The following is a 121896-nucleotide window of genomic DNA, read 5'->3' as shown; positions in this document are numbered from 1 at the left end:
GTGATGGCTGCTGCCATGCCTTAATGCATGGCCGTATCACCACAGACTCGGCCTGCTGGGTCCCGCTGGCTCCTCCTCAGGTGTCAGCATTAAGGGTCAAAGTCATCGATGATAACTCAGAGCCATTGCCCAGTACAGGAGCCGATCCTTAAGGCAATCCCAGGGGCCAAGCCCCTGCCTCTACGTCAGGTGACAGTTACGGACTCTGGGGAATTGAACCTGTTCCCTTGGAGGAGGCACACCGCACAGGGTGACATGGCTCCTGTGTGTTCTTCATAAGGTAAACCTTTGCTTCTCAGTCACTTCCGGTTTGTTGTTGAAAACCACATGCCATAAATATATATATATATTTAATTGTATCTATACATATTATATATATATTTAATATATTTGTATAGAATATAATTCTATATAACTTGAAAGGCAGAGAGAAACAGACCCAGCTCTTCTATCTGCTGGTGCTTGGCTTGGGCCCAGACAATCAGGGTGTCCCATGTGGGTGGCAAGTACCCAGGTCATGAGTCCATCTTGCAACCTCCTTCTGGCTGCAGAAGCAGAAAGCTGAATCAGAAGCGGAGGCGCCAGGACTCAGTGTGGCACTGGCCTATGGACATGTGGGCCTGGCTAGCAGCGACATAATCGGACAACAAATGTCCTCCCCTTGGGAACCCTTCTCTCCTTCTCCTGGAAGGGGCCGCGGCGGCCAGAGGCCGTTGATCAAGGCTTCTTTCCAAGGCTTGAATTTATTTGCTGGTGCATTTTAGCACCGATTCCCCAGAAACGTGTCCCAGACACCTGTGATTCAGGAGATGAAGGGGACATTTGGAAGTGTAATCCCTCCTTTTCCCATCCTCCCACCCCCGCAAGTGCCCTTAGAGCCAAGGGCTGGAGACACCTAGCACTTCACAAAACCCGCACAGGGAATTGTCCTTCCCGCCTGAGGGATGCGTTATGGTATAATGACAACTTTCAACAGGGTGGAGAAAATGGAATGCTTCTATCAGTACAGCTTTCGCTGGGCCGCCTTCCTACGGGCGGACTTCCAGTGCCGAATGAGGCAGAGGAATAGGATGGACCGGACGGGGCAGCCTCAGCGGTCACTAGCTCGCCGCCTCGTGGGTCTGAGTGACCGCCCGCGCTGCTGCCTCGGAGGGAGCCAGGGCTTTCCGCTGGGAGAGGGGGCGGTGCGGCTGGAGAGCCTGGGTGTCGGTGGAGAAGAACCTGTGCGTTGGGTGGGCTGGGCTGTGGCTTCGCGCACCGCCTCTGCGTGCGACAGCGGTCCGAGGGCCGCGGGGAAGGGGCGGGGAGAGACGCAGGTCTATTTAATCCTGGCCTGAGACCGGGGTGCTGGGGTCGTTTCCAGCCACCCGAGGAGCTGTCGTGGGTTCGAGAGCAGCTGGCTCTTCCTAGGGGCCTGGGAACTCCGCGCCCGTGGCTGCCCAGGTGGGGTGGACCGTGGCGCGGTGATCCGACGCATGCACAATCGGGGTGGGAATGTGGAAGTTCCTTTGGGGGTGCTGGGGCGCAGAGTCGTGCTGAGCCCTGAGCGCTCCACCGGCAGGATCCAGCTCGGCGGGCGGGCGGGCTCAGCGACGGAGTTGGAATGTAAGGTGATGAGGACGACCTGAAAGCGGCCGGAGCCCGCAGCCGCAGCCCGGGACGCGCCTAGGGGGGCCCCGGCCGGGGGAGTCGCCGGGGCGTCGTTCCTGCGCGCGGCAGCGAGCGGCGCTGAGCGCCCGCCGGCCGTCCACCCCGAGCCGGGAGGAGCCCCGCGCCCGGCGCCGCCCCCCGCGCTCCCCGCGCCGCCCTCGCGCCCGGCACCGCCTCTCTCCCCGCCTCCCCGGCGCCGACCCAATCCGCTGCGCTGGGCCCGCGGAGCCGGGCCGCTCGTCCGCTCGGCCGAGGCGGAGCGCGAGCCCAGCGAGCCGGCGCCCGCCGACCGGGGACCCGCGGCCCTCCTCGCGCCCCTCTGCTCTGCCCCGGCCGCCACCTCCTGTCCCCGAGGCGGGACGCTCGGCCAGCCCGAGGGGCGGCGGGCCGCTGGGCGCAGAGCGAGCGAGCCGAGGCCCCGGCGGGCGGCTCGGGGCGAGGGAAGTGCGCGGCGGCCCGAGCTCAGTTTCCCCTCCGGGCTGCGGCTGCCCCGGCTGAGGCGCGGGGCGGCGGGGCGCTGCGTGGCCATGGAGAGGCGGCCCGGGGCCGGGGACGCCCGCAGCCCTGCTCCGTGCCCCCGCACCGCTGCCTAGACACCTGAGGCCACCGACGCCGAGCGGGGGAGGGGAAGGTAAGCGCGGCTCGCCCGCCGCCCGCCCGGGCGCTCCCGCACCTTCCCGGCTCCCGGGCCTCCCCTTTGGTTTGGGAGCAGCCTGATGTGGCCCGGAGTCAGACCTCCTCCCTCAGGAAGGACGCCCGGGAGCCGAGCTGGGGTGGCTCCGTGGCCCTCCGGCTGCTTCTCGCCGGCTCCAGGGGGAAGGGAACAATGGGGCTTTGAAAGTCCGTGTGGCCGGCGCTCCACTTTGCGCCCAGGGCTCGGCCGGGGGAGTGAGCCCCACAGGAAGCGGCCGTCGGGGCCAGGTTGCTGGAATGTGCGCGGTGGGGTCCCGGCCGCAGTGCACGCGCACGCCCTTCGGGGTGATCTTTGTCTCCTCGCTACTTGGCGGACTTGGTGGCCCCTCCGTCCCCAGCCGAGGTAAGGCAGGGCTTCCGAAGGCTCTGCGCCTTTTCTTCCAAGCCAGAGGCAGAGCGGAAGCACCAGCGCCCCAACTGCCAGCTTTTCCTTGCGGAGTCGGGGGCGGGGATGTCTTGGCAAGGCAAGGGGTGGGGGCCTTCCAGGGTAACCCCAAGTGCCGCAGTTCCTGAAGAGGACGCCCCCTTTCTCAGTAAAAGCCGGGTGCGCGCTGCCTGGGGTTGATGGGTCCCACGGAAGTTCACTTCACCTCTGGGGTAAGGTTAGGAAAACAGCCTTAGATCCGGGTCCCCTTTCAGCTGCGGTTGGGGTTGAGGATGGAGTGTCCCGTGGTGCTGGCTGCCCGCACTTCACTCCAGCCGTGGTGCGCTGGGACGCCGGGTTCACCTGCTCGGGTTCACCCCGTGTGCGTCTAGTGGGCTTTCCGGTGCCAAGTCAGAGACGAGGGGAGGGGGGAGCGCGCCTGAGCTGAAGGACACCTGAGCTCCCAGTGGGAAAGGTCTCTCTCTCTCTCTCTCTCTCTCTCTCTCTCTCTCTCTCTCTCTCAGTTCTTTGCTTGCCTAGGGTGGAGATAGGAACGTGACCAGGGAAGGCGTCCTGTTCCCTGAAGAATTGGTCTGGCTAGCGTCACCCAGGGGGCGTATAGACCTTTGAGTTTGAGTTTGCCTTTCTGCGCATTCAGGAGGCTTCCTAAGCACCGGGGAACACCACTGAGTGACCCCCTCAGCGGCCTTTGTGCCAGCTCACTTCTGTTCACCTGATGCTCTTGTAGGTCGTTGAATGTGTGTCGATTGACTGAGAAAACCAAGGCTCGAATTTTGCATCATCTGTTTTACTTCATCAGCCTGTGACGCGAGTTAAGCCCCAAAAGGCCTCTGTGTGTGTGTGTGTGTGTGTGTGTGTGTGTGTGACACAGGGAAGTAGGATTCTCACTGCCTGCTTGCTTGAATTCCTGTGTCAAGGTTAATTGTTTGAGGAAGGTCTCTTGATCTGGCCTGTAACTTGCAAGTTTTCAAACAGGACAACAGAACGGGCAGTTCCTACTGCGCAACACCAAGCAGACCTGGTCAAGACTCAGGACTGCCCTCCTACACCTCCCTGAAAGGCAGACAGCACAGAGGGGGGAGTGAGCCTTCCCACTTCCTTCCGCTTCCCTTCCCTCCACCCTTCCTGCTCCTCTTCCTTCCTTTTTATTTGAAAGGCAGTTAGAGAAACAGAGGGGGACTGGGAGGAAGACATCTTGCATCTGCTGGTTCACTCTTCAGATGGTCACAGTGGCCGGGGCTGGGCCAGACCAAAGCCAGGACCCCACATTCCATCTGGCTCTCCCATGTGGCTGATGGAGCTAGCATACTGGGTCGTCCTGCTCCGCTTTCCCAGGTGCGCTGGCAAGGAGCCGAACCAGCATCCCTCTGGGATCAGTACCCCAGGCATCAGTTTAGCCAGCTGTGCCACGGAGCTGGCCCTGTGGGCTGTTTCTGTACTTGAGAGTGTATAGGTGTTAGCTGTGTGTCTCCGCACAAGTTTCTGAAGGTTAGAAAAGTGATTCACATTTCAGAAAGAGAAAACTTCATACCCGCTGTCAGATTGGTGGCTGTGGTGCCACCTTTGGAATGCAGTGTGTGAATATGTGCATTGTGAACTGTTCTAAAGTATGTGCGAGTGTCACATCCTCCGTTCACCTCCCACTGTGCATGCATCCAGTGAGCACGTGGTACTCACCTGTTGTGGAGTCATCTTGACACCTGCTAGGGGGAGTGCGCTTGCTGATTGGGAGTTGGATGGCTTGTGTGTGTGGTGGTTTCTGTAAGACACAGCCTCTGCTTCTGGGAAGCGAGTGTGGCCTGGGAGACGAGGAAATGGACAGTTAGGTTCAAGGATCTGTGCACATCAGGTGCTTTAATAAGGCGTAGGAGGAACATCATGCTGGTGGATTTAAAGTAAGGGAATTGTTTTGTGAAGAGTAAGTTTATTAGATCCAACAAAATAGCGGAGATGGGAGACTGGTGAGAGCCTGCAGGCCTGCGGTCAGCCTTGGGCGGGTAACAAAGGCTCTGCAAGTGCTCGCCTTTGTTAGTGAGGCAAAGCCTCGCTGGCTCACATTGTTTCTTTCGCTGTAGGATGAGCTTTAAAATGCTTTATAGATTCTTTGGAGGGTCAAATTTGCTATGTGTATGCTAAATGCAATATAGGCTAGCTGTCTGGTATCAAAAGGAACTTTGAAAGTGTGTGTGTGTGTGTGTGTGTGTGTGTGTGTGTGAGAAAGCTCTAAATGGAGATTAATCCCAGCTTGATCCCACTGGTCTCAGCCACACATTTCCATTTGATTGGCTCTTTTCCAGAATGTTCAGAACAGCAGAGTGAGCTTCCACACTGGGCGGGCTATTGTGGTGTGATGCGCCTTCATGGCGCAGGCCTGTTCCCATCCCGGCCCTGGAGACTTGATTGCATTTGGGCTGCGAGCATTCATTAGAGGGCCGGGCTGTCTGAGGGCAGGAGGCAAGAGGGGCTTGCCAGGGTTTGCACGGTGACATCTGTGGTCTTCCGCCATCCCCCTTGCCCAGCTGGCTCCTCTCCTCTGGCCCAGAAGATGACTGTGGGAAAGAAAAAAAATAGGCTCCATTTCTGCATTTTTGAGACCATGAAAATCTGATCTTACTAGGGTTCTGCATTTGTGAAAGGGTATAATTTTCGACTAGACCGCTAAAGAAAGGCTATTCACAGGAGAGCAACAGCTGCTATCTAGGTGTAATTTGAATCTGTAAGCAGTGCTTGACTTAATTCTCGACTTGAAATGGACTTAAGCTCCTTGGACATTTTAATAAATTGCCTTTGATATAAATCCAAACTGAGATATTTGAAACCATCAAGTTAAAAATGGCTTTTTTTTTTCCAGGGGAAGGATTGTCAGGAATGTGAATCCATTTTCTGGACCATGCTTACAGGCAATAATGTTTCACAAAGTTCGTAGAAAAAAAGAGTTAAAAGATAAATTGACCTTGCAAATTTTTTTAAATCTTGGCATACTTTTGTTTTTTTGTATTATATATTTTCCACGAACTTTTGGAGGATTCCCTGGAATGCTGAATCTTAGCAGGTGGTTCTGAGATTTAAGTATTTTGCTTGCTTGCTTTCCATTTCTCTGAAAGGCAGAGCAACAGGCACACATACACAGCCCTCACATTGGCTGCTTTACTCCTCAAAGGTTTGCAGGAGTCAGGGCTGGGCCCGGAGAAAGCTGGAAACCCACTGCACCATGCTGCTGTCCTGGGTGGGAACCCTGAGCCACCCAGGATGCGTTGGCAGGAAGCCAGATCCGAGGGACTGTGCGCACACAAGCAGGGACTTACCCCAAGGTGCTTAAAAATCCTGAACTAAGGTTATCAGACCCAGAGAGGTTAACTGGGCAAGCTAGGTCACACGGGGAATGAACGACCATGCCTTCTGTTTCCAAGTAGCACTAGTCCCTCCTCCTTGTCATCGTGTATTAGTATCTGGCTCTGTTAGATTTATCACCTTCACGTTTGAGTGGTAACGCAGACACTGTATGGTTCTCCTTCCTTAGTACTTTCATGTGATAGGGGTGATAGGGTGACCGCGCTAGGGCTTGGGGTGAAGTTCTCTTTGAAAAGGAACCAAGTGAAAGACAAGTTGACTTGCATTTTCTACAAACAGGATGAAAATATAAAATATTGTCGACGTGTGTGTTGTTTTTCAGAGAGGCAAGTTTCTCGCAGCGTGGCTCAGATGTGTGTGTGTGCATCACAAGGACAGCCTGGTCACGTTTGCTCTTCCCGAATGTGCTGCGGGAAGACTAATGCTGCTGGTCCAGAGTGACGTTTAACGGGCACTCTGTCTCAGTGAGCTGGTGTTGGCCGTTGTGGAGAGAACCGCAGGGTGTGAGTTCTGCATGAAAATGTCTCTGCAAAAACTGAACTAGACCGGGAAGCCGTGTATATCTTCAAACACAGAATTGCTGCCCCCCCATAAGTGAGTCCTTTAATCGAGAACATAAATCTGCTTCGAAATTGTTATCACTGGACTACCTTTGTAAGCAGATTTATAATGTGACGATCCACTCTGTTATGTAGTGATGTGGTTAGCGTTTCATGTTGCTCACTCAGGGCTCCTCCAAGGCCTGGGAGTGTAGAGGCTGAGGGAGAGCCCTCCTGAGATGGGGGCCTGGCTCGCTCTGCCTGGCGTGTCTGTTCAGTATGGGGTTAGCTGTGCATAGACGTGTCATTAAGACATTGCTAACTAGCACACTTGCAATTTAAGACTGCATTGTGTCCCTAGAAAAGTGCTGTTTGGGTTGACGTAGAGTTTGGTGCTCCAGATATCCTGGGCAGACCTCATTACTCAGTCGCCCTCACAAGCAAAGTTGGGACTGGTTAGGGTGGTTTTTACCAGATTGCTGGGTTATACTTGGATGACTGCCTACCTGCTGTGGTCAGGATGGCCTCTGCTAATGGTGATTCCCTTGTCTGGGTAGTACTCACACACAGTGAAATTGGGAGTTAATGATTAACATTGTAGACAACGGAAAGATGGAGTTTAGCCCCAGGACAGACGTCTGATCCCTGTTGCAGAAGCAATGAGAAAAAATGAGTCATTGGGTGTCTTTTTTTCTTTTTTTAAGTTATGATAAAAAACCACACCATTCAGTATAACATTTTTTAGTACCACTGAATGATCGCCTTTGATGATTTTAAAAGGTCATCGAGCATTAATAAGCAAGCGGGGGCGTTCGTTGCTCAGAAGGCCTAGCTGTTCCCCAGCCGCCTCCTTCATAGACCACATAGACACAGTGCTGCTCAGGTTGAGAAGCCAACAGTTTGGTGGGAAATAGGATGTGTGTGAAAGTGGCGCTCAGACGGCCAAGAGCATGAGTCATCTTCCCATCTGCTTATGGCATATATTGGTTAATGATAATGCCGTTTCCCTGGTGCCTCCGCAGGTTGAAAGGCTGCTTCTCCTCACCATTTTGCCACCCTTGCCAGTGGGAGCCGAGGGATGCCTTTTCTGGTTCCGATGACCATGTGTGTTTAACCGTCCGGTGTCTCTTCTGGCTTCCTGTTTGCGCTGTGGCCTTGACTTTGTCATATGGCACCTGCTTTCATGTCTTTCTGGCCTCATCGTATCCCAGCTGAGCCTTGAGGAACTCAGTCATGGCTCTCATGTGAGGGAAATGCTTGTTCACTGGAGGTCCTGCCTCTTAGAACTGTGCAGCCCTCAGGGTTGTTGAAGGGAAAGGGAGCTGTTGAGAGGTGGTGAGGTCCCTTTGACCCAGAACTCATGCCCTGGGAAGAGAGCTGGTGGGAACTAAGGCTGTTGGGGATTTTGGTGTGCACCTCACCTGCAGGGGTCCCTGCCTGCTAGCTCAGGAAGTCTTTTGGTCATTGCTGGTCAGCGTGTTGGCATTTTAGTGGCAGAGGTCAGTGCTAGGTTTTAGTTCAGACCCCTTCCCCCCCGCCCCCAAATAACCAAGTTAATTGGTAATGATCTGATGAGGATGCATTCCAGCGGGTAAATTCGCCAAGGCTTTTAGACAGTTTCTAGGGATTTAGTAAACTCAAGTGATCCCCTCAGATCCACCACCTTGCTTCCTTGGTGCCAACATACATTATAATTAGGTTGTTTATTCAGGTCATCTCCCTATCTCTCCATCCTGTGCTTGGCAGTCCCAGGAGACACCTGTGTGTGTGTGTGTGTGTGTTGTTGTTGTTGTTGTTGTTTTTAAAACACTGGATCTCCACTGTGCAACTGAGTCCTTATTAGAGATGCTCAAAATTGAACTGTTCCCTGTTTGGCAAGACTAGTTCCAGTGTGCACTGTTGTGTTAAAATCACAGGTTATGGGTTCAAGTTAAGAGGAATACTGTACTAGGGCCTGGATTCTGGAGCTGCGGTTTGTGATGTTACTTTGATGTTGTATTGAGTAGCCCTTTGCCATTTCATTTTAGCCTGATCATCTTATATATGTTAGCCACAGGATTTCTTGGCTTGAAAGGCAATTCAAGAAAGACTAACTCCATGTTTCCTGTTACTGTGCATGGGAGATCTGTATACCAGCAGACCGCCAACTGTGCTGGGTTTTGCTTTTGTTTTGCCCAAGGTATCTGCTGACTTGCCTTTTCCCCTCGTTTCAGCATTCAAGCGGTGTAACTTTCCCAGCCCTTTGGAGTATGTGCCGGCTTTGTCTCAGGGCAGGGTGGCTGTGAGCTTAATGAAATCAGCCCCTCAGGCCACACTTACTGTTGGCTTGCTTGCTCTCAGGTCAGCCGGGAGGCTGCTGACAGGCCTGCGCCCTGCGTGGGGGTATCCCCCGGCACAGCCCACAGCCCTCACTGTCTCAGCAGGATGGAAGCCTCTCTGGGGTCTTCCCAGCTGCTTGGGAGCCAGGGTGAAGGGGCTGGCGGTGGGAGGACGGTGGTGGACTGGGATGCAGGGAGAGCAAGGATGGGGAAGATGGGTGGCGGTCTGGAGGAATCCCACTAGGAAGTGAGGGAACCAGGAGGAAAGCACACAGGGGCCAGATGAAGGTGGGGTGGCCTTCTCCCTCGGCTTTGTTTCTTTTCTTTTCTTCTTTTTGCAGAATGAACTACCTACCTGCAGATTATCTGCTAGTTATGCCAAAGAGAAAATGACAACATGTTTACATGTTTATGGATTGCGCCTCATGGTTTCTGATGGGGGCAGCCTTGAGCTGGCGAGAGCAGGCAATGAGGGGTGAATTCAGGTTGCTCTTTTCGTAAGGGTTAGAAGCAGAGGGGTTCACTTATGTCCCTGATTCAAGTGGACTGGAATACTTTATTTTTAGGGGGAAAAAAACTGGTCTTTGGGAATGTATTTATTTCCTTAAAGTTTTGTGGCAGCCTACTTGTAGAGGCTTAGACCACAACTGTGGCCACCAGTAATTTTGTTGGATTGTTCTTTTATTTTTCTTTCTTCTTTTCTTTCTTTCTTTTTTTTTTTTAAGGCAGATTTGCAGGGAGAAGGAGAGGCAGAGAGAAAGATCGTCCATCCACTGGTTCACTCTCCAAGTGGCCACAGTGGCCAGAGCTGTACCAATCTGAAGCCAGGAGCCAGGAGCTTCTTCTGGGTCTCCCACACAGGTGCAGGGTCCCAAGGCTTTGGGCCGTCCTCGACTGCTTTCCCAGGCCACAAGCAGGGAGCTGCATGGGAAGTGGAGAGCCAGGATTAGAACTGGGGTCCATTTGGGATTCAGCGTATGCAAGGCGAGGACTCAGCCACTTGAGCCATCGTGCCGGGCCCTGCCGGATTGTTCTTTACCTCACCTGAGGCCTGTGTTCTTTGCTCTTATATATATATATATACTTTTTAAATTTTAAAACATTTATTTAAAGGGAACACATTTCACATATTTTGTAGATAGTTTTAAGAACATAATGACATTTCCCATCCTACTCTCCTTCTTTTTCCTTTCTGTTTTTCTTTTAGTTTTTGCAATGGCATCCTTTTTTATTTCTGTTTTTTGGTAGGGCAGGGAGAGTAATATTCTTCACTGCCTCCCCTCTCTACCCTTGCTTTGTGAGTATGCCTTTCTTCTGTTACTTTTGGTGATGTTCTTTAGCCTTTTGATTATCGGCTTGCTTTTTAAAAAGAAGTTTTATCTATTTATTTAAAAGGCAGAGCAACAGAATGAGAAACTGAGACATGGGGAAATCTTGTGTTCACTTTCTGCCACACTGGCAGCAATCGTTACGCTGAACTGGGCTGACGTCGGGGCCGGGTCTCACTGGAGTGAGCAGGGCCTGAGCCCTCGCCCCTCAGCCGCTGCCTTCCCAGGAGCGGTAGCAGGAAGCTGGACAGGAAGTGGAGCAGATGAGAGTAGAACCAGCCTTCTGGTGTGATTGGGCCTCACAAGCAGTGTGAACTCACTGTGCCACAGTTCCACTGGTTTAGGTCCGTGTAAGGAAATTACATGAAATGGCTTCCTTCTAAGGAGCCTACGAGGTAGTCACAGGTGGCTGAGACTTCTGTTGTGAGAGTTAAAGGAAGAGAGCCCAGGCCCAGGAGAAGGGCAGGGCAAGGTGCCCGGGGCAGCCGAGGGAGGGCACTGCCCTGTTGAGGTCTGCAGGTGCTCCGTCTCCTGAGGGTGTGGTTACAGGAAATCTGCTGGGCTCTGCTTCCAGGTGGACTGAATGTTCTCTCCCTCAGGACTGTACGCAGAAACAGTGTTTATTCAGGAAGAAAAATGTTTATATCCCATGTGCTCTGGGAATAGAATATGTATTTCTCTGAATTACATAGAAAAGGATCACCTTCCGTGGTACTCTTTTTGCTGCTGAGCTGTGGAAATGTATTGAAATACGGAGTCTTTGTGAGAGGATTGATCACACATTTATTTGACTATCTGGGAAACAAAAGGTGAAGAAGCCAGCTTTGTTAACTCAAAGTATTTCCGATTGAATGGTGTTGTGTGACCAAGGCTTTTGAGCTCAGTGTTTGATCAGAAGCCGTCCTCTGAGTCTTCAGGCAGAACCGAATCAGAGGACCTACCTTCTCTCCCCACCAGTGGCGTGCCTTTCCCTTGCTCTACAGTACTCAGTCCCAAATGTCTCCGTGCTCCTGCAGTGGGGAGCTGGGAACATGGGAACCCTTAACCGAAGAGACTAGGGATGAGCACTTGGCCTTGAGGGTCTGATGGTCCTTGGGATGCGTGCTTCCCGTATCACACTGCCGGGGTTCAAGTCCTGGCTCAGTTGCCAATCTCAGTTTGTTGCTGGTGTACACACGAGGGGCAGCAGGTGCCAGTTCACATGACTGGATCCCTGCCACCTGTGTGGGAGACCAGGCATGCGATTCCAGCTTCTGGGTGAGGCCTGGCCCCGCCCTTCCAGAAGTGAGCTGACAGGTGGGAGCTCTGTCTTTATGTCATAGTGACCTTGGATGTGATCATGATAATTCCTGTGTAGCGTCTGCTTGTGCGTGTTTGTCTTACGTCGCGCTGCGTGTATTCACTTGTTGATTATGCAGCCAGTATGTGAGATGGTTCTTCAAGAGCCTAACAAGAGAAAAAGTTTTCTTCAGCCAAATTTCAGCCAGTTGTGCCAAAACTCTTGGAAAGCAGAAGCTCTAATCTGTACCGCTGACTGTTAGATTGGACACAGTCCCCCAAGTTCCCTTCTTGATCCAAATGGAGAAATAAATGACTCAGTTAGCGGATGCCAGCTTCTTGGCTGTTCCTGCAAGACTGAATTTTTCCATTCAAAAAATTAAGTTCTCGTAAAAAAGTATCGTCAGGATTTGAGAGAGCTTCAGTGAGTGCGGAGAACCGCGTGTTTGGAAGGTGTTTGGAACACCCTGGCTCCTGTCATGGAGCAGTCCACGGAAGATGCCATGCACTGTGGGCCAGCCAGAGGCCCACACCCACACCTGAGCTCGCAGTCCGTGGCTCACCAGAAACTTCGAACTGTTAGGTTCATTGCTTTTCATCAACCCCCCCAGAATCCAGAAATCCAGCATCGTCCTCCTGGTTGCGTGCTCTGGGCTTGGCAATAGACGCTCTGGCTTTTTTTCCTACCACTGTGGTACTTGGTGATTGGTTTGCAGTATGTGGGGTGAAGGACCTGTTTGCATGCCATTATGGATACTCAGTAACAGTTCAAGAGGCTCACAGGCTGTCGCAGGAGATGGACAAGGCATGAATTAATTGAAACATGAGACAAAAAGATGGTGCAGTACAAGTTTTAAACAGCTCAGGGAAGAAGCGGCAGAGTGGGGTCTTCATGGAATTCTGGGAAGGTATTGCAGTGGATGAGATAGTGCAGTGATTGAAAACTTTAAATGAGAATTTTTCAAGTTTTAAAAAATCCTGCCTTTTTTTTTACAGGTTATAAAAGCAAGATTGCCTCTAACATAAATGAAATTTCAAAAATAATTGCTTTCTGTGATTACTATGATTTGTTCTCAGATAAATTAACTGCCTGCTGCGACCAGCTGTGCAGCCTCTCTCCCCTTGAGCTACCATTGTAGATAACATTGTTATTTTCCTTCCAAGAGACTTCAACTTAAAATGCAGTGATTTTTAAAGGCGTGTTTTAGTCCAAAGCATTAGGTGCTTTTTTGGAAGTTCACTTTTTTTTCCTCAGCATTTTAAATTTGTCTTTAAAAGTGTACCCCTAGTCTTAGTCATTTAATTATGCATTTTAAACATTTGCCTAAAGTACTTATGCAAATTTATAATTGCTTGCTTGATGTAGAAATGTCACTTGCTGTCACCCACAAAATACATACTGATAAAATAACTCCCGGGAGTATCTACATATAAAACGTTATGCTGTAGAAACTCTGGAGGGTGCCTCCAGTCTCACACTCTCCCGAGTGTGTTATCTGGTCTTAGAGGTACGATCAGAGTGTACCAGCCCTGAAAAAAGAATCATGAAATTCTGACAGGCTTCTGGGTGGGAATACGATGCTTTAGAAATTCCAGGTAGTGCAGTGTTTTGAAGTGCAGTATTGGTCTGTAGAGAAATTGTTGGCCTCCTGGCCAGTGACCGCCCGCAGGCATGGAGAGCCCGAGGGAATTCTGCTGCCTGTCCCCCTGTGAGAGCCCGCCTGTGTTCTAGCACTCCCCAGTCAAGCAGCCGGTAGCCGCCTTGTGGGCTGCACAACTGTTGTTGAGGTCACCTGGGAACCCGACAACATTTCCTTGACTTGTTTCACTCTGCCTGCTGTTTCAAACCAGTGAAATAAAAGTGAATTCAGGAGGACATGGGAAATCTTGTCCCTCCTTCGTAGTTCTTAGCACAATCTTTTAAAGAGAGCCAGAGCTCTAAGTGGCTTATTGAATCGATAAAACATCATTTTTCTTCATGAATAGTTTAGATTTGCAAATAACGATCAATACCTTTTCAGGGAATTCATTGAAGTACTATTCCTAAAGTAAACCTGTACACATAAAATGAAATTCTAAAGCAATGTACTTGTATCTTACACTGTTAAAAACCTTAATAGAAATCTAGCTAAAATACAATGTTAAAAAAATCATTTTATTCTTTTATTGTAATGTGTTTCAACAAGTTATTTCTAAGCAAAGGAATGATGATAGTTGTCCCTTATGTATTTGCATGTTTTTTTTTCCCTTAAGGATAAACCAAAAGACTCACACTCGCCCTGAATTGTTTAGCAGAAGGGTTATATAGATACAAATGACCCGGGATGACTTTTCATGTATTGGTCATTTTAGTGTGTGGCAGGTACAATATGTATTTTCGTGTAAAGCTATCATTTTTTGTGTCTGGGGAGAGAAATTACTTCCTGTGGGCTAGTGACTTGATATGGCCCATGGTCACTGCTTTTCCTTTCTTTGTGGGTACAACTGGTAACCCATTATCTCCGGCTCAGAAATAACGGTCTTTATTCCACCTGCCTGCCCCAGGAGGAGTCTCAGGATTGTCGCCTGAGAAAATGAAGGTTCCCACTGCTTTGCCAGTCTCCCCTCTTGGCTCCGTGGTCCTCAGGAGCCCGACCAGGGCTGTGCCCTGGCGTCTGTTGCAGCAGGTGCTTGGCACTGATGCAGGTTCCCTCAGTAGCACCTGCAGCCGGTGCTTTTTGCTTATTATTGTCAAGTTTATTCTCCCTCTACATTATTTTTGTTCAAAAATCCAACCAAGTATTTTTTAGTGTATGATTTTTTTCTTATTGATATGCCCATGAACTGTTTTACAGAGAGAAGGGGAGAGGTGGAATCCTCTGTTAGGTGGTTCGCTGCCCAGCTGGTTGCCATGGTGGGCATTTAAGGCACCGTGGCACAACGCTGGCTCCTTGGGGAACATCCTTCACCCCATGGAAGATCAGCCTGTAAGGGCTGTCACCGAGGCACAGAGGGTCCAAGCCTCTGCTTGCAGCACCGGCTTCCCGTATGGGTGCTGGTTCCACTCTGAGCTGCTCTACTTCCTGTGCAGTTCCGAGCTAATGGCCTTGTGAGGGTAGCACAGGCTAGCCCAAGTGCCTGGGCCCCTGCCTGCCTGCGGGGACCTGGATGACGGCTCTGGCTTCTGCCTGGCCCATGCTGTATTGCACGGGCTCCGGTCCCAGCTCTGCCTCTGACCCAGACCCTGCTAACATGCACCGTGGGAGAAGGCAGGTCAGCTGCTGTGCTTGGCTGCTGGCCTCCCACTTGGGAGAGCTGGATTCAGTTACAGAATCTTGTTCTTGGCTTTGGTGCTTGGGACCATTCGGGGTATAAACCAGCAGTTCTCTCTCTCCCCCTCTCTCCTTCTCCTTTTCTCTCCCTGTAAGTCTGCTTTCTAAAGACAAAACCAAAACAGCCAAGTAGTCAAAACAACAGCCACAGAAAGCAGCAATTCCTGATGAAATCCTTGTTGTGTTTCTATTAGTTTCCAGTCTGTGGTGGTTCTGGGAATGCTTACTTGTGGCTTCTGCCATGTCCGTTTTGGGTTAACTCAGTGGATAGTTGAGAGCGATTTGGAGCTTTTCTGAGGCCTGGGTTCTGTGAAGTTTTGGTGGAAGGGGTAGGGGACTGGTTGGGGGCGCAGTGACTGGTGTCAGGAGAGGCTGGCCTCCTTTCCAAAGCCATCGAGGACGGCAGTGTCGTGCAGCCCCTGCCCTGAGAAGATGGTTTAGTGGCGCCTGGTGTCTCACTCCTCTGCTTCCCTTTCTTTGCAAGTGAAGGCAAGAAGGTTTCATTCAGAACTTCCACTTCCATTGAAAAACTTCCAAGTGTGCACTGTGAAGGACATAGAAAATACAGGAAGACCTTCCCTTAGTGTGTGTGCGCGTATGTGTGCGTGTGTGTGTGTGTGTGTGTGGCTCTCTCGGATGAGAAAGACTCCGGTGTAGTCTGGTGGACTTGGTGTAGGACTCCGGGAAGGTTGATTTGCCTTCCAGGCCCAGCACGGTGGTCACTGTTGCTCCCCGGACTCGGCTTGGCTGTTCCTCGCCTCCCAAATGCTTGGAGAGACTCCAGATGTGTCATTGTTACAACCTTGACTTCAGAATCACAGTGTTTGGGTTTTGAGTTCTGGTGCTTTATATCTTTTTCATACTGCATACTTTTTTGTGAACTTTTAAATATTTGTGTGAAAGGCAGATTTCACAGAGGGAGAGGTAGAAGCTCTTGACTGGTCATTCCCCCACATGGCCATAAAGGCCAGAACTGAACTGAGCTAAAGTTGGGAGCCAGGAGCTTCTTCTGGATCTTGCGCCGTGGTGCAAGGTCCCAAGGTCTTGGGCCACCCTTCTCTGCTCTCTCAGGCCACAAGCAGAGAATTGGATTGCATGTGAGGCAGCCAGGATAGGAGCTGATGCCCGTATGGGATGCTGGCACCACAGGGTGGAGGATTAGCTTGCCCTGCCACTGCCCTGACCTCTGTCATGAACACTTTAAAGATCCTTGGTACTCAGAAGTGTGGCCACCTGATTTAGTGTTACTAGGGCACATTTTTATTTTTAAAATAAATGTAAGATTCAGGAATCTGTTGGCATTAACTGAGCCTGGATCCCCAGGGAACCAAGCTCAGGAATGTGCATTTGTAATGGGCTTCCCTGGTGATTTCAGCAGTGTTAGAATGGAGAACAGTTGATTTAGGAGAGTGGCTCTCCACCCAGACGTAAGTCATGGTGGGGGGAGGATTCCGGGCTTTGCTCTTGGTTTGTTGTTTGGGGTTGGCAGTGGGTACCAGCAATAGGGAGCCACTAGGGTGTGCAGGCGGCGGTGTCCAAAGATGAGTAGTGAGTAGGGAGATGGTTGACACCGTTTGTGTCTGAGACATAAGACTAAGTGTGTATTCATTCTGTGGAAAACTTACAGTAGTTGCCGAGGGCTGGAGGGGGCAGGATGAGAAACAAGTTCTGGCAGTGGGTAGTGGTGATGATGGCACAACCTGTGCAGATGTGTTCGTTGCTGTTAAGCTGAAAGCACACAGTGAGCTTTGCGCTACAGGTGTTTTACTACGGTTACAAAAATATTAAAACGCGGCCATTACGGTGTACACCTTCTGAATCTCGGTATCTTCCTCTTTTCAGAGTCACAGGGGATCATGAATGCCGCTGGTTCCAGGGGCCACTCCCCGGCGTTCCTGCAGCCTCAGAACGGGAGCAGCCATCGCTCCTCCGGTTATGTGCCAGGGAAGGTGGTCCCCCTGCGGCCCCCGCCTCCTCCAAAGAGCCAGGCTGCGGCCAAGTTCACCTCCGTCAGACGAGAAGCCCAGGCCACCTTCGCCTTCTCCCCGGAAGAACAGCCCAGCCAGAGAGAAAGCCGGAAGCAGAAGAGACACAAAAATACTTTCATTTGCTTTGCTGTAACAAGCTTCTCATTTTTTGTTGCACTTGCCATCATTTTAGGAATATCCTCAAAATACGCTCCAGATGGTGAGTGTGTATTTGTGTGCGCGTATGTATGTGTATATACGTGTGTGAGTGTTCGCACATGCGTGTACATTCAGTGCAGTCTTGGAGAACAAAGCCAAGGAGGAAGTCAGGTAAAACTTTGTAGAAAATTTGCTGTATTGAGTTGGCCACAGCTACCAGTTGTGTTATTAGGCAGAGGTGTAGCTTATCGTGAATGAAAGCTGTTGTTCATGGAGTGCACTGAATGTTTTCAAATTGAAGGATTATTTTTTCCTTTCCATTTCCCACTCTGTCCCTGTCTCTTGGAGTCTCTCTCTTGCAAGAGAGAACTTTTTTTAATTTACTTATTTTACTTGACAGAGTTTGGGGGTGAGGGGAGAGACACAGAGATTGTTCGTTCATTGCTGCTTTTACTTCCTTAAATGGCCCCCTCAGCTGGAGCTGGGAGCCAGGAGCCTCCCTGAGCCTTCTGTGTGGGTACAGGGCACAAGTGCCCAGGCCATCCTTGGCAGCTTCCCTGGGGCACCAGTGAGAAGCTCAGTCGGAAGTGGAGCAATTGGGACTCAAACTGATGCCCCTATGGGAGTGTTAATATGCTATGCCACCACATCCAACCCTGCCGATGCCTTTTTGAAGCAAGCAGTTTTTACTTTCATGTATTTTTAAAGCCAGCCAGGCAGAGTCAGGCAGCCTGAGATGGGGAGAATTCTTGCATCTGTTCACTCACTCCCTGACATGCCCGCGAACACTAGGCCAAAGCCAAGAGCTGCAGCTGAACCCCAGGTCTCCCTTGTAGGTGAGCAGGACCTAAGAGGTCGAGCTGAGCTGCTTTCTCCCAGGGTGTGTGTTAGCAGGACTGGCACGGGACCCAGGCCCACCAGGAAGGAGTGCAGAGCTTTGAAAACATTGACTGAAGCTTTAACACAGTGCAGTCTCATCCTTTGTAAAAGTAGGTATGATTTGTGATAGATTTATTTTTCAGGTAAGTGATTAAAAATAATAAGATTTGAAATGGAGGACAGTTTCAGCTGAGAAACTTAAAATGCTTTTATGTAACAGTGTTAACTCAAATATCTTATAATGTCTTTGCTTCTTAAATTGATATCAATACTTTGAGTAATTTAAAAGAAGTTTGCCCATCAGCCTCAAACCCAAGGAGTCCCTTCTTCCTAAAAACCAGAGGGCTTCAGGGTGTAGAGTCAGGCCCTGGCAGTTCATATCGGAATTTATTGGAATTTTTTGGTAAGCTTTACATATTTGAAAGTTACAAATGGATAGAGATAGAGAAAGAGAGAGAGAGAGGAAGATAGAGATTGGGAGAGAGAGGGTTGGATTGCATTCACTGGCTCACTCCACAGCTGGCTGGAATAGCCGGAACAGTGCCCGGCTGAAGCCAGGAACCAGGAGCTTCTTCCAAGTCTACCACGTTGGTGTCAGGGACACAAGCACTTGGGCTTTGTGCTGCTGGTTTTCCCAGGCTGCGAGCAAGGAGCAATATCGGGATGGAGCCTCCTGACGTGAACTGGCTGTGGCCATATGGGATGCCGCGTTTCAGGCGGTGCCTTTGGGTGCCTCTGCACCACACTTAGCTGCACCTGAGTGTGTTTCTTGGTTACAAAGTCTACAACAGATGTAAGAACAGGTGCCTTATTCAATGAATATGGTAGCTGAGAAGCATCAGTTGTAAGTAAGATAAACACTGATTAGTTTTGTTGGATGCTTTAGGGATTTCATAAATTTTTTTTTAAAGGTCCAAGCCATTTTCTTTTCTTTTTTTTTTTATAAAGATTTATTATTATCGGAAAGCTGGATATACAGAGAGGAGGAGAGACAGAGAGGAAGATCTTCCGGCCGATGATTCACTCCCCAAGTGAGCCGCAACGGGCCGGTGCACGCCGATCCGAAGCCGGGAACCAGGAACCTCTTCCGGGTCTCCCACGTGGGTGCAGGGTCCCAAAGCTTTGGGCCGTCCTCGACTGCTCTCCCAGGCCAAAGCAGGGAGCTGGATGGGAAGTGGAGCTGCCGGGATTAGAACTGGCGCCCATATGGGATTCCGGGGCTTTCAAGGCAAGGACACTAGCCGCTAGGCCATGCCGCCGGGCCCATATACCCATTTTCTTAACCTGATCATCCGGTGATGGACTTCTAGGTTGACTGTCTGTGCTGTTGTGTGTTAATCTGCAATAAACAAGGGTATACAGATAACTCTTGGCTGTGCTGGGTTTAAGCGTTGCTTTTCTAACTGAGCCGCCCAGTAGTCTTAGATTGCAAGGGAGGTTTGTGTGGCTGTTCTTCTGGTATGTGTGTTCCACTGTCATTTACGTAAGAGGCTAGTCCAGAAAGCTGGTCAAGAAATGGACGGAATCAGTTTTTTTTTGGTGGAAAGAATGTTAAAATCCATGTGTAATTTTTTGGTAATCTGCGTCTTTTCCATGAGTGTCCGGAGGACCCCTGTAGAATCCATCCTTTGGGGTCTGCGTGCAGCGCCCGAGCCAGGAAGCTGCTGTGCTTACTCAGCCCGTCCTTCTTACTGAGTCTGTTCACACCTAAACTACAAGGTGGCTTTTTTTCCCCTTCCGTGCTAGACTGTAACCTCTGAGGGAGTTGTGTATTTATCTTATTCTTCATAAGCATTATAATGTTAAATACAGGCTCCCCTGTCCCCACCCTCTCTGCCCCCATATTCTAAGTTATGTGGCAATGCAGGCTACTTTCATGTTTTATTATCAACTGTTGGAGTAGCAAATTCTTACTCTAGTACAAGGACTGCATAAGTAAAAAGCCTCATTTCATAAATGGGGAACTTCCACTCGCTCAGTTTGCTGAGTAATCGTGGGGGTTGCTTCTCAAATGTGTCATTTCCTTCTCTTTGAAAAGTCATAGCTTTGGCTGCTTGCTTCCTTACAGTTTAAGTATGCATGGGGCCCAGTGTAATAGCCTGGTGGTCAAAGTCCCCACCTGACATGTGCTGGGATCCCATATGGGTGCTGGTTCGAATCCCAGCAGCCCCACTTCCCATCCAGCTCCCTGCTTGTGGCCTAGGAAAGCAGTCGAGGACGGCCCAAAGCCTTGGGACCCTGTACCTAAGTGAGAAACCCAGAAGAAGCTCCGGGCTCCTGGCTTCAAATCAGCTCAGCTCAGGCAGTTGTGGCCACTTGGGGAGTGAATCAGTTAATGGAAGATCTTTCTGTCTTTCCTTCTCTCTGTAAACCTGAACACTCAAACATATAAAAATAAATGTTAAAGAAAAAGGCGTTAGTGGAGATGATGATGTGTGTTGGTCTGTGGCCTTGGGGAGAGATTCTGCTCTCGCCTGCTCAAGACGTGAGTACACAGGAAGGGGCTTGTGAAAGCTAGCACACTTACTTAGCGACTTCCGTCTCTTCTGGTCAGTGTGTTACAAACATGCTCAGTTTTCTACAGTCTCTCCAGTCACTGAGGACTGGTCATAATTTTGCCTCTTACTCTAATATCCATTTACTTCCGGAGTTGACAACTCAGGAGAACCTCAGTTTTATCTTGTGAAGTTTGACCTGAGCTAGATGCTAACCAGTTGGTTTTGAAGGGAACATGTGTTGAGGCAGTAAAGGAGTTGATGTTGCTCTGAGGGGTGAGAAGGGTTGGGATTTTCATGCTAATAGTGGTGGGTCAAAACGCGTAAGAACAATCTTTGGATTTGGCCAGCAGTATTCTTTTTGTTGGGTCAGATCAGTTATAAATTGCATTTGTTTTCACAGAGAACTGTCCAGATCAGAACCCTCGTCTCAGGAACTGGGATCCAGGACAAGAGTCTGCAAAACACATTGTTATTAAGGAGGGAGACATGTTGCGTCTGACCTCGGATGTCACGGTGAATTCCATAGTCATTCAGGATGGAGGTCGGTGATGGTTTCTGCCTGTTGGAGCTGCCAGGTTGCTCCTGAATCTAGTGGACATTTGATATTCCTGACACAGAAAACTATTCTTAGATTGAATAATCTTTAGGATGTAGTGTCAGTTTCAACATGGATATGAAAAATTTCCCCAACTCCAGGAGCTGAAAGAACCTTAGAGATCACTCAAGTTAAGACCCTTGACTTATTCAGTAAGAAAACAGCTTCAAAGAGACACTTACTTACATTTCTGTGACAAATTATGGACAATGATGTGAGAGTTAGTACAAATTAACACGCAAGGGAATTTCAGAAATGTCCGGAAAATTGGAATTAAGTTTGTTTTGGTGCAAAATCTTTGCAGTTGGGGTAGCAGAGAGGGGAATTCCTTCTAAAAGTTGATGAAAAGCGTGTACTACGGAAAGAACTATTCATGGATTTCAGCATTTTTTTTTGGTACCAAAATAAACGTTGCATCCACACATGCATAGATATATGTATGCGCACAGGTGTTATTCTGTTTTAAGAAACGGATACACAAACACAGAGTCAGAAGGAGAGCGAGTAGAGCAAGTTCCTCTCTGCCATTAACTCCCCAAATGTCTGTAAGAGCTGGGGGAATGAAGGTCCCAGTTCCTAAGTCATTGTCTGCTTTTCCCAAGCGTGTGCATCCCAGGAAAGCAGAGTTAGGGAGCTGCAGCTGGGACTTGGACCCAGGCACTCTGGTACGGAGCTTGTGTCTCAACCACCATCTTGACCTTTAGGGCCAGTGCCCACCTCTTAGAGTTATCTTTTCATTTGTTTTCCCAGAGGCTGTTTGAAGTGCCCCCATGTGTAAACTCTCAGATAGCTTTCTAGGAATGATTTACCTCGAAGCCGACTGGGTTAAGATTCATCCTTGTCGGTCTGTATAGGTTCAGACAAAGGCTGGCTCTTCATGTTTTTTTCTTGACTGTGTTGTGGAAGCTACTTTGATTTCCTGGACCCAAAATTCTTTGTCCCAGCTTGGTGGAAGTGTGCGTTCACCCCACAGAGTGATGTATAAGTCGGCTTACTGTAGCATTGTTCCCTGCAGGCCTGCTTGTATTTGGGGATGATAAAGAGGGATCCGGAAGCATCACTCTGAGGACTCGTCACATCCTTATCCAGGATGGTGGGGCGCTTCATATTGGAGCAGAAAAATGCCGCTATAAAGCCAAAGCGACGATTGCCTTGTACGGCAAGTCAGACGAAGGCGAAAGTATGCCAACATTTGGCCAAAAGTTTATTGGTGTGGAAGCCGGCGGGACACTGGAGCTGCACGGGGCACAGAAGACAACGTGGACGTTGTTGGCGAGGACGCTGCATTCCTCGGGCTTGCCTTTCGGGTCCTACAGCTTTGAGAAGGACTTCTCCAGGGGCCTCAACGTGAGGGTCATTGACCAAGACACGGCCAAAATTTTGGACAGTGTGAAGTTTGACACCCACGAATACCACAATGAGAGCAGGCGACTTCAGGAGTTCCTGCGGTTACAGGAGCCAGGGCGGATTGTGGCCATAGCTGTTGGAGATTCCGCAGCCAAAAGCCTCTTACAAGGAACCATCCAGGTGATACAGGACCGGTTGGGAAGTAAGCTGATCCAGGGCCTGGGTTACAGGTAGGACCTCTCCCTCATCGGCACAGCTGTGTCTCGGAGTGTTTGCGGGGGGAAGCGCAGGGCACCCCGCCCGGTGAGAACATCCGTGGATACCACCACGGTGGCTCTGGTTGTCCTTGGCTGTGAACGTGAGATTGTAGAACAGGGTTTGGTAGGCAAAGGTTCTAGTGTTGGCTTTGGTGTGTGAAGTCCTTTGTGAACTGAAAGTGTTGGGCTGGTGAAAATGGACTGCTGAGGAAGGGGCAGGTCGTTGCAGGGCAGCCTGCCACAGCAGCGGCTCCACGAGCGCAGAAATCCCTGCTTGGCTTCAGCACCTGTCTTAAAAATCCCAACAGAACATGCACAGGGTTTTTTTTTTCCTTTTTTTTGGGGGGGTGGGGGGTTCTTTTCATGCTATTTTGGTTTTGCTTCTTAGACTGGTGCAGGTCTGTGGAATCTTGGCAGAAATAAAAGTTGGAGAGCTTGGCAGTTCATACAGATAGTAGAATTTATTTCTACTTTTATGGTGTCTGCCATGTTGTAATTATTCATGATTTCCTGATGTGGTCCTGTGTCTGCAGGAAGTAGCTGGTTCAACATTCAACTCAAAAAAACAGAAGTTTTAATTCTGCTGAATGTTCTTAATAAAATAGAATATCGCAGCGAATCCACACGCTGAATGTTCTAGCCCTTTTTTGATGCTAGGGTGTTGGCATGAAATTCTACCTGTTTAAAAATTGCGGAGTAAGTAAGTAATTGTGGTGTAAGAAGACAAAAATTAATGATGAGAAATAAGTAGATTGATGAAGACATTGTGACCCATTCTTTATTTTTATTTGTAAATTCTTTTTATTGATTTGAGAGACGAAAGAGTCTAAGCTGCTGATTTATTCCCCGCATGCCACAGAGCCACGAGCCAGCAGCTGAACGTGTGGGTAACTCAGGCTCCTTTCAGTCCTCCTGGGGTTTCCGTTAGCATAAGGGGGAGCTGGGAGCAGCATGTGAATCAGGCACTCTGACGTGGGCCGTGGGCGTCTTATCCAACGTGTGGACCACCAGGCCGAATACCTGCCCATGTCACGTCCTGGGTAGAGACCCATGATGAGCACACATGCAGACACCTGCTACTGTTACAGGAGCTGGAGCGGAAGTAGCCCGACTGACCTGAGGAATCAGTGCGAGCCTCTCAAAGGCAAGAGATCTGAAGGCAGTGCAGGGATGTGTTGTGCAGCCCGTGGAGAAGGGAGGCCTTCTAGACAGAGGGAATACCATGTGTAAAAACTCGGAGGTTGTTTTTGTTTAGAACATGCAGTACGTAGATGGATAAGTGCATGTTGAGCCTAATGACTTGTCACAGCGTGATGTCTGTGTGACCACCATCCGGGTCACAGAGTAGACTGGCCAGCAGCCCACGATGCCTTCTGTCCGTTATTGTCACAGCATGATGTCTGTGTGACCACCATCCGGGTCACAGAATAGACTGGCCAGCAGCCCACGATGCGTGGAGGAGGGAAGTGGCCGGCTAGGGGGTAGTGTCACAGTTGCTGAGGCAGTCCTGGCCAATGAGGGAAGCCTCTGGCACTGTCTTTTTCCCTCTCTCTCCAGTAACAGACAATGATTTGAGGTAGTGTTTATTTGATGCCTTGTCCTATATGAAGGGTTAGGAGTGAGCTAGGAAGCATGGTTAGCCAGAGAGTAGCTAATCCACGCCGGGCCCTGTGGGATTTCTGAGGGCGGGAGCCTGGTTTGGCTAACTTTCCTCCGTGAATATCCAGCCATCTGTCTGGCCTAGATTACATTTACTGTCAGTGTTTTTTCCCTCCTACATAGGAAGTTGACGCTTTCCTTTCCATGTTTTGAACCAGGAGCTAAAAGGCAAATATCTCTGGCTTTTTGTTCTGGTGCTTTCCCTTTGATTTTGCCTGCAAGCTTGGGCAAGTCCCAAAAGGAAAATGGCATTTTTCAACAGAGGGCTTTCAGTGAAGAGCTGTGTAGTATGGACAACAGCAGGCCTGTGGGGTGGCGACTGCCTGGCTTAAAGCCTAAGAACCCTGGGACAGAGGGCTTCTCAGCCTGGCCCCCCAGCTGCCGGCTATGAGAGCTCCCGATTCCTGGGGCCCTCCTTAGGACAGGATCTGCTCACAGAGCGTGGGACCTCCAGGCCAGGGCATTGCAGTCTCGGTTAACTAGGTCTCCTTTAACTGCGGGACCCTTGGCCGGCAGCAGGAGCATCACCTGGGAACTGGTTAGAATGCAGTTCTCCGGTCCCACGCTACCATTGGCAGGGTGAGGCCAGCAGCCTGTGTAAGAGCACGCTCTCGGGCCCGGCAGCGTGGTCTAGCGGCTAAAGTCCTCGCCTTGAAAGCCCCGGGATCCCATATGGGCGCCGGTTCTAATCCCGGCAGCTCCACTTCCCATCCAGCTCCCTGCTTGTGGCCTGGGAAAGCAGTTGAGGACGGCCCAATGCATTGGGACACTGCACCCACATGGGAGACCTGGAAGAGGTTCCAGGTTCCCGGCTTCGGATTGGCGCGCATCGGCCCGTTGCGGCTCACTTGGGGAGTGGATCATCGGATGGAAGATCTTCCTCTCTGTCTCTCCTCCTCTGTGTATATTTGGCTGTAATAAAAATGAATAAATCTTTAAAAAAAAAAAAAAAAAAAAAAGAGCACGCTCTCCTCCAAGTCATTCTGTTACTTAGGAAAGTTGCAGAGTTCAAGCTCAATGGTGCATGCTCATACCACCTGGGAACAGCTATGTAGCCCTCTGAAAATGTGGTCTTGACTGTATTTGGAAAGGAGGGAAGAAAAACAGAGTCCCTTGCCTGCTAGTTCATTCCCCAAATGCATGCAGCAGCCAGGAGAGGACCAGGCCAAAGCCAAGAGCCAGGAGCTCAGAGCGACCCTCCTGTGGGGATGTCAGGGGCCAGGAGCTCAGAGCGACCCTCCTGTGGGGCCGTCAGGGGCCAGGAGCTCAGAGCGACCCTCCTGTGGGGCCTTCAGGGGCCAGGAGCTCAGAGCGACCCTCCTGTGGTGATGTCAGGGGCCAGGATCTCAGAGCAACCTTCCTGTGGGGCCTTCAGGGGTCAGGAGCTCAGAGCGACCCTCCTGTGGTGATGTCAGGGGCCAGGAGCTCAGAGCAACCTTCCTGTGGGGATGTCAGGGGCCAGGAGCTCAGAGCGACCCTCCTGTGGGGCCGTCGGGCCAGGAACTCAGAGCGACCCTCCTGTGGGGCCGTCAGAGGTCAGGAGCTCAGAGCGACCCTCCTGTGGGGATGTCAGGGGCCAGGAGCTCAGAGCGACCCTCCTGTGGGGCCTTCAGGGGCCCAGGCATGTGGATGTTACCTGCTGCCTCCCAGGGTTGTCAGCGCGAGGGGATGTGTAGGCAGGCTGTGCCTCCAGTGTCGGCTCCGCACCCGGGAGCTTGCAAGCCACAGTGACTCTGGGTCTGGCAGCCTTTAGGGATTCTGATGACCACCCTGTGGTTTCAGAGGGAGTATTTTGAAAAGATCATATAAAGTGGGAATCAAGAAGTTATTTTTGTGCAGCAAACACACACACACATTTATTCAAAAGGCAATATTGCGCACACACGAGAAAGGGCGATGAGAGAAGAGGTATTCTGTTCACTTGTTCCGTCTCCCAAGGACTGTGCCAGCCAGCACCACGAGCATGGAACTCCACCCAAGGCTTCTCTGTGACTAAATCGTGTTCTGCTGCTTTCCCAAGCACAGTAACAGACAGCTGAGTCGGAAGTGGAGTAGCGGAAGCTTGAACTGGTAGTGTTGCTGTGGGATGCTACAGTTGCAGGTCACAGCTTAATGAGCTGTGCCACAATGTTAGCCCCCAGTGCCAAATTTTAAGTTAATGCCTATCAGGAGTCATCAGAGAGGTCCTGAAGAACACATATTTTGAAAAACTGCTTGCATTTCCAAAATCTGTCTTTTAATTTCGGTTTCCTGCAAACTTCGATACTGTGCAGCTGGGTTTTTCTAAGCTTGCAGAGCAGGTGAGGGAGGGCAGGTGACAAAGCCCGAGTGAGCTTTCAGAATGGGGTGTGAGTGAGCGGAGTCCATGCTGAGGCAGGAAGTCCTCGCTGCCCGGTGTGTCACCTGTTGGAGCATGGTGCACACAAGTGTGTTTCCTTTTATGAGGTCAGTTACCCCAGGGTGTGCAGTCGACACCAGTGTGCAAACAGGAAGGCAACAGTTAGGCAGCACCCTGGTGTGACGTATGTGTGAGCGGTTTGGGTCAGGGCCTTGGAAGTAACCCAACACGCGTTCTCTTTCTTCCTTCCAGGCAGGCTTGGGCTTTAGTGGGTGTCATTGATGGGGGAAGCGCTTCTTGCAATGAATCTGTGAGGAACTACGAAAATCATAGCAGTGGTGGGAAGGCTCTTGCCCAGAGAGAATTTTATACGGTGGACGGGCAGAAGTTCTCCGTGACAGCCTATAGCGAATGGATTGAAGGTAGGCCAGCACAAACGCATACTCTTGTGAGATACACTGGTAAGTATTAGGAGGTTTTTGTTTTAAAGAAATGTCTCATTGGGCCTGGCGTGGTAGCCTGGTGGCTAAAGTTCTCGCCTTGTACGTGCTGGGATGCCATTAGGGCACTGGTTTGTGTCCCAGCTGCTCCATTTCCCATCCAGCTCCCTGCTTGTGGCCTGGAAAAGCAGTCATGGATGGGTCAAGGGCTTGGGACCCTGCACCCGTGTGGGAGGCCTGAAAGAGGCTCTTGACTCCTGGCTTCAGATTGGCTCAGCTTCTGCCATTTAGCTGCTGTCAGCTAAACCAACCAGCTGGGCTGCTATGAATATTGGACGTGAAGAATGTTGTTTTTAGCACAGTGCCTGTAGTAAATATTCAATAAATATTATTAGCAGTTTTTTATAATTTTGATCTAATTTTATTTGAAAGGCAGACGGACGGAGAGAGAGCTTTCCTCTGGTTCATTCCTCCAGTGTATCCAACAGCCAAGGCTGTGGGGCACCAGAGCCAGGAGCTGGGAGCTCACCGTCGGAGTCTCCCACCTGGAAGGCGGAGACCCGAATGCCTGCTGCCTCCTGGGTGTGTGTTGTGGGCATCTGGGGCCCAGAGGAGCCAGCACTGCCAGCAGGCACTCTCGGCTGGGGCGTGGGCGTCTCCGCGGCAGCTCAGCTGCTGAACCAGCACCTGCACGCGTGTCAGCTACATCCTGCTGGTGCAGACATGTCTTGGGTTGTATTTTGCATTGTTATTACACAGAGGAAGTCTTTTTGTCTTCAACAAGCTAGTAGAATTTCTGGTTTGCAAAAGTTGTTGCTTCTGACACCTCTTGGGTTTGGGGTGAGGCGATGAGAGCCAGCCTTTGCTTTGTGCCTGCAGGACTGCTGGCACTTCGCGCCCACTGTGGTTGCTCTGGCGAAGAGCCTCTGTGGATGGGAAACATCTATTTTTGGCAGACATGGATCCTTCAGAAAAGTTAGGTGGTCCTGCCTCCAGAAGATTCCAGGCAGGCCCACAGTCAGTGCTTCCCCCATGAGCAGCGTGTCTTCATTTGTACACTGCCGACAACGCCTGGTTCCTGGAGACATCCTCTCACCTCTCACCTCTCACCTCTCACCTCTCACCTCCCTGTCGGGGGATGTTTGTGCTTGCTGTGTCCCGTGTGGCTCCCTTTCTGGAACAGGTGAAAGCTGTCTCCGGGAAGTGGGGAGCATGAGCTTAGTTCCTTTCCCCTTGCAGTTCAGGAGAGCTAATGGGAAATCATCCTGGGCTGGATTTTTTTTTTTTTTTTTGAGGAGAGAGAAAAAAAAGGAATTATGAAATAGTACAGGTCTTTCCTGTGTATACTTCAAACAAAGTGACAACATTAGTGGTAGTCTTTCAAATCAAATCCTCATTTTCTAATTTTTTTTTTTACAGAATTATTGAAATGTAGCACAAAAAAAGATGTTTTAGTGACCTTTTTTTAGAAGAACTGCTCTTTGTTTTGTAGCAGATGTGAAATTGCGGTAGTGATTGTTGCTCAGGTGAGGTTTTTCATGATTCTTGTTCTCTTTTTAATTTTTAAAGTTCATTTGAAAGAGTTAGAGGAAGAAAGATGGGCTAAGGGAGAAACAGGGAGAGAGAATCGTCGTGTGTTACACTGGGTGCCCGGAGCAGGATCGTCATGGGTGGCACAGGGTGCCCGGAGCAGGATCGTCATGGGTGGCACAGGGTGCCCGGAGCAGGATCGTCATGGGTGGCACAGGGTGCCCGGAGCAGGATCGTCATGGGTGGCTCAGGGTGCCCGGAGCAGGATCGTCATGGGTGGCTCAGGGTGCCCGGAGCAGGATCGTCATGGGTGGCTCAGGGTGCCCGGAGCAGGATCGTCATGGGTGGCACAGGGTGCCCGGAGCAGGATCGTCATGGGTGGCACAGGGTGCCCGGAGCAGGATCGTCATGGGTGGCACAGGGTGCCCGGAGCAGGATCGTCATGGGTGGCACAGGGTGCCCAGAACAGGATCCGCTTGGAGGTCCCCAGCAGGGTGGCAGCAGCCCAGGCCTTTGGGCCCGGTCCCACTGCGTTCCTAGGCACATTAGCCAGGAACTGGCTTGCAAGTGGAGCAGCTGGGACGCGAACCTGGCGCTGCCTACTTGGGATGCTGGCATTGCAGCCCATGCCTTTAACATGTTCTTCTACAATGCTGGCCCCTGTCTTTGTTCTTAACTTGCCGCCTGCTTTTATTCTTGGGAAGGCAGTAAAATTAGAGGTTGAGAAAAATGGACTCTGAAAATAGTGAACATTCGATTCTAATCTCTACGGTTTGTTGTTGTTTTTGTTTTTTAATTTTTAGTTATTTGTAAAGCAGAGAGAAAGGCTGGTGGGTTGGAGCCGCTGTTCAGAGTCTGACCTTTCGCACTCTGCTGAATGATGAACGTAACAGTAGCTGGAATGAACGGCGTCTTGGTGAAAGGTCATTGTGAAGTCCCAACAACTGTTAGCCATTGTTACAGTCGCTGACTTACCAGTGTCACTATTGGGATGAAATTCCATTCGGGGCTTTCATAACTAGACTCAAATAAACAAAAATAAGACCACACGTCTTTTGGTGCGTGCTTTTACAGTAGTAGAAAAGTAGGCCTGGTCGAAGTCTGTGAAAATTAGAATCCCAGATTTGCCCCGTTTGGTTTTATCTCAATAGTTAGCTCAAGACTGGGAACATCTCTGTTATGTCTCATTTCTTGCACGAATTTCCCTGCCTTTTTTTAAAAAGGACTTTATTTTTATTTGAGAAACAGATTTACAGAGAAAAGGAGAAACAGAGAGAAAGATCTTCCCGCCACTGGTTCACTTGCCAAATGATCACAATGGCCAGACTGAGCCAGTCTGAAGCCAGGAGCTTCTTCTGGGTCTCTCACGCAGGTGCAGGGTTCCAAGGTTTTGGGCCGTCCTCGACTGCTTTCCCAGGCCCGGGAAGGGAAGGGAGCTGGATGGGAAGTGGAGCAGCAGGGACTAGAACCAGTGCCCATATGGATGCTGGCCCCGCAGACTGAGATTGGCTGGCTATGCAGCCACACCTGATTTTGATGATCCTAACTTGGGGAGGTGTGTTCCTTCACTTAGGTCTCTTTTTCTTAGAGTAAGCATCTCAAAAGCTACCACTGGGGTAGTGTATTATTAATTAGAAGAATTATAGTAAAGTACAGATATTTATTAAACAACTACCTTTGAAATGTGATTTTTTTTTTTACATCAGTGTTAACAAGTAATTTTTCCCTAATTCATACAGGTTTTCATAAAATGAACTTTTAGCCCGTGTCATCTAACCCACAACCTGGGTGTTACACAGTAAGGAAGTGCCCGTATCCTGTGACTTACAGGGAGGCTGCTTCAGCTGTGCACTTCCGATTTGCCTCATTCTGCCTCGGTTTGGAGCTTCAAAGGAGACGTTGGGAGCTCGGAGTCACTCGCTGTCCCCAGATTCTGTAATTCACCTTGTCTTGGACAAGGCGCCTGGTGGGACCGGTGCCCTGTCACGTGACCTCAGGTCCTGGTGCCAAGCATATGCAGGGTATGAACGGTGTCCTGTCACGTGACCTCAGGCCTGGTGCCAAGCATATGCAGGGTGTGTTCATCCGTTCAGCAGGTGCCTGTGTGTCTGGGCAGCAGAGTGAACACAGAAACGAGTGGAGTCTGACTGGCTTCATGGAAGCAGCTCCCAGACTGAGAAAATAGCACGGGAATATTGAAGCCCAGTGGCTTCTAGCGGGGATATTTGGAGAGAATCCCCTTAAATGTATTATTTAAGAGAAAAAGTGGACAGTATCTTAGGCTAAGAACAGATAAAGCCTGTGCTGTAAGGATCCACAGAACAGGTGTCGATTGTGAGAAACCGAGTCTTCTCTAGACAGGATCCTTCCTGTGCCGCCATCTGTAGGCTTCCCCGGCTCGGAAACTGTAGCAAATCTGTGTTGTTTATGAGGGTAGAGAAATGATGACGAATGAAGCGTGGACAAGGGCACACAAAGGAAGGGTTTTCTGGGACACACTGCTGCTCTTGCCGTGAAGCCCGCCTGTGTCCTGGTTCTCTGTGCTTGGATCGGTTGCAAGGCGGAGTTACGCTGCAGACTATGCTGGGCCTGGCAGCGTGGCCTTCAGTGTGATAGGTTCTTGTCATGTGTTAAGATGGTCTGGGACAGCATCAGCACAGTTTGAGCACTCTGTTGGAATGCAGTAGGAGATTTGAGATGACAGAATCTTTTCATGAAAGTGGGAACTTGCGTCCCTTCGTGACGGGGCTCTCGGGACTTCTTGCTCACGTGAACAGGAATCTACGTTTTTGTATTTGATGGTGTTCCACATGGTTACTGTATTGTATTGACCTTAAGTTTTCATTTGCGAATCAGTGAGATTGATGTTAGCTGAAAGAAAGGGTCCAATTGATGCATCTTTTTCGGCAGGTGTTTCTCTTTCCGGTTTCCGGGTGGAGGTCGTTGGTGGAGTGAAGCTTCATCTGCTGGACGATGTCAGCAGCTGGAAGCCTGGAGAGCACATTGTGGTCGCAAGCACAGACTATTCCATGTTCCAGGCGGAGGAGTTCACGCTCGTGCCCTGCCCCGAGTGCAGTCGCTTCCAAGTCAAGGTCAAAGGTAGCAGACGGCTCAGTGTCCTTTTGGGGAAACCTGTGGTTTTTGTGGATTTGATTCTTGTTCTTCTTCCTCCCATTCACCGCCACCATCTTCTTCCTCACCCTCGTGCCTGCCGCTGCTGCCATCCTCCCGTGAAACAACTAACATGGTGATCGGTACCGAAGGTCGCAGCAGTGGACCTGGGCGGCCAAGGGTGTTAGAAAGGAGTAGACGCTGAGCAGGAGTCTTGCTCTGTAGGCGAGGCAGCGGCCAGCTGAGGGCTTTTGTTTCTCAGTTTTGTTAATGAATAAATAAATAAACAAATAAAACAAAACATATGAACTAGCTGAATTGATTTCCCAGGGTCCTTTTAATTTCATCCTTATTCATTTTCCCCTGTTGGATAATAGTAAGCTGAACTGTGTTTTAAAAATGGAAGTCTTCTTCAACTAAGATGAAAAAGAAAATTCTGTGCTTTATAAGTGTCTACTTGGCAAAAAAAAAAAGAAAGAGTTGATTTCACTAATAGTTAAAATGAAACCAAAACAAGTATTTTTTTTTAAAGACTGCATTAGGGGCCCTTAAAAAGTTCTTGGGAAATGTGTATGATGAAAAAGGAGTCTAGTTTTTTCCCTTTTTTTGTGGTACCACAACAGACTTTTCTTTCTTTCTCTCCATGAGCTTTTGGAAGTGCCCTAATATTACCTACCATAGTCTTGTACAGTACTTTTTGTGAAAGACGACGATACAGAAGAGATTCTTCCCATTTTCTGGGTCTGGAAGGATTGCGAACATGCCCTAGGCACTCGCACTAAGCCTCATATACAGGTCGTGTGGGGTTGTACATTGAAGAGTCGTGTCTTCCAGGCAGGTTCCATGCTTCCTTTGTTGTAACGTTCATCCCTCTGGCTCCTGTCCGTCAGAAACCCCTCAGTTCCTGCACATGGGTGAGATCCTCGACGGCGTAGACATGCGAGCGGAGGTTGGAATTCTTACCCGGAATATTGTGATCCAGGGGGAGATGGAGCACTCGTGCTACGCGGAAAACCAGTGCCAGTTCTTCGACTATGACACCTTTGGGGGACATGTCCTGGTAGGTGAAAGGGCTTGTTAATTTCTTTAAAATCCTGGTTGCTAAATACATGTGCTGCTTCTTCAAACTTTTCATTTTCTGTATTTGAGAGGCAGAGAGGGCTGGGGAAGGAAGAAGGAACTCTCCCATCCTCTGGTTCAGTCTCGAATGCCCCCATCAGCTGGACCTTGATCAAACTGAAGCGGGGAGCCGGGAGCTAGTTGGGCTGCTGTGTGGGCGGCAGGGACCCAGGCCCTTGAGCCTGATGACGCTCAGGGTGCACATTCGCAGGAGGCTGGAACTGGGAGCGGAGTTGGGTTCCCGAGAGCCGCCCCTTAACACTTGACTAAAGCAGCTTTAAACTTTTGGAATGACATATGGATATTTAAAAAATCATTTTATGGCTGTTTCAAATGATTATAAGGAGATCTTATATAGCTAAAGAAAAAAGTCATACATTTATTGAGGTCGTCAGGCTGGAATTCAGTCATTTAAAAAGGGGCCAGTGCTATGGTGTAGCCGATGAAAGCTAAAGTCCTCGCCTTGCATGCACTGGGATCCTATATGGGCGCCAGTTCCAATCCTGGCAGCCCCGCTTTCCATCCAGCTCCCTGCCTGTGTCTTGGGAAAGCAATTGAGGATGGCCCAAAGCCTGGGGACCCTGCACCTGTGTGGGAGACCCAGTGGAGGCTCCTGGCTCCTGGCTTTGGAATGGCTCAGCTCTAGCCATTGTGGCCACTTGGGGAGTGAATTAGTGGATGGAAGATCTTTCTCTCTGTTTCCCCTCCTCTCTGTAATCTGACTTTCCAATAAAAATAGATGTGAAAATTATGATTGAAAATCCAGTGTTGAAAAATCTTGAATGTCTAGACTTTGAATTTCAGAGGTATTTTAGAAGAGAAATTAATCTCACGTATTGTTTTAGAAGTTAAATTAATCAAAGGGGAGAGAAGTTACAGAAATGAGGATGAGATGAAATAGAGTGAACGAAAGATTTGAACAGAGTGAGACGCATGAGCAGAAGTGGTGCGTGCAGCCTGCGGAGAACTTCCCTCCCACGGGGGCTGCGTGCGTGGCTCTTGAACGCCTGTGCTTACGGACATGGCGCGTGGCCAGCTGCTGGCAGGGAGCCAGGACAGCAGGGCCCGGAGCACGTGCTGGAAGAGGTGCTCTGTGGAAGTGACCATGTTTGCTGCCCTCTTGCTCTGAGAAGGACAGGTGGACTGTGGTGATTTTGTCTTGCAGATACTGAGGAATTTCTCGTCAGTGCACCTTTCCCACGTGGAGCTGAAGCACATGGGTCAGCAGCAGCTGGGGCGGTACCCGCTGCACTTCCACCTGTGCGGAGACGTGGACGCCAGGGGGGGCTACAGACCCGCGACGTACGTGGACGGACTGTCCATCCATCACAGCTTCTCCCGGTGCATCACGGTGCATGGCACGCACGGCCTGCTGGTAAGGAGCCTCCCCTTGCGTCGAGGCGTGTTGCTCCTTCAGTCTCCTCACTGCTCAACGTCGTGTATCGCCCACATGCTCTGCTCTGCACTGGGAATGCTGTTCTGTTGTTAGCTTTCAGTGACCCTCTTAAGAGACAATAGAACTTTCTGTTTGACTTCGCCTGTTCTGCCAACATTGAAGGCTGCCGTTTGTGTTTCTGCAGAGCATGCTCTACTGAATAGTACTGGCCCGTAAGTTCATCTTGTTACCGATGGCATGATCCACTTGTGTCTCTGCAGATAAAGGACACCATTGGATTTGACACACTGGGTCATTGTTTCTTTCTGGAAGATGGTGTTGAACAGAGAAATACTTTGTTCCACAACCTGGGGCTCCTCACCAAGCCGGGCACCCTCCTCCCTACCGATCGGAACAACTCCATGTGCACCAGCATGCGGGACAAAGTGTTTGGGAACTATGTCCCTGTACCTGCCACTGACTGTATGTGAGTCACTGGGTGGAGGGCAGCACGCACATGGGAGCATCCAGGGCTTTGATTTGCAGGGAAGGTGTTTTAGGGGAAGCTTTTGGTGGGTAGGATTGCATAGGAGGAGTGTTCATCTTCCACATTGCCTTGCAGGGCTGTATCTACTTTCTGGATCGCCCATCCCAACAATCACCTGATCAGTAACGCAGCTGCAGGCTCCCAGGTACCTGCTCCTCAGGCTTTGTCAACGTCTGTGTGTGTCCTTTTAGACACGTGGATGCGATGTCGTACGTGCCAGTGGATGGAAGCTGGCGTTCTTTCTGGTGCTGCTTGTTTAGTTCTGTGCTGACCAGGGTTCTTTTATTGCATCTGCATCCTTGGTCTCAGTTACTGTCCATCTGTCTGATAAGATAGACGCAAAGAAAGCAGAGAGGTGGGGCCATTTCAAGGGTTAAGTCATCTTTAAGGCTCGTTTTTCGTGTCTTCCCTTCAGTGCCTCTGGCTTCTTATGTTCGGGGTTTCCACTGCTGGTGTCGGAGAGCAAAGCCTTGGATATTCTCAGTGGAGATGCGGGCCTGGGTAGGAAGCTGTGATGCTGTCCTGATGGAGGGGCACGTCCTCTTGTTACGCACAGCGTCATCTCGGCTTGGGAATGCCGTCCCTGAGTGAGGCAGTCCACTAACAACGTGTCAGGAGCTAACCATCGGCTTGGGCTAAGACCAGCCTGAGGGCCTTGCAAAGGACGCCCAAGGTCCTTTGGTCTGACCCTGCCAAGGGGGTCACAGGCACGACTCAAAATTCAGTTACTGAGTTGAGAACCTTGTATGGCCTGCGGAGGATGTTGTAAATATCCAAACGGCCCTTTGCAGCAATCAGAGCATGCTCGACCCTGGTTTAAGACTCACATACACGTGAAGATGATTTCTAAGACAACAAATGAACTACTTTTAGGTGGTAAGATGCATTTGAAGAAATGTACACTCATAATTTAAATTTATGATTTAAGACTAATTTATGATATAATTCATCTTTTATTACCTTATGGTAATTATTTTGAAAACTAGAGTATATAAGCAAGGACATTAAAGCAGTAACTTCGTATTTGTGTATCAAAATGATTTCGATATGTAGGTGGGAAAGGTACATACTGGATTATTTCCTAGAGCAGAGTAAAGGCTTTGTGTGGTCTTACTGATGCCATCTCCTGGTCTATGTTGCCAGTCAGCCGATCCAGCAAGGACTCCTTGCAGCTCTGGTAGAAGTCAGGGGCTGAAGGTTAGATTCAGTGTAAGGTGAGGGTACCAGTCACCCTTCCTGGGCTCCTACGGGACCAGAGGAAGCACTCGTGCTCGCCCTGCGTTCCCACTGCAGCGCGTCCCGCTCCAACTGCGCCTCCCAAAAGCTGTGCATTTGGCCATTTGTCTTTTTCATCTTATTTCCTTTGAATTCTCCTTGGTCCTTTTTTGTTTACACTTTCCTGCCTCTTTGACGGTAATGTGGCTTCCTCTTCTGGCCCCGGGGCAGCGTGCGGTGGGGCCTGTGTCTGCGTGGGCTGGTTCTGGATGCGCTGTGGACAGCACGGGACGCTCCTGCCGCAGGCTTCCTTGGAGGCCCAGGAGACGTTCCCCGTGGGCAGTTTCGGAGAGGGCCGCACGCGGGCTGGGGGGGGCGGGTAGTCCTAGCTTTGGCAGCCAAGCGTCTGAGCTGGTTCTGGATGCGCTGTGGACAGCACGGGACGCTCCTGCCGCAGGCTTCCTTGGAGGCCCAGGAGATGTTCCCCGTGGGCAGTTTCGGAGAGGGCCGCACGCGGGCTGGGGGGGGGGAGGGCAGGTAGTCCTAGCTTTGGCAGCCAAGCCTCTGAGCTTCGTTTTCTGTTCCACGGCTTTCTCTTGCCCCTGGTTTTGTGGCTCTTGAGCTGGTTGTCCCCAGCGACGTCTGTCGTTTCTTGCTGGCTGCAGACTAGCAAGACTGTTCGAGTAGAGCTTGTGTTTGGCAGGCCTTTTCCTCCTGACGTAGACCGAATGATTTCTGCTCAGTAGCTTTCCACTGCCTTTGACCACGCTCCCTTCACCTGTGTGGACACAGCTGCTCTGCCCGCACTGCGCAGGGAGACGGTCTGGAACCTTCCTGCTGACCCTTTGAATTTTGTGTTGTCTGTTATGTGACCAAAAGACTGAAGGTGTGGCAGAAATTTTCCAGAGTCCTTCATTTCATTAAGACCCGTTTTAAGACTTTCAAGGGAACACGTTAAATATTGCATTTGTGTTGGTGCGTAGGCCTCTCTGCTCTTCCCAGTTCATCTGTCTTTCCTGCTCTGGGAAGGATCTCTGTTGGTTACAACTAAGCTAGTACTTGCAGTATCTCATCGTTACTCTGTATTTTCCACCGGGCTATGGAGTGTGCAAGAACAGTGAACTGTACACCTGGGCCACAGTGCACACTTACTTAGGTAGCTTTTCTTCCTCGGCGCCGTGTGTTGAACACTTAATAACCTGTTTAATCAAAGTCATATGCAGTTGTCCTCCGCATTGGCTGATTTTTAATGTTGTTGTAAAATTAAAAAAAAAAAAAAAACTGCCATGGGAATGAAGGCCGGTTTCTTCCACTTGTGCGTGTCGGCTTGAGTGCAGACCATGGCTCCTGTGCGTGGTCAGTAGTGAAAGTGGACAGCGGGCCAGGCTGCGACGGCGTCTTGCTTGGTTCATGCATGTGGTACTTTTTTTTTTTCCCTTTTGGCAAAAATTTGTCTCAGGACAGGAAGGGCACTGGAGTGGCTTGAAAGAAGGCAGTGAGCTCTGCGTGTTGGTGGCTGGTACTTTAATAGGCATGACTCAGCTGTTGGTCAGGCCAGGAGGGAGACGGGAAATGGGCTGCTGAAATGCTGTGCTGTGCTGGGCACATGGAAAACCTGGTTGGTTTGAATTCGGGCTAATACCGTAAAGCAGATAGAACGTTGTTTTGAATGCATATTTTGCTACTAGCCAGTTTTATTTCTACCTTTGGCTCAATCCTGCAAGCAAAATTGTATGTATTTTTGCTGTGTAAAAACACGCACGATATAATCGCTTTGAGGGTGCTAGGTCTACTGTCAACTTTTTCATCAGCTCTGAATCTGAAACAGCTCAAGTGGCAGAGGTGACATGAGGTGGCATGGGCAGTTGGCTCTCTGAGCAGAATTTGTAAAGTGGCTTTAGGCAAGAGTGTTTTTAATGATGTTACTCTTCCAATTACAGGATGCTGGAATATGGTATTTATTTCACAAGGAACCTACTGGGGAATCGAGTGGATTGCAGCTCTTGGCAAAGCCAGAACTCACTCCCTTGGGTACATTCTATAACAACAGGGTCCATTCAAGCTTCAAGGTAAGTTCCCAAGTTCTGCTGTTCACATGATTTGCAGGGTCGAGGATGACTGCTAGGCTTGCAGCTTGGCCTGTCTCATGCTGTTATAATGGGACACCGCTGACTGGGCCGTTTGTAATGAACAGCAATGTCCTTGGCTCGTGCGTCTGAGATCCAGGGGCTGGCGTCCGAGGGAGCTTTGTGTCGCGTCATCCCATTGTGGTGTTAGCCCGTGGCAGAAGGGCCAAGGGAAGGCCTGAAAATGCGAGAGCAGACTTGCAGCTCGAAGCCCTTTCATGATTCACATGAGTTAGTTCGTGAGGGTAGAACCCTTTAAACATCTCCTTTAAGGGCGCCTTCACTGCCTTAGGGGCTGATTCCCACACATCCTTTGTGGGGGACTCATTCACAGGGTAGCCACTCACCCCACCGTGTCGGGTTTGGAGAGGACTTGTCAGAGAAGGCCGTTTCTGATTGCAGGAAGGATGGGCTAAGCCTTGCGCGTTCAGGGTGGATGGCACACTCACAGAGGTGTGCATGGCGCGTTTGCACACATGTCTGAGTGGCGGTGATGTGCGTGCTTCTTGGCCCTCTCCCTCGGCCTCCGGCCAGGCTCCAGGCTCTGCAGGGCTTCTGGGCAGGTGCACGTTTGACATTTTGCTCTTCGTGGCCAGGAAGCCTACTGCCTTTTGTTGTTTTAGTTCTAGTGCTGCTTGGGTGTCTTTATTTAACACTAATTATGTAAATAGTGACATATTGCTTAGAAATATTTAAACTTATTTTCAAAAATTGAAATCAAGCCACCTACAGGCCATTGAAGAGGCTCCAGTTGCCGTGATGTGTGACGCTCACTCCCCAGCCCCCTGTCTTAAATACACTTTGTGCCCACAGGCTCCCTAGTATTTCCATTATGTATAATGGCTGAATTCTCTTTCTTTTTAAAAGATTTACTTGTAGAGAGAGAGAGAAAGAAGGCGAGACCGGACAGCTTGTATCTAGTGGTTCACTCTCCAGATGGCTGTGATGGTCGGGGGCCGGGCCAGCGTTGGGAGCCTGGCCAGCGTCAGGAGCCAGGCCAGCGTTAGGAGCCAGGCGTCCCATCTGCGCCACCCAGGCAGGTGTTGGCGTACTTGCCTTCTCCGATTCATCGCCAGGGAACTGGGCTCAAAGCAGCCTGGATTAGAAGCAGCGCTCCCAGAAGGTAGGCCACCGTGGTGAGCAGTGGCTTCACCTGCTGTGCCGTGAGCGTGGCTAGGAGCCTGGCCTCTCCCTCCGTCAGAGCCGTTCATGCTTTCGCTCTGTAGTTCTCAGAGGAACCTCTGAACACCTACACTGGTGTGCTGTGCTTCGGAGCTTGGAGGCGCTGGGGGAAGCTTGTGAAGGGGAAATGCTTGACACAGCAGTGCGGTCTCCGCGAGCTGCGTCGTTGAGGCAGCCTGAGAACTACTGAGAGGCAGCTCACAGTAGAAATGATTTCTTTTTTCTGATCATAAGTGGTATAAAATGCATCTCCTTGTAATTAATGTGTAATATCTTGTACCGTGATGACATTTAGTAATCTGCTCAGAATTGTAAGAGTATTAAATCAAAGTAATGGGAGTCAATAAGTAGGTATAAATTTAGAAATGACTTCAAGATAATACTTTGGAGGCAAAGGAAATCGAACTTTTGAGGTCCTTAGAAAGAAATACTGCATTGTGGGCTCACTCATAAATCTGTGCGTGTGTGCGTGTGCGTGTGTGTGTGCGCGCGTGTGTGCATGTGTGTGTGTGCGTGTGTGCGCGCGTGTGTGCGTGTGTGTGTGTGTGTGTGCGCGCTCATACACTGCCCCTTCGGTTGCCGACACCTCCCAGCCGTGTGTAGCAAGTCTGTCATGGTGCTCTGTCTTCTGAGGACCATTGCACCCTCTCACGGACACATACATAGTATCTACTCAAAGCCATCCTTATAACCTGTTTACAGGCCGTCTGTTTTGCTGAATGAAAACTGCTAGTCACCTGGCTACCCAAGCCAAAAACTAGGAGCTTTTCATGCCCAGACGTTTGATTAATTATTCGGTGATAACCGACTATAATCAGAAAGAATTCCCACTTTGTTTAATTTCCTCTGTTGTCATTGCCCTAGTTGGTCGTCTTGATGTTTCTTCTGGTTGCTGAAACCCTCTCCGGACTCCATTTGAAAGTCTGAGAGGAAAAGACAGAGCTCTCCCACCTGCTGTTTCCCTCTCCAAGTGGCTGCAACTGCCCGGGCTGAGCCAGGCCTGAGCCAGGAGCCAGGAGCTCCACACAGATCCCCCGACCCGTGGGTGTCCGGGACCCACGCGCTAGCCCGTCGCCCGTGTTTTCCAGGCTGTTGGCAGGGAACTGGACTGGAGGCGGAGCAGCTGCAGGTCAAGCCCACTCAGGATCTGCTGTCACAAGGAGCCAGTGTGCCTGCTTGGCCACACCACCGGCTCCTCTGCGCCCTTCTCGCCTGTCACCCCTGTTGTTCAGCATCTGGCTTGTAGATGGCTGTGGTTTTGGTTTTTTCATTTTTTCCTGAACTCTAGTTTGTCAGGGTCCGGCTCTGGTCACTTCTGTGAGGAAACAGTCCTTGGATCCTGTCACCCAGAGCTAAGGCATCAGGCTTCCTTTCGCGTAGGTTTCTAATTCTGGACTGTAACTGTTTATTTAATTGGATGTCTCCCCACTACGTGTTATCTTGGTAATAGCAAGGATCCTGTTCTCGTTCATGAGCGTGGAATACTAAACAAGTGTGTGTAGAATGACCACAGGAGTGAGTTTACAGAAACGGCCAGGAAAGTAGTTCTTTGAGTTCACACTTTGACTTACTGCCTGCTTTCTTCCCACTCCCTGTTTGGGGGTTAAAGTGGTACACTAAAGCTTGTTTCTGTGCATCATTACACCTGCAGGTACTCATCCCAGACTCATTTCAGTCTGTCATTGTATTTCCCAGGCTGGCTTGTTTATTGACAAAGGTGTCAAAACGACCAACTCGAGTGCTGCTGACCCGCGGGAGTACCTGTGCTTGGATAACAGTGCAAGGTAAGGTGGGCCCTTTCCGCTCACACTCCAGCCTTCCGGTCACACTCCAGCCTTCCGGTCACACTGCAGCCCTGGCTTGTGAGCCACGAGCATGGTGCTACCTTCCTTTCTAGTCTTAGGTCGCTGTTTCCATTGTACGTATGTGTGAGGCTCAGTGTGGTCATTGTGTATTCAGCGTGTACTGTTTCAGTTCGAATGATTCATGTTTCCATGACCTTATGATTACATCTGGGGCTCTTGAGCTCCTCCTTTCTGTTTGTTCATAAATAATGCAACAGTTTATTGTCAGCTAGAATCACAGCCCCCATCAATGGTACCTGGAACAGCGGGACTTCTTCCTAACTATGTGTGTGTTACTGCGTTCTCTTCTCTGGTAACACATTTTGCTTTGTTTTGTTTTCTTCAAGAAGCAGACACGCACACAGCTCCATCTGTTGGTTCACTCCCTGAGTCTGTAACAGCCTCCTCCAGACCGTGCTGAACCCCAGAGCCAAGTGGGCAATCCAGGTGCCCCACGTGGGTGGCGGAAACTCAAGGCCTGGAGCCAGGGCCGGCTGTTTCCTGCCTTAGCAGTGAGCTGGAGTCAGGACTTGCAGTCAGACACGCTGATAAAGAATGTGGACAATCTTATACGCTGAGGCGAATGGGCATCCCAAAAGGGAGTTTGAAAAACTTGTGCAAGAGTGTTAAATACTGCCACTCCTGCGGCAGCCCCACAACTGGGCTCTCACCGGACTGAAGAGCCAGAGGAGTTAATGTTCGCCCTGTTCTCGGATGGGAACTGAGAGAGGAAAACGGAGACAGGCTCTCAGAGCTGACGAGCTGGGTGAGAGTGAGTCATTGAAAAACAAGGCAAACCAAAATTTTTTACCCTACACCTTGAGCACCATAAAGAATTTATCCTTGATGGACAAAATGGAACATTGCTTGGTATCTATTTCAAAGAGGAGACTCTCCAATTTCTTGCTCCAGCTGGTCTGGTTCGGTTATTGGCAGCCTCAGAATCCCGCCGTAGCCAGGTCCTGCTGCTGTCCTGGAGAACCGCAGAGTGTGGCTGGGATACGGAGCAGCCGCCCAGCTGAGTTCTCCTACGTGCTTTATGCGAGCAAGGAGAAACTGTCTTCGGTGGAAATCAAATTTTCCAGAAACGATGACGACCTAAAATCATATTCAGTAGAATGTGCGGTTTCTGGTGTTGAAGCGCTGCTGTGTAAGCTTCGTAGATAGACATTTAAGAAAAGAGGCCTGGGGGCTGACATGGTGGCTCAGCTAGCTAATTGTCTGTCTGCAACTACCACCATCCCCTATGGACACCAGTTCAAGTCCTTGCTGCTTCCCATCCAGCCCCCTGCCTATGGCCTGAGAAATCAGTGGAGGGTGGCTCAGACCTTGCACCCATGTGAGAGACCAGAATGAAGCTCTGGCTGCTGGTTTTGGATCAGCTCAGCTCTGGCGTTGTGGTCATGTGGGGAGTGAACCAGCGGGTGGAAGATCTTTCTCTCTGTCTCTTCTCCACCCTGTGAATCTGCCTTTCCAATAAAAGTAAATAAATCATAAAAAAGAAAAGAAGGCAGATCCAGTTGTTGACAAGGGAAGGTATTAGCAACCACAATGTAGATTTGTGAGTCTAACTTCAATATGAGACAGAATCCTTTCAGTACCAAAGATGAGCTCAGTGGAAAGCTAGGCGCGTGTTCTTGGTACAGTTACTTACTCAAAGCTCGGGCTGAGCCTGAAGTCTTTTTTTTTTTTTTTTTTTTTTTAAAGATTTTATTGTTATTGGAAAGCCGGATATACAGAGAGGAGGAGAGACAGAGAGGAAGATCTTCCATCCGATGTTTCACTCCCCAAGTGAGCTGCAACGGGCCGGTACGCGCCGATCTGATGCGTACCGGTGCCGGGACCAGGAACCTCTTCCGGGTCTCCCACGTGGGTGCAGGGTCCCAAAGCTTTGGGCCGTCCTCGACTGCTTTCCCAGGCCACAAGCAGGGAGCTGGATGGGAAGTGGAGCTGCCGGGATTAGAACCGGCACCCATATGGGATCCCGGGGCTTTCAAGGCGAGGACTTTTAGCCACTAGGCCACGCCGCCGGGCCCTGAGCCTGAAGTCTTAGAAAGCAGCAACGAGGCAGCATTTGAAAAGCCCAGAAACAACATTGTACAGGTCAAGCTGCTGATCGTATGAAGAGGAAAACTGAAGAAGGGGACCTGGAAATCAGATGTGTAGCTGGTAACAGATAATGAACCAAACAGAGAACACTAGCCGACAGAATACAGCAAGCTCGCCGGAAGGGTGCCGCTGCCGCTTGGGTTTCCAGGAGTTGACTGTAACTGGTAGAACTAACACTATGTAGGTTGTTAAGTTAGTGTTGCTGGAAAAATCCATTGACACCACACAGTTGGCTCACTTTAATGCCTTAAAAGGTTACTCACATGTATGTGTGTATAAATGCAATTCATGTATATGTGTATATATAGGCATACACACTTATGCAAAAGGGCCTTTTAAAAAGTTCATGGAAAGTGTGTGTTTGGAAGAAAAGTTATCCGTAGCTTTCAGATTTTGTCATACCAAATAGACTTGGAAACTTTCTCGTTCATGGACTCTGGAAGTAGCATTGTTTTCGTGCTTATGTGAATGGATGAGTGAGTATCTTTATGCATGTTGGTGTTTTAATTAGGCTTGATGATACAGCAGTTTGCTCATCACAGTTCTTTGCTAGATTGTGTGGCTATGATGTCACGATAATGGGATCTTGTGTAGATGCGTGCATGTTGGTAAGCAGTTGGACTCCATTTGGAAGTCATTATCGAGTGGTATTATGGGAGCCATGAGACACTTGGCATCAAGGGTGTATGTTTGGTTTTGTCTGAACCAGCTTACAGACTGTACCTGTATGTCTTCATGCAGTTCAAACATGAGTAAGAATGATAGCACTCAAACCAGTGAGTCATACAGCAGCTGTAAATTCAACACCAGGCCCTTGGCATCAAGAGAAATTCAGTCTTTCATCAAAGAGGAAGTTGACTCAACAGTTAATCAGATGACCCATTCCTGGCTCCTCAGGAGGGGGAATTACAGGAATCTGAAGATGGGAAATTTTATCACAGGAAGGCCCTTGGTTTTATATTGGGATATTTCATCTTGAGAAAATGAAAAGCCATTAAAACTAATCCCTTTAAAGCAGAGGAGGCAGTTAGCAGTGAGTCGGGGGAAGTGTTCAGAGAACCCGTAGGTGATGGTAATTGCGAGTTGACGGCTACCGCAGAGGTCGATAGATGTTCCTTTCTGGTACTTTCTGGTTGGGGTGTGTGGCTGCAGAGGGACTTTACTTTAGAACATCATGCAGGTTTTTTTTTTTTCCAGAACTGTTCCATCTGCTTAATATTATGTGATGACTACAGTGCCAGGAGAATTGGACTTGGCTCTGAGTCAGGTTTTTTCACTCATTGGGTAGAGTGAGTTAGCGGCAGGGGCCTGGGTCATGTTGTGTAATTTGAGAGTGGGTGTAAGCATCCTGCAGCCCCTTGGCTGTTCTCAGCCCAGCGTAGAGTACCACTGTCTGCCAGGCACAGAGAGCCCCCCACCGGCCTGCTCACAGTTGTTCTGCACAGTCCGTTCTCCAAGGAGCACTGGGCATCATTGATTCAGTGCTTCCGGTGACTTTGGGGGAAGCTGGAATGGAGCCGGCATTCGGCTTCCCTTCTTGTCCTCTTTCTCTTGCCTTTCTCCTGCTTTTTGCTCTCAGGCCACCTTGCTTCTTGTTATCTTCCGTGCATGTTAACGGGAGCTGGAATCGGGAGGGACCACAGGACCCAGGCACTCCGATACAGGATGCTAGAGCAGACAGCCTGCCTGAACTGTGGTCATTTAAGAGACGTATTTTATGGCAGTGACTGAACCTGAGGGACTGTGTTTTTAAATGCTTTGTAAGATCAAGACAAAAATAATCTTATTACTGTTTAAGCTTTTATTTATTTGTTCCTTTGAAAGGTAGAGCGACAGAGGTCTTTTAATGTGCTGGTTTGCTGTGAATGCCAACAGCAGGCAAGGCTGGGCTAGGCTGAAACCTGAAGCTAGAAACTCCAGCCAGGCCTACCGCATTGGCGGCGGGGACCTGAGCGCTTGAGTGGTCATTGCTTGCCTTCCCAGGGTTGTGTTGTCAGCCCTTGAACCCAGCATTCCAGCAGGGGTCCCTGGCAGTGGCTTGAACCGCTGCACTGCCGTATAATATATATACTGGACCTCCCAACGTGCGTGGCAGGGCCTGGCACTCACACCAGGACCTTGAAGAATGGACTGTGCAGAACAACTGTGAACAGCCCGGTGCGGGGCTCTCTGTGCCTGGCAGGCAGTGGTACTCTACGCTGGGCTGAGAACAGCCAAGGGGCTGTAGGAGGCTTATACTCACTCTCACATTATATTAACTTACAGAGTTATTATATTTTTCTTCATTTTTTTGAAGATTTGTTTTTATTACAAAGTCAGAGATACAGAAAAGAGGAGAGACAGAGAGGAAGATCTTCCGTCCGATGGTTCACTCCCCAAGTGACCGCAAGGTGCTGCAAGGCAGGCACATGTGGTCCTGCCATGCATGTTGGGAGGTCCAGGTGTGAGTGCCAGGCCCTGCCACGCACGTTGGGAGGTCCAGGTGCGAGTGCCAGGCCCTGCCACGCACGTCGGGAGATCCAGGTGCGAGTGCCAGGCCCTGCCACGCACGTCGGGAGGTCCAGGTGCGAGTGCCAGGCCCTGCCACGCATGTCGGGAGGTCCAGGTGTGAGTGCCAGGCCCTGCCACGCACGTCGGGAGGTCCAGGTGTGAGTGCCAGGCCCAGCCCACACTGTTGCTGTCATTTAGGGAGTGAGCCAGCAATGGAAGATGTTTTCTCATCTATCCGCCTTTCAAATAAAATGAATGATAAAAAGTAATAAAAGTTTAAAAAGTTATGTAAATCACTATCAATAATAACCTCCAAATAATCTTCGGGGAAAGAAAACTTTAGATACAGCCCATTTTAAATGTAGATATTTTCAGGATCCCGAGCCCTGTTTTGTGCATACGTAAGACATTTAGCACAGCTCAGTACTTCTGTCCACATGCATACACATTGAACACAGGATTAAGTTTTTCAATATGTTTGTGTTAGTATCCTGTAGCGTAAGAGTTTCTGAAGCCATGCTCGACTTCCTGGTCTAAAGTTTTCTTGGAGATGGCTTTTATACTTTTATGTTCTTCAGTCTCCCTTCTATGAACTGATTAAAACAAAAACAAACCTAAGAGGCTGCTGTGTAAACACGTTATTTTTCCTGAATATTTGGTATGTAAATAGGTTATCTCTGTAAGATTCCTTTGTTTTGGTCCAATTTGAATACTTCTTTTTGATGTGTGAACTAGCAGATAGGTCATTTCTGTAGTCTTTTCTGCTTTCTGAAGAAGGCCTGTTTTATTTTAACTCTAGGTTCCGGCCTCATCAGGACGGAGACCCTGAGAAGCCCCGGGTCGCGGCTGTAATCGATGGGCTTATCGCTTTTAAAAACAATGACCACGGCGCCTGGGTGAGAGGAGGGGACATCGTGGTGCGGAATTCCGCGTGAGTGCCTTCCGCCGCCTCTCGGGACGCTGATGTGTTTCTTTTTAAGAATTTTTTTGAGAAAAAAATCAAAAACAAAAAAAGAACCAAACTCTCCCCAGAATGAAAGCTCGGTGGTGGTTTCCAGACCTCTGCTCCGAGTGGTCGGGACAGGCTCCCGGAAGCACACTGGCGCTAGCTGCCTGCCAGTGTTTACAGCTGTCTCATTCGGTGCTTTTACTGGAACTGAACTCGTCTGCTGACATGAGAGGGTTTTTTTTCTTTTTTTGAAGAGATTGAACAGAAACCTAGAATTTATGTAACAAACTTGGTCAGAGAGCTAAGTAAAGAGTTTGAAACTACCTAGGTTTTGTTTTGTTTTTTTTCCTTTCCTCTTGGAAACTCCTTGAAGTGCTCCCGGTGCCCTGCTCTGGCGTCCCAGACGCAGCTGTGACGTTCCGTGGAAATCAGGCCATCGATTGCGTCCCCACATGTCGGCAGGTGCGAAGCATCTGGCTGCTTTCCGTTTGTGCAGTTCAGGAGCAGGTCTCGTGCGTGTTGAGCTAAGACGTGGGGTTCAAGAAGCCTGCAAAGACACTGCCATGGACCACGAGCCTCTCGGCGTTGTTCCGTCCTCTCTCTTTTCTTTTCAAGAAATTGATCCTGAGTTGAATGGCTGGGAAGGGCTTCAGTGCTATAGTGCAGGTTTTGAAGAGAACACCATGATGCTGTTTTTTAAAAATAGCTACAGAGAGCATCATTGAGCAGACAGTTTAATGAAGCTTGCTCTGTACCAAGTTAGAAATACTTGAGGTTTTCATTATGTGTAATGTTCTCAACAACTCTGTGAGGAACAGTACGTGCAGTTTCCTGATGAGAGGCGGAAGCCACCGTGAGTGACTGACAGAGCTGGATTCGAACCTGCGCTCTCACCGTGAAGCTGGCACGGCTGGTTGTCTCATGGGAACTGAAACTTGTGTGTGGTCTTGAGAGAGCAGGCACGGGGTCCTCCGGTGTCTTGGTCATACAGCACTGAGAGGATGCCCGCTTCTGCCCGGGGTGTTGATGTATCTCCTCTCCTCTTTTTCTCATGCAGATTTGCCGACAATGGAATAGGACTGACCTTTGCCAGGTTCGTGATGGCTTGTGCACGTGTATTCGATGGCTTAAAGGCGAAAATAACCTCTATCTTTAGGGATGGGGAAAATAAGCATGAATATTTTTATTAGCATTAAACACACACACACGAGGATCCTCTTCACAAACCTCTAGGGGACCAGGAGTACATGTTGATTGCTTGCTTGAGTTGGTACCAAAGTCACGGAGAGTTGTCTGGCTTTCCACAGTTGGGGCAGACCTGTCATAAGCTTGGCATAGTAGAAAATGCTTGAGAGTTAAAGTTCTTGAAGTAGGAGGAGCCATGTGAATGGAGGAGGAAGGTTGTTCCCAACGGTATTCTTAGAACTTGCTCTGACGTCGCAGTCAGGTTATGTTAAAGTGGTGGCTTGCATTCAGTTAGGGGCAAATGAAAATTACCCGGAACGAATAACGAATAACGATTGTTCTCCTTTGAACAGTGACGGGAGCTTCCCAAGCGATGAGGGCTCGAGCCAGGAGGTGTCTGAATCCCTCTTTGTTGGGGAAAGCAGGAATTACGGCTCTCCAGCTGGCCAGAACAAGTATGTAGGCGTTGGAGCAATAGACCAGAAGATCCGGACCTTACCTAGGAACAGGTAAACGTCGCCCTAGCAGGATGGGGTGAGATTTAAGCAGTGAAGGGAAACAGAGCCCTTTGAGATGTTTCTGTAAGCAGGTGGATGCACTGGTCTCCACTGAGAGTCTTTGCTGAGTTTTTACTCCTATTCCAACCGCTGATATTATCCTGAGTGTTTCGGAGCACTAATTAGTAAGTCAGTATTTCATACATTTCATTATTGGCTGTATTTATGATGTGTGTGTCTTCTAACCCGGGAGCCTGCCTTTTCTTCTTCTTCTTATATAACACCTTGCATAAACCAGTGGCTCCTCCCCACGCCCTTCTTGCTTGAACCGTACAAGTTGCCAAACCATAAACGATGACATTGGGCCAGTTTTCCCCTCAACTTTGTGATGCTAGTTTTCAGAAATAGCCACGGGAAGAGGGAAGTCACATACTGAAAGGAGTCCTGGAAAATGAGGCTGATGTCAAGCTGGGGCTTGCTGGTGTCACTCAACGGTGTTGCAGAGGGCTGGCGGACCGGCCCGTGTGTGGTCCAGTCCTGCAGAGGGCACTGTCTCCGATGTGGAGAGGAATGGATGGGGCCAGCATGCTGTTAGCTTTAGGTAGGGTGGAGGGAAGGCCAGAGATGTTAGTTTTTAGGTGCACTTAATGCACTTTAGCTCTTGCATGCGGCTAATTCCTTATGTACACCTAATTTCCACAGCCAAGTCCCATTTTCATGGTAAGTTTACCTCGAGCCAAAATGCCAGACGCGATAAGGAGGTCCTTTGTTCCAGCAGCGTAGGAACTGGAGCAGGGGTGGAGGGGGAGAGAACAAGAAGGGAAATGTCTCTTGCCATGGTGGCAGGATTGGGGGCTGCCAGGATGGAGGAGGGCATGGGAGAGCCAGGTCAAAAGGGAAACGCCGAGGTTCATTTTGTACAAGCCAGGGAGCCTGGAAGGTGTGGGGAACTGGGGAATTGGCTGGGAAGGGCTGTGGGCGGCCGCACGGGATTGATGACTGAGGTCATCCCAGATGATTGGCAGGTGGGTGGGGACTAGCGGGAGGGGCCTCTAGAGAATGGTGGGTGAGGGTCTCTGATAAGTTGCCAGGAGGTCACATTTCATTGGTGGACGACTGGGATGGCATGAATTTTGCAAGCACTGGGAAGAGGAAGAAGGAGGTGGCGCTGGGTCCAAAATGAGTTGTTGGAATCACTCCTCGCAGGAGGAACTCTGCAGAGTTCTATCCTCGCGGAAGGCGAAGCCTCATTTTCCACTGCGCTGTAGAGCTCCTGTGCGCCAGGCCCTGGCGGTCCTGGGAGAGCACCGTCATGGGTTTTCCATAGCTACCATGTCCAGCTCTGGTCTGCAGAGTTTGTTTCCTCTCTACCAAGCACAGACAGATAGGCCCTGTCTTCTCCCTGTTGTAGCAGTGAGCGATCTACCGAAGGCAACCGAGGTGGGATTCAGGTTCAGTTCACATGGCTTCGGTGCTGGGCTCTTTACACTTAGGCCGCGGCTGTCTCTGGATGTGTGGGATGGCAGGCTAGTCTTTTACCTGTGTGTGCTATTCCAGTCTGCTCCACTTCTGAGGCAGCTTCCTGTGAGTGGCCTGGGAAAGCAGTGAAGGATGGCCCAAGGCCGTGGGTCCCTGCACCCACATGGAAAACCTGGAAGAAGTTGCTTGCTCCCAGCTTTAGACCAGTCCAGCTCTGACCTTTGTGTCCATCTGGGGAGTGAACCCGTAGATAGAAAATGTCTCTCTCTTTATCCCCTCTCTCTCTGTCTAAAATAAGTAAATCTTTAAAAAAGAAAAGTTTGGAATTTCCTAATTGGAATTAGGATATAAGTTTATTTTGGAGCAAAAGGTTTTTAGAATGCACACTTTTTTTTTTATAATATGCGTTTTCTGTGATGTTTTTAAAGATCTCACATGCCTGGTTTTGGCACCAAGAAAAGCCCTTTGATTCCGTTTTCCTTAAAGTTTTAGAAGTACTCCTACCTGCGTGTTTTTGTTAAAACAATCAGCACCCTGTTGTGTTGCATATTGATCTCTGCTGTTGGCCAATTTAGGAAGAAACAAGCCTGAAGAGAGTATTTTAGATTTTGTGCATTATTTTGGCTAAGGCTCCAGAGTTTGTGTTTCGCAGAAAAAGGGAACATGACTGAATCGGAGTTGTCAGCTTGGCTTGTTCTGCTGGAGAGCACCTGAGGGCTTAGGCTTTCAAGCATCATTTTACCTCGGCTGTCGGTTGGTGGTTGGAGAGCAAGTTCTCTCTGTCCTTTGGCCTCTGAGCAGGAGATTGTACAACTCAAACCAAGTCACGTAAGTGACCAAATGTCACTTCCCACGGTAGCCGGAGGCCCTGCTTTGGAGAAGCCGCTATTGAGGCATTCAACATGGCATTTCTTCCCCCAGCTAGTCTATTGTGTTACAACTGTATAGTCTTCATAGCACTATTTTTTTTCAATTAGTTGTTTATTGCATCTGAAAGGTAGATGCAGGAGAGAGATTTCTGAATGCTCAGCACGCCAACACTGGTCCATTTGAGGCTGGGAGCCTGATGGTCGGTCTGAGGCTGGGGGCCTGACTCCCGGTCTCCCTTCTGGGCGGGAGGGGCCTGAGCACTTCACGGCACCTGCTGCCTCGCAGTACAGGCATTAGCAGGACACTGGGTCAGAACTGGAAGAACCAGGACTGCACCAGGAACCCATCCAGGGTGTAGACTTCCCAGCAGGCACTGAGGTGCTGCAGCAAGCACGTGTCGCCTCCGTCACACTCGTTGATTCATGATCCGCAAGGATCCTTTGTGTCTTCGGTCTTTCCCGCTGCACCTGTGTGTCCCTGCCTTGAATCTCTCTTGATGACGACTGTACCTTAGGAATTCACTCATGCAATGGAGGTATTCGGCTGTGTTTATTACACAGTGAGGCAGGGTGCTGTTGACGGGGAGGCCCGTGTGCAGTAAACACGATTTTACATTCCAACAGGACGTTCCCGATTAGAGGCTTTCAAATTTACGATGGACCCATCCATGTCACCAGGAGCACGTTCAAAAAGTACATGCCCATGGCAGACAGGTACAGCAGTGCCATCGGCTTCTTCCTGAAGAATTCCTGGCAGATAACCCCCAGGAACAACCTCTCCCTCGTGAAGTTTGGCCCGCATGTGAGTATGTTTCTCTGTGATGGGAAGGAAGGGATAGCCCCTTCCTAAGGTAAAAACACCAAGACTTGGCACCAAGTGTGAGGGAGGGACATAGAAAACCTGTAAACCCCATGTGCTCTGTCATGGTGAGTTCAGCCATGCAAGCTTGGGGTTACTCTTCACGTGTAGGGGATATCTTAAAGGGAAAATGACCCATTAAGACTGGGAGGAAACAGGGCCCGGCGTAGCAGCCTGGCGGCTAAAATCCTTGCCTTGCATGCGCTAGGATTCCTTCTGGGCGCTGGTTCTAATCCTGGCAGCCCCTCTTCCCACCCAACTCCCTGACTGTTGCCTGGGAAAGCAGTAGAGGACGGCCCAAAGCCTTGGGACCCTGCACCCACATGGGAGACCTGGAGGAGGCTCCGGGCTCCTGGCTTTGCATCAGCTCAGCTCCGGCCATTGCAGCCACTTTGGAAGGGAATCAGTGGATGGAACATCTTCCTCTCTGTTTCCTCTCCTCTCTGTATATCTGACTTTCCAATAAAAATAAATAAATAACAACAAAAAAAGACTGGGAGAAAATGGATGGAGCTTGGGTAGCCTGTGTCCCCTGAGAGACTAGATCCCTGCCTGGTGTTTTACCTGTGTGGGGATGCAGACAGGTCTGGACAGCGTGGTGCCTACTGGGTTATTTGATTGAAGCCATTGACTGGCTTTTATACACAGTGCAGAGATAAAGAAATTGTTTGCAGAGTCTTACGATTTATCCGGCTTGGAGGTTTATGTGGCTGGGAAACTCTGACAACAGTTTGTAAAGGGAATAGTTTGTCAAATCTGTTCTACCCAAAGGTGGACTCTCATCTGTGCTGGCCAGATTCGGTCATCCGAGTCTCGGGAAGAGAGCAAAAGTGCAGACCTCGGACCCCGAAGGCACGTGGCCGCAGCCAAGCTCGTTCCCTTGAGCTGCTTGGCATTTAGGTGTGCCGTGGTGTAAACCACGCCAGGCTGATGCGCACCTCGCGGCATTCCAAGGCATGTCTCTGAATGCCTGTGTGACTTGCACATTAATGATTTACGGCTGGTAAGAAACAGCCAGAGACTGTGAGCCAAGTTGCTCGCAGCCTGCTCTGCAGCTGTGAACGCTGTGTTTGGTAAAGGTTTTCAGTAAATACTACCTGCCGTGAAAATGACGGAGTTGGGCTCAGTCTGTGTTGAGAAGACGGTAAGTAACACACCTTGTTTCTTCGTATGTTAGTGAGTTCCACAGTCATAGTACGCCAACACTTAAACTGTGTTGTAGTTTTTGAATTGCATTTTTTTTGGGCATGGAGATTCATGTAAACAAGTAGCTCATGTATTTCAGGTGAAATAAAGCGATTAACTTGGAAGATAACACTTGGGTTTTGTTTAATTGAGGCATCATTTTCATACAAGGAAATGCGCAGATCTCATGCATACAGATAAAATTTTTAAAAAGATTTGTTTGTTTTTATTGGAAAGGCAGATCAGATTTTATGGAGAGACAGAGAGAAAGCTCTTCCATCTGCTGCTTCTCTCCCCAAATGGCCACAACAGCCAGAGCTGAACTTATTTGGAGCCAGGAGCCAGGAGCCTCCCCCCAGTCTGCCACGTGGGTGCAGGTTCCCAAGGCTTTGTGCCATCCTCCACTGGTTTTTCAGGCCATAAGCAGTGAGCTACATGGAAAATGGAGCAGCCAGTACACAAACTGGTATCCATATGGCATCTCAGCGCTTGCAAGGAGGGGGTTAGCTAATTGAGCCATCGAACTGAGTCCAGATGATAAATGTTTAACAAGTAAATTTGAATGTGTGGTGTCCATTCTGAAAATTGGTCTGATTTCTCTTATCAGAGATTAGTTTTATTTGGAGATCAGATGACAGTTTTAAAATGGGGAAATAGAAGAAAAAGCAGAGATGAAGTTTAACCTTTGCTGTTTGAAGCCCCGATGGCTCTAGCATTGTTTTAGTTGTCCATGTTGTTGCCTGTGACTTAGTGAGGGCTGTAGGAGATGGCCGTGGCTGGACCTGCATCCATCAGGGCAGTTGTCACACATGCGCAGTTGGGTCCTGGCGCACCGAGGCCTAGGAAGGCAGGAGCCCTGCTGTCCTGATGCTCCTGGTTTTCTGTACTCCCAGGTCTCTCTGAACGTCTTCTTCGGAAAACCAGGCCCCTGGTTTGAAGACTGTGAGTTGGATGGTGACAAGAACTCCATCTTCCATGATGCCGACGGCTCCGTGACAGGGTACAGGGATGTGTATGTGGGCAGAATGGACAACTACTTGATCCGCCACCCCAACTGTGTGAATGTTACCAAGTGGAACGGTGTGGTCTGCAGCGGGTCCTACGCGCAGGTAGGCCCAGAAGGCACGGGCTGATGCCTTCGCTTCCTCCCAGTTCAGTTTTCCAAGCCTGGGTTGGTGAGTGTGTTTAAATAAGATGAAAGGGAAGGTGAAACTCATCAGGCGTCATGCTCTGTCGGCGTTCTGGAAGTTCCCCGCCTCTAGTCAGCTGGTCAGCTGGACTTGGGTTGATTTGTCGTTGCTTAAACATGGCTGGGATGCAGCTGGGGTGGGAACTTCAGGGTCAGCATGTCTACCCAGGGAATCTGACATTGGAGGTTGAATTTGAATAAATCAAGTAAAAAATAAATAAGTGAAAAATGTTCCTGCAATATTACAGCGCTGAGAATTGGAAATAAATGGACAAGAAAGAATCCAAGGACTTTCTTCTTTAAAAAAACTTTTTTTTTTTAATTGGAAAGGCATATCTACAGAGAGGAAGATTTTCTGTCTGCTGACTCACTCCCAAGTGGCCACAGTGGCCGGAGCTGTGCTGATGCAAAGCCAGGAGCCCGGAGCCTCCTCCAGGTCTCCCACACGGGTGCAGGATCCCAAGGCTTTGGGCCGTCCTCTACTGCTTTCCCAGGCCACAAGCAGGGAGCTGGATGGGAAGTGGAGCTGCCAGGATTAAAACTGGTTCCCATATGGGATCTCAGTGCATGAAAGGCAAGGATTTAGCCACTAGGCTACCGTGCAGGGCCCAAGGCTTTGTTCTAATTGTGATAGATTTTCTCTGAAGCAGTGAAGGAGATAAGGCAGATGGGAACTGGAAGACTTCTTTGAAAACACTGGTGACTAGATGTTCATGAACTTGATATCCAATGTGGAGGATAGACTGAATTGCAAAGTTGATTGAACTTAAGAGCAAAGGTTGTGGTGCCAAACCATGTGAATTTGAACCCTGGCTTTGTTTCCCCCCAGTGATAAGCATTAATCAAGTTTAGCTAGCCCTCCCTAGTGCCCCGCGAGGATAGTGCAGGGTCCTCTCCTGGAGGGCTGTGATGGGATACAGGAATGTATGGAAGGCTGTGGCTTGGCGCACAGTAAAGTGACTAGATCAGCAGAGAAGCAGAGATGGAAGGTGCAAAGGCAAATTTGCTGAATTTTATTTATTTTTCTGTATTTGGAAGGTAAAAGGCTACACACACACGCCAGGATGTAAATTACAAAGACAAATTTGTCAAATTAGACTGATTTTTCTTTGAAAGGCAAAAGGGCACAGAGCGGGAGACAGAGACCTCAGGTGTCAGTTAGTTCCCTGAGTGCTGACAACAGCCGTGACCGGGCCAAGCATAAGCCAAGGGGCCAGAACTCCATCTGAACCTCCCATGTGCGTGGCAGGGAACCATGAACTTGAGCCCTTACCTGCAATCTCCCAGGGCATGCATTATCAGGAAAACAGATCTACGCCAAGTAACGGAGAAGCGAGCCAAGTGCCGTGCTATGCATGCGGGCGTCACGAGCAGTGCCACAAACCCTGGCCTGTACAGGCCATGTCAGCGGTTACACGCGAGTGGAGGGGACAGTCGGCAGGACAGGGCCGCCCGGCGTTGCACGGGCTAAAGGGAGCAGTGTCTTTCCGTCTGTGGTTTAGACAGTTAAATGACAGACTGGCACAAGAGCAAAACCATCAAGGAAGTGGGTGAGTAGAGCCTGGCAAAGAGATTGAAAGGAGGACAGGGACCCCCTGACACCCCGAGGGCGAGGGGAGGCTGGCAGGGCTGCCCTGGTGCTCGCTCTTCTGGGTGTTTTTCTGGGAGGGGACCAGCTCTGAAGGTTGCCTTCTGCTGCTGCCCTTGCCTGATGGGGGAGTCTTACCTTGCTTCTTAGAGCCCCTGAGTTTTAGGGGTGTGTGTGTGTGTGTGTGTGTGTGATGGGCTGTCTGCCGTTGGGGCTCTGTTCATGGAAAATGTCAGTTACAAAACACCAGTGCCTGTATGTTCAACTTTTTCCAGTGGGTCAACTCTCTGAATTTCAAATGTATTGAAAAGACGAGCTGAGTCTTCTGCCTCATCAAACAGTTGTATTCTCTATTTTTATTGATAAACGAAGAAAGAAGTAAGTTAGCTACTAATCACCAGGAGGCTCTGAGCATGTAGGACCATGGATCAAAACTTTTGTGCCGTGAATTTGGACTGGGAACCCAGATCAGCTGCAGTTTATTGTTCATAACAATGCAGGGTACATTTGCCAACAGGGGATGGAGTCGGTTCAACCTTGGCACGGAGCAGTTCTTTCACGGGAATGTCTTCGCTGTGCTGGCTGGAGGGGTGGAGGTGCCAGGAGGATGGTACCACGAAGGGGAACAAGGCTTCCTCCGGCATCTGGCGGAGAAGGCAGGAGAGCCGGGTGTCCCCAGCTGTTGGTGTGCTGTTCAATACATTCCAAGTCTCCATACATGTACAGAAATACTCTGTGAGGGCATTTCAGAAAGTTTGTGGGAAATTGGAGTTAAAAGAGAAGTTTTATTTTGATTCAAAAGTATTGTGAAAACACGACACATTGTCCATGAACTCCTTGAAGAATATTTTTGAAAGTAGTGAAATATATGTGCTCGTCGAGACGTTCTGGTTCCAGGAACGGAGAGCTGAGGACTCCGGCCGGAGAGGCTGGCAGAGGCCCGGGCAGCCTACCTGCCAGTCAGCATTCTGCCGTGGTAGCAGGACCGCGGGGGAAGGTGCTGCCCGACACGGATTTGTCTTGGGAAATGGCTCCAGGCTTTGTGCCTTGGTGGATGTGCTTAGGAAAGATATTTTGGGCATGGCAAGTAACTCCAGTGTTGCTGGAATACATTCAGAACTTTCCAGTTTGCTTCAGCTGAATATATTTTTCCGGCTGTTACAGAGGTCTTCATAACATTTTTTTTCCCCTGAATGGGTGAAAAATGACTCTTTGGGCTTATGTAGGTCATAGAAAATTGGAAGCCAAAGCTCTCTAGTATATGAATTTTCCATCCCTCGGTTTGGAGGAAAGTGTCTTAGGTCTGACCAGAGGATATCTGTTTTTTTGGTATGTGTTCTTCTGATTGGGGGAGTTCTTTGTGAGACTGGAAGCCACAGACGTTTTACATTGTGATGAGTAAGCTGGCTCGTGCTGGTGGAACTGCTGAGGCAAAGCTTGGCTCGCAGGCTACAGAGTCTGTTTTGGCCATGCTGGGTTTAAGCAGGCTGCACTGTCAACGTGGCTTTCAGTGTAGCCTGACACTGCTTGGATCTACTTTTTCAGAGTGAAAAGACTTGATTAGGTGCCCATTAGGCTCCTTCAAGTTTGATTTGCTTCCCTTTATTTTTTTTTTTTCAAGGTCTATATCCAGACCTGGAGCACCCAGAATCTCACCATGACCATAGCTCGAGATGAGTACCCATCCCATCCCATGGTGCTTCGGGGCATCAACCAGAAGGCTAACTTCCAGCAGTACCAGCCCGTGATCATGCTGGAGAAAGGCTACACCATCCACTGGAGTGGACCGGCACCGCAGACTACTGTTCTGTACCTCATCAACTTCAACAAGTAGGTTTGCACTCATTGTGGTTTTCAACAATTGAGCAGGTAGTGCCGTGGAGAAAAAGGACGTTTCCTTTCCCTTTGCAGTAAAGCTCGTTTTGTTTCCTGTTCCTCTTGAAGGAAGGCTGTGTGTTTCATGTTGATGGAATTAAAGGCCTTCAGGATGTCCGTGGAAAATGTAGGTGTGATGAAAAACCTGCATGCATGTGAGAAAATAGAGCTTTTTTTTTCTGTTTTCTCAAAAAGTTTTTTTTTTTTCTTAAAAAAATCATTTTCATGTTGTTTGAAAGGCAGAGAGAGAGAGAGGAATCTTGCATCTATTGATTTACTCCTCAAATACCTGCACCAGTCAGGGCTCAGCTAGGTTGAAGCCTGGAGCCCAGACTCTGTCGGGGTCTCCCCATGAGTAGCAGGGACCCAAGCCTTTGGGACAGCACCTTCTAGGGCACTCACGAGCAGAGGACTGGCCCTTGGAGCTGGCATGTGGACATTTCAGATAGCCTCAGGACCGCTGCCCACGTGGCTGTGTCCCACTCTCCGTTTTAGGAGTGTTTGTTTTGCTTTGTGCTCAAGGTATTCTGTACAGAAAGTTGTTCCACAAAGGCTTTTGATGTGGTCTAATCAGTGCTTTTATTCCTGCAGCTGGGATGGGAAGATGTTTCAGATAGCCCTAATGAACCCCTGTGACTTGGGTGATAGTGACAGGATCATTGAGTCCAAGTGAAGGGTTGAGACAAGCAGGTGTGCCTGATTAATAGTATGTGCCATCATGGGGGAGTTGGGCATGGGTGGCATTTGTTTGCACTGTGGCAATCCTTCGGGATGGCTTGATCAGGTGTCCCAAGAATGTTCTCAAAACAAGGCTCTATTTTTACATTGTCTGAAGCGTTGATTGTGTGCCAGTGAATGTAATGATGACTGGACAATTATTTGCACTCTAGGAGCTCACAGTAGTCAGGTTAAAAAATAAAACTCAAATAGCTAAAGCAGACTGCTCCTTTAGTGGGCAGAGGGCAGAGCAGCTGCGTAAGAAGTTGGGCCAGTGTGCAGTGGGGTGTGATACTGATTAAGTGGTAAGTCTAGTTCTAAAAGTAACTGGACGGCTAAGCCACCGTTTGGCATCCTCACATCACATGTTGGGGAGTCTGGTTTGAGTCCAGCTGCTCTGCTGCCAGTTCCAGTGATGGCTCAGGTGTTTGAGGTCCTGCCAGCAATGTGAAGTTCCAGACCCGAATCGAGGCTCTGGGATTCCAGGTGTCTGTTGGGGATAGGGGCTGGGTCCCAGGATTCTCCTTGATGCTAAGGTCTACAGATACAAGGTGTGTCGCCTACACGTATGTTCTCATCTACTTGAGTCACTTTCTGTCACGTGGACTACCTGAAGAATGTCTGTGTCGTCGGCAGAGTTTTTACACTGCATTGGAAACCATGGCTGTGTGTGCTGTTGCCCCACTTTTAGTCTTTAGTATGCACTGTGCCCAGGATGGTGTTTCAAAAAATGGAATCTGATACCACCAGAGAAGGGCAGGAAACCAGTGAAGGACATAGGTGATCGTTAGGCAGGAGGAAGAAGAAACACAGGGTGTTCAGTATTGGGATTAAGAGTTTGTGGCGAGGTCGTGGGGTCGCGTGGTGTCCTGTGTTCTGTGACGCATGAAGCCTAGAAGCCCAGCTGCTTATCACACATCCGGCAAGTGAAAACATTTCAAAGTGCAAAAAGGGCTGAGCCCAGAGGTTTCTAAAACCCATGTGGGCGTGAAGTTCACTCATACTTTCCCTGGGTAATTCATGTGAAGTCCTGAGACGGTAAACAGTGGGCATGGGAAGAGATGGCAGTTTTTTCCCCAAAACTGAACATTATTGTAGGGAGGTCACAGATTGTGTTATGGTGCCGCTTCTGAAAGAGACACTCTGAAAGTTACAAAAGCTTGTGCTTAACCCTGAGCCAAGCATGAAAATTACAGGAAAACCTGATGGAGATTGTGAAATAGCGTAGAATCCTCTGGGTTGGAGTGAAGCACATGAACACTGATGGTGTCCCTATTACCTGTGTGTCCAAGCACATGAGTGGCTGGTTTTTAATGCCCTCTTTGGTGTCCCTATTACCTGTGTGTCCAAGCACATGAATGGCTGGTTTTTAATGCCCTCTTTGCCCATGAACAGGCTGTGGGTTGCCTACCCACACCCCCTCTCTTTGCTGTTATAAACAGTGCGTTAGAGGAAAGCTGCATCATTTGTATTACTTGTAATTTATTCTTCAGTGGGTCATAAGGCCTGAGCAGCGTTAACGCCTTATTTTATGTTGTTTCAGAAGTCACTAGAATGATGAGATAGTTCTGGAAATGGTAACGGTTGCACAGCCTTGCGCTCATACTTCACGCCACTGAGCTGGACAGCTCAGAATGGCGGGAATGGTACAGTTATATGGATATCTTGCCACCTTTTGGACAAGGAACAAAAAGCCAAAGAAATTAAAATGGAACACATTTGTAATTTTTTTTTTTTAAGAAAGATTGATTTTTTGTCTAAGGAGGTGAAGAAAACTGCCTGGGTGGTTTGGTGTCCGAAGCCTGAGGAGGTCGCACACCTGTGAGTGTGCAGCCCTGCCCCTAGGGATTCATCCTAATACGATCACGAAGGACAGGAACAAATCTGTGGGTGGCTGTTGGGCACAGCTGGTAAGACACTGCGGTGGGGGTCCAGATCCCGTCATGAGTGCGTGTCCGTCCGGGTACCAGCTTCACTGCCATGCTTCCTGGGAGGGTGGGGCACAGGCAGCAGGCGCTCACCCAGACCCCTGGGTCCCTGCCACCCAGATGGAGGTCCTGCCGCCTGGCTCTGGCCTCACCCACTCTGTCATTCTGGGCATTTGGAGGGTGAACCTGCACATGACTGTTTTTCTATCTCTGTTTCTCTTTCATTGTTTCATTCATAATAAACTTCTAAAATTTATTTATAAGAAAAATGAGTTTGTGAACAAATTCTCAGCTTACCCTTTCAACAATCCGCTTATTAGTGTTTCTGTTGTAGCATAAGCGTGCTCAACCATTGTGGGTGATGTCTGTACAGTGTATCTAGGTTCAATCCACATTCCCCAAAATGCCGTTGTAGCATAAGCGTGCTCAAGCATTGTGGGTGATGTCTGTGCAGTGTATCTAGGTTCAATCCACATTCCCCAAAACGCCGTTGAACCTGAGGTAGTTGTTTTTTTTTTTTCTTTTTCCTTCTTTCTTTCCTTCCTCTTTTTCCTCTTTTTTCTTTTGTAGACCATATTACTGTTGTGAATATATTGATCAGAGAAATTAGTCTAATGGATGAAAGTGGATGATCCATATGCATGACAAGTCTGGGACTTGGATTGTTAATGGCTCAGTGCATAGCAGCATCTCCAGTGGAGAAGACACCGTGCTTGACGTGTGCATACGCTGTAGCGTGCAGAATGTCTGCTGCGATGTAACTGATGTCTGGTTGCCTCCCTTTGAAGGAATGACTGGATCCAAGTGGGCCTCTGCTACCCAGCCGACACCAGTTTCCAAGTCTCCTTCAGCTTCCTGCAGCGCCACAACCGCTCTTCATCCAAAATGGAAGACTACGAGCCCGTGTCCTCCCTCGAAGAGCTGCAGCGGAAGCAGTCGGAGAGGAGATTCTACTTCGACTCCAGCACGGGGTAATTCAGTAGGAGCAGGAATGAGAATTATGGTTATCTTTCTTTAATGGTGAAATTACTGGTTCTTCAGCGTAGCTAAGAATAGGCTGCGATGTGACGACTGTTTGGAAAAACGGCCGGTGTGCGTAACCGTCTGCACAGCAGCCTTAGCGGTTTAGGCGAGAGTTAGAACGTCTCATGATTATGGTCTTGGCAGCAGGAATTGAGTAAGATGTTTGCTGTGTACCTATTAAGCCAATTTAGGGAGAGAGAAATTATCCTTGTCACTGAACAGCCGGTAAACCCAATTGAAGATGGAAATAATGTCTCTACATGCAGCTCTCCAGATGGTTATTCATGTCGGGTAGAGCTTGTGTTTCAGCGGAAGCTCCTCGCTGTCTCTTCCTGCTCATCTCTGCCGAGCTGACCTGGACGTGCTGAAGATCACTGTGTAACCGTGGTGTGTTTGCTTCCAACTTTCTCTAGGCTACGTCTTTGCGCCTTTTAATTCTAACCGTGCCCTCCCGGGGTCCTGTTGGCCTTGTCTGCCCCTGGGTTATGGTAGGCACCCTCTCCTGTCCTGTCCCAGCAAGTGGCATGTTCTGTCCGTCTCCATCCTTCAGTTGACGTCCCCGCTCGATGCCATGACTGCACAGTTGAGCTGGGACTGTCAGCAGAGGCCATTCTGCACATTCATCCCATCGCAGGAGGGGGGCGTGCACGACAAGGAGCCAGGGAGCAGGAGGTAGACGTGCGGGCAGCTCTTTGGTAGGGCGTGCAGCGTGCCTTTCGGCATTCCTCAGGGATCCAGCAGAGTGAGCGGTGACAGCCAGGAGGGGACCTGGATGCTCATTCTTGAGGACTAATGCTGAGGAAGTGGAAAAGTAGGTGTCTCAGCAGCACAGACACAGTGTGCAACTGCATGGTGGCATGCAGGAACATGGCATGGCATGTTTGGGAAAATCGCTGCGATTTAGAATGGGCAGAAGCGGGGCAAGATGGACTGGGAAATACGCAAGCTCAGGTTTGGGGAGAGTTAGCCTGGAGCTGTCCCCTTCAGAAAGCCCACAGTCAGCGTGCTCAGCTCAGGCTTGTTTTCTAAGTCGTAATTGTTTCTGAGTGTCAGTTGCAAATCGGGCTTAAACAGACCTATCGTGCAGGTGACAGAACTTCCACTCTCCCAGGTGGTGTGCCACCCAGATCTGTGAGGGCAAAGGAAGGATTCTGCGTCTAAGAAAGGGGAATACCTTCTCATTTGGGTATTTCACGAATCCTTAGCTTCTGAATTTCTGGTTTGTTAGCTACCCACTTGATATTTTAACTATAGATCAGAAGGCCCATGACTCATCAAGTCCCTGTTTATTTCTTGTGGATGTATGTTACAGTTGCCGGAGGTGGGAAGAGTAGCTAATATTTTGTCTCTGTTAACATCTGAAGCCTGGATCGCCAAAAGTCAATCCCATTTTATCACCTCCTTTAGATTATCGGCTTCCTCTGTTTTAGAGGGACTGGGAGTGCTGCTGGAAGTTCGGCTTTTCTGCTTGCCTTGGCAGCAGGAGGATCTCTCCGAGCAAGCAGAGCTGTGCACTTTGCCTGGATCTTGGCTCCGATACAAACGGAAGGGCCTCAGGCCCTCGGGCTCCTGTTGGACGTAGCTGGGATTGGTTTGAGACTTACCCAGGCCCGAGCCAAGAAAGTTAGAGTTTCTGTTTTCAGTATTTCAGTTTTGTGCCTTAAAGTGAAATAATTTATGGTTACCCCGCCTCCCAACAAAGAACATTCCACACCAGTTTACTAGGTCATAAACTCAACAGAAGGATGAAATTTTCCAAGGAATTTTTGAGTTAAGCCAAATTTCTAATCCTTCCAAATTACCTGTGGAGCTAATTCAGACCAGAAATCACTTTTGATATCTTCCAGCATGACTGAGTCAGAAAATTAAACTATTTCCTGAAATGACGTTTGTGGCAGTTGACTTAGCCCTCAGGGAGGAGAAGCAGCTTCAGTGGTCTGATGGTTTAGTTTTTCTTTGTCAGAGCAATAACCCTGATATGGCCAGGGTTCTGGCTGGGGAGTTCTGTCAGCTGTTGGCGGATCGAGCACTCACTGGGTTGGTTTCTGTTCTGCAGTTTGCTGTTTCTGCATCTGAAAGCCAGGAGCCACAGGGACGGGCACAGTTACTGTTCGTCTCAGGGATGCGAGAGGGTCAGGATCCAGGCGACGTCAGAGTCCAAGGAGGTCAGCAACTGCATGGCCAGAGCGTATCCCAAGTACTACAGGAAGCCGTCCGTGGCACAGAGCATGCTGGCCACGCTCGCTGGGCCCTGCCAAGGCTGTGGCACCCGGCAGGTAGGTGGCAGGGGGAGTGTGAGAATTGCTTTCCTACAGGAGGCACCACTGTACCTGCATGGCTGTGAACTTGACGCAGTTGGAAATTGCAGGCGGCTCACCGGATTGTCCCTTTTTCTTCTCTCTCATGTGTGATTGTGTCATGACCATGGATGGTTATTGGGTTTCTATGTCAAAGAGTAATGTGAAAAGAAAAATGCTTTGTATTAACAGTATGAAAGTTCTTCTCCTAGTTGTGATGGATGAGCTTTTGTATTTACCTGTAGTTAGAAGTACAGACCGACTTGGTTAGAAGTGAAATTGCCTCTCCTAGCGTATTCTTCAGTAGATGACAGCTTTCTGGATCTCGAAAAACAGGCAAAAGAGTCAAGCCCGGAGGAGGAGTTGACAGCAGACACACCGACGGAAATCGGGGACAGAGTGGTTCTAGGAGGAAAAAGTGGCCCAGCTCTAAGAGTGCCCAATTCTTCTTCTTATTATTATTAAAGATTTATTTATTCTTATTGGAAAGTCAGATTTTTTTTTCAGAAAAGGAGAGACAGAGAAAGATCTTCCATCTGCTGTTTCACTCCCCAGATGGCTGCTATGACTGGAGCTGAGCTGATTGGAAGCCAGGAGCCAGGAGCCTATTTTGGGTCTCCCACGTGGGTGCAGGGTCCCAAGGCTTTGGGCCGTCCTTGACTGCTTTCCCAGGCCACAAGCAGGGAGCTGGATGGGAAGTGGGGCAGCTGGGACATGAACTAGCAGTTTCTGTATAAAGTGTATCTGGAAATGAAATACTAGGTCAATGAATAAATATTAAAAAATTAAAAAATCAGGAAAAGACAGATGGCCACTGGCTTGTTGTAGATGAGTTTCTTTGGGAGGGACCTTTGGGCAAGAAGCTTTGCTTGTCGTAACTTCTGGAATGTCCCTCTGTCCAGGTGGTGTTTACCAGTGATCCTCATAAGAGCTACCTCCCTGTGCAGTTCCGGTCACCTAGCAAAGCAGAAACTCAGCGTGGAGACCCATCTGTCATCTCTGTAAGTCCTCTCTGCCTGGGCTGCCGTCACCACGCGGTGTAGACCCGTGTCACTCACTCACTCGCCCACACAGCAGGACTTCATCCCATGCAGCCGTGGGGACGTGGAGACCCCGAATCAAGGCAGCATAGATTGGTGCCTGATGGGGGCGCATAGCAGGAGCTCAGGGGGCGCTCTTTGGGGCCTGTTTTATAAGGACACTGATGTTAAGTCCCAGTTCCATCCCCAAGGCCTCACCTCCTAGGATTTGGATTTCAGCATGTGGATTTGAGGGGGGACAGTTTTCCAGCTACGACAGCTGTGTGCCTCCCCTTGCCTCCTGTCTTCGTTCATCCCGGGGCATGCTTACCTCTGCGCAGTCACTAGTTTGCATAGTCACTAGTTTGCATTCTTCGGTAGCAAAGGCATACCTACTCAGCAGTCCTGTGTTTAAACAAATCATTGGTAATTTTTTCTTTCTAAACAGAATATGTTTTCTGGTTACTTTACTTTCAAGCCAGCATTGAAATTTGTTCAAATTCTAGTTTGTACACCATGAGGTGACGGTGCGAAATAATGGTTACACACAATCAACCTTGAGGAAATTGTGTTTTACCTTAGGTTTTGAAACTTAGGGCAAACTCCCAAGCTCTTTAAGACATAAGAAATAAAGGTTTTAAAACCTCTTCGACCTTTTATTTTAAGGTTGCCTAACTCTTGTTTATCATTAGCTGTCTTCTAAATGGGATGATGAAAGCATAGGTGTGTGCCTCAGTTTCCATTTAATTTGGGCTTAAACCCAAGTTAGACCCTGGGACCCAGGCCTTGGCCTGTGGGCTGTCTGCAGTCAGGTGGACCCATACGGGGTTCCCTGGGTAACAGGTGGCCGGCTGTCCAGTTGAAACCCAGCCGGGACTGTTGCGTAGGCACCCACTGTCTTTCCACTAGTGGGAAGATAATTAAAAATCCATGTGTATATTGACAACATTAAATTTTACTTCTTTCCCTTTTTGAAGTGGTGTTTTTTTCTAGGTTTTATTTAATTATTTGAAAGGCAAAGTGACGGGCGGGGGAGATTGTCCACTCACTCCCACATTCCCCAAATGACCAAACAGCCAGGAACTGCATCCGGGTCTCCTGTGGCAGGGTGTAACTGCTTGGGCTGTTACCTTGCTGCCTTGCCAGAGCTTAGTCTGAAGCAGGGTAGCCCCGTGGGTAAAATGACGCCACCATGTGATCCATGAGCCAGCGATTAGTTTGACAAGAGAAAAGAAAGTATTTGAAAGAAATGAAAATGAAATAAAAAACAAAACATCAAAACACATGGGATGCAGCAAAAACAGTATGGAACAGATTATTGAACTTTATTGAACTTAGAATTTGCATGATGGCTTCCTCATATTAAAGAGAACATATGGTATTTGTCCTTTTGGGATTGACTTATTTCACTGAGCATAATGGTCTCTAGTTGGGACCATCTAGTTGCAAATGGTAGCATTTCATTTGCACACTACAAAAGTGGTAGGGGACTAATATCCAGGATTTACTAAGAGCTACAGAAACCCAGGGACAGTTAAAAAACAACCCTGTGGAAAAAAAGGAAATGAATAGACATTTTTCTTAAGAATATATTCAAATGGCTAACAGCCATAGGAAAAGATGCTCAGGCTCCCTAGCTGTCAGGCAGATACAAATGAAAACCACATTGAGGTTCCACCTAATTCCACTGAGGTTGGCCTACATTCAGAACTCTATTAACAACACCTGCAGGCTTGGATGTGGGGAGAAAGGTACCCTCCTTCACTGCTGGTTGAGTGCAGGCTAGTCCAATCACTATGGAAATCAGTATAGAGAGTGCTTGGAGCATTGCAAATAAACCTGCCATATAACCGAGCTATTCTGCTCCTAGAAATACAGCCAGAGGTAATGAAAACTGTGTATGGGAAAGGTATCTGTAGTCCTATATTTACAGCAGCACAATCTACAGTAGTGAAGACATGGAAACCATCCAGATGCCCATCCAAAGAGCAGTGGTTAAACAAACTGTGGTACCTCTACTCCACGGAATATTACTTATCCATTAAAAAGAATTAAATTATACTATCGTGTGGTTTTAAAAGGAAAAAGGGAAAAAAAAAACCTAGCAGCTTTACCCTAGGGGCTGAAGATGTTGGCTTTGCTGCTGCACATGGGTGCCTGGCCCTGGAAGGTCTAGAATGTAGCGTGTTGTCATATTTATTTGCATGTGTTTCCTGAACATTCTCTCCCAGGACATGGTAATCCTTTGTTAATGGAAAGTTTTGTTTCCTTGAGGTACCAGGATTTTTGAGGGTGAGGTGGTACTTTGGTAAATATTGTTGAATATGTTGAATGACTTCTTAAAAAAGAAAGATTGAGTTATATATTTGAAAGGTGGAGTGACAGAAAGAGATTTTGTCTGCAGGTTCACTCCCCAGATGACCCCAGGACTGGGCCAGGCAGAAGGAATTCCATCCAGGTCCTCCATGTGATTGGCAGGAGTCCCAGGTCATGGGTCGTACTTTTCTGCTTTCTCAGACATGTTAGTAGGGAGCCAGGACTTGAACCTGTGCTTACATAGGATTCTGGCTTTATGGGTTGTGACTTCACCTCTTATGCCACACCATCAGGTTTTTTTTTTTTTCTGAAATGTACTTCAATTTTTAGTGTCCAGCCTGGAAATAGGGAGGTTATTTCTAGTCTTTTCCCATGTAAAGTTTCTCTCAAGCATTTTGACAAATATTCCCTGGATTAGAGCAGTGTAAACAGAGACCGAAAGTTGTTTTGAGTTCTGTGGAGATCACTAGTGCTTAGAAAATAATTTTAAATATCCTAATTTTCCCAAGCAAGGCAAGATGTAGTGGTGAAAGCATTTCTCCTTTGTTAGCCTTAATTTTAATTTCAGTGCCTGTGTGTTACATTGATATGTACCCAGTTGGTTTGTCCTTTGCAGCTAAGGAATTAATGAATCTCGGAACTATCTCGAGAAGCTTTTTCTTGAAGAGAAAAACCACTAATTGGAAGAGGGCTGCTGGGAATTCAGGATACAACAGTTGTGAAACCAGATATGCTCAATGCTTGTAGCTTAAGCAAAAAATGCATAGTTTTTTGTTACATTCATTTTCCATGAACTTTGATGACTCCTAAAATACACAGTCACGTGCCAGATGAAGAGGTGGGGTTTTTTTGGCCAATGGAAAGCCATATGTATGACGATGATGCTGTAAAGGTTCACGTTGCCCGGTGAAATCACGGCCGCAACAGCTTTAACTTCCCAGCAACATGCTTCTCAGAATTTGTCCCTGTTGAGCGACACATGCCTGTAATTTGAGTCCCAGGTTTTAGAAGACAGACTGAAGGAACTCAAAGCCCGAGTTGTCCTGGAGATGTTACTGAAACAGTGATGAACCAGAAGACATTATTGTATTCTCAGGTCAATGGCACCAACTTCACCTTCCGGAGTGCAGGTGTCTTCATCGTCGTCCTGGATGCGTGCAGTGTGCCTTTCCGGCTCACGGAAAAGAAACTGTTCCTTCTGGCTGACATCAGTCACGTGGGAGAGTATCTCCAGACCAGCATCCCTCCAAGGTAGGTCAGGCATCCCTCCAAGGTAGGTCAGGCATCCTCCAAGATAAAGATAGGTCAGGCATCCCTCCAAGGTAGGTCAGGCATCCCTCCAAGGTAGGTCAGGCATCTTCCAAGGTAGGTCAGGCATCCCTCCAAGGTAGGTCAGGCATCCTCCAAGGTAGGTCAGGCATCCCTCCAAGGTAGGTCTCGCCGGCTGCTTCACAGGAACAAGATGCCCTGCGCGTGTGGATTCCCCCAAGCAGACAACGCCCAACAGGCCCTGGACTTTGATCTGGGCTCATAACTGTTCACTCCAGAAACATCCAGGGCTCTGTGGACAGTATGTGCCCTTTCGCAGCTCTCATGGCTGCCTGTGTGGTCCACGTTCCTTATGGACAGCCCTTGTGTATCTGCAGAAGTTGGAGGTTGGAAATTTTGCAGCTGCGGGGAAGGCACCCAGAAATGAGAAGCTCTTTGCTCAGAACATCATGGTCCCAATTGCTAGTTCTAAGCTGATCTGCTTTGCACAAAACCTGCTCAAGAGGATCAATACTGTTTAGAAGCAAACTTGTGGGCGGTTTGATCTTTGACAAAGGAGCAGCCTTGTCCTACAGCTGTGACCCAGGAAGGCATCCCTCATTCACTGGAACGCAGTTGGACAAGAGCAGATTTTAAGTGCTTGGCTGTCTGGTGTCTCTCCTGTTCTAGTCTGCTTGGTTTCACTTAGTTGATCTGTGAAGAAAGATGTCCTACAGACAAACTCCTGGTGCTGTTTCTTCTCCTTGACTTTGAGAAGGTTTATAAAAAAGGGATGTAGGAGAGGTTTTTGAAATACTGAAATGTTCTATCTTGGTTTGGACGCTGGTAACAGGTTTAGGTTGTAAATATTCAAATGTTGCAGACATTTAGGGATGCTGTCCTGTGCGTGTTGTGTAGGGATGCTGTTCTGTGTGTGTTGTGTAGGGATGCTGTTCTGTGTGTGTTGTGTGGGGATGCTGTTCTCTGTGTGTGTTGTGTAGGGATGCTGTTCTGTGTGTGGTGTAGGGATGCTGTCCTGTGTGTGTTGTGTAGGGATGCTGTTCTGTGTGTGTTGTATGGGGATGCTGTTCTGTGTGTGTTGTATGGGGATGCTGTTCTGTGTGTGTGTTGTGTAGGGATGCTATTCTGTGTGTGTTGTATGGGGATGCTGTTCTGTGTGTGTGTTGTGTAGGGATGCTGTTCTGTGTGTGTTGTGTAGGGATGCTGTCCTGTGTGTGTTGTGTAGGGATGCTGTTCTGTGTGTGTTGTGTAGGGATGCTGTTCTGTGTGTGTTGTGTAGGGATGCTGTCCTGTGTGTGTTGTGTAGGGATGCTGTTCTGTGTGTGTTGTATGGGGATGCTATTCTGTGTGTGTGTTGTATAGGGATGCTGTTCTGTGTGTGTTGTGTAGGGATGCTGTTCTGTGTGTGTTGTGTAGGGATGCTGTCCTGTGTGTGTTGTATGGGGATGCTGTCCTGTGTGTGTTGTGTAGGGATGCTGTTCTGTGTGTGTTGTATGGGGATGCTGTTCTGTGTGTGTTGTATAGGGATGCTGTTAGGTGTGTGTTGTGTGGGGATGCTGTCCTGTGTGTGTTGTATGGGGATGCTGTCCTGTGTGTGTTGTGTAGGGATGCTGTCCTGTGTGTGTTGTGTAGGGATGCTGTTCTGTGTGTGTTGTGTAGGGATGCTGTTCTGTGTGTGTTGTGTAGGGATGCTGTTCTGTGTGTGTGTTGTAGAGGGATGCTGTTCTGTGTGTTGTATAGGGATGCTGTTCTGTGTGTGTTGTGTAGGGATGCTGTTCTGTGTGTGTTGTGTAGGGATGCTGTTCTCTGTGCGTGCTGAATTGCGTCTTTCCTGCTGCTGAAACACCCCACAGTCAGGAGCCAACACTGCTAAAACGATTTAATAACCTTAGTCTTAAGGTTTGTCAAGACCCATAGTAAAAAAATAGATGTATTACCAATGGATACGCAACAAGAATGAAATAAGAAAGTCTCTTTCTGAATTAGAAAAATTGATATAATGGTGTTCCTCTACCTAATTAAAATGCAAATTTAGCATATTCCAGCGAGTGAGGGTAATTACATAACTCCTCTGTTGTTCTTTACAATTGACCCTGGAGTTCATCTGCAAGAATTAATGTAAGATAATAATAAAATATCTGAAAACAAATCAGTGTTATAAGTGCCTGATACTAATGTTGAAATGAACCAGGAAGCTGTGGTAATGAACCAGCAGGGTGTTGAAAGAACGAGAGAGAGAGGAATCAAAAATAGAAAACCCACCGCACAGTCTCGGGGCGTGCATTTATTCACTGATGACGAGGGCAGGGTAAAGCAAGCCATGCGGAAAGAACAGTTGGGTTGGTTTTTTTGAATTGACATTTATTTGCTCACTTAATAAACCAATAATAGATCTTACAGAGATGGACAGAGTCCTGAGACCAAACAACCATCCTGCTTTGTTGCACTGGATGATCCCCTAAAAGAGCTCTGTCCCAGGAGATCCGGTGCGTCTCCTTACCTAAACGGCGTTTGTTTCCCTCCATGTTGTGTTTGCGTTGGCAGCAGGAGAGTCCTCGGCCGGGCAGGAGACTGGGAACTGCAGGGGCAGGCCTGACAAAGCATCTGGGCCGTGTCCCTTAGGGGTTCTGCCACTTTTCTCTGACTTTTGGACTAAACCAGCAGCTCAGAAAGCTAGTTCATCAGTCCATGCAGATTGCAGCTGATTCTGATTTCTTTTTACACCTAGGTCGATTGTTCTGTTGAGCACAAGAGGAGAAATTAAGCAGTTGAATATTTCAGATGCGTTAGTGCCTCTGGGGTTAGCCAAACCAGCTCATCTTTATAACAAAGGTTTGTATTACTCTGTGAAGTTTCCATGAGGCCAGCACTGTTTGATTTTGTATGGTGGAATTTAGCCACCAGACTGTTTTCATGAGCTTGTTTTGCTGGAGTGGGCATCATTAAGCTTGTTCTAAATAAGGCATATTGCTGGAGGAAGTGTGTTGGGATGTGTGTTGTTATTTGGGGCAATAGGTGGGTGGTAAGAGTTCATTTGCTGACAGAAGAAGCGTAGGTTTGTTTTGTAGCATGTGTGTGTGTGTGATAGCTGTCTTTAATTTGCTTACCTCCTGTGTTATCTTACTGGAAGTAATATAGTTGGACTGATATTTCTCTTCTTGTTATAGGGAGTACTGTATTCTTGGGATTCAGTGGGAACTTTAAGCCGTCATGGACTGCCCTGTTTACCAGTGCTGCTGGGCAGGGCCTCGGGGTGCTCGACCAGTTCATACCTTTACAGCTGAGCGACTATGACTGCCGCAGAGCCAGCCCAGTCCACAGGAAAGACCTGGAACTGTTGAAGCAAGCTTCCAAAGCACATTAGAGACGCTGCAGCTGCAGTGCTGGGAAAAGAAAATGTGAACTAACTTATTTAATTTATGGCATTTTTAAAATGACACTGTTAACGCAACAGAACCGTGTTTCTTGTTTGATACAGAACGGAGAGAAAAGAGTTTAGGGGATTGCTTGAAAACCAGCTCACGCACCTTCTAGTTGTAAAAAATGGTAAAGAATCTATTTGTATTTATCAGGCTGGTGTATTCTGAGAGCAGTCCTCTTACTCCTCACCTTCCGCCCCAGGGTTCGGCCATGGTGGAGCAGGGTTGTGCTGTTTGTGTGAAGAGGTGTGGTGTGCTGGGGGCATCCGGGAGGACCAGCGAGGGTAGCACCTTGGATACTTGAAGTCTGGCTGATGCTCAGTTAAGTTGCCCAGCAGTCAGCCTGGGTGCCTGGGGCCCTGTTCTCGGGGGGGCAACCTTTGGGGGTTTTCTGTGATACCGAAGCATGGAGTTTTGAATGGGAACTTGGGCCAAGTTCTTGCCCTGTTTTGGCCATTCCTTTTAACTCACGTGTGTGGCAGTTGCTTCTAAGGATTCAGCTGTCACACTGCAAGTGTGTTAGGACAAAGGGGCTTTTAGCTGTTAGAAATACCTGGAGAGTTAGTGACCACTGGGCAAACTTGCACCGAGACCTGAGAGTGTTGAAGCCGTTCTTGCAGCTTTAAAACTAAGCCCGCGTTGACTGTTTGTGTTTAAAATGCAGAGCTGGGCAGAATAGTTACTTTCTTTATTGTTTCTTAAAGGATCAGGACATTTTCCTGAACTGTAAAGTTGGATTGTTTGAACTTGCACAGAGAAAGTCTGTTCTTGGCACCGCTCTTGCATTTGGCTTTGTTGTTATGTGTGCAGGAAAGCTTTTCTGCTCACCATCCTAGCCAGCAAAAACCCTAGAAACAAGGCTACCCCCAAATGATTGTCACCGGCCTAGGGGGAAGATCCTTGTAGGGGCCAGAGTCATGGGGGGAATATTCAGGAATGAACTTCCTCATAGCCTCACAGTCCTCGGTCACTCTTCATGAATGAAATTGCCCCCGTGAACTGGAAGGGGAGCTGAGCTCGCGGGGTCTCCTGCCGGTGGGGGGCAGGTGGTGGGAGGAGGTGGCCCCGCAGCCTGGGATGTTACCACAGCAAGAGGAAAGAGGCTGGCGAATGTCTTCACCTCTCTGTAAACCCCCAATGCAGCAGATGCACTGGGGGGTGCCCACGGGGTGGTGATGGGAAGAGCATCTGGGATGACATTGGCCAGGAGTTCAAGTCCACTCTCCTCTGCCCAGGGCACGGACTCGTGGCCCGTGCCTTTGTGTCCAGAGGAACCACAAAGCAGCCGTGTGACTCCTGTTCCCTTACGAAGTATGCTACCTCAAAGTGCTACCAAGAAACCTTTCTCACTCAAAGTGCTCTTGCCGAGAGCGCACGTCTTAGAGTTTAGTGGGTTCTTCTGTTGTTGTTTGGGGTTTTCTCGTTTTGTATATTGATGAATGAAACCTTACCTATTAAATGTATTACTGGATTGTGGTTCTTGAAGATGATTAAAGATTCTGTGTGTTTTGTGATTTAAATATCTTTGATATGTGTCTCTTTTTTTAAGGCATTTGGAGAGGATACCTAGGTTCCAAGGCAGTTTTTTTGTTCTGATTTATATGGGAATAACCAGGGCCTACGTCAAATAAAAAAGGTGTGTGTATGTATTTTATATACGTCGTATGTACTTTATATACGTCTGAAGCTTTCAGGTTGCCGTCAGTCACCTTGTTGCACCCCTCCCCCAGAGGACAAATAAACCAGCCTCATGTTCTGCCCTGCCACCGCTGGAGAACACGGGGTTCCTGCCCTCAAGAGACGACGTAATGCTTGGAAGAACCCAGCGGAGAGGCAGCTCCGATGGGGGAAGGCACCTAGCTAGTTCCAGTGCCTGCCAGGCCTTCCTGCTGGGCCAGCATGGACGTTCCCTCAGCAGAGTGCTTGCTGAATTCTGGAGATCGAGGTGGGGTTGACCCTCTTGAAGTCTTTCTAAAAAGCTAATCTGTTTACTTGAACGAGCGATGGGAATGAGATAGTGCAATATCTTCCATCCCTGAGCCATTCCTCAGGTGGCTTCCATGATGGGGTGGCCCCAGCCAAGGCCAGGAGCCCAGAACTCCCTACGGGCTTCCTTTGACGGTGGCGGTAACCTGTCCACTGGGCCATCTTCCACTGCTCTCCCAGGTAAATTACCCGGGAGCTGGCTTGAAAGTGTAGCTGCCACTCAGCTATAAGATGCCAGCGTTGCAGGTGGCTTGACTGGCTGTGCCATCACAGCACCCCTCCCAAAGTCTTTACATCATGTTTAGTATCTGGAGAACCGCTCCCCCGCAAGCCCCAGAAGTGAGGCCTGCAGGATTATGCCATGACAGGTTACGTGCTACAAGTGTGAGCCTGTGCACTGGGCAGCAGGTGATTTGCAAGATTAGGAGAGGAGAAAAGGGAGACTCCAGGAAAGCCGCTCACGGCCTTGACTCACAATGACAAGATGCTGTTTCCGTCTTGCTGAGCTGTGTGAGTCGACTGGAAGACAGACACTTTTCACTCCTGCTTCTCTTCCATGTGAGGAGGAGGCCTGGTTGGGCCCGGGTGTCATGGATAAGGAAACAGTAATTATAGGATGAATTGTGATTTCAAAATGAGGAACTGCCCCACAGGTCATGGATTTCAGCCGTGACAAGCTGTGGAAAAATTCCCTCTGAAATACAACCAGCTGTTGTCCACAAAACGCTTTTTTAGATGCATTTTTGTAGTTTTTGTAAGATGGAATAAATTATTAGTCTCAATATGCAAAGTGGCTTTTTTTTAATAGGTTTGTTTATTTGGAGAGAAATCTTCCATCTACTGATTCACTCTCCAAATGGCCACAGTATCTGGGGCTGAGCCAGGGCACAGCCAGGAGGCAGGAACTTGACCCAGACTTCCTCCAAGGATGGCAGGTGCACACACACTTGAGCCATCTGCTGCTGCCCTTGCAGGAACATGCGCAGGGAGCTGCTGGAAGCAGAGTGTCTATGGGATGTGGGCCTCCCGAGTGTCAGCTTAGTGTGCTGTGCCAAGACACCGGCCCCAAGCATGCAACTTCAAGTTCAGCTTCAGGATCATGATTTGTCAGGGTTGTTAAGCTTATGACCTGTGGGCTCCCTATAAGTTCTTGAGCTAGCAATGATTTTTTTTTAAGATTTATTTTTATATTTTTATTTATTTTTCAGCTGGAATCTGAAAGTCAGATATACAGAGAGGAGGAAAGACAGAGAGGAAGATCTTCTGTCCGATGATTCACTCCCCAAGTGACCACAACAACGACTGGAGCTGCACCAATCCAGAGCCAGGAGCCAGGAGCTCTTCCAGGTCTCCCATGCAGGTGCAGGGTCCCAAGGCTTTGGGCCGTCCTCAACTACTTTCCCAGGCCACAAGCAGGGAGCTGGATGGGGGCTGGGGCCGCTGGGATTAGAACCAGTGTCTGTATGGGATCCTGGTGCGCTCAAAGTGAGGACTTTAGCCACTAGGCTACCGCACTGGGCCCTACCAATTTACAATGTGAAACTTGCACAGAATTACATGTAAATGTTCATAAATCTTGCTGGAGGGAGCCACAACCAAGTTCCCCCAAGTGTGTATCCGCTGTAGGAGCTCCCGTGCACAGTGCAGTTGCCACTGGTCCTCCGTGGCCCACAAGCTGAAAATATTTACTCTCAGTCCGTTTACCCAAAGAAATTGGCTGACCCTTCATCTTGGTACGGGGCACACTGCATGTTCATGTCCTGTTCCTGGAAACTTCCTTGCGCTTTGAAGGTGTTTTAAATAGCAAGTTAAAGAGAGCCCGTGTGGTGAAGAGGCTGCTTGATATGCGCACAGTTGAACTGGCCGCCACTCCCAGTTCCAGCCTGCTGCACCATGCCCCTTGGGAGGCCGCAGCTGGTCAAGTGCTGGGTCCCTCCCATCCACGTGGCAGACTCCGATGGCATGCCCACCCCTGACTTCGACCTCGCCAACCCTGAGTATTGCAGACAGTTGGGGAGGAATGCAGTTTTAGTGTGTGGGAAATTGCTATTGTCTTTCAAGGGGGCGGGGGTGGGGGAGAAAAACAGAAGAAAGCGGAGAGCAGGTGTGGGAAGAAAATGGAAAGATCATCCAAAGTGCAGAAAATGCAGAAAATGAAAATGCAGCATCGATCCCAAGTCCTGCCCCAAGCCAGAGAATCGGCGTCTCCTGCACTTGGAATAGATTTTGCGGAGAACTTCTCCAGCAGTTTTTCATGAGTTGTACTGTTTGAAAGCCCTACAGAATGCTGTGCCCGTGTCGTTTCTGTGTGTCCTTTTCCCACTGTTTACAAATGTTACATTTTTCAGCTATAAGCTGCATTTATGCAGCTCTCTCCTTGGTTAATTACAGGACAGTTTTGGAACCCACATCACATTGGGAACTAAATCCAGGCATTTAGACAAGTGGGATGCAGGATTCCAAGCAGTGCCTTTTTTTGTTTCTTTGTTTTGGAATGTCAGATATGCAGAGGGAAGAGACAGATAGCAAGGGCTGGAGCTGCACCAATCCAAAGCCTGGAGCTTCCTCCGGGTCTCCCACGCGGGTGCAGGGTCCCAAAGCCTTGGGCCATCCTCAACTGCTTTCCCAGGCCACAAGCAGGGAGCTGGATGGGAAGTGGAGCTGCCGGGATTAGAACCAGCGCCCATATGGGATCCTGGTGCGTGCAAGGCGAGGACTTTAGCTGTCAGGTTGCCACAGCAGGCCCCCAAGCAGTCTTAATTGCCATGCCAACCAACTGCCCCAGTTTTTATTTTGATCTATTTAAAATGCATTTGTTTGGAAGGCAGAATAATAAAGAGGGAGACCTTCCATCTGCTGATTCAACATTGAATAGCCACACAACAACGGTAGCTGGGCCAGTGATGGCAGGGCCAGCACCCCATCTGAGGCCCTCTTGGGGGCAGGGGTACAGGTTCTTGGGTCATTTTCCAACTGCCTCCCCGGTACATTATCAGGGAACTGGATCAGCTGGAATGTGAACTGGCACTGTCCAGGATGGGGTAAGTGGTGGCTTAACCAACTACACCACAGTATTACAGCCTCCCTCTTTTACTTGAAAGAATTTAAAGGAAAATGTACATTGAACCGCAACTATCAAAAAGTAGCATTTTGTACTTTTAAGTGAAATTGTTACCCTATGCTTTCTTTAAGTAGGAAGAATTATTTCAGAGCAGCTTTCTGAGCAAAGACTGACTGGCTGGACTGACTTCCCGGAGGGCTGCAGGAAGTGGACAGGTGGACCTGGGCACGAATGAAGGTGGTCGGTGCTGGGGAACAGGGCGGGACTCTGCTCAGCTCCAGCAGCTGCGAATTGGTGTCTACTCCAGGTTGCTGAAGGAGGACAGCCTTGGTCAGGTATGCTTACAATGTGGCAGATTTGGGGATTTGGGACTTTTTAACTCCAGCAACTTCTGAAGATAAAACCTGTCCACGGTTCTCTTGGGTTGTGTGTGTGTGTGTCTGTGTTCTGTGGTTTTCTGGGGAAGGGGTTTGGGGTTTGGTGAGCGAGCAGTGGAGGGGAGGCAGAGAAGCGACTGCACTAGACGGAGGATGGCAGTGGGCTTTGGTGATTTGGTTCCGGTTAAGCGCCTTGCTGGTGGTGTTATTTTCAGCAGGACTTTATTCCTTCGGGTCCTGAGCTTGCTCATCTATAGAACAAAGCTACTGGGGGCAGAATTGTGGCATGGGGTTAGACGGCTGCCTGCGTGGGTGAGTCCCGTGCGGGTGCTGCTTGGCTTCCCGGCTGCTCTGCTTCGCTTGCAGCGCCCTGCTAATGGCTTGGAGAAAAGCAGAAGGGGCCTAAGTGCTTTTCTCCTTTCGCCCACGTGGGAGACCTAGAGGAAGCTCCCTGCGCCTTGCTTCTGCCCGGCCCAGCACTGGCCGAATGGCCGTCTATCTAGTGATTCTTTCAAATGAACAAATAAATTTTAAAACAGGCTATTCACACTTCGGCGTGTTTCCAGGGGAGATGAAATGAAAGTTTTCTGGTGTTAGATTAAAAAAAAAAAAAAACAACGCACGAAAACATTGGGACTACCGAGACCAGAAGGATGGTAAAGGCAGGTTGATTGAGATCCGCTCCCGGGCGAGGCCCACGGGTCCGCAAGGCCCACGGCCGCTGCAGTTGCGCCTGCACGGAGCCCCGCATTCCTAAGTAGTGGTGATGACGGGCCTTGTTGTAAAGGTATGTGTTGTCTTCTGATTGGTCAGCGCCATTTAAATGAGTACGGGGTTGCTATTCTTGCTGAGAATTTTTGGCACCACCTGGGAGCTTCTGCCTCCCACCCCGGCGCCGCTCCGGGATAACACCTGACTCCCATTTGAGAGTGATTGCTTGTGCCTGTTGCCATTTTATTAGATTGCAGACACCTGTGGGTTCTAACCTAGTCGTTTCACAAGGACTGAGAAGCAGGGAACCTATTGATTTTATGCGTCTAAGATGGTGCCAGGTTTGAGAGCCACTGAGAACGCCCAAGGAAAGCCTCTGCTCTGGTGCCTGCACTGTCCGCCTCTCCGTTTTTTGTATCCAGAAAATGGTCAGGTTTATGGCCATGCCCAGACTCTGCAAGCAGTACAACCCAGCAAGCCGGCCGTGCAGGGAGAGCAGCTGCCAGGAGGGAGACGGGAGTTGGGAGGGGCAGTTGGTAACTCCTTTTCTGCTCTTGGTTCTTGGGAGGAGAAACTCAGTTGACGGTTTGCCTCTTCCCGTTCCGTTCCCCCTGTACGAATGCGGAATGAAGACCACGTGCTTCTAAGGCGAGACACCCTCCCTTAGGAAACCCGCTGAACCCAGTGAGTCCAGGGCTAAACAAACAGGACACGGAGTTAGAGGGCTTAGAACACGGGCCCCTCGGGCAGCAAATCGTCCAGGTTTCTGTGCCCCACTTCTTCCTGGTGCCACCCCTCCTGCTGCCCAGCGTTCCCTCCAGGGAGCCGTGTGGTCCTGATGAGACCCTGGCTCCAGACCCCTGCTGTAGCTCACTCCCTTCGAAGCTTGTGTGCTCCTGTAGAACACTCAGCATTTCGGTGTAAAGTTAGGCTTCATGCTCTTTGTGTCTGCCACACTACCTGTGTGACTAGCAGCAGTAAAGAGCTGGCATTTTGATAGTCTGCTTTGGTTGAACTTTAAAGCAACTTGGCCCTCCAGCATGCTGACTTCCATAGGAGGCTGGTGCCATCCTTGCGAGAGAGAAAGTTGCAGATCTTGAAAATTCACAAACCTGGGGCCGGTGCTGTGGCGTAGTGTGCCAGTCCTCCACCCATGCTGCCAGCATTCCGTATGGACACTGGTTTGAGTCCCAGCTGCTCCACTTCCAGCTCCCTGTTAATGGCCTGGGAAAGCAGCAGGATGATTCAAGCCCCTGAGCCTCTCACCTATGTGGGAAACCCCGAAGAAGCTCCAGGCTCCTGGCTTCAGACTGGCCGCTGCAGCCCTTTGGGACTGAACCAGTGGATGAAGATCTCCGGCTTATCTTCCTGTAAATCTGCCTTTCAAGTAAAAATAAATAAGTCTTTCAAAAAGAAAGGAAAGTGCACAAATCCAAGAATTAGTTGCTGGGTGATGGAGATAGTGCCATACCTAGGGACTCGTGTGTGGCTGGCGTCCCCTCTGGCTAAGGGTCCTGCTGCGATGTCCTCCTGCCTCAGCATGCAGAGCACAGAGGAATGGCACAACCAGGTCCTGAAGTGGGATCCGCGGAGACCGGGACTGGGGCTTGGTCACAGGAACACATATTCATTCCAGTACATTCCTGCACATTGTGTCCTGTGAGCCAACATTGTAAAAAACAAAAAACCCTTGTCATGTCTTACGTTTTGCAAATCACGTTATTGCAATTTAGTTCCACCTGGAGTTTACGTTGATTTAAAGGTTAAGTCAAGATCGGAGCAGGTGACTTAGTACCTGTAAAATTGGTTATCCTTTATTCCCCAAAACCATTCTACTCAAAACATGCTGATGCTATGTTTTTCTAAAATATTAGCATACACAGAGATGAACTCAAAATAATAATTAAAAATTTGGGAAGGTACTGATACGTGAGGACCAGGAAATCCTTCCGAAATGCTGCCCCTAACACGTGGGCCTTTGCAAGACAGCACAGAGGTGGACAAGCGGTGTGTGCTTGGCTCAGGGGAGAGCGAGCTAAGGCCCCTGGACCCCCTGGCTCCTGATGCGGGACCTGTGGACAGAGCCAGCGGCGCCCTCTGAGTGCTGGGTTGCCGTCTGGGGATCGCAGACGCCGCCTGCTGTGGGAGCACTCTAAACCCTGGAGGTTAGACCTCAGTAATGAGAACACGGTTGCAGAACCAAGCGGTGAACAGAGAGAGTGGTGAAATATGGAGCTTGATTTTGAAAAATACTTCCCGTAATAGAACAAGAGTCATATTTTTGTGTGTATTTCAAAAGAGGCTGGTGATCAAATGCTCTACAGTAACTGGACGTCATGTAGCAAAGGAAGTTTGGAGGAAACTGCTGTGTGCTAAGAGCCGTTTTTTTTTTTTCAGAAGAGAAAGGAGACAGGCTTTGCTTTGACTTTGTCACCATTTCTCAATGTAAGGATGTATGCTGAAGAGGAAAACAGTGCACTCACTTCTAAGCTAAAAAAAGGTCAACATAAGCTTAAGAAATTGTTATATTTTAGTAAAGAAAGCAAAATAAAAAACAACAAAAAATTAAGACAGAAAAATGATACTAATGTATATGTGTGAATAATGACAAAAGATAGGCTAAAGTTACTGCTTCAAATGTGGGTTAAAATGTAAAACATAATTTTGTGTAAAGATGACTTAAATAAATGCTATGGAATGATTAAAAATGAAGAGAGACAAGCATTGTGGTACAGCAGGTTAAAACACCACCCCTGACGCCAGCATCCCACGTGAGTGCTATGCTCCCGTACCAGCTGCTCCATTTGCCATCCACCTGCTGATAAGGCTCTGGAGGAAGCAGCCACATCAGACCCAACTACCCGGCCCCCTGCCAGCCATGTGGGAGCCCCAGATGGAGTTCTAGGCTCCTGGCTTTGCGAGCCAACAGATGGAAGAGCCTTCTCTAACTCTGTCTTTCAAATAAGTAACAGAAATCTGTCGTGTAAGGAAGGGGGAAATGGTGTATGAACCCACAAGGCTGATCAAATAACAGAATGCTAACAGCAGCACACGACAGGAGGTTGCATTGAGACACAGGGTCAGGCCTCCGGTTCAACACCGTGCCCTTGCTGAAGTTCCTGAGCCGAGTTCTAGTCCCCTCTGCTTATGCTCCAGGAATGCTGGGGGCATCATGGCAAGCGGGGGATGGTGGTCCATGTGCTTGCAGCCTCGCACCGATGTGGGAGACCGGGATGAAGTTCTGGATTCCAGAACCCAAAGATGTTTTTTCCTCTCCCTGATGCCCTGCCTCTCAACTAACTCAACATCTAAACGATTGGAGCCACTCAACAAAAACAGTAAGACATGAAAATTGGCACAACAAGCAGTATGATACCTCTCAGAAATTGCTAAATCCAGAAGGCTAAATTAAGGAAGCCAGCATGCGGATGAATTATGAGAGCAGGAAATAGGACTGTTTGTTTCCCTCCAGTTTAAGCTCTGTGGTTTCTTCTCCAATTGACTTGATGGTGTTCGTCACATATTTCCCGTGTGTATTTTCAGGTCTCCAAACTCATCCCCAATTCTGCCATCTACTGGCCATGTGTGCTCGTACCTGTCTAGGACTTTCCTGTTTTCCTTTCCTGTTCTTGGTTTCCGATCCACCTCTGCCCCCCAAGATTTATTTATGTATTTGAAAGATAGAATTACACACAGAGAGAGACAGAGACATAGAGACAGAGAGAAGCAAAACGGGAGAGCTTCTGTCTGTTGGCTCACTCCCCAAATGACCACAACAGCTAAGACTGGGCCATATAAGTCAGGAGGTTCATCCAAGTCTCCCGTGTGAGCACAGAACCCTAACTGTGTGACCCACCCTCCACTGTTGTCCCAGACATGTTATTAGGGAGCTGGCTGTGAAGTGGGGCACTCAGGACATGAATCAGTCGAAATCCAGATCAAGTGCTGTGGCTGTTGCTGTAGGCTGTTCATAAATTTTCTCTCAAATGTTAGTTCAGGCAATGGGAGTTTAGCCTAGTTTGAGATGGGACATTGGATTGCCTTAGTGCAACACCTGCCTCATGTTCTTGAGCCTGGCTGCCTCCTAATGTAGCTCTGAAAGCCTGCAATGATGGCTCAAGAAATCGGTTCTTGCCACCTGTACTGGAGACCTGGTTCTAGTCCGGCAAAGCCACAGCCTTTGCGTGTATTTGGGCAGTGAGCCAGCATATGGGAGCTTTGTCTTTCTGCTTCTTAAAAAATACACACACGCACACATCAATTCAACTTTCCTATCTTCAGGGAGAGAAATTGTCACTGCATCATATACTCCCAAAGCATGTATACCCCTCCATCCAATGCCACATACAATTCTCTTGTCATTTCCAGTTATATTCTTTTTTCCCTTGATAAAAAGTTAGCTTCCCAGGCCTGGGGTTGTGCCCGTTACTCTGCTGCAGCTCAGTGCTGCCCTTGGTTTGTGTCCTGAAGAAAGCAATCAGTTTGGAAGGAGTTCCATGGAGGCAGATGAAGGGGCTACTTCCACCTGAGCAATAGGCTTCGGAGAGGAAATTGTCTTTATTTACTGGATTTCTATCCATTGGGTCACTGCCCTGATGGCCACAACAAGCGGTGCTGGACCAGGCAGCAGTCAGGAGTTTCATACAGGTCTCCCATATGCAGTGATAATCTACTGCTACCCATGATGTGCGTTAGCAGGAAATTGGGTTGGAAGTAGAAATGAGATTACATCACAGACACTCTGATGCTCCACATTAGCATTCCAAGCAGTGGCCCAATCCATTGCACCACAGCGTCCGGCTGCCTCTCCACATTTCTGCCTACATCTGAATTTTACTTCTGTTTGCCTTTGAAGTTGGGTGTGGCCACACGACGGACTTGGACCAATGCTAATGAGTCAAAGTGATGTGCAGCATACCTGGGCAGAAACTTTGAGACACTGCATGATTTGTCTTTGATGTTTTTCCTGCCTTAGCTTTTATGGAATATTGAGACTTGGTCCTGGGGTAAGAATGACATACAGAAGATGAATTGATTTCTTAGTTTCAAGCATAAGGGATGAAAAGAGGTACAAATGCTCCTTTGGCAAGCCATTTCCAAGAAAAGTGCTGATTAAAATACTTAAGGAAATGAATAAAATGGACTTAGAGTCAAGAAACATGAGGCATGACTCAACAGGACTGGGTGATGATTTACTGTTAAGAGTTAAAGAAGAAGATGGAAAATGACAGAGATTTCTCACTTGTCGGTGTGGAGATAACTGTTCTCTTCACTCAGTATTGGAGTGGAAAAAAAAACAGCCAAAATAGAGTTCATTTAGTTTGCAACATAAGAACCCAAGGTCTTTGGCAATCATTTCAGTGGGGATTATCTGAAAGCAGTATGCAATCTCGTTGGGAGGTCAGCCTCATAGTTAACGACTCGCTTTGGGATAAGATAAAGCAGAATTGAGTATGGGTTGGAATAACTTACTCTCAGGGGCTGAAAAGAGGTAGTGATTCCAGAAAGGGTGATGTAAGGACGTTTACAGACATCTTAGCAGAAAACCAAGAGGAAATGATGTTTCAGAAGTCAGAAGAGATGGAGTTTCAAGTGGTGTCAAATGTTGGAACTTTGATCAGAATTGGAACCAAAAAGAGGCATCAAGAGTCCTTTGGCATTTCCCCCAGTGTTTCATTCACAGAAAGGACAGTTTGAATCAGTGAGACTACAGCAAGATATAAACTGCACCTTCTGGAAGTTCTTATTAAATTGCTAGAAAGGGTGGGAGCAAGGATTTTTGAAAACAGCTATTCTGGAGTATGGATGTTCTTGGTGATTCAGAGAGCTGGATGTATGGGCTCTGTGGGACAACAGGGCAAGTGGCCCCAGAGGAGGAGTTTTGAGAGATGAGAAGGGCATATGATTAAAAAAAAAAAAAAAAAGGCATTTAGTGAGCTCTAATATGGACCAGATGGTTTTTCTTCCTTGAGATGACTAATTGGAAATTATGTATGTGTAGAAGCCATTAACCACACAGGAAACTGTGGCGAATGAACTGAACTTTAGGATATTGACAAGCACCAGACCAAGTGACTGATCTGGGGGGCCTTGGCTGAACAGAATGGCTATGGAATCGGGGGGAGCAGTGATAAACGGTCCTGCTGGCTCTGAGGGCTTGAGGGATGGAGCCTGGAGCTTCTCTGCATGAATCATGAGTGAAACTAACACTTAATACTCCGAACTCTTATGAGGGTCCGCTTGGGGGTTAGTTACAAGCAGCAGATCCATTTCATAAAGCCTTAGATTCTGTCTATGGTAAGACTGACTGCCATTTGATGTACTACTGTGTTACAGAAGGAAAAAGAAACCAGCTCCGTCTGAATTACTCACAAGAGCCTTTAACTGTTTTGAAATATCGCTTACCTGTTCCAAAGAGCTTACAATGTGTATTCAGTTACATTTTTTGGCTCATCGTAGGTAATCATTTTGCGCATGTCTCAAGAAGTTCTGTAGCAACTGTTTATGCCTGTTGTCTTGTCTTGGTTCCTGTTAAGTACTTGGCTATTCCTTTACCAGAGAAGTGGACATGTAGCCATTCTTTCTCTTCTACAGAATCAAGATGCTCGGCTCAATTTCTGTATCTTTGTGCAGACGGTTCATTGTCGTCTTACCGAATGTATATCCTGCCACTGTTTCTGTGCTGTCCGTCTTCTCGACACCTTTGGTTTAGATGTCAAGTGACACTCAATGTTGTTTCGAAGACATTCGAGCAGCAGTGAAATTCAACATTGCACGTGAGTCATGAGTTCATGACATTTATAAGAATAGCAATGCCCGGTGGGATATATCCATCGCCAATATCGGCTGCTTTGTTACTGGCTCGGTGAGAGCAGTCGTAGAGTGAAACGCATTGGGTTGTAGATGGAATCTCAATTTTAGTGATGTTATATGTGACAAAATATGCTCTGGTATTGTTGAAATGGGGAAACTAAATTCCACAGATTTAGTCACTGAAATTTACATATAAACTTTACCCTTAATCATCACAAAACTCTTGGCTGGCTCACCTCTGTCATGCATCACTCACAGGTATTTGATGAGCATTGGTTTGAGTCTTCTGTTGCTTGTCCTCACCTGAAGGAAGTGAGGAATGGCCACCAGGCCAGGATTGTGGGAGGAAGAAAATGAAGGTGGGTGTATTTTTACCCTAAATAACTCAGAGTGGCATACATATCCTCTTATATGTTGATAGGCATAGTTTTGTTAATAGATGATGGTCTTATTTGTCTTGCTATAACACAATAGCTGAGTCTGGATGTTTTATAAAGGAAATAGGTTAGTTTGGCTCATGCTTCCAGTAGCTGGAAGGTCTGAACAGCATGACATTGCCATCTGGTGAGGGTCCCCTGGCTGTGTCACAATGTTACTAAACTAAAAATCGGACATGCATTATACCAGAGATGAGAGTTGTTGCAGGCAGCTGATGTCTTGAATTAACAGAGGCCACACACGGGAAGTGGACCGTGTGGCTCCAGACGGTGTCGGTAGGGGTAGGTGGGGTGGTGGTGGTAGTGTGGGCGACAATGGGTCCTGAGGTTCTTGGGCAGACAGGGAGTCACCAGGAAAGTGACAAGTCACAGGTAAGTTACAAAAGATGAGTATATTTTATTACTTCAAACGTTTGAAAGGAAGCAAGTACCATTTGTCATAGTCACAGAGGTGTGTGTGTTTCTGTGTGTGAAGAACATGAGTGTAGGAAAGTGGAAGCAAGTCACAGAGCTGTGAAGTTCCCATTAGCCTTACCTGACTGCTTTCCACACCCACCTCCTATCTAAGGGTAGGCGCCCTGTGAGCTGAGCACTTTCCACTACGCCCCATCCCTGAAGATCCACCTACTCTTCTTCCTGTTACATTGGGAGCCATGCCTCTAGCACAGGAAACTTGTGGGGACAAGCTGTCTACAAAAAATAGCATAGACAAAACTATGTTGCATTTGCTGTGAGTTCTTTGCCTGAATTCATACCAAAGAGTAAGGAGATGTAATTTCATACAACCCAGAAGGTCAGAATTACTCCTAGAATTGGCATGCTGGGAGATGCAGAAAATGTCTAGTTTGAGGATGGCAGGTTAATAGATTGAGCAATTGGTTCATGCAAGTCACATGTGACCAATTTGCTGAGCACAACTGCATTGCTATTTGAAGCGGAGAGAATATGCAAACCTGTGGTACACAGCCAAGTTGGAATTTTTAGTAAAGTAAAAAATCGTGCTGAGAAGACACAATCCTCATTTACCCATTTTGTTTCCTCCCCCCACACTTTCTCGAGAATAACCCCTTTCCCTGTTTGCTGTCTGCCTTGCATCAGCCACACTGTCTCTTGTCATTTCACTGTGCTGTATTTCCGTCTCAGGTTGGGTCAGGGCTGTTTGGTTCTGCGGAAATAACAAATGCCTGGATTTCCCACTCTTCGCAGCTCTGGGACAAGTTGCACATACAGATGTTAATGAGTGGCGACAGTCCCTGATGACAGATGTAACAGTGCTTCTCTGTGGGAACTGGCTTTCCGAGCCTGGAGTTTGCTCTCATTTGCATCAGACATTTGAACGCATTGCAGAATGGCCTCTGCTCTTTCAGCTCTCGTAAACCTCGAATTTTGCGAGTGTAATCTGAGAGCCTTTTGTTTTTTGAACTTTCCTCTGATCTGTTCAAAACACAGTTCGTTATTTCTGCTGGCTCTCAGATCTGTTTCACAAGGAACTTTCCACAGAAGTTCTAGGGAGAGAAAAACAATTTGCTCTATGAAACATTCCAGTGGCCGAGTCTGACCAGCCAGGGAGCCAAGCCTAAGAATTTCAAAGGAATTTCTGAACTGGAGCCCCAAGTCTGGTCACAATGCTAATTGTTTCACATGGTCAATTCAGTATATTTTGTGCTAGAGGGGTTTCAATGGCGTTTATTGTCACAAACGGGCTGCTTGGTCTGTTCATTCAGGAAGTTGCAATTAGAAAGGGTGGGAGGTAGAATTTGAGAAAGCAAACACAGCATGTTCTTGCCTTTTGTTGTCAATGAGCCCTTCTTCCCTGCTTCCCTGGCTGTCAGGTGTCAGCGTCTGCCACCTGGGAGGACATCGGGTAAGCATGGAGATTTCTGCGGCCTGTATTCCAAAGGGCTGGCCTGGGAAACCAACATGCGAGTGGAGCTTGGTGGTGTTTGGAACAAAACCCAAACATGCCTGGGGTTCACTTAATTTACAGGAATCAACAGAACCTGGAAAAACCCCAAGCCATGGAGCCTTTGTTTTGGAAAGTTTTGCAGGCTCAAGCCTTGCCAAGTCTAAATAAAGCTTTCTCATCAACCTTTCAAAACAAGGCATTTCAAAGAACAGAGAGCTGCTCTATTTTTTTCCTTGCCACAGGCCAGGTTTTAAGTTCAGCAAGACGACTAGTGAGCTGGATGTGGGAAAAGATGCGATCAGACACTTTACAAAACTCCAGCGATTTCTTGCACCTTAGAACGTGCGTGGACTGCAGGACTGGGTTAGCTGAAGCTAGTGGGAGGCGGTCTCCAGTGTAGCCGCTTGGACTTTGTGATGATGTGAAACCAGTGTGCATTGCGTAGAAACCAGACTGGGCCTTTGGAATTGGGATCTTTATGCTGTTGGTGATGCGGGGCAGCAGCTCGCTGACAGCGCCGTGATCACGGGACAGCTGTGTGGCCAGCTGTGCTCTGTGTTTTCACATCCCAGTGTGTCTGCAAAATGCGCTCCGGTGTATATGAGAAACGGATCCCTTTATGATGAAATAGATGGATTGCGAAATGAGTCTGTCCAGCCGGGGGCTTGTGTAACTGTTCTACGAGGGCTAATGTTGCAGGAAAGCCGAGGAGTCCAGGTTCGTCCTGGTGTTGATGATGATTTATGAGACCATACTGAATGGCTGGAGTAGGACAAGTGAAGTCTTATTTAATGAAGAGAAAGAGAAGCTCTGAATGCTATGGACAGAGGGGCTCGTAGAAACGGGGTGACCAAGCCTCAGGTTTTACAATCTGGGGGCATTTGTATGTCCTTGGCATAAGACTGATCTTTTAAAAACATCATCATTGTTGTGGCATAAGTAGGTTAAGCAGCCACCTGTGCATCTGGGCGATCCCATCTAAGTCCTTGGTGGAATCCCTGCCGCTCCACTTCCGAGCTAGTTTCTTGCTGGTGTGTGAAAGCTGTGGCATTTTAGGGCAGTGAAATGGTGGATGGAAGTTCTCTTTCTCTAATTCTGCCTTTCAGATAAGTCGTTAATAAAATAGAATGTGACAATAGAATGAAAAGGAAGGAAAGATGTGCTCTCTGAAGTGCTGCTGGGTAGGGTTAGTCATGAGGTTAGAATGTGAAAAGGAAGAGAGAGATACATCCTGCAGAGCTACAGAATGTCCAAAGCGATCATGCCAAAGAAAATGACCAATTTCACAAAAAAAATGAGAGAAAAACCATGTCTAAGTGCAAACTGCAAACAACCCGAGACTTCACTCTGCCTGTGGTGTGAGTCACGTGACTTCTTTTACACACGTTGGTTTGCCTGCCCATGTATCCAACATCTAAGAAAACAACAACGAAAAAGGAAAAATCCCACATGTTAGGTATCCAGTGTGCATTGAATAAAAATGCTTCATGACAAAACATCATTATTATTCTCTACAGCAAAGCTTGCTAAACCAATCCCACAAGCCTCTTCTGCATTTGTCTGAAAGGTGTAGACACACACACACACTTTGCCATTTTACTCCCTGAATGCCTACAACAGTGCGAACTGAGCCACACTGAACTTTGAGACTGGGAACTCAACCCAGGTCACTGGTGTGGGTGGCTGGTAGTGACTTCCTGGAGTTCTCTGCACGGCCCAGAGTCTGCAACCTGCACACACTCTTGGGGCGTCTGGCCATCTTGACTAGGTCCAGCGCCCACTCCCGGCCTGTGTCATTGCCCCATAGCCACTCCCAGCATTGGCCATGGATATTTGCTGTTATAGCAGCAGAGAGGAGCAGTTTTGAGGAGAGTTTGTGGCTTACAAAGTCCATTTGCAGATGTTCAGAGCTTAGCCTGCTAGCAGAGACAGCGGCTCACAGGCTCTTGTCTTGACCCAAGAAAGAATTTCAGATTGGGGAGAGAGTAGCTGTGCGGGCTGGAGCTGAGTTTAATGCAGAGAATACACTTGGCAGACCAGGTGGGCATCTCAGGCACAGAGCTGAAAGCTTGGTCCAGACTCAGGTTAACTTTTATGGATACATGGTTCGGGCTCACTGCCTCTTGCCCTAATCCCTCTTGGGATGTTGGTTGGTGGAGGGCTTCCTGCACATGGAATTCCTGAAATTGCTCCCTGGGTTTTATCAGCACACTATTATTAGACCTAATGGTCTTGGCACTTGAGGGGTAAGGGTGGGGTGGGGCGGGGTGATTCTCCTGAGCTGCTCTCAGGAGAGGTCTGGAATGCATCAACAAGGTTCCTGACCAAGGATGAGGCTTTGCTGTGCCGGCACTTAACTGCTTCCGAGGCCTGCTTCTCCATTTCTGTCTCATTCAGCCACACTCAAAGTCCCATTTTTCTTCAACCCCTCTTACACAATATGCTAATGTACGAATTGCTACTTAACAAACTGAAAAACAGTATGATACTGTTTCTCAAAGAGGGTTCCAGAAAACACTTGTTCCATGCGCTGTTCCTTCCGACTTTGAGAATTGCAGAAAACAGAGACTTACACCATCTGTGAAGTCTGGCAGTTAAAAGGGAATTTGTACAACTTCTATCCAGTGTTTACAAATTTATGTGACCCTATTATTTTTTGCCCCATGGATGAACATCTTATAAAGGGGATTTAGCACACAAAGGCCTTCGGAGATGTTGCTGAGCAGAAGTGGTTTTGTGTGGTACCTTCAGAATATTTGGAGTGACTACCTAGAGTTGGGCTGAGGGGGGTTGTGGAGTACTGCCATGGGGCACTCGGGAGGAGCAGAGCCTCTGCTCTGCACCCCTCTGTCCCCGATGGCGTGCATACTGAGAATTTACCAGTACTTGTCTAGACCTTACAGTACCTTTTTTCTTTTTTTAAGATTTTCTTTATTTTTATTGGAAGGTCAGGTGTACAGAGAGAAGGAGAGACAGAGAGGAAGATCTGACCTCTGGTTCGCTCGCTAAGTGGCCACAATGGCCAGAGCTGAGCTGATCCAAAGCCTGGAGCCAAGAGCTTCTTCCAGGTTTCCCACGTGGGTGCAGGGTCCCAAGGCTTTGGGCCGTCCTTGACTATTTTCCCAGGCCACAAGCAGGGAGCTGGATGGGAAGTGGAGCAGCTGGAATAAGAACCGGCGCCCATATGGGATTCTGCTGCTTGCAAGGCGAGGATATAGCCACTGAGTCACTGGCTTGATCGTCATTACTTTATAGTGATGGTCTTGACATGCTGGGTATGAAGGGTGACCTCAATAATGTTTTTCTTCTTTTTAAAAAAAATAATAAATTCATCCTCTTTTTGATGATGTTTACATAACTGAAGAGAAGGATGACCATGTAGATTGCTGATTAGGGTGGGGAGGGTAAAGGATGGCAAAGTGGAGGAGACAACGGCCTCCAATCTCCCTTTTTCCCTTTTTCTTGCTCTATCTGGGGAATTTGGGGGGGGGAGAGCCACTCCTGGAAGCCCAACCACATCAGAACCTGAGAATGGGGGACGGCCACCTGATGTCATCCCCGGGTCCCTGAGCGGGCCATGTCCTGAGGATTCTGTTCAGGTGGTTCCAGTGTTCTGAACTGCTGTCTTGCACCCCAAGGATAAGGAAATCTTTCCAAGGTCCATTGACTGATATGGGCCAACTTAGAGTCTATTTGCCTAGGACGCTTGCCAGCTGTTGGCTGCTTTTCTCCCAGGAGGGTAACAATACAACCCAGGCAGTTGCCTGCAGCTGGGGTCAATGATGCTTTTCTTATGTGGATTACAAACGAGTTATAAAGAGCTTCCCAGCAAGCCGCTAGAAGCCCAGTTGTCTTATCTCCCGAGATAACTTCGTAGAGGACAAAATGTATGCCAACTTGGTTACCATACATCATTCTGCCTCTGGTACTCCTGCTGCACATTGCACGCTTGTTTCACTGCATAGCGTCGTCCCACACTTCGTTTCCTGCTCCTGAGGGTGGAGTCCTGGAGGGAGCACTTAGAGGGGCTGAGACGGGAGGCTCATCTTGTACATGGCCTCTGCAACTCGGGCTAAACTTACGGGTATACTGTTCAACTTTCCTTTTCCTCCTTTTCGTATGTGGGAATTTCCCTACATCCTCACACTCACGAACTTTCCTCAGTCGTGTCTGTTCTGCTAATATCAAAGTCATTCTTCATCTTTATTGTAGTGTTCTAATTTCTAGCATGTCTTTCCTTTTAAAACATTTTATTTGGAAGATGGAGTTGCAGAGAGAGGGGGGGGGGGGGAAGAGACTGCAGATTCACTCCCCAAATGCCTGTACTGGCTGGAGCTGGGCCAGTCAAAGCCACAATTCTTCTGCGATTCCTATATTATCAAGGTATATTTACTAAGAAGGCAGTACAGACAGAAAGGGGGAAAAAATGTGGCATGTTGCCGCCCTGCAGCAACACTAAAATGACACGGAATCTCGAGGGCCTGGAAAAAAATGGGAACCGCCACCGCGACCGGCACACACACACACAAACACACACACAAACGGGCGAAAAGCCGAACCCAAAAGAAGGCAAAGAAAGGGAGAACAAAAAGTTTATTGCCGAAAACGGGCTGCTTATGTTATATAGATTTCTCCACCAACCCCCCCCCCCCCCCCCCCCCCGTCCACGGGGCGCTATCTGATAGGCCAGCAATCGCAGCGGGGGAGGATTAGCCTATCCTTGTGACTTCCTGCCTGCTCACTGGCAGGACAAGTCCCGCCTCCTGGCCCTCGGCCAGCCGCCATCTTGTCACCGCCTAACATACATGTGGGGTCCGCGCTCCCACAGTGGCAAAAAGAAAAGAGACATAAAAGATAGGTTAAGGGGCATCAGCAAACATCCAACACGATGTTTAGGCGAAAAAAGAATGGTGACAAATAATACTCGAAGAATAAATGAAAAGCCTCATACTTAAAGGAGCATGAGAAAGGATGGGCGCGGTTAAGAGAAGCAAGGGCACGTGTCGACGCGAGGTGGCGATTCTACAGAACGTCGAGAGCCTTCGAGAGAAATCTGAGCAAACATAACCCCGATACAGCCCCGCGCGGAGCGGCAGGTCAGCAGGCGCCAGGTGCCGGGCCACAGGAGGGCAGGACCTGCAAGGTGACGAGAAAAATGAAAACACTCAGTGCTACAATGGTGTTTTTCATTAGAAATACAGAACACGTAGAGACAGTTTCAAACATGCATTAGGAAAATTATAGCATTTAAGCTTCTTTTTTTATTTATGTAAAGAGAACATATTTCATGTATTTCAAAGATATAATTTAAGAATTTAATGGGCCTTCCCTCCCTGTTCCTTCCTTGCTTGCTTTTTAAAAAATTCTTGTGGTTATATGCTTTCATTTACTTTATAATCACAGGCTTAAAACTACTAAAGGAAGAGTTCGGCAGGGAGAAAGTTGAAAGACCATGGTTCCAAAGGAGTATAGGCAAGGCCTATAAATAATAACTCTCAAAGTGTCAATTTAACTCACACTTTTCTTACATTCCATGTGTCAGCCACCACATATTAGAGTATTGCTTATTTCACTAAATATGAGGTTCTCCAGGGGCATGTATTTATTGAAAAACACTGGGCTTCATTCCTTTAATGGAAAAGTAGTTTTCCAGGGCATCTGTGTACTGCATTGTCTAGTCTTTAGTTGATGGACCTCTGGTTTGCTTCCTGTCTTAGCTCATGGGATGTGAACTTCTAAGAACACAGGGGGTACAGATAACCCTTCATGTGCTGATCTCATTCTGGGGGGAGTAAATGCCGAGCAGTGGTTTGCCTGGGTCATATGGTAGACCTGTTTTGAGATTGCCGAGGAGTTTCTGCACTGTCCTCCAGAGTGGCTGTACCAAGTCTTTGCCTGTTCCCCCCACCCTGCCATGGTTTCCGAACTTGGGTTTAATTCCTGGTTCCACAGTGAGTTACTTTTTGTACATGGATGAGGAAGGTCTTGCTTCCTACTGCTTGATGTGGAGATGAGGTTTTCTGAACACTGCCTGTTAAAGTTCATTCTCCAGGCAGTGATTTTGACTCATTTGTCAAAGATTAACTGATTGTTGATATATGGACTAATTTTTAGGGTTTCTATTCTGTTATGCTGGTTCATAGCTCTCTCTCTCTCTCTCTTTTTTTTTTAAAGATTTATTGTATTTTTTATTGGAAAGCCAGATATACAGAGAGAAGAGACAGAGAGGAAGCTCTTTCATCCAATGATTCACTCCCCAAGTTACCACAACGGCCAGTGCTATGCCAATCCAAAGCCAGGAGCCAGGAGCTTCCTCCAGGTCTCCCACGAAGGTGCAGGGTCCCAAGGCTTTGGGCCGTCCTCAACTGCTTTCCCAGGCCACAAGCAGGAGCTGGATGGGAAGCGGGACTGCCAGGATTAGAACCGGTGCCCATATGGGATCCCGGCGCATTCAAGGCGAGGACTTTGGCCACTAGGCCACGCCGCCGGGCCCATAGTTCTCTTTAGGTTACAGCTGCTGTGTGGAATGTCTTTAAGCCTGTTACTGTGATGTCTCTGGGTTTTAACTTTATTGTTTCAGATCCATTCTGGTTTGCCTGTGTTTTTTGTGTGTTCATTGTAGAGATTTTTCAAATCTCACAGTAATTAAATTATTCTGTAGTTGTTGTGATTGGTACTAATGCTACATGGTCTTTCTCAGCTATGGTATTGCTTGTATATGCAATTGCTATTGACTTCTCTGTGTTGGTTCTATAGCTACAACTTAACTGAATTCTCTTATGAGTTCCAACAGCCTCTTAGTGAAGCCTTTTGTTTGTTCAATGCACAGCATCATGTCCCTGAAAGCAGTGATTATTCAAGTTCGACCTTTCCAAATTGTATCCTTTCCCCTTTCATCTGTTTTTCTGAGCTTGTAGCTCAGTCTAAAGCATCTAGATCCTTATTTCAAAGTGGTGCCAGTAGTGGACTGCCGCTTCTGCCTCTGCGTCTTGGTGGTCGTACTTCCAATTTTCCCCATTCAATACGACGCTGGCTGTGTCAGCTACTGCCTCGATTGTATCGTAGTAAGTTTCTTCTATATCTAATGTACTTGATATGTTTTTTAAAGATTTTAGTGATTTTCATTTGAAAGGCAGTTATGGAGAGAGAAGCAGTGATAGAGTTGCCTCTTCCATCTGCTGGTTCGCTCTCCAAGTGGCTGCCATGGCCAGATCTGGGCTGGTCCAAAGCCAGGAGCCAAAATCTTCTTCCAGCTTTCCCACATGGATACAGAGATCAAAGAATTGTGGCTGTGCTCTGCTGCTTTCCCAGGCCGTCAGCTGGGAGCTGGATTGGAACAGAAGCTGTCACGACTCGGGCCAGCAGTCATATTGAATGCTGGCACTGCAGGCCAAGGCTTAACGTGCTACTTCATTGTGCTGGCTTGTCCTTCAGATTTTTTATCATTGTTATATTTTATCAAATGTTATCTGTATCTGTTGAGATAATCATATTGCTTTTCATTGTTCAGTTTGTTAACTTGGTGTATGATACTTACTGGTTTGCATAGATTGAACCATCCCTGCAACCCTGAGATCAATCTGGGTGTATGATGTGCAGTTTCATTGCATTAGTGTTTTCTTAAGAATTTTCTACCTGTCTTCATCAGGGATCTTGGTGTGTAGTTCCTCTTCTTTGTTGTGCCTTTCTGATTTTTGGGATTAAGTGAATGCTGGCCTCATAGAGTTTGAGAGGATCCCCTCCCTTCCAAATGTTTTGAATAGTTTAAGAATTGGAAGTAGTTCTCCTAGTGAGGCCATCTAATCCTGGGTCATTCTTTTTTGGTAGAATCTTCATTTCTGATGCAATCTCCATCTTAGTTATTAGTCGATTCAGATTTTCTGTGTCTTTATGTCTCAATTTTGGTAAATTTTATGTGTACGAAAATTATTTCCTCAAAATATTTTAGTTAGCATGTAGCTGCTGATAGTAATTTGCAATGCCTCTTGATTTGTGTAACATCTGTTATAATTTATATCTCCTTTTTCATCTCTGATTTTATTAATTTGGGTCTTTTACCTCATTTTGCGCTAGTTGGGCCAATAGTTTATCAATTTTGTTAATTTTTTCAAACATTTAACTCTTCAATTCGCTGATGTTTTCTACCACTTTTGCGATATCCAGGTTGTTATTTTTTTCCTCTAACCCTCATTGCTTCTTTCCTCCTAATTTTTGGGTTAGTTTGTTCTTGTTTTTCTGGATCCTGAAATTGCACTGTGGATCATTTATTTGGTGCCCTTCCGATTTCTTGATGTAGGCAGTAATTGCAATAGATTTTATTGATGACACTGCCTTTGCTCTGTCCCATAAGTAGTCATGGCTGTGTTGCCATTTTGTTTTCATTGCGTTCATATTAAACTAGTCAAATGTCATAGACTAGTGCACTGGATCAAAAAACAAAACTCATCTATTTGTTGCCTACAGGAGACACATCTCACCAACAAAGATCAGTGGAACCTACATCTCATGAATTTTGATGTTATTGTTTTTATTTTCATTTCTTCAAATCAGGTTTTTTTTTTCATATTAAATTCTTCACCGACTCATAGGTCATACAGTAGTATCATTTTCTTCAAGAAGGTTCTTGATTTTCATTTCTTCAGTGACACATCAGTCATTCATTAGCATGCTATTTAACTTCATGGCGTTGTAAATTTTATTTTTTCTTTCTGTTGTTGATTTTGTTTGGTGTTTTTTCATTTAAGGGGATATATAGTAATAGTGTAATAGTAATACTGTCATATCCAGATGTGAGGATACAATGCAGTATGCATCTCTATTTCTATATCTAAGCTGAACTGCCAATGAAACTGTTAAATTTATCTTGACAATAGGATGCTGGACTTTCTGCCATTGTCCATGACTGCAATAATGGACTTACAACTGTTTGTGAAATCTATATCATTGCAATAATATTGTAATAATATAGGGGGAAATCAGTGTGTGTGGGGGAAGGGGATTTGCAGAGGGGATAAGGGAAATCCCAGCGCCTATGGAACTATATCCCAAAATAATAATAATAATCAAGAAATGGAAAAAAGTTAAAAAATGTACCTGCAGCAGCATAAAACAATGTCTAGATAGAGTGTTTAAAAATGTGGAAATGGTGCCAAACACTAAAGGATTGTAGAAGGTGCGATCTTTCTAGTCATCTTATTAGTGTATCTGGGACAAATTATTTTTATTTGTGCATTTACTTTCCATGAGATATTAGTCTCTAAAATGAAATTGCTACAGGGCCCGGCGCAGAGGCCTTGCAGCCAAAGTCCTCTCCTGAACGCCCAGGCATCCCATATGGGCACTGGTTCTAATCCTGGCAGTCCTGCTTCCCATCCAGCTCCTGCTTGTGGCCTGGGAAAGCAGTTGAGGACAGCCCAAAGCCTTGGGACTCTGCACCCGCATGGGAGACCCTGAAAAAGCTCCTGGCTCCTGGCTTTGGATCAGCTCAGTACCAGCCGTTGTGGTCACTTGGGGAGTGAATCAACAGACAGAAGATTTACCTCTCTTTCCTCCTCTCTCTATATATCAGACTTTGTAGTAAAAACATAAATAAATAAGTAAAAAAATATTCAGTCATTAAAAAAAAAGAAATTTCTAAGTCAAGTAAACTGGTAAGTAACTTTCCTTGGAATCTGGGTGTGAAAAATACAAGCTCTTATAGAGTGTTTGTCTAGAATACTGGAAAAGTCATTATTGTGCACATGGAAATAACTGCCTCAACAGTGATCAGTATTTCAACAGCCATTATGGTGGACATCCTTTCCTCAGCAGCTGAAATATGTGATGGCGACTCACCAGTGCCAAACCTCTCAAAAGACAAACCTAGCCGTACTTCAGCATCCCAATCCACTGGCTTGGTTCTTGCCTCTCTTAGCTCACCCTGTTCTCCTGCCAAGAATCTTGCTAATGGGCCATCTTGTCATGACACGCGCTGTGTTGAGCTGGCTTCCTGGAGGTAATCCACAGAGCCTATTGTTTCCTCCGAACTAAGTGCCTTTCCTTCCATGCTGTCAGCTTTGTTGAACCTTGATGGATGGTCTGTTTATGGTGTGTCGAGAACCATCCTAGGCACTAGTATGGGACTTGGTCAGAGTCCTTGAAGATTGCATGGGCTGGGGCCTGAGCACCATAAGGAGACCAAATGCTGCTTGCTTCTGCCATCACAGGTGCCAGGCCTGTTAGTGAGACAGGTTGGAGAGAAGTGTGGCCAATACAAGAAAAAGCTCTGAACTCAGTACTAAATCTTGGGTGCTAATATGGTTTCCAACTCTTCCCACTGCCGTTTTCTCTTTGATTTTTTTCTTTTTACTTGTCTTCCCTTTTGGTATTTGTTTCCCTGTCTCCTTGACTGTGTTCTCTTCTCACGTGACTCATGCTTGGCGTTTGTGTTATTGGGTACCAGTTGTATCCTACTCATCAGTCCCTTCGTGTAGCAGGTAGAAATATCGCACCAACCTTAAACACTTGGATCTGATCTGGGGAAGTCAAGCCAAGACGCCTACCAGGCAGAAGTATTTTTTCCTGTCATTCTGTTCTCCCTTCTGTGTGTCCTGTTGGGGAATGCGTGTGGCCTGGAAAAGCAGTTGAGGACAGCCCAAAGCCTTGGGACCCTGCACCCACGTGGGAGACCCAGAAGAGGCTCCTGACTCCTGGCTTTGGATCGGCTCAGCTCTGGCCGTTGCAGCCATTTGGGGAGTGAATCATTAGACAGAAGATCTTCCTCTCTGTGCACATACTTTTAAGGTCATGAGTAGGGATAGGCGTTGGCTGCATTCCTGGCTTGTACACACTGGCTGATGCGGATAACTGGCAGTGCATCAGTTAATGGTTAATCTTTCTGTCTTCCTTCCTGTCCCTCAGCCTTCCAAACAAAATGAAAATAAATCATTGATAACAAGTCAAAGAGAGGGGCTTAGTGCAGTGGCCTAGCAGCTAAAGTCCTCGCCCTGCACGTACCCGGATTCCATGTGGATGCCGGTTCTAGTCCCAGCAGCCTCGCTTTCCATCTGGCTATTTTCTGCTGCCTTCCTCCACGGATTAGTGGGGAGCTGGATCCAAAGCCTACAGTATGTGGGACTCAACCAGTCATATCTGTGTGTGATACAGGCCTCCCTGCTCTGCTGTGACACCTGCCCTATCCGCCCTTCACACATTTCTGTCACTGGATATTTATTGTTGACACTTTTGAAGACGGGAATGTGGAAACTGCAGGGTTGACTGACTCATTCAAGACGCTGTGAAAATGAGGAATGGAGTTGGGAAGTGTTGGCTTCTTCTTTGGCTCAGACGAGCTCTCGGGTTTGCTGTGCTTTGTTAGCAGCTTGAGCTCAGCACGTTGTAGGTGTGTAAACAAGGGAGATGCCCCTTGCTGCTGTCTGCAGAGAGCCGTGTGCACAGCTGCCTTCGTGTGCACTGCTCCCATGGTGATGCCGTCTAACAAAGTGCCTCTCAAACACGACATCACCCGGCAGCAGAGTCGTTTAAAGCTTGCTTGCCTCTGGAAGTACTCCCACAGAGTTAAAACAGTAATCTCAGCAAGACTTGCCTAAAGAAGTGCTGCTTTCCCCGCACTTCATGTGTTCTGGCTGTGCCCATTCCACTCAAGTTCCCTGATTGTGCATCTGGGCAAACAGTGGAAGATGGCCCAAGTTACCGGGCCCCTGCCGCCCATGTTGGGTACAAGTGAAGTCTGTGCCTGCATTCTGGCTCAGCCCTGGCTGGAGTGGCCATGTGTGGAGTTAAGCAGCAGATAGTAGATATCTCTCTCCGTAACTCTGCCTTTCAAATGAATAATAAATAAATCTTTAAAACATAAGACGTATCTTTTTTAAAGGCATAGTGATGCAGAAAGAGCGCTTTGTGCCCAGCCCGAATGTCCACAACAGCCAGGGCTGGGTTAGGCCAAAGGCATGAGTCAGGAACTCCGTCTGTGTGTCCCATGTGGGTGGCAGGAACATCACCCTCATCTGTGGTCCTCAGATATGGGAGCAGGAAGCCGGGTGGAAGCCGGGAGTCGGCAGGACTTGTACCAGGAAGGGTGATGTGGTCGGGGAGGTCCCAAGTGAAAACTAAGCCGGCTGTACCCCAATTCCCACCCGTCATCATTTCTGCCTGCTAATGCTTTGAAACTTTGTGTCTTTATGGTTATTTATTCAGGAACAAAATAATTTTTATTAGAATGAACTCACATATGATATTATAACAGTTCATTTAAGGAGGTCACACACCTGCTCAGCTGTAAAGACAAGAGAAAAGAACGTATTTGGATGATATGAAAATGAAATAAAGAATATCAAAACACATGGGATGCAGCCAAAAAACCCAGTATGGAACGGGTTATTGAGCTTACAATTTGCAAGATGGTTTCCTTATATTAGAGAGTACATATTGAACAGAAATTCTGATTGCAAAAAGGAATCTACAAAGTAAGAATTCAAGGGGGAGTGGCCTGCACCTGGTATAGTAGGCTAAACCTCTGCTATACGCAGGCATCCCAGATGGGCGCCAGTTCACGTCCCGGCTGTTCTGCTTCCCATCCAGCTCCCTGTTTACGGCTTGGGAAAGCAGCTGAGGGTGGTTCACATCCTTGGGCCCCTGCACCCACATGGGAGACCCGGAAGAAGCTCCTGGCTCCTGAATTTGGATCAGCTCAGCTCTGGTCATAACAGCCACTTGGGGAGTGAACCAGCAAATGGGGGATCTCATTGTGTCCTCTTTTCAAATAAAAAGAAAAGAAATCTTTAACAAATTAAATATTTTAAGAAGAGAATTGGAAGAAAAAAACTCAGCAAAATGAAATAGATTTCAGTGCTAAGAGCAACTTCAGAAGCAAAACAATGTCATTATACAACTTAATTAGAAACATAACAACAATAGAAAGCAGAGTGCCCAGCAGGGGAGGAGCAGGGATGGTGGGCAGAGGGAGCACAGGGCAAAGGCCGGCGGTGACAGGCGAGCTGGCCGGCCAGCCCAGGACCCGCCGCCCGGGCGTGGGGCCTCCACTCTCCCAGCTGACTCCTCGGTGATGCTCCCGTGTGTTCTCTTAGTCACCAGCCGTTCTACTCACACACTCTTTTATCCAGCTTACATCAAACCACGCTCTTGGAAATGACAATTTTTACTTTGTTTTTGGTTTTAGATGAAAATATGTTTGGAACAATAGCTGTTCTAGTCTGACTTATGCTTAGCTTATAAGAAGAGATTTTTTATATTGAGGACTTTGATTCTATGGTCTGTTAATCCAATTAACCCCTGTGAAAATTAAAATTTTGGGCCCGGCGGCGTGGCCTAGCGGCTAAAGTCCTCGCCTTGAAAGCCCCGGGATCCCATATGGGCGCCGGTTCTGGTCCCAGCAGCTCCACTTCCCATCCAGCACCCTGCTTGTGGCCTGGGAAAGCAGTCGAGGACGGCCCAAGGCTTTAGGACCCTGCACCCGCGTGGGAGACCCGGAAGAGTTTCCTGGTTCCTGGCTTTGGATCGGCGCACCGGCCTGGCCCGTTGCGGCTCACTTGGGGAGTGAATCATCGGACGGAAGATCTTCCTCTCTGTCTCTCCTCCTCTCTGTATATCCGGCTTTCCAATAATAATAAAATCTTTAAAAAAAAAAAGAAAATTAAAATTTTGTTTTAAAATTTTAATAAAGCTTGAACAGATTCAGTATGGTTTGTAGAGACAATTCAAAGACCAAAGTCATATTCCTTGTCTTTGTTTTCATGTTTATCCAATAGTTAATAGTTAAGCTATGTAATTAAGCTAAATATCCAGCAACTGACGATTAGATAAAATGTGTTATAGATCTATATTTTGCTGTTGAGTTTTCAGCTCTTTATGGAGCCTGTATATTAACCCTTTGTCAGTTGCAGGTTTGCAAGTATTCCCTGGTTCTGTGAGTGGTCTCTTGGCTTTGGCACTGCAGGAACTTCTTAGCTTGATGGAGTCCCGCTTGTTTATTTGGGTTTTGATTAGCTATGCTTCTGGAGCCCTTTCCAAGAAGTATTTGCCTATGCTAATGTGTTGGAGACTTTCTCTGAAGTTTCCGCTAGTAATTTGATGGTATTAGATTGTGTATTTAAACCGTTTTCCAGTTAGAGTAGATTTTTGTATAAGGTAGTGATCTTGTTGGATGTTTTTTTCTTGCACAAGTCTGATTTTCCCAGCACCATTTTTTGAAGAGACTGTTTCTCCCTGGATTGATTCTGGTTTGCTTGTCAAAGCCACGCTGGCTGCAGATGTGTGGGTTCACGTGTGAGGTTTGGATTCTGTTCCGTTGGTGACCGTGTCTGTTTCTGTGCCGGCGCTAGGCCGACTCGAGCACAGTTGCCCCGCAGTCTTCCAGTGCGGCGGTGAGGCCCGCAGCCTTGGTCTTGCTGCTTAGCACCGCTGGAACTGTTTGGATTCTCTTGCGTTTCCTAGAAGTTTACATCATTTCTTTCTAGACCTGAGAAGAATGTCATAGGTATTTTAATTTGAATCACACTGAATGTTTTAAATTGTTTTTAATGGTATGGAAATTTTGATGGTATTAATTCTACCAACCAAAACATGGAAGCTTTGTCTTTGATGCTTTGTGATTTTTATCAGAGATCCCTCATACCTTTGGTTAAATTTATTCCAAGTTCTTCAACGTCTCTGCAGCTGTTCTGAATCTGTTCATCTTAGAAGTTCTCTCAACCATGGCCTTCTCTGTGGTATACCACACTTTGTATGAAGATGGACACCTTGCTTTATTACAAATTTTGGCTGTTGTGAAAAATGCTGCTAAAAAGGTGGTGTTGCAGATATCTTTTTAATCCAATATGTTCATGTCTTTTGGTAATAATACCCAACAGCTGGATTTGCTGGATCAAATCTATGTTTAGTTTTTAAGAAATCACACACTGTTGGGCCTGGTGCTGTAGCCTAGTGGCTAAAGTCCTGGCCTTGCATGCTCCAGATATGGGTGACGCTTTGTATCCCAGCGGTTTCACGTCCCATCCAGCTCCCTGCTTGTGGCCTGGGAAAGCAGTCGAGGACAGTCCAAAGTCATGGGACCCTGTACCTGTGTGGGAGACCCAGAAAAGGCTCCTGGCTCGTGGCCTCCGATCAGCTCAGCTCTGGCCATTGCAGCCACTTGGGGATTGAGTCAGTGGATGGAAAATCTTCCTCTCTGTCTCTCCTGCTTTCTGTAAGTCTGACTAAATCAATCAATCAATCTTTTTTTTTTTTTTTTAAATAAAGTCACGCTGTGTTCTACACGCTGTAAAATTTGAACACCTGAATGGGGTTGCAGGTGGACCGGCCAATTCCACCTAAAGTTTGTGTCCCGCCTTTTCCAAAGAGCACAGGACACTGTCCGGCGTCCTTCGGTGTCCTTGCCTCACTGAGGGCTGTGCTTTGTCTCGTTTGGCCTCTGCTTCTGGGCTGCACTGGCAGGTCATTCCCATCACTGCTCAAAGCCGAACATCCTCTCCATGCGGCTGTTACTGGATCCTTATCTTCCGCAATGAGTCTGAAAAAGCGTAGCTTCTATGTCCTTTTGAGCATAACACTCCTAGTTTTCTGCTACCTCCCTGGCTGCTACAACGTCTCACACATAGTGTACCCAAAGGTTTAGTTCTTAGTTACCTTCTATCGCTAAACTCATGCCACGTTCATATAACCTGCTTGATTCTGGGGGTTTGGAACTGGGTACAAGTATTTCTTCAAACTTTTCTAATGGTTTGGCAGCATAGTGAATACCGACAGCCACCTGGCTACTCTCCAGCGGTCTTTCCCTGATGTTAATTCCATTTGTTTGTTGACCAGTATAAAGGGTTTCCTTTTGTTGAACTTTGGTCAAGAAATAGATAACTCTGTCACCCGCATTTCTAACAATGCTCTCAGAGGCGACAGTCTTGGTCCTCTGCTGCCAAAGCTAAGGGCAGGTTTTTCAGGTCCTTGGGGAGTGGCATCCGCTTTACTCCAGTTGCAAATCCAGTAAGCAAAACCAACCAACCAACCAATCAACTGGACACACGGGGTCCAAGGTACATTTCCCACTGCCTTCCCAGGCCCATTAACAGAAAGCAAGGTCAGACGAGAACAGCTGGGACTTGAACTGTGAAAGATGCCAGTGTTGCCAGGGCAGCTCAGCCTTACATGCCACCTTGCAACATTGCCCAACTCTAGACTACATTTCCAAAATATGAATTTTGGGGGGATGCACTTAAACCATGCCCCAGCCATAGCATGCAAGGAGCAAAACTCATTGCAGCTGATTTTTCTCTAACATTGCTCAGGTATGGAGAAGTTGAGTGACTGGGTTCACTCAAGGTGGGTGCTTGGCTCTCAGTGTGTGTGAAACTAGGAAAGGGGTCCACGGGAAGTTCGGGAGTTTGCAGAAGGAAGATTCTAAAGAATCCCAGATGGACAATGAGGGAAGCAAAGAGGCTGTCATGAACAAGCGGACAAGTTTCACACAGTGTTGTCCCAGGACATTTGATATATCTGTCTTCCGTTCACACACAGAGAAAGAATAGCAGGAATATTCCTGTGAAGTCCTAGAGCTGCTGCTTTGAGCCACTGGCGTGGCAGTTTGGCACAAGCTACCAACATGAGCCTCCGTTTGCTCCTCTGTAAATACTTTAGTTGAACTCTTCCAGTGTATCTCGGACGTTTCATGAATTATTTGAGTGTCTTCTTAAGACACTCTGAGTTGGAGAGCTGTGCATGGGGCCTTAGCTTTTAAGTCCGACAAGACTCCAAATGTTTTGGCTGCTCGTGGTCCAGGGACTTCACACGGAATAGCAGGGAGCAACAGCACCCACAGGCTTCAGCGTTCTGGCGAGAAATCTTGGGCCTTGGAATGTTTTTTCCTGTTTCTCCTCTTTATCTTTTCTCTGAACTTGGCCAATCTGAAACCACATCTCTGAACACTTCTGTAGATTTCCCTTAATAGGGCAGGAAGTAAATAAAGAAAGATGCGAACCTTGCAGAATGACTAACACCCAGCGATGGAAACAGCGTTCAGATGACGCGAGCTTGTGCCTGTCTGGGTGGGGATGGCGATACGGCCTTTTCCCAGGCACAGGCTGCCAAACAGGAACACTCTATCATTCAGGAAATGGCCCCAGGACGCACAAGCACATCAGCATCAGGGTTGGGAGAGACATGACATCAAATGGCAACTCCCCGAGACACACTCAGATCGGCTTCCTTCCTTTGTCCCATCAGATGTGTCCCCGTGTCAAGCTTCCTTCGGTTCAGATCATATATTCCCGATCTGACATGTTCACATCCTCTTTTGCTCAGTCAGCCTTGGTTCCTCTTGTTTTGAGGCTGAAGTTCGTCTTGCAGTGACTTGGAGAAACCCGCTCAGCCTGTTCCCGTATCGTGTGCAGATCATATGTAACTTTCACATTTCAAAAGATCCCTGCTACATGCATGTGTTCATCTGGGCTGAACATGCTAGTCATAGGCAATAAATACATATTTCAATGATTAGAAAAATAATAAGTGCTTTGCCAGACTGACTCCTGTATTAGAGGCAATGGGACATTTGCTGTAAGGAGAACTAGATGAAAAAAAAGCATTTTTTAATAATAATTTTTATATATAATTTTTTATAATAATTCTGTTTAAGCGGTCTTTTTGTTGAATAAGATCATGTTAGCAATAGTAGCAAGTGCTGAACATTAGTAATTACAGCTAACATTTCCTTGTAGGGTCTGTTTCAATGCAAGAGGAAATCATCCCAAGAGGTGTATGTGGGTTTGTGTTACACAGCAAGTTTAGAAAAGACTGCACAGGGCACAGCCAGGTCTGGAAGGCAGCTTCTTGCCCTCCACCCTGTGGGCAGGGCACCTGCTTAGTCTTCACTCCTGTGGCTGAAGAAAGGGGTTCATGTGATCAGATGGTGTCATCTTGCCTTCTCGAGGTGGGTTGGCCTGGGATTTGAGGATGGCAAAAAGGTAGGGAAAAAAAAAGCTTAACTTAGGTCAGTACATTGGATTTCCTTTAAATATCCTGATTCTTTCCAAGAAGTGTTGTGGGGCATGTTTCACACTGAAACCCAAGCCCTCTTTGTCTTCGGGAAATGGTGGCTGGGTTTCCCATGGTCGCAGCCTGTGCCTAGGGGCAGGCAGCCTGCTGGACTAGGATGAGAGCCATCCCAAAGGCCTCTTCCACTGCGAACAATGTGCTCAAGCAACACAAACCCAATAAATGCAAATGCTCTCTGCTGGATTTCCCCCACTTCATTTACTTTTTAGCAAAACAATTTAGTTTTTTGTTTTTAAAATTTATCCATTTCTATTGGAAAGGCAGATTTACAGAGAAGGAGAGCTAGAAAGATCTTCCATCTGCTGTTTCACTCCCCAAATGATTGCTTTGACTGGGGCTGAGCTGATCTGAAGGCAGGAGCCAGGAGCTTCCTCCCTGTCTCCCATGTGGGTGCAGGGTTTAAGGTTTTGGGCCGTTCTTCTCTGCTTTCCCAGACAAAAAGCAGGACACTGGGTGGAAAGTAGAGCAGCTGGGCCATGGACAGGTCTTCACATGGAATGCCCTGGCTTGCAGGTGGAGGAGTAACCAATTGAGCCATCATACTGGCCCCATGCACGAGTTGGAATGAGGCAGAAGGAGCCGAGATAGTCTTGCTTGAGACACACGAAGTTAGCCCTGTGCAAAGCCAAGACACTTGGAGAGTTGTCGCAGTAAGTGCTGTAGATTCTTTTCCAAGCGAACAGTAAGGGCGTGTGAGCGCATTGTACGGTGGCAGAGTGCTTTGAAAGGAGATTCTTTTCATGGAGGGAGTTTCAACTGTAGGGAGCAAATTAAGATCCAGATGTTCATCCCTAGAAAAATCTCTGCCAGATGTCTAAACTTGTGGTGGTTCAGGATGTTTATTGCAAGTAATGCATTCAGCACCTGTTCTGTTGGGCTGCCTCTTCCTTCTTCGTCTGTCCCAGCATGTTTGTCAGGCGGGAGGGGTGAGGTGTTTCAGCCTCAGTTGGTAATGAAAGAGGTTAGGAAAATGTTTGAAACTGTTCATTACTCCAAATGCCACTTAACGACATGACAGCAATGTTTCTGTGGGGACCTTTTGGAAGATCTATGCTGCTGCAAAACATGGACTGTCTTGTTGGAAGCCAATTTAAAGTAGGAGAGAGTGTTCAAATCCGACAATCCAGCCCAAAGGACAGACCCTGGCATGATGTGCTCGTTGGAGAAATACAGCCCCAGCTGCTGCTCTCCAGGAGCTCACGGCCAAGGAGACTCTGGCAAAAAACCCCCACTTCTGCTAGCAGGCTCGCTGCTGTCTCCTCTCTCTCGGAGGAAAGGGGAACACCGTTGCCCATCGGAGGGAGGTCATAACCATTGGAACCAGGGCCTCCAAAGAGTCTTGGCTCCTAATGATGTCATATTTGAGTCTGAATGTTGGTTTGACTGGGACAGTTTCTGATTACACTTAGCACGGATCAGCTGTGAGTGTAACCACTGATCCATTAGAGGGATTGCTTCATTTCCTGCGAAAGTACTAGCAATTTAGTATTTTCTGGCATTAGCAATGGTGCTCACTGTCCATGAGCTTGCTGCCTGGTGAGGAGGTTGAGCAAAGGAAAAGAAATAAGGCAAGCGTTCTTAGAGCTACAACCTGCCTCTGCATAGCCCGTCCTGCACACGATCTGCTTGCTATAGCTACAGCCGTTTGGCGGAAGCAGACAGACCACTTTTGTGCTAATCATCCTTTGCTTTTTGAGACCTCATTTTATGATGAACCTATTGAGGATTTATTTATTTATTATAAATAAATGTATTTATGTGTTAGAGAAGCTTTAAATTTGCAGAGAAATTGAGTAGAAAGTTCAGAGACTTGCCATGGGACCCCTGCCCGGGACATGGCGAGTCTCCACTGCCAACACTTGGCAGCAGAACGCTGGTGTTTCAGCTGCCAAAGCCACATGGACCCGGCGTTATCCCGAGGCCCAGTAGGACTCGTTAGGGTTTACTCTGGGTGTTCCTTTGATGGGGCTGGACAAATACGCAATGACACGTATCCCCCACAGCAGGCTTGTACACACTTGCCTGGCTGTCTTAAAAAGCCTCTGGGTATTTCTTCTCCATCTCTCCATCCCTCTTAACCTTGCCAATTTGCCTCTCAGAACGTTCTATAGTTGTAATCACGTGGTATGTTGGCTTTTCAAACACGTGACACGGATTTAAGTTCCCTGTTTCTTTTCGTGGCTGGAAGTCAGCGCATGAACACCCACTGTTGCCATGGAGAGGAGGAGCCCTTGCCGAGAGCTGGGGCTTCAGTGGGCGGTTGTTTCCTGGTCAGGTCCCAGGCTGCCTGGTTGGGTTCTGACACCCCATCAATGCACCCGGAGAGATTTTCTGCGCTAAATAGCTTAACCTATTTCGCCTTGAGATGTTCACATCTGTTTCATGTATGTTTTGTGTTCCCCTGTGTGCCTTCATTTCCATCCCGACAAACAGGAGAGCCTCGTGAGGTTTTAGATGGGATGGCGTCAGGAGAGGGGCTTTACTATGTAAGTAACAGGGTGGAGTAGTTTTATGTTTTCCTCCTCAGATGGGCTTGTATTCTGGTTTCAGCAGAGGGCACTCTGGCCTTACCTAGAGCTAGTGTTTTCATTTGATCCGTTGTTAGGAAGTAGCCGGCTTAGCACATCCACCCTTCAGTTTCACAGGCATTCTAGGAACAAGCCCCATGGCTGCGCCCACGGCTTGCTGCTCAGAGTGACTGCAGCTTTGTGCGTCTCTCCCCTAAGGCGTCTACTGCTCCTAGCATTATTATTATTATTTTAAGATGTATTTATTTTTATTGGAAAGGCAGATGTACACAGAGGAGGAGAGACAGAGAGGAAGATCTTCCGTCTACTGATTCACTCCCCAAGTAGCTATAGCAGTTGGAGCTGAGCCAATCCAAAGACAGGAGCCAGGAGCTTCTTCCAGGTCTCCCACACGGGTGCGGGTGCAGGGTCCCAAGGCTTTGGGCCGTCCTCCACTGCTTTCCCAGGCCACAAGCAGGGAGCTGGATGGGAGGAGGGGCTGCCAGGATTAGAACCAGTGCCCACATGGGATTCTGGTGCATGCAAGGTGAGGACGTTAACTGCTATGCTATTGCACCAGGCCCTTTGTTCTTTATTATACAAATGCATCTAGGAGTAGTCTTTTAGACCAGTGTGTGAAATCCTTGTGTCTTTGTGCGTTTCATCCTAATGGTGTGGAACAATGCCTTGTATAGACTGCGTACTCAATAAATGTTTGTTGAATGAATAATAAAAAAATGTTAGAATCTGCACTGGCTTTTGCAAATGGAAGCATGTGCGTGTCATTATGTTTGGTGCCTGCAAAAGCCCTGCTCACAGCAAGCCATCTACACTAAATTCCACCTCTATGATGTACTGCACCATGGACCGCCTATAACCTCTGGCTAACCAGACACCTCTGCAGGGCTTGGTGTTTTTCCAGTTCTTTTTTGTCTTCTAATGGCTTGTATATATACATATTCTCTTCTTTAGTAAGAAGCTGAAGTGTCTCTACGGTCTAGGCATGTGCTGTTTCAATCAAGTCTTGCTTTCAGTGGCGCCTGTTACCGTCCTGGGCTTGCTGAGGACGCTGCAGCTCTGAGAAGGGCGACGTCTTGGTCGCACTGCCCAGCTGGCAAGCGATGGCGTGTGGTTTCCCTTGATTAGATCATTCTGCCGAAGCGCAGCAAGCGTAGGACTCCAGCAACGCTGAGTCCAAAGCAGTTTGGGAAAGTTGAGCCCTCTGGCTTCCCTCTCTGGAACGTCTCCAGGGTTAGGATGCTTTTCTTGTTTAATGACCTACCTGCTACAGAAAAGAATCTATGGCTCTCCCAATAATTCATTAATTCATATATGTGATACGTAGATATATTTATGTATATATTTGTATTTATGATATATGAACTTCATGTAGTTAAATACTAAACTTTTAGATGTACAACTTGGTGAACTTCTATACTCTGTGAAAAAAAGTATTAACGTGTAAGTATTAACATATACTGTTCCTAGCAAGATGAGATGACCCTGGATGTGGGAACCTGTGTTTCAGGAGGGTGCCCAGTTTTTTCCGGTAAGAATAGCTCCTTGTGTATTTGTGTGACTGCCATGGTTTAGGCTGAACATTGGTTTTCCTTTAGGGGGTTTGGCATTTTGGTGCATGCTAGGGAAGGTGGCCTGGCTGCTGAGCTCCCAAGAGTAACCCTGGTCCTGCATCTCGGGCGAGTCCCCAGGAGCCGCGTCTGCTCCCCGTCGCTGCATCCGGGAGCTAAGAATGCTCTCTGACTTCACTAGGCGTCTCCTGCAGGTTCGCGCCTGGAATATCCTGAACTCTGGCCCGTGTGCATTTTCTCATTGCTGATTTCACTTTCATCCTTTCTGTTCTGAGATAAATCATGGTCGTGAGTAAAACTGTCCTGCGTCTTGTCAGTCGAAGCACGTGATGAGATGGTCGCGTGCACTGAGGTTCTCACGAAATGGGAGGATTCAGGTGAGGCTGGCTTGGTGCTGGCCAAAGAAGCAAATGTGAAATGTCTCCGATTATAATTGCTTCTTACGAAGACTAAATTGGCATTCTTGACTGGAAGGCGAAGCTGGCAACGGCTTGCATTGTGTGTATGTGTGCCTGTGTGTAAAATCAATCTTTTGCGTGAAGAAGCAACTGTAATGAAAATCAGGTTTGATATGTTGGTTTGGAAGTAGTATTGGGGGAGTAGTGCTTTTCTACGTTTTTGCATCAATAGCCCTGGTTACCTTTAACAAATCAAAGCATTCTGTAGTTGCTTCCTTCATCGGAGAACATTTGCTGGGTTGGAGAATGGGTTTTCTGAACACTGGGAAAAGTTTCCGAAGTCATTCAGTTGGATATCGATTCTTAATTCCTGTCCGAGGACCAGCCTGGGTTGTTGTGTGGATATATAAAATAACTTTCCATCTTTTCAAATTTCATCAAAAGACAAACCATGGAAAGACTCACGTTTCTGAGATGTTATTCTGAGCAACCAAGATGTATTGGAAGTCCCTGCATGTTAAACTGAAAATTTTTGTGAAGCGATAACTGTTTAAATAGTGCTTATGTGTCTTTCCAGCAGGTTGAATAATGAAGACAAGGCAGTGTCAGAATCCGTGTCCGAATCTATAGTCACAGATGCAGTGGCCTGTGAAGCCTTGATCGATACCAGGATCCCCTTCCTCGGGTGCGACACGTAGAACCCCTGCTGTCCTGGAATAAATTAAGATGAATGAATACTGGACAGTTTCTGCTAGTGAACTGTTACTTGGCAAAAGCCAAAGGGCATGAGCTATTCCTCAATCAAATGCCATGATTCAGGGCATTTGTAAGACTTGGCTTGGAGACATGGCCGGTTTTGGCTCCGCTATCATGGTGGGGAATCAGGCTATTGGAAGCGAAGTCATTGAGCTGCTTGCTTCGCGTTGGTTGTGTCTCTTTTCTCACCTGGAGGCTCAGTGTACGACATTTGGACTATTGGTTCAGCAGATGCCAGGAAAAACAGTAACTTTGTGGTAATCAGAATGTTATCCAAGTGGGTATTGTTGATCATCAATAGTGATGAACAGTGGCCAACCAATAGCTTCATATTCCTGTAAAACCATGTGTGGCCCAATGCTTCTGGAGTTCTCCTGCTTGAGTTCCTCATCCCTACTTCTTCTCGGTTTTCTCTTCCTTCTCCCTCTGCTCATCAGTTTGAGTTCCAGTTTCTCTCTAACATTCATGTTTTTCCTAAAAGAACTCCTGGGCAATCTTGTTCTCACAGATTGCTGAGTGTCCTGGTTGTCATCCCATCATACTCACCTGCACAGAGCCTTGCCAGTCGGCCAGCATTTACGAGTTGTGTTTGGTGTTGTTCTCAGACCTGTCGGATGCCTTCTTGCTTGTCTTGCTTTCCTCCTTTGCAGATGTAGAGACTTCATGGGGCTTGGCAGTTTGTCATCACCCGCTTCTATTCTGGGTTCTTGATGACAACTTCCTACTGATTGTATTGTAGGTATCGTCTGTGGCTTTCTGGTTTCAATGACATGGCTTAGATGAAAAGCCTGCCTGCTTGCATAACCACACTCCTGTATTAGAGTTGGAAAATCAGCCAACGTATTTGCCTTCCCAGGGTACCTACACTGTGGGTGTTATGTCCAACTGTGGGACAGAAGGCGGTATCTCTTGTTTAGAATCTCACAGTGTGTGGTTGTGGGAGTAGTGCTCTAGTGTGCCCCTCTGAACTCTCATTGACATTTCCTACCCATTACGTGGCACAGGTGGGGCAGGAGGGGCCTTCGAGAGGCAGGCAGGCCCCCCACCCTCATAAAGAGATGACTCTGTTCATGCTGTGAATGATGAATGGGTCAATAGGTTATGCTGAGAGGGAAGCTGCTGTGAAAGTCAGTTTGACTGGCTCCCCCGAGCCCCTGCAACCCCTTGCCCTGTGGCACCCTCAAATGTTGGACCAGAATTGTGAGGTCAGATCAGTGTTTCTGTATCGCTTACCCAGTCTGTGGTGTTGTGTTATCAGCAAGCTAAGATAGACTAAGCCAATGGACTTGGGATGTATGTGTAACTCCGCTCAGCTCTTTTCTATTTGTTTCTTTAAAAAACAAAGAAAAAAAACCCCTCCCTGTTTTCCTCTCCTTACTTTGAAGTCCTGGGAGTGTATTTTATGGGTTTCTTCTGTAAGGAGTAGCTTAGCAAAAGAAACTGCTTAGACTCATTCCTCACTTCCAAAGCAACCGCTGGTGCAGTTTTGTATCTCAATCTGAACACACGGTGCCAATTCAAGGGCCGTGTGGGATCTTTGCCTACGGAAAGGCCTCCCTGGGGTCCTTGCTCCACTCTCCATCTCGTTAGGATTCCTCCCCCATGGAACCTAGACAGCCTTTTATTCCCTGGTGAGTGACCAATTTTAGATAAATCTAAATTGGGGTAACGACATAATCCAGTACTTCTCTAACTTCGTTTACATAAAAAAGGCCTGGGAATTCTATATACCGCAAACCACAGACTCAAATTCAAAATTACAGGGCAAACCTGGGAGTCTGCACCAAGTGCGGACTGGAATGACGTTCTGCAATTCCTTGGTCCAGGAGCCAGACTTTGAGAAACATTAGTAGTCTCTGAAACTGTTGTAAACCCAAGCTAAGCTTGGAACCTACCTAAGGTAGGCAGTCAAGATTCAGAAAAAAAAAATGTTTTGCACAAACATTCATTTGTGCACATGAGTTAGCATCAAATGGTCATTATGTGTCAGGGTCAGCACTTGCTGCTTCAAGTCTAAGACGAACGAGAGATGAGCTTATTTTCATAGCCAGTGGGAGACCAAAATGCAAAGGAAGAATTCCAAAATAATGTCCAAAGACATTGTTCATTGTCCTTTGTGTTCTCAAGGGAGATGTCTGGGACTCTCTGATCTCACCTCAGGATGCCGGTGGTCAAGGCTGAAGGGTTAGGACTCTCAGGGTGACCCTGGCTCTAGGCTGTTATGTAAATTTCTTTTTTTACTTAGTGGCAGCTACAGCATTCAGTTCCAATTTTGTTCGGTACAACGATAACTCCCAGTCTGGCCTGATCTAGAAAATCTAGAATTTCCAGTGGCTATGAGAGATGAAATTTTGGTAAAATAGTGCTTCCTGAATATAGGCAAGGTTGTTCAATTTCAAAAGCCCAGGCCATGCCGCTGCTTGCTATGACTGCACAGGCCGGGAGTTCTCTGATGGGATCTCCTAGTGAAGGTTAATGCCGACACTCTAAGCACCACAGTCGACCAGCACAGTTCTAGAGGCATTACCAATCAGGCTTCTAGGTTGGAGAGCGGCAGAGCACGTAGACACAGACGTGCTGGCCGCGGGCCTGGCTGGATGTGGCAGGTTCAGCAGGAGTCTGACCACTGGAAAAGTGCATCGGAGGGAGGAGGCTCAGGCAGACGGGCGTGTGTAAAGTTATGGGCGCTCAACAGTACAGTGTGCAGTCCAAATGCCTGACTCCTGAGACAATGGAAAACATTAGGCTGCTTCTAGAACATCAAAGGAAATGATAGTCACGGAAAAGCTCAGTTCCTACCAGAACAGCAGCGGAAATGAAGACAATGACACCTGAGCTTCGAGGAAGCGACCTGTGCCGAGAGATAGAAGTATGGGCTGCCGATCCTGGGTCTCTTCAAAATAGGTTGGGAAAGGATGGGTGGTTTTTTCCAGGAATGAGCTGAGTCAAGTTTTGCTTGCATAGTTCAAGCAAAGGTTAGAGCTCTCATCCAAATTTCTAATTCTGTGCTTTTAAAAAATGCACTTAGAATTCAGGACATAGTCCCGGCGGCGTGGCCTAGCGGCTAAAGTCCTCGTCTTGAACGCCCCGGGATCCCATATGGGCGCCGGTTCTGGTCCCGGCAGCTCCACTTCCCATCCAGCTCCCTGCTTGTGGCCTGGGAAAGCAGTCGAGGACGGCCCAATGCTTTGGGACCCTGCACCCGCGTGGGAGACCCGGAAGAGGTTCCTGGTTCCCGGCTTCGGATCGGCGCGCACCGGACCGTTGCGGCTCACTTGGGGAGTGAATCATCGGACGGAAGATCTTCCTCTCTGTCTCTCCTCCTCTCTCTGTATATCTGACTTTGTAATAAAATAAATAAATCTTAAAAAAAAAAAGAATTCAGGACATGAAGCAAAACATAAATTTTGTGGGTATTTGCATATGTATAAAGACCGCGTGATTAGACCTGCAGCATCCCACCAAAGTAGAAAGCCAGTCTCTGGCAGAGGGAGAAACTCTTCAAAGTTCTTGCGATGAAACCCTGAAGATGTGCCTTGTTAGCGGCAGGTTCAGCTGAGGCTGTAGCTCTTCACTGTAGTGTTGGTGAAGAGTCCACGATGATCCAGAAAGAGCTGTTGGAGAATGTGTGTTGGGCAGCACAAACACGCCCGTGCTTGATGGCTGCAACAATTGGATGCTCTCGCCGGTAGCATCTGGGGTTCACAGAGAAGAAGCCACGTGAGAAAGAACATTAGTTATCGTGGCTCCAGCGACTTGCACACGGCCGGGTTTTCTTTTCTTTCCCTAAGAGCATTGATACACTTTTTGCATCAAGAGATGAAAATTCAGTCCACAACAGTCTCTCTGTGTGTTTTTAAGGAGAAAAATAGTACCTCCTTTTATCCACACACTTTGCTGAAGAAAGGTGGATTTCCCAACCCCAGTACCTTGACCCCCAGCTTCTGTGTAATTCTGCACCCTGCAATATTTCCATGTTCACAAACAAAATTGCACCTTATCTCTCAGCAGCACTTAATACCGACCCTTGGCTGTGTCAGTAGTTCGACATTCCTTTTTTTCAGTTTCTACCATCCAGAGCCACGGGCAAAGACCAGCCGAGGCTCGGCTGCAGAACAAAAGCAGGAATTTGTCACAGAAATCTCCGCTGAAAGGAAGGCCCTGAGTCTGAACTTTCACTTGCTTATTTTGTGCAGCTAAGAACTGGATTGCATTCATGCTCGTTAATGGCGACCCCTCACAACTCAGTCAGCAAAGGACTGCTGTGTGCCAACTGGCTTGCAGCTACAGCAGTACTGACTAAGGGCTGGCTTAAGAACTTTCTAGTACAGGAAGAGAGTAAGCAAACAGCGACCTCATCATCTTAAAGCCCAAGAAATACTCAGTTTTGGTGCAGAAACTCCACCAGTAAGGCAGGCTGAAAGTTGATATGTTTTTTTTTTTAAATCTTTATTTATCTTATGTGAGCAGCGGACACACACACACACACATCGTACACCTGCTGGTTCTCACCCCATCATGGGAGTCTCTCCATCTGACAGGTGTCTAATGTTGACAGGACCAAAGCCGTCACCGCTGGCCTCCGGGGTGTGCACTTGCAGGAAGGTGAACCTGGGCACGCAGTTAGGACTTGGACGTAGGCATTCTGAGATGAGAGGTGCATGCCACACGTGTCTTCATTGCATAACATGCTTGTCCTGAAAGCTGCCTTTTTTAGCTTCTTATTTTAGAAAAAAAATAATTAAGTTAAATATGTGTTTGAAAAGCAGGATGGCACATGCACACATAGGAAGAGAGAGGAGGCCAGAGAGAGATGGGGAAAGATTTGTAACCTACTGGTTCACTTCCCAAAAGGCACGATGATTCTGACGAGGCCAGGTCAAGGTCAGAAGGCATGACCTCCAGGCAGATTTTCCGTGTGGGTACCAGAAGCTCAGGCACTGGAGGCATCACCCCCTGCTTGCCAGGGGAGCTGGGCCAGACGTAGAGTAACTGGGATTCAAACCAGCATCATATAGGGGGGCGAGTGCTCCAAGCAGCGGCTTAAATGCTGCACCATGGTGTCTGTCCCCTCAAAGTTGTCCTCTTTCTTAAAGAAGATTGCCTTGCAGGTAAAAGTTTCGTTGGAGTCGGGATGGTGTTTTTGGCAAGGAGAGATGACTTCCAGGGCACGGGTTGCAGCGAATATGAAGTCGTAGGAATTCTGCAGTCTTTGGAATTTGCAGAGGGTGTGGGCAGTCACAGATGGAGCTGCAAGGCCACACGGTGACAGCTCAGACCTGCTCGCTACACATACCTCGTCACAGTGGACTGGCAGCTGCCTGTTTCACAGGCTTGCTGGAAATATCAGAGGAAGTGGCATTGTGTGTCAAGTTCTTAGCCTAATGCTGGTTGAGTTGACCAGAGCAGGGAGGAGAAAGAGGGTAGGTTAGTCACAAGTATGTCTTCCAATCCCCACCTGAAGTGGACGCTGCCCGTAGGTGCTGTCTAGTGGCCCTTAGGAGGAGAGCCTTTCCCTCCATAGGACTGATCACAATACTAGCAGGCCCAGACCAGAATGTGAGGCAGCTATTTTAAAAGAATGAATTAGGACCCCAGTGCGATAGCCTAGTGGCTAAATCCTCACCTTGTATCTGCCGGGATCTCATATGGGTGCTGGTTCGTGTCCTGGCTGCTCCACTTCCCATCCAGCTCCCTGCCTGTGGCCTGGGAAAGCAGTTGAGGACGGCCCAAAGCCTTAGGACCCTGCACCCATGTGGGAACCCAGAAGAAACTCCTGATTCCTGAGTTAGGATTGGCTCAGTTCTGGCAGTTTTGGCTACTTGGGGAGTGAACCAGAGGATGGAAGATCTTTCTCTCTGTCTTTCCTTCTTTCTGTAAAACCTGACTTTCCAATAAAAGTAAACACATCTTTTTTGTTGTTTAAAGAATGAATTAGGACAGTCCCAGCATTTCCCGGAGGACCAAGGAGCTAAGCTTGGATATTGTCCATTAGGCTCAGCCTAGCAAAGAAAAACTGCAACCCACCATGGAATTGTCTCTGAGAAGATTCCCCTTGCTGTAGCCTGCTGTGTGGTAGTCATGACACCAGGGACGGGAGTGTAGAACTTTAGTCACACTCGTCCAAGGCATCTGAAAAGTGTGTGTGGGAGAGAACCCTGCCATGGTTGCTAGGAGAGATACTTAAGGAGACATCCCTCTGGAAGCTTCTCAGTGTTTAGGTAGGTGTTGTGCAGCAGTTAAAGCCCCACTTGGGACACACACACATACCACACACCCTATAACCATGCACTTGGATTTGACTTCTGGCTCTGTTTCTGATTCCAGCTGCCTGCTGCGTACATCCCAGAAGGCAGCAGGTGAGGGCTCGAGTGCAGGGTTGCTGCCACCTGCATGAGAAACCTCGGCTGAATCCTAGGCCCCTGGGCTTGGCTTGCCCAGCCTGGGTTGTTGCAAGCATTTGAGGTCTGAACCATAGAATGGAACATCTCCTGTTCCTCTCTCTCTCGCTCTCGCTCTGTCAAGTACAATGAAACATAATGGAAATAAAGCAACAAAAATAATAATAAAAAAAAAGAATCTTAAGGCGCTTACCCAGAAGAACCTTAAAATTAAAGAGAAAAAAAATCCCAGAAGGTTCTCAGCCTGATCTCTTATTATTTAGCTTGGATGTTCAAAGGACCCTCTATTTTGGGAATGTAATTCACAGTTGCTAACTGAGACTCTGTTGGGAAACAACCCATCATTCTAATTTATTCTTTGGGAGACAGAGCCCCCAGATACCATCCTTCTGTGATAATGAGATGCACATTAGAGGCGTGTTATTGTACCTGGCTGCCTCATTTCCTCAGTAAGTGCCATCCCTCATAAAGACACGTTAGGGAGAAGTGGGCACGAGAGAGAAAAAGTAAGTTGAAACTTTCTTCCTTTTTCTGTTTCCAGGCTTTACTTATGTTCAGAATCCAGTGTGTGCCCATCTCTCTGGGCTTTTGTTTTCCTTTGACGGTCAGGGGACTGTCACAGAGCAGGTTGACGGCTGTGCCGCGCGCTCTCCTCCTAGCGCCTCCTCGATTTTGCTCTATCCCTGGCACCTTGACTCCTTTGTGCTCGCCCTAACAACGCAATGTGCTTAGCAGTGGATGCTGTTTTCTGGTAATCTTTCATCTCCTGTGAAAAACAATCTGTCTTCTCAGATAATAAACCACAGGAACCCCAACACCCCGCAGGCCGTGTTCTCACATTCTTCCAAGGTCTGAGTGCAGCAGAGAGAGCTATAGGATTTCTATCAAAACACAGTTGCAATGCACCTCTGAGAGTCATGCTTCTAATAGAAGCAGTGTAGCTGTTGGCTGAGGGCAAAGCCTGTTGGAAGACTGGATGTTTCTTTGTTAAAGAGAACTTTGGGGTGGGAAGGTAGGTACAAGAGAAAATACTAAAAAGCCATTCAGGTCCAGACCAGTAGGGGCAGCAGCTGGATCCTGTACCCTCACCCACCCACCCCCTGCCTCACCCACTCTGTCTTTTCCCTCGGCCCTATCAGTGCAGTGGGGAGCCCCCGTTGCATGCCAACCCCCCGTATTGTTCTGCCCCTACATATTGCCCCTTCCCCCTTTCCCCTCATGTCTGCCTTTTTGGCTTTCTCCCTCCAGTGGGTGACTAGAGATTTAACCACTCCAGGTCCAGCTCCGGAGAACACAGCTCGACCAGAGACCGGTGTGACTGAAAGTGTCTCTGTTGTCACCTGGCTACTTAGGCATGGCAAGGACGCTATCCTCACCATGGGGAAGAAAGGAGAGTCTGCTAGGAGAAGTGAACAGAATAGTGTATATATTAGCAGCTCAGATGGAATTGTCCTGGGAGAATTGTCCCTGGCTGGACCCACTGATGCTGTCTTCAAAGCCTTTGCTGTGGTCATTGAGAGACCGTAAGAGGACAGCAGCAGCACAGTTGCCGGTAGACCTCTGGTGACCCTGACATTGTGGTTCCTGCTAGTCAATGTGTTTCTCTCATTAGAAAAGGTGTTGCAACATCTAGGAAATAAGAAAGAATTCAGGAGCTCAGGTGCAGGTGGCAGAGCATAAGCCCAGCTCAGCTGAGCAGACCGCTGCTCTTATTGTCATTCCATGATCCATCGTGGAGCATCAGACAGATATGTGTGGTCTTGCTGGGGACTCTTCCAGTCTCCACTGTTCCATAGAAGCCCAAGCTGTCCAGTTGTCTCTGGTCATTTTTGCAGGTGTCAGACTTATACCACTCAAGGACAGCGTGCTGCTCCACAGCCAGATTTGATCAAGCTGCACACATTGGCAGTGCAACAGTCTCATTTTCTCATGAGGCATGGAAATGCTGGGTTCAAGTGCAGGTCTAGATGCATCCGCTCAGCTAACTCATCAACTACCATTCCCAATGATTTGATCAGTTGCATAATTGGGGGTCAAGGCATCAACATTAATGATATAAGTTAGATGTTTCAGGTGCAGTTCAAAATTGCGGACCCAGTAGAGGGACCTACTAACAGGCAGATTGTCATCATGGACTCTGTTACCAACGTCAGTCTAGCTCAATGCCTAATCAGTGTCGGGTTTTCTTTGGTGATGGTTGGCCTGGGAGCTGCTAGAACAATGCCGACTCAGCCCTAATCCGTTCCTGCTGTCCACCTCCACCCATGGTCCATCTGTGAGGTTTCTGAACAGTCTGCGATCCCAGGTTTTAAATAGTTTGTAGGCCTCCAGCTTTTATAGGCTGTACCATGCACTTACGACTTTTCAAAATTAAAGCATTCTAATTCCTTCCTGTTCTGCTGTTAAATCTGAGATCCATATCTAGTTTTTAAAAAAAAAAAAACTACTCAAGAATCCTGTTCAGAAAGCAAACTATAAACTGTGTTTTAATCTGAAATATATTCTTAAGCAAGAAATGTTTGAACAAAAAGCAGAATGTGTTAGGTTCGGTCAGACTCACCTGCTTTGCTTGCCGTGCCCGCCAGCCTCCGCACTCATGGACTTTGTAATGTTTCCTGTGACTCTGGGTCGCCGTACAGGTGCAGTCTCTTTGCTGGTTGGCTTTTTCCATGTCGTAATATACATTTAAATCACCTCTGTGTATTTTCAGAGCATAGCAACTCCTCTCTTTTAAGGATTGAGTAATATTCCTTTGTTTGGATAGGCCAAGTTTCTTCTCTCATTTGCTTATTGAAGAGCGTTTGGCATTGGTTGCCTCCAAGTTCTGGCAACTATGAATAAAGCTTCTATCAATATTGTGCTTAGCTGTTTGTGAGCACATGCGTTTCCAGATCAAATACTGAACATTGTGACTGCTAGATCATATGGTGAGAATATGCCAGGTTTGGCAGATCACCCTCCTTAATGGCTGTCTGGTTTTCATTCCCATTAGCGAGGGATCAGAGAGTTCTGGTTGCTTTACGTGTTCTACACCTTTGGGGTGTCAGTATTTTGGATTTTAAAAAAGATATTTATTGGAAACACAAATTTATAGAGGGAGAGAAGAGATATGTGTGTGTGTGTGTGAGAGAGAGAGAGAGAGAGAGAGAGATCTTCCATCCACTGGTTCTCTCCTGAAGTGGCCAGAACAGCTGGAGCTGGGCCTTTCTGAAGCCAGGAGCCAGACGCTTCTTCTAGGTTTCCCATGTAGGTGCAGGGACTTTGTTAGGCCCTAAGTAGGACACTGGATGGGAATGGAGCTGCTGGAACTCACATTGGCACCCACATGGCATGCTGGCACTGCAGCTGGTTGTGGCTCAGACTGTGTTAGATCTTGACCGTTCCAGTAGTGTATGGTAGTGACCTGTCATTCTAACTTGCAATTCTCTAATGACATTTGATGCTGAATTTTAAAAAAAGATTTATTTATTCATTTGAGAGGCAGAATGACAGAAAGCGTCTGTGTGTGAGAGAGAGAGCAAGGGAGAGATTGCATTGGTGACATGGTCCCCAAAGGGCTGGGCCAGGCTGAGGTTAGGAGCCAGGAACTGGGCTCGGATCTCCCAAACCTGCTGTGGGCTTGTGCCTTTGATGTTGTTGCTAAAGGGCCACGGTTAGACTCGGAGCCACATAGGTTTCCTTTTGGGTTGCCTTTTAAAAGTGTCATTTTGTGCTTTATTTACTGTAATTCAGTTTGAATTAATTCTAGAGAAAAATGTCAGGTCTGTTGTTAGATTCGTTTATTTTTACATGTGGATTTCTACTTATTCCAGCACCGTTTTTCAAAAGATTGTCTTTTCTCCATTGTATTGCCTTTCTTCCTTTATCAAAGCTCATTTTATTCTATGAATGTGGGGCTGTTTGTATAGCCCTGTTCTGTTGAGCCATTTAGTCAGTACCATACTATCTTGGTTACTTTGGCTTTATGGTAACTCTTTTTTTTTTAAAAGTTACTTAAATATGTGTGTGTGTGTGTGTGTGTGTGTGTGTGTGTAGAAAGACATCATGATAGAAAGAGAGAGAGGGAGGGAGGGAGGGAGAGAGAGGCAGAGAAAGAGAGAATCTTTCATTCACCAAATTGCTTTCCAAATGGTCAACAAATTGAGAGTGGGCCTCAGTTTGTTCTCAGTTGTAGCTGGGAGGTGTGTCTGGGTCTCCCACGTAGGCAGTAGAAACTGAGGTAGTTGGCTATCAGCACTGCATGCCAGGTGTGTTAGCAGGTGCTGGATTAGAAGTGGAGGAGCCAAGACGCACACCAGCTGTTCCACACAGGATGCCAAGTGACAGTGGAACCCGCTGCACCACCGTGCCCAACCCTCCCAGGAAATATTGAAATAAGTCCTCTGATTAGCATTACTTTATTGGTGAGTCAATAATCTGAGTCTTTCACTTCTTAATGTAAACTTTAGAACCAGTTTGTCAACATCTGTGTAAAAGCTATGATCTAGATTAGGAACTGACATTTTGATAATATTAAATCTTCCTATTTGCAAATAGGAAACCATTCTCCATTGATTTCGTTATATTTTGATCTCTCTCATTAAGTTGAAATAATTTTCCTCGCAGAGATCTTGTACGCATTTGTACTATGTCTAAATATTTCATTTTGTACATATTAATGTAAGTGGTAATGTGTGCTTTCAAAAAATTGTATTTGTTTAAAATAAATAACAGAGAAAAGGAGACGCAAACACAGCCACACAGATAGATGGATATACAGGAAGAAATCTATCAGCTGTTTACTCTCCAACTGGCCACTAAAGCCACGGCTGGACCAGACTGCTGGAGCAGGAGCCGGGCCCCGCACCCTGGTTTCCCGTAAGTGGCAGGGGCCCAGCATCTGGGCTGTCCTGTGGTGCCTTTTGAGACGTGTGAGCAGAAAGCTTAATCACAAGATGGGTAATCAAGTCTCAAGCCATCACTCTGACACACGGCTTTGTAGGCAGCAGCCCAGTCTGTTGTGCCAACATGCTGGCCCCCAAAATGTGTGTTTTAATTTCGAATCTCATTTGTTAATCTCTGCTCCACAGGAAATGAATAGACTTTTATGCATTTAACATTTTATGCTGCAGTATTGTTGGAATCACTTTGTAGTTACTAGAGTTATTTTGGTAGCTTCTTTCAGATTTCCACATGCACAATGCGGCGAGCTGGATGGGAAGCAGAGGCACAGCCCCATTCCAGTAACTACCATGGAATGCAGTCACTCCCAGCAGTGGCTTAACCCACTGTGCCAACATTCCTGACCGTGCTTTAGTCTAAAATCATTGTAGAATAACAGTGTAATGTCTTCCTTAGTTGTGTAGTAGGATTTGCTAGTGAGTCCATCTGGGTGTGGCATTTTTTGCTTTGGAAGTTGAGTCATTAGAGAATTTGTTTCTTTTCCTGTGGGTTTTGGCAGATTGTGACTCCCAGTGTTGTGGTTCATTTCCCATAGAATAAGTTGGCTAGTAGTTCCATGTTCTGTGAGCTTTTGGAAGCACCTGCCCATCTTGCTCTAAGTCTGCACTCTTATTATTCGGGTTCTGTTTGATCCCCTGCCGTTACATGTTCTT

The 121896-nt window shown here is 47.9% G+C and overlaps 1 protein-coding gene across 1 annotated transcript; it reads left to right on the top strand.

The window, feature by feature from the left end:
* The first annotated feature begins 2144 nt into the window (after window positions 1-2144).
* On the top strand, window positions 2145-71878 carry CEMIP2 (cell migration inducing hyaluronidase 2). Its single transcript, XM_058657282.1, has 24 exons — window positions 2145-2281; window positions 16696-17040; window positions 20757-20897; window positions 21967-22528; window positions 26805-26974; window positions 31433-31621; window positions 32524-32693; window positions 33918-34127; window positions 34409-34614; window positions 34750-34819; window positions 37830-37958; window positions 40893-40981; window positions 46440-46571; window positions 47647-47682; window positions 48128-48283; window positions 51244-51421; window positions 53557-53772; window positions 57062-57270; window positions 60749-60931; window positions 63040-63259; window positions 64183-64281; window positions 67712-67866; window positions 70613-70716; window positions 71052-71878. Exons 2-24 carry the CDS (start codon window positions 16710-16712, stop codon window positions 71246-71248), a joined length of 4152 nt encoding a protein of 1383 aa, XP_058513265.1. The 5' UTR covers window positions 2145-2281; window positions 16696-16709; the 3' UTR covers window positions 71249-71878.
* Window positions 71879-121896: the final 50018 nt, after the last annotated feature.

Source organism: Ochotona princeps, chromosome 31, assembly GCF_030435755.1.
Source record: "Ochotona princeps isolate mOchPri1 chromosome 31, mOchPri1.hap1, whole genome shotgun sequence".
Lineage (NCBI taxonomy): Eukaryota > Metazoa > Chordata > Mammalia > Lagomorpha > Ochotonidae > Ochotona > Ochotona princeps.
Note: the sequence above shows the minus strand (reverse complement) of the source record. Positions and strands in the feature narration are given on the sequence as shown.

Bases quoted from the DNA above. Each gene is read 5' to 3' on its own strand.
- CEMIP2 (XM_058657282.1), top strand. From the start codon at position 16,710: ATGAATGCCGCTGGTTCCAGGGGCCACTCCCCGGCGTTCCTGCAGCCT. The intron at 20,898-21,966 runs GTCGGTGATGGT...TGTTCCCTGCAG, and splicing joins CATAGTCATTCAGGATGGAG to GCCTGCTTGTATTTGGGGAT. The intron at 22,529-26,804 runs GTAGGACCTCTC...TCTTCCTTCCAG, and splicing joins ATCCAGGGCCTGGGTTACAG to GCAGGCTTGGGCTTTAGTGG.